Here is a 144179-nt window from a genome sequence, read left to right as displayed (position 1 = left end):
AGGTAAATTAGGGAGTACACTATGAATATTTTAAATAGAGCATAAAAACAAGGAAATTCGAAGACACTTTTCAATGTTAACTAACGGCACGGTATCGGACCTTAATATTGACCTATAATATTTTAGTTGGACCTGGTATTATACTACAGGGTATTAGTGTACCCTACCAGAGGAAATAATTATAGGTCAATTAGGGGGTACACAGCGTGACCCTAAAGTTTACTATGTATGCATATGTGAAATAAAGTGTTCTGAGAAGCTTAAAATGAAGAAATAAACCTTCTAAAATGCTTTAAAAATTCAAACACATCTTTCTATGGTTAACTAATGCAAGGCGGGATATCAGACCTTAATATTGACCCATAATATTTAAATTTGACCAGGTATTATACTACACGGTAATAGTGTACCCAACCACAGGAAATAATTATAGGTCAATTAGGGGGTACACAATGAGTTCCTGTATTTTACTATGTATGCGTATCTAAAATAAGTGTTCGGAAGAGCTTAAAATGAGGAAATTCGCCTTCAAAAACCCTTTAAAGATAGGAAGCGCGAAGTCCCTCTTCAATGTTAGCCTAAAGCCCGATTTCGGACCTTAATATTGACAAATAATATTTAAGTTATACCACATGTTATATTACAGGGTAATAGTGTACCCTACCCCAGGAAATAATTGTAGGTCAATTAAGGGGTACACTATGTATATTTTGAATAGTGCATTAAAACAAGGAAATTCGAAGCCACTTTTCAATGTTAACTAACGGCACGGTATCGGACCTTAATATTGACCTATAATATTTTAGTTGAACCAGGTATTATATTACAGGTAAAAAGGGTATCCTACCACAGGAAATAATTATAGGTCAATTAGGGGGTACACAGCGTGACCCTAAAGTTTACTATGTATGCAAATGTGAAATAAGTGTTTCTGAGAAGCTTAAAATGAAGAAATAAGCCTTCTAGAAAGCTTTAAAAATTCAAGGACATTTTTTAATGGTTAACTAACGCAAGGTGCGATATCAGACCTTAATATTGACCCAAAATATTTAAATTGGATCAGGTATTATATTACTGGGTATTAGTGTACACTTCCACAGGAAATAATTATAGGTCAATTAAGGGGTACACAATGAGTTCCTGTATTTTACTATGTATGCGTATCTAAAATAATTGTTCGGAACAGCTTAAAATGGGGAAATTCGCCTTCTAAAACCCTTTAAAGATAGGAAGCGCGAAGTCCTTCTTCAATGTTAGCGTAAAGCCCGATTTTGGACCTTAATATTGACCCATAATATTTAAGTTGGATCAGGTATTATATTACTGGGTAATAGTGTACACTTCCACAGGAAATAATTATAGGTCAATTAAGGGGTACACAATGAGTTCCTGTATTTTACTATGTATGCGTATCTAAAATAAGTGTTCGGAACAGCTTAAAATGGGGAAATTCGCCTTCTAAAACCCTTTAAAGATAGGAAGCGCGAAGTCCCTCTTCAATGTTAGCGTAAAGCCCGATTTTGGACCTTAATATTGACCCATAATATTTAAGTTGGACCACATATTATATTACAGGGTAATAGTGTACCCTACCACAGGAAATAATTATAGGTCAATTAGGGGGTACACTATGTATATTTTAAATAGTGCATTAAAACAAGGAAATTCGAAGCCACTTTTCAATGTTAGCCAACGGCACGGTATCGGCCCTTAATATTGACCTATAATATTTTAGTTGGACCAGGTATTAGACTACAGGGTAATAGTGTACCCTACCAGAGGAAATAATTATAGGTCAATTAGGGGGTACACAGCGTGACCCTAAAGTTTACTATGTATGCATATGTGAAATATGTGTTTCTGAGAAGCTTAAAATAAGGAAATAAGCCTTCTAAAAAGCTTTAAAAATTCAAGGACATTTTTCAATGGTTAACTAACGCAAGGTGCGATATCAGACCTTAATATTGACCCAAAATATTTAAATTGGACCAGGTATTATATTACAGGGTAATAGTGTACACTACCACAGGAAATAATTATAGGTCAATTAGGGGGTACACAATGAGTTCCTGTATTTTACTATGTATGCGTATCTAAAATAAGTGTTCGGAAGAGCTTAAAATGAGGAAATTCTCATTCTAAAACCCTTTAAAGATAGGAAGCGCGAAGTCCCTCTTCAATGTTAGCGTAATGCCCGATTTCGGACCTTAATAGTGACCCATAATATTTAAGTTGGACCACATATTATATTACAGGATGATAGTGTACCCTACCACAAGAAATAATTATAGGTCAATTAGGGGGTACACTATGTATATTTTAAATAGTGCATTAAAACAAGGAAATTCGAAGACACTTTTCAATGCTAACAAACGGCACGATATCTGACCTTAAAATTGACTTAATTCGGTAGTGCTTAAAACGAGGAAATTCGCCTTCTAAAACCCTTTAAAGATAGGAAGCGCGAAGTCACTTTTCAATGTAAACGTAAAGCCCGATTTCGGACCTTAATATTAACCCATAATATTTAAATTGGACCACATATTATATTACAGGGCAATAGTGTACCCTACCACCGGAAATAGTTATAGGTGAATTAGGGGGTACACTATGTATGTTTTAAATAGTGCATTAAAACAAGGAAATTCGAAGCCACTTTTCAATGTTAACTAACGGCACGGTATCGGACCTTAATATTGACCTATAATATTTTAGTTGGACCAGGTATTATATTACAGGGTAATAGTGTACCCTACAACAGGAAATAATTATAGGTCAATTATGGGGTACACAGCGTGACCCTAAAGTTTACTATGTATGCATATGTGAAATAAGTGTTTCTGAGAAGCTTAAAATGAAGAAATAAGTCTTCTAAAAAGCTTTAAAAATTCAAAGACATTTTTCAATGGTTAACTTACGCAAGGCGCGATATCAGACCTTTTATATTGACCCATAATATTTAAATTGGACCAGGTATTATATTACAGGGTAATAGTGTACCCTACCACAGGAAATAATTATAGATCAATTAGGGGGTACACTATGTATATTTTAAGCAGTGTGTTAAAAACAAGGAAATTCGAAGACACTTTTCAATGCTAACAAACGGCACGATATCTGACCTTAAAATTAACTTTATTCGGCAGTGCTTAAAACGAGGAAATTCGCCTACTAAAACCGTTTAAAAAAACATTTTGAGATGCTAACCAGTTGTAATCCGCAAATAATAAAATAATTTTCAAATCCATGAATGGAAGTTAATTAAAATAATTAAATTAAATAAACATAAAGGCATTACAAATTTAAAAAATTCGAAAGGTATGAATAATTTTTTTCAATCTAAGCAGTTATTAAAACATCTTTCATTGCCCAAGTACCTGAAATTTTCATTGAAACGTAGAAAAATTGATTTCGGTTTGCATGACAGTAAATCTCTATTTGTAGAAAAAAATTCACACTTTTTACAATAGGATATATTTATTTTAAAAAATATATAAGGCAATGTTGTTTATTCTTAGTTTTTTTAATACAATTTATAAAAAAGTTAGTTTTCCAAGTGCGCCCTAAGTGCCTGGGGCTCCCGGGCATTGCTCGTGTAAACCCATACATAAAGAATGTTAGAAATTCCAAAAATTCTCTATTAGGTTTTGAATCGTATTGGATCACATGATAGAGGGGGAGGAGCATACAGGGGTGGATCTACTTAAGGGCTTTTTGGGCTGCAGCCCAGGGTCCCGTAGATGCAAAGGGCCCCAGTCCTCACTGAAAACAATAGGTGCTATTTTGAATTTAAAAAAATATCTAATATTAAAAAAAAAAATATTATAAGGTTGGAAACCCTGAGATCAATCAACCCATGCATGTGCGCGTCTATCGAACGGAATGCTGCTAATAGGGCGGGTCACTACAATGGTGTATAAGCGCTACTAAAACAAAAAAATAAATCCGCGAATTATGTGCCATGTGCTGCGCATTCCCTTAACCTAGTTGGTGAAGAATCTGTTAAGGTTGCAACCGAAATTGCGAACTTTTTTGGAGTAGTGCAAAAAATATACGTTTTCTTTTCTAATTCGACCCATAGGTGGGAACTGTTAAATCGTGAAACAAAACTCAAATTTACGTTAAAAAGTTTAAGCCAGACCTGATGGTCTTGTCATTATGATGCTGTCAAAGCTTTAAAAATTATTATTAGGACATTATGAAAATTTTCGAAAGTTTCAGCGAAAATCAGGATGAGAAAGTTGATTTCCGGAAAGAGGCATTTAATTTAGTTAATAAAAAAATACAGAGTCCTGGTTTAGGTATTTGTGAAGGCAATAAGTTAATTGTGTCATTGAAAGACTTCGTGAACAACATAAGACACCAATCAGATCAGAAGCTTAATAAATACGAAGAGAAAGCTAAAAAAATTAAGTACTAGTGTGGGAATAGACTACAATGACATAAACAAGAGACACATCACTCCAAAAGTTTCAGATAAGTCTTCAGATAAATTCTCAGTATACGGTGCAGAAAAATTTAAAAGTGACACGCTAAACGTTGAGTTGGATAAACTGATTATGGTTTAAATAAAAGGAGCCAAGTCTATGAGATTTATAGCAAGAAATTCAAATTTTTAATGGATTTGCAAGACAAAAATATGGAAAACATAAATCTGGAAAGTGTATGTAATATTGTTCATTATTATCCAGATGACGTAGTGAATGCATTTAGTGAATGCGTGCATTCAGTTAAAATCTTATTCAGTCTAAGCCAGAGTCTTACACCTCTTGCAGTGAAATTTTTATGCTAATTTATGAAAAGAAACTTGTTGATGTTTTCCCAAATTGCTATACTATCTTAAAGATTTTTTTAACTTTGCCAATCACTAGCTGTAAAGTGGAGCGCTCTTTCTCCAGGATGAAAACAAATATAGGACAAAACAATGTCGAACCACACACACAAAAATGCAGAAAGGTTGCTTTATAATTTATATAACATAACTACACATAACCTGTCAATTTCTTTTGCAATAATGTTGTACAGTTGCTGTTTGAATACACAAATAAAAATAAATAAATAAAAAATAAATAAAATTATTTTATTGTTTTCGATAGTTCTACATCACTATAGAAAACAGTTTTTTTTTTGACAAAATGGCTATTAGGGCCCCTAAGTAATTTCAGCCCTGGGCCCCACAAATTCACGATCCGCCCATGGGAGCATATACTCCTGGCCTCGCCTCCTCTTGAGTTGGATGATTTTTTTAGGTTTAAGTTCAAAATCCTTGAGATATTTTTCTATTTCTTGGATATCAGAGTCTATTTTAAGTCCACGAATCAAGGTTTTATTTTTTCTGGAGTAATTATTGGAAACAGCAGGTGGAGTCACAATGGGTTGGGTTTTAATCACTTCTGGATTCTTTGTTATTATCTCCGGCTGAGGTGGGGAATCAAATGATGAAGTACTATTTTCTGGTCTATTTTCAATCTTAGCTGGCTTTTTCCTCTTCCTCTTTTTAGCAGGAGGTCCGGTGCGCGGTGTTGCATTCAGAATCCGTGGGCTCCGTTTTTTCTACCGCAGGGGTAGGGGTGGTCTCGGGAACTATTTCCTTCAGTTCGGTCTCTGGTTGATTTTTTAGTTGTCTCATTTTTTCTCTGCAGACTAGTCTAGCAGTATTCGCAAGTCTTTTGAAATGATCGTAGATTTGTCCATAGTCACAAGTTTTAATGAAATCAAAAATCACATTTCCATGGGAAATCAGTTCGTCGATAGAAAATTTGGAGTAGAACTCTTTCAGGTCGATGGCTGAGTCAGATGGTTGGAAACTCGGTGGAACATTGATAGCTGCTAAGGCTTCCTCGAATGATGAGTATTCAATAACATCGATTAGTTCATCATCTGATTTCATTTCTGGAGTTTTAGGGCGGCTAGGTGGTAACACCTTTCCGCCTCGAGCAGTTCTTAAGGGCATAATTTTGGAGCAAAATAAAACACGTGTTGTCTCTATCACACGGTACTGGTCTCATCACAGGCTGAGCAAAGTGGGCACCAATCTACACACTGACCACAGACAGTGACTTCGGTGCTCTCCTGAGAACCGTGTGATCCCGTTAGTGAGAAAAAGAGAACTTGAATAATGCCTCTTTCACTAGAAATTATATTTTATCCAATCAAATTCTAATCTCCTTTAATGGCAATTGAAAATGCGCAAATCGAAGACAAAGAGAATGACTCTTCAGAAAACAACCTCAAAGATATTGATTGCATGGTGATTGATGTAATTGATCAAACAAACAGAAGTGAAATTGAAAGCAAACAGAACGACCATAAAATGTGTGGTGGAGCGCCATCTTCTACTCTTATGTTTACTTCTAAAACTTTGAAAATACAGAGCGTAGCTCGTCATTCTTTTTAAATAATACTCAATCATTGCTACTTGATATTTATAATGGAAGTGCTAATTTGTATTTATAGACTTTAAAGAACCAAATCTAAAATGTCTAGTCGCCCAAACTCTAGTCGAAATCATCCGAAAAGTATGTACAGTTCTTTACCAAGCGCAAGTAAAATTTATGTGAGTACTACAAAACCAAAACAGAAAAATATTCATAGTGCTAAAAGAAAACGTAAAAAAAGTGAACATGAGAATAGTATCGTTGAGAGTATTGCTAGTGATGAAACTTTGATTTCTTTAACAACTCCAATAATATCATCTTCTCAATTAGGTTTGAAAGCCATAGATTCACCTCAAAATATTACAAACAAGTTTAGTAATTCTTTGTCAAAGGAGGAATGGGTTGAAAAAATTGCCCAATTTGATGAAAGTGACAGTGATTCTTACACCCATGACGATAAAGTAAGAGTTGTAAACACTTATTTTGACGTTTGCATTGAAAGCGACGAAGATCATGGAGCACCTTTTCACGAACCTAAGGAATTATCCAAAAAGTCCAATGATGATAATAAAATTGATGATCCAATTGATGATGAAAGTACACAAATAAACACTCCAAGTCTCACACACAAATCTGATCCTGAAAACTATTTAATAACTGAGGAGTTGTCAAAATCAGTTGAAAATATTGTGATTGAAAAACCTGCAATTGAAACAAATGTTAAAAACATACTGAATGATTCTAACTCTGCATGCCTTATACAAACAGTAAATGATAATGGTCAAAAATCAATTTCAAAGGAATCAAACTCAATAATTTTAAATAATAAATGCTCCGAAGAGGACGGTCTTACTGTGAGGGATGATGTGTTGGAAAGAAATGGGTCTCAAATTGATCCTAACATCTCTCAAATATCAGATTGTAAAAATGTTAATTCTGATTCTTGTAATAATTTAAAAAAAGAAAAAAGTTTAATTGTTGAAAATGACGAAAAAAAATCGCATTCACACGATGAGAAGCCAGAGAATATTGTTGAGTTAGATGAAAAACTTATTGATCCACATATTCCAAAAGTCCCATATAAAACTGAAAGTGCTATGAATGCAACAATGACTTTTCCCAGTAACCTTGATACTGATGAAATAATGACGTGTAGTCTTGATAGAGATGAAACAATGCTTCTGAATGAATGCCTGGAGCAAGATAGTTGTACGGAGAGTGAACTTATAGATTTAAATAATATATCAGATCATTGTAGTAATGATGAAACTAACGGAGAATCAAAGGATAAATATTTAGAATCAAATACTATAATTGAATTATTTCCTATGAAGCGTTCCATTTCTTTACCGGAAGGCTTACAGGCACTGAGAGAACATTTTCATGCTAATATAGGCTCTAATATTACTTCAGATAAAGCAACTATTACGTCTGATTTATTTACAGTAGATAGTGTTAAACCTATGAAGTGCCTTAAAGAAGATCATACATTTAGAGGTAGTAGCACCGTCGCATCTGGAGAAGATGTGCCAATAGTTGATATTTTGCCCACTTTAACAATGTTAAAAGCTAAGATGAGGTAGTAATTCTTTGAAAATAATTGATGTGCTTGCCCTTTAAAATCAATTTTATTTCTCTTTAATTTCTTAGTTTAGTGTAGCCACTATTACATGGATAATTTAATTTGGCATTGTGGATTTCTGCACTCATTCTCTGAACTATAATTGCTGAGGGTCTGAAAATTTACACACAATTTGTGAAAATTATATTAGAAAATCAACACAAAAATATGATAAAGTAAGAAAATATTTTCAAAAATTGTCACTTCAAATAAAAATCATTTATGACAGGTAAATTTCTGTATATTTTTAACCGTCTAAAAAAGTTAATTTTGCTATTGTAAAATTGAGGGCTTATAATTGTATTCAAATTTAAAAATCATTGTCCATAGTTAAATTTCAACTTGAATTTAATAAAAACATGCATTTTTCCTTTACTGTGGCAATTTTGGTTTCACATTATGCAAAAGCTTATTTTTAACATTGTTCTATTCAACTTTTTCACAAATCATTCTACCACTAATCCATTTTGGCTTACTATCGGTCTGCAACGTATGATAGCACCCAATCATGTTACATGTTTAATGAAATACTTGAGAGTCTGCATGTACGTTTACTGAGCTGTGTTTGGTGAGATTATTGCACTCTCATGTGCAACTCTGCTGCATTTTGCAAGGTATTCTCAATTCCAAACACCATTTTCCACTCACTGAAATCAAACAGAAAAACTTGATCTTTTTATAGTGGCTAATAAAATGGAGAAAAGAATTCTTTGTCTGAAACTAGTTATTTTATCATAGTCATGTAAAGTCTTTGAAAACTATTTTGCATTTTGTTAATGTATAAAGGACTGAAAAATATATTTTGAGTGCTTAAAAGGTACTTTAAAGGTGCTTGTTTTTTGTTGAGAGATTTGGCTACGCACCGTGCATAATTTGCCCTTCAATCGGCTTTTTATGGTGTTTGCCTGAAACAGATTTGTTGTTTGTTTACTTCTTTAGCATAAATTAAGTTGTTAAAGAAATCAATTTTTTAATTATAAAATGCAAATTTTCAACTTATTAAAATTAATTTTTAAACTAAAACCTGATTTTCTACATTAGAACATCTTTATAACGCAAACCTTGAAACAAGATTCACGGATATTTCCATGTTGTGATCTATCGCGCCAACTATTAGCTCCAAGGTCCCGAATAGATTTTAAACTTCAGAATTTTTTTAATGAAAGCATGTAGATGCTTGCCCAGGTGTGGCTACGAATTATACCTTTTGAGTTGGTCCCTTTCTGTCAGGGTTGGCAAGTTTTTGACACATGACGGTTTTTACCGTCATGTCAAAAACCCCTCTGTCAAAAACTGTCAAAAACCCATAGTTTTGGTAAAACTGTATTTTTATTTGAGTTTAACTGCTTATAATTTAAAATTAATTAATTTTTGGGCAATAAAATTAGAAAAAAAGTTGTTAAAAGATATTTAAGAACAGATTCTTGCATTTTCACAACATGATTATATCAAAACATACTATTTGAATAAAAGTATTAGGATACTAAACAAAATTTTCAATATTTCCAAGCATCATTTTGTTTGGCATATTACATTACTGAAGAATGTCAAGTCATTCTTGACTTAGAGTTTGTTAGTAGTTACAAGTTTTGAAAGTTTTGTTTAGCTTATTTCTAATATTTAAGAAATGCCAAATTTTAAATTCTTCTTTTTAGTTCTTGAATTTATTAACAGTTTCAAGCTTTTTTGTTTGTTTGTTTGTTTGTTTATTTCTAACAATTAAGAAGTGCAAAATTTTGAATCCTTTGCATATCAAGCTATAATGATAAAAGTAAGTATCACTATTTTCGATAAGTTTATTACAATATTTCCATATGAATGTATATCCTTCAATAAGAATACACGTATATAGTTGCAAAATTAATAGCAATCATTTACAACATTCATTTATAAAGGCAATTATGTGAAAATAATATATTGTCCGCTATATGCCGTAAATGAAAGAAAACAGTAGGTTTTTGACGGTTTTTACCACTGTCATGTCAAAAACCAGTTTTTGATGACAAAAACCCAACCCTGCTTTCTGTGTTATTTTTTTTAGTTTGCTCGCTGGCCACTGCCCCCGGAAGTTGCCCAGACTTGGCAATTTTTCTGCCACGATACGGAAATCTGCCCCATGATTCTTTGAGTTACGTAGAAATTTGTATTATATATATATAATTTCCCATATTAGAAAACTTAGTTACTTAACGTGGCTTTGTATATCTGGTACACATCAATAAGGCTTTAATTAGATTTTGAAATAAAAATAATATAAAACATAAAAATATACTCTTACGTATATTTTAGTTATAGAAAATTTTTTAGTTATCTGACGCATTAAAGCTAAAGACAACAACTTAGAGTCTGCTTTAAAGATTGTAGCTAGTATTAATGTTATTTATGTTGAATTGTGTTATCTTATACTGCATTATTTTATTTCACCAAATGCTATAACCTAATTCTTAAAATGAATTTAAAGAAATATCTATTAGTTACTTATATGAAGGTGGCTTTAAATTTGCACTATCATGTTTTTTTTATTTTTTTTTATACTACTGTCCTGCTATCAAAGAAAGCATAGCACCTATTTTTGCTCACATATCAGTTTAAAAAATTTTTCATAATAGCTTCAATACAAAAAGATTTTTTTAAAAAAAAAAAACACTAATACAAAAGTTTTTTATTACAAAAAGAAATTAACTATGGCATGAAACAATTATATCTACCATATACAGGGTATCTGCCCGCCTGGAAAGTCATGAGAAATCAGGGAAATTCATAAATTTTGGTATTGAACAAAATTTGTCATGATTTTAACTATTTTTTAAAAAAAATCATGAGAAGTCATGGATTTAGGTCGCAATTTTTGAAATAAAATTTATCCCCCCCCCCCCCATTTCATGGTGTTCCGAATATTTGAATTTGTAACAAAATCCCAACTCACAGTCATATTTTATTAAAATATAAAATGTTTTTATCCTGTTCTTTAAAAATTATGGTGTTCTTTCAAAAAAAGAAAGAAAAAACATCATTTCTAGAAGGAATTATCTGTTTAACTTCTGTGATTTCAGAATTTTTGTTATTATTTATTTATTTTTATTTTATCAATTTAAATTTTGGCGATTTTTTTTAATTCCGAAAGGAGAACAGAAAATCAGGAGTATTTCTTTCCTTTTCGATGAACACGAGAAATATCTTTAGAATATAATTCTGAAGAAGAAAAAAAATAATTTGCTTTTGTATTTTTTTCAGCTATTTTATTGCTTTAACTCTTTCAGGGGTCAGTCTAGGTTTTTATGAGAGGTACCTATTTTGTGAAAATTTAGACATAATTTGCAAAAATTAAAAATTATGTTAAAAAATCAACACAAAAATATGGTAAAGTAAGAAGATATTTTCAAAAATTGTTACTACAAAAAAAAAGTATTTATGACAGGTAAATACCTATAAATTTTTCCCCAAATTTTGCTATTGTAAAATTTTTGGCTTAAAATTGTATCCGAATTTAAAAATCCATAAAAGTCATTGTCCATTGTTAAATTTCAACTTGAATTTTTTTAAAAAAGACATGCATTTAACAGTACTTGCACTTCAAGTTATTATTATTATGAGAACATTTTTCATGGGGTCATATAGAAAAAAGTTTCACGGAGAAAAAAATTTTTCATAAAAAAATGAAGGTCTGTTAGAATAAATTTAGAGCAATGTTCGAATGTTTAGAATAATGTTGAAAGTTCAACTTCCTGTAAAATTTACAGAGGGAGCGTCTTGTTGCTTAATTTTTAAAAAATCTCGCTATAATTAGTATACTATAATAGGCTTACTATACTGTACTATCTGCTCAAGAACGTGCTACCTATTTGTACATGCGGAATTAACCCGGTATTTATCGTTTCTTAGGGGAATACAAAAACAAAATTTTAAGAGGCGAGGAGGAGAATCTTCTTTTTTAAAAGTATTTTGTGAAACTACTGCAAGTTGAATTTGTGAAGGTACTGCTAAACGGTAGTAAATTTGCCCTGGACAGATCCCTGTATATATATATATTTAAAAAAATAGCATGACTGTTTATTTAAGAGTAAAATTGAACACATTATTAAAAGAAAAAAACATTTTTTTTAAGCAACATAAAAAAGGAAAATAATCTTAACAATTACTAATTTCAATTAAAGGATTCGAGTGTGTGTTCATATTGTATATATACAGGGATGAGATTCTTCCGCGGATTCGCGGATTTCCGCTTTTTCTCAGATTTTTCCATTTTTTCCGCTAATTTCCGCTGAAATTGTTATTTGCACAAGTTAAAATATTTTATGAGGAATTTAATTTTCCGCGGAGCGAAATTATTGAAGTCCTCATTCCTTCATCTGAAGTTTCTCTAAAAATCATTTCCTTGGGATAAAACTGGTTGACCTTTATACAGGGATGAGATTTTTTTCGCTTTTGTCTCTCGAATTTCAGCCTTTTTATCAAAAACTCAGATTATCTAAAAGTTTCTTTTTTTTTATTTATTTATAAATATCCCCTTTTTTTAAAAAAAAAATTCAGTCGTTGAAGTCAAATAATTATATTTATTTACGATTTTCAACGAAAAACAGAAAATTCAAACTACGTCCTAGCTGCTAACCCTTCCGCAATGTTTACTTATATTAGCTATTTTCTCCGATTTCACGCACAGAAAATAAGATTTTCCGTATTTTTTATCCGTCAGCGGGATAGCTCGTATTTTCGTAATTTAGACGTCGCTGCTTCTTGTATTCTGGAGTGAAAGCAAACAAAAAAAGCGAAAAAAAAATAGAGGTGAAATTGCGGTGAGAATATTTATTTGCTCATTCAATTAATCTTGTAAATTTTTATTTATTATGTAAACAAAAAATAATTCAAACAAGCTTTTTAGAAATTCCAAGTCCAGACTCTGCAAATATCTCGATTTTTATTCACGCGATTTTAATATCAATCATCGATTTTCGTATTTACCTGATTTAAAAGTTGCGCATTGCAATTCTGACTTACGCTTTTTAAATATCGTACATTATGACTCGTATTTACGAGATTTAAAAATCTAATATCGTGTTTTGTATTTTTGAATTTTTAAAATCGCGATTTTATTATCAATCATCGATTTTCGTATTTACCTGATTTAAAAGTTGAACGTTGCGATTCTTATTCAGGCCATTTAAATATTGTACATTGCGATTCTTATTTACGAGATTTAAAAAACCAATATCGCGATTTGTATTTACGAGCTTTTAAAACCCTATGTAGCTACGCGAGCTTAAAATCCAATATCGTGATTCGTTTTTGCCGTTGTAATATCTCGCGATTTTAAAATTATGCATCTTGATCTAAAAATTACGCATCATGATTTGTATGTTCGCATTTTTTAAATTCGATGTAGAGTTTCATATTCACGTGATTTAAAAGCCTCATATCGAGATTTATAATCACATGGTTTACAAGTTTAAAAATCGCACTTTTTTTGTCAAATTTTTGTTTATATATATATATTCTTGGATTTCCTCTTTTTTACTTTCTGACTACTCTCATCCCTGTATATATATCATATATATGCACACACAGATACTCCATATTCATTCATAAAAAAACATATCTCATTGCCATAACACATTAGATGATGAGCAGTAATTAAAGACTTAAAAACCATGACACAGGAAGTTTGTTGTGTCCTCTAAATAAGGAAATTGCACAGCTCTGGCACTGATACATTTGGTTCATTAGTACAATGAATCAAATCTGTAATATAATATACATTTAAATAAATATATAATAGCACTAAATTTGGTAGGAAAATAAAATTGCAATACATGTATGTATAAAACTGTACATGAAAATGAAAGGAAGGCATTGCAACAACTGATGAAGTGTTGAAAAGTCTGTAGCAGGCATCACAATCAATAAAATTCATTGAAACATTGTGACATAAGAAGATGTAAAAATTAATTTAATCAATTTCTTAGAAAATTAAAATAACTGTAATCTTTTCCGTAAGAAAGTACAGTAAATCTTTATTTTATAATTAGTGTAAAGAACTGTTATAATATCATGGGTCTGTCTAGGTTTTTCTGAAAGGTACCTATTTTGTGAAAATTTTATGGTAAAAATATAGATTTATCGTTTCTTAAGGGATACAAAAATAAAATTTTAAGAAAAAGTATTTTGTGAAACTACCGTTTTTCCAAAGTTGAATTTGTGAAACTACCGTTTTACCTAAAATTGAATTTGTGAAGGTACCGCTAAACGGTAGTAAATTCGGCCTGGACAGATCCCTGTCTTTCTTTACTCTGTTTTTTTAAATTTAAAATATATAAATATGAAGATGCAGAGTATACTATCATTTCAATTAATGTTATCATAATGCTTTTTTTGATATTTATTGTTGTGTTTTTGTCAGAGAAAATAGTAACTTCGTTAAGTCTTGAAAAATTCTTGAAAAGTCATGAATTTGATGTAGCAGATACCCTGTATATATATCTTTACAAAATATAGTTTGAAAAAATTGAAATTATAAGAAGAGGAATCTAAACTTATGACTAAAAAATAAAAAAAATCCTTTTTAGCAGCTCTAGTTATTATTACAGCATTGTTGCTCCGTTTTAGTTTTTTTTTTAAATAGATACATAAGAAAGAATGGTTTTTAAAGCATCTTAATTTTAAAAGAAACAATCCTTCATTCAGGGGCTCTTTTAACCATCAAGACCTAGGGATATTGCCCCGATATATAAGTTTTCTTTTGAGCCAAAAACTTTTTGTTCCAAAATCTTAAAGCTACCTAATCTTTTCTGTGTCACTAAACAATTAATTTATTTCAGAAGTTACGTATTTGGATGTAAAGGATTAGATGGTGCACTTTTAGGTAGTGAAGAACTCTCTCGATTTTTCCCTAACTATAAAATCGCTGTTTTTGTTGGAACGTGGAATATGAATGGTCAAGTAAGTATATTTCCATTGATATTTTCTGTATGTCACATGTTTTGATGAATCCATTAATACATTTTGTATACTTGTCTGAATTAAATCAAATAATCTGAATTAAAATAACAAAATCCCGGCGACATTGTCATTGAACATTACAGAGTTCATGCAGAAAGATTTTTTTTTTTTGCAAAGTAAAAAAAAATGTATTTTTCTTTACTAAAAAAATTTATACATAATATTTGAATCGTGCATTTAGATAATCACCAGGGGTCTGTCCAGGTCGAATTTACTACCGTTTAGCGGTACCTTCACAAATTCAACTTTAGGAAAAACGGTAGTTTCACAAATTCAATTTTAGGAAAAACGGTAGTTTCACAAAATACTTTTTCCTAAAATTTTATTTTTGTATCCCGTAAGAAACGTTAAATCCATATTTTTGTGTTGATTTTTTAATATAATTTTTAATTTTTCACAAATTATATCTAAATTTTCACAAAATAGGTACCTCTCAAAAAAACCTAGACAGACCCCTGATCACTTTTTGAAGCACTCAATTTACGCCTTTAGTATTGTAAATCGATGTAATGTTTCAATTATATTTTTGACAGTTATTGGCATTGATTTTTACCTGGATTTTAAATATCCCGATATATTTAAAACAATATGGAAAATTCGAATCGTACTTTGGAGTATTTACTTTTTAATGCAATAATTCTATCGAATTTTCGACAGTTTTGCTATTGATTTCTCCATAGTTTTTAAATCCAATATTTTTATACAATATTATTTATTACAAAAACCTAATCTTGAAATGAAACACGCATTTGAGGAGACCGATTCACGTGATTTCCTCATTGATCTTTTTTTCGGCAATTTTGATGATTATTTACAAAATGCAAAGAAGGAAATAATTTGTGCATTCGCCCACCCCCAACAAAATGCGAGAATAGAATATCACCCATAATATTAGAATAAAAAATATGTATACATAATTCTTTTGTAAACACAGTGCTTTTGTTATTTTAAATAAGTAGCATATATGTTTGTTATTATTAAAAGTATCTTCCAGAAAGATATTAGTGCTGGAGAGTTTACAAAACCCAGATAGCTCAAAAAAATTCTGCCACGGGTGTGTGTGTGTGGGGGGGGTATTTACTGGCAGAAAATTGCCGCTACCATTATGTCAGATGTATAGCACTAGATCAGACTTTTATTTCTTCAGAGAAAGCGGCTCTCAAGATGAGCCTGAGAATAAACAAGAGCAAAACTAAATATTTGCCCTGTACTAAAACAAGCTTCAATAACACCTATTTCAAAATGGAAGAATATAAATTTGAGGTTGTTGACAATTTCGTTTGCTTGTGTTCTGTAATCAACAACAGGAACAATATTACAATGAAAATACAAAGAAGAATTACTATAGCCAATAAATGTTCTACTGTAATTCGAAAATACATGAAATCTAATGTAATTCATAGAAAAAACAAAAGTTTTATTATATAAATCTCTTTTAAGATCAGTTTTAAGATATACTTATGAAACCTGGACCATATCTTGTACGTATGAGGCTATGTTAAGTACGTTTGAAAGAAAAGTCTCGAGAAGAATTTTTGGAGGAATTCAAAAAAATAGTGTGTGGCTTAGAAGATCAAAATCTAGAGCTTTATCACTCATATAATGAACCTGACATTATTAACTTTATTAAATGACAGAATAAAATGGGCAGGCCACGTTTTCATAATGAAGGAAGGAATACCACAAAAAGAGTTTTCAATGCTAGACTAGTTTGCACACGAAAAAGAGGCAAGCGGAATATGAAATGGATAGATGGCCTAGAAAAAAACCTTTTGGTCATAAAAACTGAAAAAGGTTAGCGTGAAAAAAAATTCTTCAGAAGGCCAAGGCCCACCCTAGGCTGTCGAGGCATTGATGATGTTCATGTCAGACCTACCAACTCACAAGTATTTGACCTGCGTTTCTGGGCCTCACCTCAGGGTTTCAGGCTGCGAAACAATTTTTTAAGGCTATTTTCCTAATAACTGTATGAATCAGAGGATTAATTTACATTTTACCTTTATCCTTCAAAACTTTTTCTCTAATACAGTAGAGAACCAACTATAAGGAATGCTGGAGACCATTCCTGATATCTGAATCTTGTTGAGGCAAGTTTACGCTTTACAGGATAATAATATGCAGAGTGATAAAAAAAATATGATAACAGTCGTGAATGTAAGTCAAATTCATCAAATTATATATAATTTAACGGACATTTTTTTCAGAAAAATGGACCAAAAATGGAAATTTTTTTGACTGTTTAATTTTGTTCTCTATATTATTATAAAAGTTAGAAAATGGTTCTTTATTGCAAAAATAAAATTTTAAATGCAATAACTACTGTACTTATAATTTTTACATGCGCACAAAAAAGTAATGAATTACACGCATATCTTATTCAATCAGAGCAAATTAAACAAAATTTTGAAGCTAAATGTAATATAACTAGTATAATGTAATATAAAAACACAACAATATGATTTTCAATACATGAATTTTGCAAATCTTTTCCCTCCCTCGGCTGAAGTTGTAATCGTTAAAAAAAATAGGACCACTAATGCCATCTATTAGGAAAATAGTGAATTAAGTATCCTAAAGTAGAAACGAACTCAGTTTTGGGCATCACAAATATTGCACTAAGTAATTGCCAGAACTAGATTGGGGCAACACTGGCAAAAGGTTAAAAGTAAAATTATCTATCATATTAATTAAACTAAAAGTTTAAAAATAATGTATCAAGTAGTTTTTTAAGGATGCGTTCGTTGATACTAAACTGGTTATCCTGGTGTGAGGTTGGTTAACCCCTGGGGTACCTTTCGAAATTAGACTTACAGGTTATTATATTTTGGTTCACAGATGGCACTTCAGTTGCAAATTAACATAGTGATAAAAAGTGTTAAAAATCAAGATTTCTCCAGAAATGTATGCAAGATAAAAAAAAAAAAAATTGTATAATCATGCTTGTTATTTTAAAAACCGCTTAAAATCTAAACCGCTTCCCTGATTAACCCGAGTTAACTCGGGATAATCAGGGAAGCGGTTAAAAATAACAAGCGGTTTTTAATAACCGCGGTTAAAAATAACAAGCGGTTATTAAAAACCGCTTGTTATTTTTAACCGCTTCCCTGATTATCCCGAGTTAACTCGGGTATGTATATATATCGCACACATTTATTATCCTGTGTAAACTCGGGCATAACGGAATTCGTCAATACGTTTTGTTTTATCACGTTTTTATTCGGCCGGAAGCAAAACAAAAAATAATAATAATCTGCTGTGATTGGAAGTTTGCCAATTTTTGTTTGGGAGTTTTGCCATTTGTGGGACTTCAGACGTGTTTTGTACAATTGTATATACGATGGTTCGTGGTGTTGTAGTTTGTGTGTGTTGTCGATCCCGAGAGCTATGCGGGCGGGAGCTTCGGCTCCTGATAGGGTCACCCAGGTCGGAGGGGAGACACCAAACAAAGAGGAACCCCCTGGTCCTCCAGGTTGGGCGCGGGGCTAACAACTCCACCTCGTAAAAACCAACATGTTTTGAAATCCAAAGAAGTAAATCACGGACTGCCTTCATGTAATTTGACCAGGAAACGTTCAAAGGAAATGAGATTTGGATACTGGAATATACGCACTCTCTATCAGAGTAAAAATCTGCAGCTACTGATCGAGCAAATGGATTCATATAGATTGGACTTGTTGGCTATACAAGAAATGCGCTGGACTGGTACTGGTGTCTTGGAAGAGAGAAGACACACGCTTTTTTACAGTTGTCATAAAACAAAACATTTATATGGAACTGGCTTCATCTTAAATAAAAAACTCAGCTATCTGGTTATTGATTTTCAAGCTATCTCCCCTAGACTATGTCTATTGCTCTTAAAAGGAAGTTTTACCAACTATTCCATCATTAATGTATATGCACCAACTGAAGAAGGAGATGAGGAGGAGAAAGATAATTTTTATGACGAGTTAGATCGCCTCTGGAGCTTATGCCCAAGACATGACGTGAAAATCATCATGGGTAATTTCAACTCTAAAGTTGGTCATGAGGAAGAATTTAGACCAGTTTTGGAAAACTATAGTTTACACGATGTCTCAAATGATAATGGAGTCAGGCTTATTAGTTTCGCTGCATCTCATGATATGATAATTGGAAGCACTTTCTTTCAGCATAAGAACATTCATAAGGCAACGTGAAGATCCCCTGATGGATCATACAGAAATCAGATTGACCATATACTAATTAGCTCTAGATAACGTACAAATCTTTTAGATGTAAAAACTCACAGAGGAGCTAACTTAGATTCTGATCACTATTTAGTGATCTGTAAGCTTAGGGAAAGAATCTCAATGGTGAGAAAGGCAAGAAGGGTCAATTCTGTAAGATTTAACTGTGAAAAGTTGAGCAATCCTGAGGTTCGCAGGGAATTTCAAACTCAACTCTCAACTGAACTTAATGCGAAAGGGGATTGCGATGAATTAAATAGGGAATGGCAACAAGTAAAAGATTCTATACTCTCAACAGCACATGAGCTGCTGGGCAGGAAAAAAAGATCAATAAGAACTAACTGGTTTGATGAAGAGTGTAGAATGGTCAATGAAAGAAAAAATAAAGCTTATAAAAATATGCTTAACAGAAAATTTACCAGAGGATCAATCGATGAATATAGGAGTGCACGTAGAGAGGAAAAGAAAGTACACAAAGGAAAAAAGAAAGCTTACAGGGAGAATCAATTTAAAGAAGTCGAATCTCTCAGGACCAACCATGAAAGCAGAGCTGGTCATCAATGAGGGAAGAAGAGACTTTTAACCTAGGATCTCTCTTTGTAAAGATGAAAATGGAACTAATGTTAATGAGAGAAATAAAATTATGGATAGATGGGTTGAACACTTTGATCATTTACTTAACTCCAATGAGTCAAGTGAATTAAATTTTATGGTCAACAATATCAATGATACACTGGTTGACACTCCGACCCTGGAAGAGGTACAACACGCTATCAACAAGCTGAAATGTAATAAAGCGGCAGGACCAGATGATATCCCAGCTGAAATTCTAAAATATGGTGGGAACGCTATTGTAAACAACATCTGGAAAATTATTCTATCTAGTTGGGAGAGAGAGATATTACCTACTGAATGGAAGTTGAGTATTTTATGTCCAATACATAAAAAAGGGGATGTATTGGACTGTCTCAACTATAGAGGAATAAGTCTGTTATGCGTTGCCTATAAGGTCTTCTCAAATATCCTATTTGAACGTCTGTCTCCCATTGTAGACAGCATCATAGGTGACTATCAGTGTGGTTTCCACAAAGGAAGGTCCACAGTTGACCAAATCTTCACCCTACTACAAACTTTGGAGAAATGTTGAGAATTTGGAATAGAGACCCATCATTTATTTGTGGATTTTAAGGCGGCATATAACAGTATTAATAGGACTGAGCTATTAAGGACCCTATATGATTTTAATATTCCATCAAAATTTATCAGACTTGTAATGCTCACACTCACTGAAACCATTTCAACAGTACGAATTCAAGGGGAACTATCTACTTCTTTTGAAATTCATAATGGAGTTAGACAGGGAGATGCATTAGCGTGTCTTCTGTTCAACATAGCCTTAAAAAAAGTTATTAGAGATGCTGGCATAAATACTACAGGTACTATATTTAATAAATCAGTGCAGATTTTGGCATACGCCGATGATATAGATATCATCGCAAGATCTAGGACAGCACTGAGTGAAAATTTTTTGGCACTGGAAAAATCAGCTAAAAAAATTAACTTACAAGTGAATGTGGAGAAAACAAAATATATGTATTGTGGTACAATGGAAACCATCCCTAAATTGTTTAAAATAGATTCTTTTAAATTTGAATCTGTAAAAAATTTTACTTATCTAGGATCAGAAATAAACTATCAAAATGACATCAATCCTGAAATCAAAAAAAGAATAATCGCAGCCAATCGCTGCTTCTATGGTTTAAGACATTATTGAAATCTCACTTAATAAAAAGAAAGACTAAGATCTTACTTTATAAGGTGTTAGTCAAGTCAGCTTTGACTTATGCTTCAGAGACATGGACTTTAACAAAAAGGGAAGAAAAGCTATTAGCAACCTTCGAAAGGAAGGTCCAACGAACCATCTTTGGCCCTATACTCTATAACGACAACTGGAGGAAAAGATATAATTTTGAAATATATAGAATCTTTGATGGCGATGATATCATTAAATCTATTAAATTAAGTAGAATGAGATGGGCCAGGCATGTAGTGAGAATGAGCCCAGAACGAACAGCATTGAGAGTCTCTAATGCAACCCCCTCCAATAAAAGGCCAAGAGGATTGCCCAAAAAGAGATGGAAGGACTGTGTGGATAAGGATTTTGCCATCCTAAAGGTACAGAACTGGAAAACAATTGCGGGAGAAGGGCAGAATGGGAAAAGCTTCTGAGGAAGGCCCAGGCTCACAAAGGGCTGTCGTGCCAATGCTGATGATGATGATGATATACAATGGTTGCTGAATTTACATAGTAAAAGGAATTTTTAAAAAATGACGTTCGCGAGAGAAAATAAGAGTAATGCAGATGATTTTTCAGATTATGAAGGTGTGAACATATATATACGAAGACTAATGTTTAACTTTTTTTATTTGCCTGAGATAGTTTGGGATAATAAACTGATGGTAAATTAATTATTTTTTACATAAAAAAATAAAAATTTCAACTTAGAACTTGTGTTTTGTTTTAGTACCTTGTATTTATAAATGGGGAAAAAAATTTTGATTTTTTGAATATTTTTTTTTCTCTAAAAAAATGATAACGGAAACGGTTAATGACGCTAAACTTGACTTCTATCCTCAAACCGGGACCTACCTCATCAAAATTGGCCAAACCTTTTGGATTAGGGTGGTGCTCATCTTTTATGACATTTAGGATTTTTATAACATAAAACACAATTTTTTATTTATCTGTTATATTGCCCAATTTTATCACTTTTTGGGCAACAATTGTCCTAGTCTGTAATTATGCTAGTCAGCTGAGACCCAGTCAAAATTTCTCAGAAAAAAATTTAGCTTTTTTTTATTTTAAAGAAAATTGCTGAAAACGTCTTTATATCTATATAAAAAGTACAAAATTTGAAAGACCCTTAAGCACCTAGTAGATATGTATGTTTTATGCATATTATAAAATTTTAATTCATAAATGAGAAATAACCTTAATGATGTGTTTTTAGGATCCACCCAAAAATATTGATGATTTTTTGTTGCCTCACGATTCAGAGACTTTACCTGATATTTATGCTATTGGAGTTCAAGAAAGCATGCAATCAAAGTAAGCTTTCTATACAAAACTCTCTATAACTTTATTCATATTACTAAACTGTACAAAAAAGGTATTAAATAGAGAATATTATGTATGTAATAATAGTACTCAGTGAGCTCTTTCTATATTTTTCCAGTGTGATTAGTATGATAACATTCATTAATTTGTACAGACAGGGCAGTTGCTCCGGGCCCACATCAGAGGGGTGCTACCAGTACCATTTGGCCAAAGTAAAGCCAGTGCATTAGTGGACAACTTTGCAATTGTAGTACTGTTAGTCTTTTGCAACTATTCAGATGTCAACAAAAAGATTTTATGTTTTTCAAATGGGTCCATAACACCAACAATAACATTCGCAACATATCGTCCAGTTACATCCGTCGTTTCATCTATAGATAGCCATATGTTTTTCGTTCCGATTTCATTTTGAATAGTTTTAAGAACTTCGGTGTAACAGTCATCTAAATAAGCTTTCCTTAAAGTTGATTCACGGGGCACACTTTGATTCGTATATTTTTGCAAAAAAGCTCGTATGCTTTTATTTTCAAGTTTCCACAGCGGACTGCCGGCATCTTCAAATGATCTGCATAAATCCGTTGCAAATTCCAATTTGCGAGAAGATAATTGAAAACAGGTGGGAATCAGAGTCGATGTTTTCCCATATTTTTTATCTTTTGCTGTTTTATGCTTAGATGTCTCCAAGTGCTGAGATATAAAATACTTCTTCTCAAAATTTACTGACTTCTCGCATGCCTTACAAAACAGAATGCTCCCATCAGTAGAAAACACATCCGACCCAAACTCTTTCACAAAACTGTCCAGTTTTTTGCTTGTGCAGGCTTTTACTTTAGGAATTTTTGAAATAACTAGTACTAGAAAACTATTTCGTGCTCCTGCTACAATGTGCTCAACCAGCTTGGTGAATTCGTTTTGTAGATAAAAGAGCATGCAAGTTATTCGATGGTGTAGGCCAGTGGTGCGCAAACTAGGGGTCGCGACCCCTGTGGGGGTCGCCAGAAGTTTTTTGGGGGTCGCCAAATTTTTATGAAATGCATTACCCCTGCATGCTGCATACTATACAGTGTACATATAAAGAGTGAAGCTCCGCCACTAACTGTTTAATTGCAATTTCATGCTGTCCACTCTTTCTTTGACCGTAATGCGTAATGTATTCTCTATCTGGCTATCCATGGAAAAACAATATCCCGTTTTATGCAAGAATGCCATCAGAGTGTTAATACAATTTGCATCAGTGTATTTATGTGAAACTGGATTTAGCAAACTAGTTTCAATAAAAACTAAATACCGTTCGCGTTTAAACCCTGAAGATGGTATGCGAATTGCAATTAGTAACACACATCCAAACATCGATGAGATAATTAGAAACTTGCAGCCACATACATCTCATTAAAGGGAAATTACTGATTTTTGAGTTATACAAAAAGTATTTTCTTAAAATTATAAATAAAAATTAATATGAGTTAAATATGATGTTTTTATTCGATGAAACGAAAGAAATGCGCGAAATATACATCGTATTTGTGAACATTTATCTCTAGGGGTCGCCGAAAATTTTCTCTCTACAAAAGGGGTCGCAGTCGAAAAAAGTTTGCGCACCACTGGTGTAGGCTATATGGGCCGTAAATAAGAATAAATTCTATTGGTTGTAAGTAAAAATAACTCCTATTGACTGTAAGTAAAAATAACTCCAATCTTTTCACTCCCTCTCCTTGCAAAGCACATCGGGCGAAGGTGACGCCATGTTTTCTCTCTCCCCTCCCTTGGGGGGAAGAGACAGAGAGGAAATATTATTTTCTCTACACGAGCGAACGAGTTCCCATCAAGCTCTTTGTCTCCCAAACTATCCCTCTGGGCAATAAAAGATGGATTACAAGGTACCATGCAAGCGCATGGAAATCTCTTTTCTTGTGGCCATCTTTGAAAAAGGCAAAGCTTCATTTCTGTATTCTATTCTCTATTCAATCAACACTGTCAATCTCATGGACAGAAAAATGTCTTTCACCTGCCTTGCTCACTCAAGCACGAGTACCCTATCAGCTCAGATGAATAGCCATTGTGCTGTACGAGGGGTGACCACTGCCTCAGAGAGATGGGGTTGTCCCAAAAGGAATAAAGTCCTAATCTCTATAAATGCATTACAATACGTCGGATGACAGTCAACCATTTCTGTACTTCAAAATTTCTTCATTTTGCGTTTATGCTCTGTCAAAAGCACAAAGAGCTTTGCAGAAAAATTTTAAATTAGACAGAAATAGGCATTTATGAACAAAAGGAAAGAAAAAGGCATTTTCAGAAGAAAACGTTTAAAAAAGGCCGAAAAGAGCATTTATGGCATTTTGCCTGAACTTCCGGGCTCTACTGATCACCAAAGATCCTTATTAAAAATCTTCTGGAAGGAATTGATGTTGAATACCTGACAATATCTAGACGCCAATCTTTGATCATTTATGGTCATTTTGTGTGTGTCTTATTATTTGTGTACTTCTTTCTATTCTATATTCAGACTTTTTAAATTGTTTGCATTTCCTAAGTAGTCAAGATGTAGATGATTTTCGAGGTTTGAAAAAAAGTGCAATTTTTTAATTTATTTAATATTGAATTTGTTTTTATGGTACATTTTTTAACTTTATTTATGATCTATTATGTTTAATATCTTTTGCAGCCTGTGGAACAACCCTTATTTTTTCTGGTATATACAAATTTATTTATTATTTGTTTGGTAATTAAATTGGAAGCAATCTGTCCTTCTTATTTACATAAACTGATAACTATACTTCATTTAGCTTTTTTGCGAACAATAAAGCTCACTTCCTTGTTTGCAAATAAGCTTAACTTGTTGAATAGCAGATAAATGTTTCATTTATCTTTTGAATATTACTATGGGAGATTATTTCTGATTCCATAGAAAATACTATTGAAAAATAAGTTTATTGTTATAAAAAAAATATAACAGATTGGCATTGTTGCATTTATTTAGTTGTCATCATGAACTTGAAAAGCTTTGAAACAAGCAGTAAATTATGTTATGAAAAACTATTTACAGAAGCTCTTACTAATTATTCTCCCCATGACAGAATTGTGGCGATACGGGGACATTTTTGCAGAATGTTAGAGTTTTTGCAGAAAGATTTTTAATTTGGAATGGGAGAAATTTTAGCTTTCCTTTCTACATAATTTTTAAAAAAATGTTTTTTTTTTCTCTGCAAAATTTCTTTTTAAAGATGTTTTTCTTGTGCATCAACGAGGAAATAAATAATCATGATTTCCTTATTCTCATTTGAGATTTTTTTTTAAATCTATAATAACTGTCTTCAGTAAGAATTTCAAATTAATAAATAAAATAAAAGAATTCAGAATTCGCGAAAGTTTAAAAGATAGTTCAGTCTAGAAATGTTCTTTCTTTCATTTTTTTTCCTTTAAAGAACACCTTATTTTGCATTTGCTTATTTGAGTATCTCTTTTTTAAAGATTCAAGTGATTTGTGATTTTGTTCTGCTCGGATAGTATGAATTTAAATTTATTATCGTTCGATTTATTTACGAATTTTTATTCGTGTAATTATTTACAAAATTCGAAATTGCATTTTTCTGCCTACAAAATGCGAGAATATTGCCTATAATATTAGAATTTGAAAGAATATTATTTTTAAAATTTTTATTCTATACTTTCTTCTATAAACACAGCGTTTCTGTTACTTTAAATTAGTAATTGTTATGATTAAAAGTGTCGGAAAGCAAAATATTAGTTACAGGGAAGTTTGTTGCAGTAAGCCCAAAAAAATTCTGCCACAGGGATTATTCTCATTACAGATATGATATTAAATATTCATAAGACATCTTTTCTTTTTTTTCAAAAATATTTTAAACATAGTAAATTATAAAGAAATAGGCAATGTTTTATTTTTATTTCAAATTGAATAGGAAAAATAATCTAAACAAATTCATTAGAGAACATTACAACCGAAAATTTTCTATTTTGCGTATTTCCTCACTTTTGTTGCTTAATTGTAGATCTGAATGGGAACTTTTGCTCCAAACTACTCTTGGTCCATCCCATGTTCTATTTGCTTCCACGTCATTGGGAGTGTTGCATTTAGCAATATTCCTTAGAAGGGATCTCATTTGGTTTTGTTCAGGTAAGACTGCACCATGCACCCCACTGTTACCATCACTACTTTTAGCGCAATACAAATTTGAAGGGAAAAAAATCATTTAACATGTCTTAAAACTTAATAATTATATAATATTTGACCTTTGTTTAACCCTTTATTAGGTTGTAGGAATTATATTTTCTTCAAATTCATTAATATTTGAGTATCAATGGGAAACTGTTTTCTTACCTATGATTTGTGTTACTATCTGGTGTTAACATAGAAAAATATCATTGTATGGGTTTGTTTATATAAATGTTAGTAAAGGTTAGTGTGGGGTCAAAATGAGATTACTGGAGAGCTCATTGCTCTTGTGAGTTAGCGTAATGTCAATTCTTAACAGTACGTTTTAATTCTTAGCAGTAAGTAAAATTTTAAATAACCCATCCAGAAAAAAATGGTCTTAAAAATTTAATAAATTTAGAACAATAAACTAAATTGATTTCGTTTCATAAATCAATGTTAATCCCAAAAATGTTTAAACCTAATATTACTAGAAATAATTGACCGTTTAACGGATTTAAGAAGCATTTTCCAAGATCTAAACTCACAACTTTATTTATAAAAATAAAAATAAATAGTGTATTACTTCTTAATATTATTATACATGCTCGCATACTTATGAAAATGAGAAAAGTGGCCAAGCTTGGAAATTCTCTCAACAATATTCAAATCAGGGTCTTGCCATATACCGAATCATCTATTTCTCTTTTTTGACAATTGGTCTACTTCTCTTTCAGCTTTTAAAACTGAAAAGAAATAAAATTATTATAAATTTGGCATACATTGTGATTAAGTTATTTTTTTCTCTCCCTTTGCTTCCTTAAATTATAATACTAGATTTATTTTGCTGATAAGATGTAAAGAAAAATAATTACATCTTTATCCCTTTAATTTATTTTTAAAACATGGACATCACCAGGGTTAAATTTTTGTATGGGGCTAAATTTAAATACACTGTCTCAATAGTTCTCTAAATTTCATACATAAGACAAAAAAAACTTTTTAAATCTGCTGAACCTCTGCAAAAAGATAACTTATTTCTATCTTCTTTTTTTTTTAATTTAAATTAATGAGTCATGAAAATTTTCTTTATTTGTCTGATATATTAAGACGAACTTATAAAGATTTCTAATTATTAGGGTATATGTACTGAGGGGGTAGATATAGCCTCCCACCTGTTTTAAAGAGGCATTATAGTGAAAAGAAAATTCATTAGTAATGGAAAGTTTAAAACTTACCATTAGTCAACCTGTACCTAAGAATTTTTTTCTTTTTAAGAGTTAGTTTTAAGTTTTACTCTTTTATGTGTAGTATGTGTTGTTATTATTTTTTTTAAGAAATTCGTTAATCCCCAACAAATTGGATATTCATATCCATTAGTTTCTCAGCAACAATATTGTGTTAGATTACAAAATTTAAGCATAACTCAATTTTGAATTTTTTTTTCCTATGGAAAGTGCAGACATTTTTTTTTAACAAATATTGTTTTTGAACTTGTAAAAAAACAATATGAATATACCACTTTTTTTAACAGAACTGTTTTTGAAATAGCATATAAATGGTTCACTCAAAAATATTTCTTACTTTATTTTAGTAATTTGTATATCAATACTCGTATACTAATATGATCAGAAATTTAACACAAACCTTGCAAACATTTAACACCAACACAAAAAAAAATTTACTTTTTTTTTTGACAAAAAAACATTCATTTTTTTATTAATTTAATTTTTTTTTTTAAAGATAACTTAACCTGGTTGCACTTTTCTGTCTTGTTGTAGGTCATTAAAAACTCAACAAAATGTTACAAAAGTTACGCTTTCAAAAGTGTGCTTTTTAGTTCAAAAAGTTCTAAAGTTCAAGATATTAGTCAAAACCAGATTTAACAGCTTTGCTAAAAGTCAATGAAATCTACATTCCTAATGTAATTTTTATTTCTTATTGATTGATTTAATTAGAAATTACCCTTTCATTATTTTTTCAGTACTCATCATTAAATTTTACACATGGCAGGCCACTGAAAGCATCATAGCAGTTCTTGCAAAGACACTGTATTAATATTAATGTATAATAGATGCATGTAAATTATTATGTATTGTTTATAGATTGAATGTACATTTTTTCACTTAAATTTAAAAATAGTTATACAGTATTATATTTTAATTCTATAAACTTGTGTTTTAGAACCTGAAGATGCAAATATTGCTACTAGAGTTGGTTCAATGGTGAAGACCAAGGGAGCTGTTGCGATATGCTTTATGCTATTTGGAACCTCTTTTCTGTTTGTTAATTCACACTTAACTGGTAAGTTTGTTTTTTATATTTTAGCATCTTTTAAAGTATTAATGTAGGCATTTGATTTTTTGTAATTTAAATTATTTCGACATAAATAATTTTGAGAAATATGTGTAGGTAGAAGAAAGTTCTTTTATGTGTGGGAGAAAAATTTGTCATTGGATATTTTTGACGAATAACTATTTGTTATTGTTACATACGCTAATCATGGTGTGTAGCGTTTTTATAAAAAGTGCTTAAAGGTGTTTATTTTTGTTTTTTAAAAGCCCTTAAAATTGCTTTTTCTTATTGGATGTTTTTTTTCTTTACCATAACGAATTTTGCCACATATTATTCAAAAGAGTAGGTTTTATATTGTTCTATTTAGCATTTTCACAATCCATTTCGGTCTGTTGTCAGTTCGTAGCGTATGAAAGCGCCAATCATTTTACATATTTGACGAAATACTTGTGGGTTCGCATATGCCTATACTGAACTGAGTTTAGTGAGATTGTTGCACTTTTATGTGTAACTCTGTTGCATTTTGCAAGATATTCTCAATTTCAAGCTTCATTTTCCACCCTTGGAAATCAAACTGAAAAGTCTTTAGATTTTTTTATAATGGCTAATATAATCAAGAAAACAGTTTTTGGTCAGAAGCTAGTTATTTTATCATGATCATGTAAAGTCTTTGAAAATTACTTCACATTTTGTTAATGTATGTAGTGCTTACAAAGTACTTAAAAGGTGCTTATTTTTTGTTGAAATATTCAGCGACGCACCCTGTTAATAGGATGAAAAAAATAACATTATGGTAAGAAATCTTGATGTGAACTTTAGAATTAATAAAAACATTTCATTGAGTATTTCATGTTACACTGGCTATTTCCACTATTATTTCTAAAGCCGAATTTTGCCATTTTATTCAAATTTATTTTTCTCTTATTTCGAAAGAAAATAATTCAAGTTTATTTAGAAACTCATTTCTTAATTTTACTTCACAGTTATACCAGAAAGCACGGTTTCCATCATGGTAGAATATTTTGAAAAATAGGAAAATAAAACAAGACTTTTTCACTAAGGCATTTTACTGTATTCTATTGTTAAAAAAAATCATGATTTTGGCTAAGTAGGTTTAAACTAGCTAAGGGTGGAGTGTGTGTAGATCGATTAAGGTTATTTCAGGTTAAGAACTGTGGGCAGTTTTATATACAGAATATCTGTGCTCCTGGAAAGTCATGAGAAATCATGGAAATCATGAATTTCGGCATTGAACAAAATTTATCAAGTAATGTCATGATTTTAGCTTTTTTTTTTTTTTTTAAAAATCGTCAAAAGTCATGGATTTAGATAGCCTAAAAAATCTTATTTTTAAAATGGAATTTACCCCCTCCCCCCAATATCATGTTCCGTACATCTGAATTTGTAACAAAATCTTCACTCACAGTCATATTTTATTAAAGTATAAAAGGTTTTTATCATGTTCTTTAAAAATTATGGTGTTCTTTCAAAAAAGGAAAGAAAAAACATCATTTCTTGAGCGAATTATCTGTTAAACTTATGTGATTTCAGAATTTTTGTTATTATTATTTATTTTTATTTTATCAATTTAAAATTCTAGCTGAAATTCTTTAAAATTCTAGCAAGCCAGTCATTGGCGATTTTTTTTTATTTCCGAAATGAGAATAGAAAATCAGGAGTATTTCTTTCCTTTCCGAGGAACACGAGAAGTATCTTTAGAATATAATTCTGAAGAATTCTGAAGGAAAAGAGCAAACAATTTTCCAGCTATTTTATTGCTTTAACTCTTTCTTTACTCTGTTTTTTTTTTAATTTTTAAATGTATAAATATGAAGATGCAGATTATAACAGTTTTGGTTATACCCATCATTTCAATTAATGTTATCATAATGCTTTTTTAAATTTATTGTTGTGTTTTTGTCAGAGAAAATAGTAACTTCGTTAAGTCATGAATTTGAAAATTTAAAATGTAGCAGATACCCTGAATAAATAAATGATGGCTCAAATTATTATACATTTTAAGAATATTCCTCATCATCACGTCTTAAAGCTTTCTTTAAAACATTTTCACGCTACTCTCAGTGTTGCTAGATCTCTAATTAGTAACCTCTTGCATGGTGTGTAGCGTTTTTAAGACGTGCTTAAAGGTGCTTACTTTTGAATTTCGTTTTTTGAAAGACCTTTGCGGTGTTTTTTTAATCGGGTGTTTTTATAAAGTGCTTAATTTTCCCTTTTCAAAAATGGAATTTATTTTTTTTTACCATGTCGATTTTCGCCATATATTATGCAAAGGCATGCTTTTCGCATTGTTCTATTCAAAGTTTTCACAATTCATTAAAGCGTATTGCATCTCAGCGTACTCTCATTCTGAAACGTATGAAACCGCCAATAATTTTAAATGTTTGTTTTAAATCATATTACAAATACTTGCGAATCCGCGTGTGCGTCTACTGAGCTGGGTTCGATGAGATTATTGCACTCTCTTATGCAACTCTTCTTCAAGATATTCTCAATTTCAGGCTTCATTTTCCACCCTCAGATATCAAACCTAAAAATCTCTTGATCATTTCACAATGGCTAATGTAGTCAAGAAAAGAGTTCTTTGTCAGAAACTAGTTATTTTATCATGATCATGATTACATTTTGTTAATGTATATAGTACTTAAACATATTTTTTAAGTGCTTAAAACGTACTTTAAAGGTGCTTATTTTTTGTTGAAGAATTTGGCTACACACCCTTGTTCTAAAATATTACAAAGCCAAATGAATGAGTTGTTTTTAATATTGCACGTTATTGATATTTATTTTATATTAAAATGTTAAGTCACAAATAATGTTATAGCTCATGAGCAGAATTTAGTTGACAGAATATCTGATTATGAGAAAATATGTGCTGGACTTGATCTTCCTAAGAACATTCCTTCCAAAATCAGCCATCAAAACAAAAGTAAGTCTCTTTTGTCAAAAAAAATTTGGCACTTTAAATTAAGTTTAGCATAGTATCATCTGTTGCAAATCAAATAGAAAAAAAATAGTTAAAGAAAATCTTATCTCACTCTAGCCATAAAATCTGATCCTCAAGGAAAAAGAATGTGTTTCCCCCTGTTTAATTTTTTGAAGTTATCTAAAAAAAATATTTTCTATCAGTTTTTAAATTATTTCTGTAAAAGTCATTTTAATAAAAAAAATTTATAAACATTGATAAATTATCTATATTAATTTTTATTTATATAATTATATTTAATTGTATCACAAATTTTATTAATATAGTTAAATACATTTCATAATATATAATAAAAATAATATAATATTAGAAAATATATATTTCTTCTTCCTTATCCCCAAAATTAGCAAGGCTAAACAATGTCCATGAAATTCATGACCCAGAGGAAGTCGGCCACCAAAAGTGGGTTATTTAGAATGTCCCTTTTGTCCATTCCAAGACAGTCCAGGATATGTTGGGGAGAAGCCTGCATGTTGTGGCACCTGGGGCAGTTGGGGAAGATTTTAACACTACCCTCGAAAAAAAGAGACTTAAGGTGGCCGCTGGTAAGCACCGCCTGGTCCTTGCGGTTGCACTGAATGTTGAGTGCACCTCCTTGACGAGGGCTTTGGTACCAGTGATGTTTGGGAGTACGAGCCAGGAAACATTGTCTTTTTTCTTTTTCAATGCCAGTTCCATGAAGGTGAGTGAATTTGGACTCATCAAAGTTTCTTCTGTCCCCTCCTCAGCCAGAGTGTCGGCGATATTATTGCCCTGAACCCCAACGTGAGAAGGGATCCATTGGAGGTGAACTTCACGAAATCGAGAGAGGATTTAAACTGTATCATTATAGAAAGTTAATAATATTTACTATTATTTTAAAAAAGTCTTTTTTTTCTTTGAAACTTCTTTTAATTTGAAGTCATACTAAATACAAAAATAAATAAAAAATATAGTTTGAATTAAAAACTTTATTAAAATTGTGAAACCAATTGCTAATCAAAGTATTTTAGGTATTTGTACAAATGAAGGAAATTTTAAATGTGAATTTTTTCTCATGAAATATTTATAAAGTATTCTGTACAATATTTAACTAAAAAATAATTTTATATAAGTAAAATTATATTCATACATGCTTGTATTCATTCTCAGAAAATAGGAATAATAAATAAATATTACCAATCTTTTATATAAAAGGGCATATTTGTTGAGATATAATATATATGTATGATGAATATACCTTTTTTGCAGTAATGTTAAGAAATAAATACCAATTTTTAAAACTAATTTTTGTTTTAAATAATTTACTATTTACTAGATAAATATTGCTTGATGTCTATTTTGTGGCTTGTTTTGATTTATCGAGAATGGGTGTGTACTTTTTTTTTTTAATAAAATGATAGTCTTTATGAAGAATTTAATGATTTAATCAGAGTGTGCTTTATTTATTTTATTTTTTTTTTTAATTTTTAGGGAAAAAAATTACTTTAAATTTGAATTTCAGTCTTGCTTTCTCCCTTTGGAATTGTAATGATAAAAAAAATATATTTTTATTTTGGAAATTTACATACTTTCCAACATTTGAGTTCTGTGCATAATATGTTCATCAGTGATAGCAAACTAAAGCTGAAATTTTTAAAACAATTGAACTCTTATGAAACCTTTATCAAGATTTTGCAACATCATCAATTCTCTAACCCTTTAATGTATTTTTTAAGACTATGGTAAACAAAATTCTTTCAATTCTCTTTTATTAAAACATCAAAAAATTTTCTGAAAATGCAGAAATTATGTAGCAGTTGGAGGATAAGAATGTATGCATAGCATGGATGGTTTTTCTTAGATTAGCAAAGATTTCTTTTTGTTATTTATATGTTTTTCGTTCTGATTGCCAAATATTTTAAAAAATTTTGTGAAAAACCAGTTTTCAGACTTTTTTTTTCTTTTTGTTGCTTATATTCTGATGTTTTTATTTGTTAATTTTACTATCTGTTGACAAATTACTATTTTTTCGTGCGTAACAAACTTAATTCTAACTTGAAAAAGTTTTTGATTTATGTGATAAACTAGTTTTATTTTTTGTTATTTCTGGAGAAATTTTAGAGTGAATTTTTCTTTAATTTTTTACATTTTCTCTTAAAATGTTTTTTTTATTACAATTAAAACTTTCATAGCACAAATTTTATTTTAACCCCAGTTGGGCTCAAAATTGATTCAATATGGGTCCTATAAGAACGTGTACCGAAGGACCAATATTGTACCAATATAAAAAAATCTATGTATCCCAATATTGGTCCTTCGGTACACGTTCTTATAGGACCAATATTGGGATACATAGATTTTTTTATATTGGTCCTAGAATGGCCTATATAGGCTGAATAATGATTACAAACTATCAGATGTGAATCTGACAATTCTATATAGTGCTAATATTGGTTATTAAGTAGCTGTAAAATATAGGTTGAAGCGGACAATTCTATTTAAGGTCAATATTGGAAAAATACTGGCCCTTTCAACCCTTTATTGAGCCAAGATTAATGGATATTGCTCCAATGAGGGCCCAAGTTATTTGGCTGCTAGGGTTATTTTATTAATTAGAGAAACTTTTTGAGCATGAACAGGGGTCTGTTTAGAAGAAATCCGGGTCTGTTAAAGGACCCTTTACAAAATATTTTAACTTAAAAGCGAACCCTTTACAAAGTAATTTATCTTTTAAACGGATCCTTCACAAGAGACACTCGAAAGACATTTGCATATTATTGTAAATGGGCATGGAAAATTGACTGATGCTGAGTGTTCAGCTATTAGTAGATATTTTCAAATCTACTGGCAATCGACGTATATTGCTCTAATATTTTTTAAATCATGTTTTTCTGCTTTAATTCTAAGGCTAAGTTTGATCTCATTTCATTTATATTATGCACCTTAACCTCCTCGAAGTCAAAAAAATTTATAAATTCCAAATGTAGTATTCTAAGAAAATATTTATACTTCTACCAACATCATGTGTACATTCTTATTGATATTATATGATATTTTTTGTAAATAAATAATTGAGCATTATATTATTCATAAACTTAATTGATAAAATATTATGTAAATAAAAATTAACTTAGATCAATTTTTTAAAAAACTAACTAGTATAAATTTTAAAATTGTTAAAGTTTACTTAATGTGTAACACATTAGAAGTGATACATAACTAAGTTGTGTTATTTAAAATATGTCAATTGAAATTATTAAAAGTATGGGTGATTTTGTTTCCATTATTCGTTCAAAATTAATATTCTGTGTTGTGCAGTATATGCTAAACACCAAATATTTGTATATTGCATCTCTAATTTAGTAGAAGCAATAGCTGTATATTTTTGAAAATTTAATTTTTTTTTAATTATAATTTTACAGTGTAGAGCATAATCTTGTATCCATATACAATTTAAAAACTCCTTCGAAAGGTTTTTTGCAATAATAGGACTCTATTTGCACAAATTTCACAAATTACGAGTAATTTTTTCACAATATTACAAAAACTAGAACTTTTTACAAAATGTCTGGACAGACCCCTGATGAATTAAGTGCTTCCGCTTAGTAATATTGTGACAGAAAGTAATATAAAATTTTATCTTCAACATTATGGTTATGGCCGGACTAATCTTCACCTATTGAGAAATGTTTTTAATTTGTTGCATCTGTTATGTCATAAGTTGGATTCTGCTTATAAAATTGGATAAAGTTTCTCATTATCTTTACTTAATTTAAATAGAGTCTTTTGGTCATTCTTTATACATCTGTTTGATATAAGAAAGTAAGTGAAATGACTTTTAATATTTTGTTTTAGATGTGACATCACGATTTGATTGTGTCTTTTGGTGCGGTGATCTGAATTTCAGAATAATGTGGAATAGGCTTGCAGTTTTGCGTTTCATGAAAGAGAGAGACCACTCCAATAATGAATCCTGCAGTACGTTATTGAAGCATGATCAACTCCAAAAAGCAATCAAGGAAGGTTTGTATGAATTTTACCATAGTTTCAGTTTAAGTTTTAAAGGTAGTTAAAGGGGACCAGAGGAGAAACTTTTCATGGTGAATTCTGTTTAACCTCCATTGTTTTTTTTTACTTTAAATATAAAAGGGATTTAAGGTAAACCTATAGTTAATCATGCAATTATGAATGCTGAAAAAATGTTTTCAAAATCAGTGCTAACAAATCTTTGCTGAGTTAGTTAATTAGTAGGGAGGTTATCTTGCAGTAATTTGTTTGTATTTTCTTCACTTTAGATTTACTTCTGCTCATTTTTTCTGTACTTTAAATTTAAAATTTTTTATGAAGATACAGTAGAGCGTCAATTATCCGAACTGCTCGGGACCGAACGTGGTTTGGGTAATGAAAAGTTCGGATAATTGGAAAGTTGTTTAAAATCTAGTTTAAATGATTATTATTTATGCACTAACTTCCCTTCACACTTTTTCTAGGCTTAGGACTGGTAGTATTATCTAAAATAGCTCTGGCGTGTTTAAAATTTTTTTTTTCAATTTTTAAATATTTTTTCATTTATTTTTTTAAACTTTTTTTTTTATTTTGAATTTTCATCATATTTCAGCTTTTTATAATTTTTTTTTATCAATTGCTGATTTTACCACATTTTTCTTTATGTTCCATTGCAAAAGAAATCCAGCAAAGACTTTTGTTTCAAAGAAGATGCTCTTTTTTGAGCAGCCCTTATTCTTTTTAAATAAATCAACAGAACTGGATCAACACCATTTTGACATTTTAACCAATTCATTGCAATATCTAATGAATTGCATGCTTCTATATGAGAAGGTCCACTATCTTGAATTTAATTACCTACTTCTTCCTCTTCGTTTGTGGAGTTCCAATTTTCATTCAAAATTTCAGCAACAATTTCATCATCATTTAAAATTTGAAATCCTGGGTCGTTTTCAGTGTCTCGACACCAGTGTTCTATTTCTTCTGCTGTATAACCTGGCATCTTTTCATCGGGAAGATCTACTAGTTCTAAAACTTCAGTTTCGTTTATTTTTTTGTTAAGACTTTTATTCCAAGATTTCAGATTCCAAGCACTGTAATCACTAATCATTAACCATAAGTGACAAGTACCCATCCCCCAATAGTAGAACTTCAGCACATATCTATTCATAAACTCCTTCCTAATTTCAACCATTGTTGTCTGTCAAATCGAAGCTCGCATTCTTGGAAGATAATTTTCAGTTGAAGAGGGCTAAAGGGGTATGTAGGTTTAACTGTATACGTGTATGTACTGGCTACTATAAGAAAACTGCTAAAAAAAAAGGTTGTAAATTAAATATGGTCTTCAGATGTAGTGGATATTCTTTATTCTTTTAAATTTAGAAAAATTGTCGATAAGTTAAAAAGTATTCTAAACTTAAAAAAAAAAAAAAACGAATTCGGACGTGGTTCGGATAATTGAACATTCGGATAATAAGGGTTCGGATAATCGGTGCTCTACTGTCCCTGGCCAAACTATAAGATTCTATGTTAAAACTTAATTATCTGGTGGTGCTATACAACTTTATTGTTTTTACACGGTTTACGTTCAAGTATCAATTTGTTAACATTTGTAGTGCAATATGTTAAAAATAAATACAAATAGGAAGTATATGAAAAATTTCCTAAATAAAAACAAATTACGTGTATGTTTAAATATAAAAGTATTGCATATAATCTTGTGCAAAACATATAATTATTAAAACACTACAATATGTCTTAAAATTTGATCTAAGTATTTTAATATACTTATAAAATACCTGATATAATAAATATACTATATTTATATAATATATTGTCTAATTTACTAGTTTATCCAATCGTCGAATTTATATTATATGTAATTTTTTTTTACCAATACGATACACGGGTTTAAACAAATGCAAATCGGTATCAGTCACATAAAAACAATAAAGCTGTTTAGTATCACCTGATAATTTAGATTTTACATGGAATCTTATCGTGTGTCTAATAATGTGGGCAGGGACTTGTGTGTGTATATATATATATATATAGTTGCAAGGAGGTTATAAAAAAGTAGATTTAATCTAATCCTTAAATGAGATGATCAATTCACTAAAGGTGTTAACTTTGTGGGGTCATTTCCTCAAATAATTTTAAATTTATTATATGTTTAAATACTATTTGTCTGAGAAGTAAGTTCCTTAAATGAAAAGTTAAAATCTGAATAAATCAATGTTTCATTAAAAATTAATTTGAAAACTTTTAATTTTTGAGTTTCTATTTTTTTTTTAAATTTCCAGATATTTTATTCTGTTGGCTGTTTAAGTTTGTTTTTCTTTTCTTCAAAAATTTTTAACGATACTTTTAAAATCATTTATATGTTCAGAATAAATTAAGTGAATTTAACTTATAATACTGTTCAAAATTTTGTATAATTAAATTGCATAAATAATGTTTGTGTTGAAAATTTAATACATTTTGGTCTACTCAAAATTTTAAAATATAAGAGTATAGTAAACATAATGAAAATTTTCATTTCAAGTTCATTTAATGTCAAATTTAAGTGCAAGGTATTCCAATCAAGTTGAATTTTGTTGCTGATCAGGAAGGGTATTTATGTTTTATGCTTTATTCATTATAAAATAATGACAATTTATGTCGTAAACTTAACAGGATTTCCTTTTTTGTTATCTGCTGTGTCTCATTCCTTTTGTTGCTTAATTTAAAATTTCATTCTGGTATACACACAAACAATACTCGAAATTTTAAAACCCATCTTAAAAACTTTATAAATCTTCCACTTATTTAATAGGTTGACAAATGGAAATTAAAATAGACAAACAAAATGAATGAAACAATTGATTAATTTTTAGTTTCCGTGTGTATTTATGATAAGATGCAGAGTATAACAGTTTTGGTTGTACCTATCATTTAAGTTAATGTTATTATAATGCTTTTTTAATGTTATTGTGTTTTTGTCGGAGAAAATAGTAACTTTGGTAAGTCGTGAGAAATTCTTGGAATTATTAATAGAAAGTCTTAAAAAGCTATAGATTTGAAAATTTAAAATATGGCGGATCCCTGGGTTAAGTTTTAGTTTTCGCGTTTATTTATGATGCTTAATTTTAAAATTTACTGATTTTTTTAAAAAATATTTATCTGTATATATCAATAAACAGCTGCTTTTTAGATTAAAAGATTCCTCAAGAGACAAGTAAATTTTAATAAACTTTATGCATTGTACATTTAAACCACTTTTTTTTAATATGCATCACAAATTTTTGATCCATATAAAAAATAAGTTTTCATTTATGCCAGAAATAAATAAAATACCTTTCATTTTACCCTTTTTCTCTCTCTTTTTTTTGCATAGTATTGCTCACTAAAACGTTATAAAAATTTATATTCTGCAAAAAATAAATAAATAAATGTTGCTAAAAGAAGTGTAAGAGGTCAGTAATTCGTAGCTCCTTGCAAGCATACACATTTTCTAATTTTAATAATAGTAATTTGACAGTGACTTGGAAACTTGGCAAACTTCTTGTAATCTATTGTACTTGTTACATCAAGCTTTTAGTTCATTTTTACTTTGCAAGGTTTCATGCTAGACGAGGTTGGGTAGAACAAAGAATAAAAGTATTTGTTGTCTTATGAGCTATTCTTCAGTCACATATCACTGTGACAAAAGGTTGTAGAAGTTGAAAATGAAATCACAAGTGAAAAAAAAAATGTGTGATGACTCATATTCAACATGTGTCAAGCAATTCCCAACAGAAATTATAATTTATTGTTTTTTAGACATATTTAAATTTAGGAATTATTTTCTTTTTACACTTTGTAGGCTATCAATTTTACGTGGAAACTTTGTCATGCTGCATAGTATTTTTTATTATTCACAATGCGCAATGTTTTTGCAATATTCTCTTTTGTTCGTCTATTGGGTTTCATAAAGTGAATTGATAATGCAAGTGTCAAGATGAGTTAACTCATCATTGGTCAACAAGATTTGGGCATGAAAAAACAAGTTAGCTAGTCCCCTGTCAACAGTTTGTTAAATCTTATCAATAGCAGTATATATCAAGCATGTGATTGTAATCTTTTTTTTTATTTTCAAATTCAATTTGAAAAAGGAAGAAAAAACTAAATTTATTTTGTTGATTGAGTGATTAATTTTTTGTTATACCATTATAGGTGTTATATATTTTCTAGCTTTTTAATTTCCTTTATTTCTCAATTTTAATCACTTTTTCCAATCAAATAAATCATTTATTCAATGCCACAAAAACTGAGTATCAAAATCTATTTTTAATCTCTCATTCTTCAACTGCAGTAAATATTTCAATAAAAATGCATTTTGTTGCTATAATATTTTATGAGACTTTTTGTAGTTCAATTTTAACATTAGGTAATTGCAGGCTTGGCTTGATCAGCTTCATTTTTGGCAGTGTTGGATTTTGATAAAGCGCCAATAATAAATCATTCTCCGCATTCCAAATCATAGGTTAATAATCATTTCTTAATTGGTATTTCATTAGCCAGGTCATCAGTGTTTATAACTTCAATGACCTGTTTCTATTATTAGAAGTACAGTACAGAACCCGTTATCCGGAAATCAGAAAACCGGAAAACCAAAAAACCGGAACGAAATTCGATAAATTTTCCCGCAATTTTTAAAAAAAAAAAATTTTCCCTCATAAGATTTTAGGATTTTTCTTTCTTTTTTGAAAGATGTTTACCTTACCATCATTTCAGAAGTAATCATTAGTGTATTACCTCATCGTTTTTTCTTATTTTTAAGATTATTTCCAAATATATTTTTTTTTTTTTTATTTGGGTTTAACACTAAAAAAACGGCTTTTTGTAGCGATTCAGAAAACCGGAAAAATCAGTTATCCGGAATAGCGATAGTCCCGATCGTTCCGGATAATCGGTTCTCTACTGTATTTAAAAATTATACAGAATAATAATTATTTATTTATAAATTCAATTGCTTTTTTTATTTTTGATCCTTTACTCTCTTTGGTACAAATTTTGTATGAGACGTTTTTAAACAACTAATTTATTTTGGATAGAAAATATGATTTTGTTAATAAATGTCGGAATATTGTCTATATCCATTAGTAGAAGCAAAAAAATTATGGATCATGTCTGCAAAGTAGATTTCCATCAAAAATCAATCTTCATGCTCATAGTAAACTTTCTTTCTAAAAAAAGGATAACAAACATCTTTAACAAATTTTAAGGTAATTGTTTTCAGATTTATTTAGATCAATAAATTTATTTAACCTTTTTCCTGTTTTTTTAGGAGCAGCTTTTCATGGGTTTCAGGAAGGTTTCATTAATTTTGATCCATCTTTCAAATTTGATGTTGGCACAAATGCTTTTGATTCCACAAAACAGAGAGTACCATCATATACCGTAAGTGCAAAACATCATTATTTTGTTTAATTTTTATAATTATATATATATGTTATGAGGACTTTTATTTTATGGCTACTTAAAATTTTAGAAAGCCACATGAATAATGCTCTTAATTTTATTGAATTTCAAAATTAATTGAATTTCAAAATTTTTTAAAATTTAAAAAGTATAAAAAAAATGCATTGTAGAGCACATTAAATTATACAGTTTAGTAATAATTTTGTGTTCCTATTATTTAAATTCCTACTATTAGTTCCCACTCTCCCTATATACGGTTAATAAAATACTTTTTATTTATCCATTCAAATACATTTTTTTAAACTTATAGTGGATAACACTATTTGAACTAAGAAATAGTTTATTGCCCACATATAAATAAGATTTGCTGTGTCGGATAAATTCAATAAAGAACATTACATAGTAGCATGTGTGGTCACCAAATTTATACTTTTATAGTAGTCTGATACCACACGCCTTCAATTCCGACTATTAGTCCGCTATCTATATTTATATATCTTGTTTCAAACTTTCAATTGTTAATAAATTACTTTTTATTCATCCTCTCTAGTTCAAAAACATATTTTTAAACTTGTAATGGATAACACTTGATGTTAATACAGTTTTTTTCAAATATTAATTCATTAATCAAATTTAATTAAACGAAACTAATGTGGTATTGCTTTTATGATGTTTTGTTACTTTTATATATATGTGGTATTGCTTTTATGATGTTGTGTTACTTTTATCTTTGCTGCACTGCTCTGCACTGCTATAATTACTTTAAAGTTTTAGTTTCTCTTTCATAAGTTTTCACCTGCCCTTTTCTGCCCTTAAATAATTAAGCCAAAAAAAAAAAAAAAAAGAAATAGCAAGTATAGCCCTACTTATTTTGTGATGGTGGTAACAGCCAATAAGAGTTGAGTATGCTTTGGGGGCTTGGTTAGAGGAGGTGAGAGAAAAGGAAAGGACACACATGGTTTTGGAGAGCTGAGGTTAAGACACAAAAAAATATGAGGATCCTCAACAGCTAAGTTATATTATAAGATTTTCTATCACCCCTTAATTATTTTTTTATTTATTTTATATTGTAGCAGTGCAGCTTCATAATGTATAATTTCATGTAAATTCATTTTATGTACCTATTATTAATTGGTGTGTGTGGTGATGAGAACATCACCACATATATTTTTATAAGAATAAAAATGAATAACAATTAAAAATAATATACTCTTAAGTAAGAGAACAAGATCATTAGAATGATCACTAATTGCAAGGTGTTAAAACTATTTATTTAAAGTAGATCATTTAAGATATTTAGAGTTACAAATTTTGTTCCAGGAAGGCATTCACACCAATTAATAATAGGTACATAAAATGAATTTACATAAAATTATACATTATGAAGCTGCACTGCTACAATATAAAATAAATAAAAAAATAATTAAGGGGTGATAGAAAATCTTATAATATAACTTAGCTGTTGAGGATCCTCATATTTTTTTGTGTCTTAACCTCAGCTCTCCAAAACCATGTGTGTCCTTTCCTTTTCTCTCACCTCCTCTAACCAAGCCCCCAAAGCATACTCAACTCTTATTGGCTGTTACCACCATCACAAAATAAGTAGGGCTATACTTGCTATTTCTTTTTTTTTTTTTTTTGGCTTAATTATTTAAGGGCAGAAAAGGGCAGGTGAAAACTTATGAAAGAGAAACTAAAATTTTAAAGTAATTATAGCAGTGCAGAGCAGTGCAGCGAAGATAAAAGTAACACAACATCATAAAAGCAATACCACATATATATAAAAGTAACAAAACATCATAAAAGCAATACCACACTAAAATGAATATTATTTGTTTTACTTAAGTAGGAATTGACTTTACATTTTTTTTTTTATATTACTTGTTTATGAATAAATGAAAATGATTTGATACTAAGGAAATATTGAGTGTATATTTTTTTAAATATATATTGCATAAGATAATAAGCACATACAGTATTTATAAAAAGTTATGGTTTCACTTAACAAACTATTGTATCACATGTTTCTTTAATTTGTTCTTGTTTTAGGATCGAGTATTGTATCGGTTTAAAGAGTCCTCTTGCATTTCTTGCCTTCATTATAATTCTGTGCCAGAATTGGTATCATCTGATCATAAACCTGTCTATGGAATTTTTAATGTTACTCTCAAGCCAGGAAGGGATGAGTGAGTAATATTTACTTCATTCATGAGTAAATATTTAAATGATATGTCAGGGGTCTGTCTAGGGCAAATTTACTACCGTTTAGCGGTACTTTCACAAGTTCAACTTTAGAAAAAATGGTAGTTTCACAAAATACTTTATAAAGAACATGTTCTAAGATTCTCTGCCTCCTAAAATTTTGTTTTTGTATCTCCATAAAAAACTATAAATCTCCGAGTAAAATGAAACAACGAGATTCTCTCTCTATAAACTATTCAGGAAATCAAAATTCAAACATCATTCGAGCATTATCCTTAACATTATTGTAAGTTTATTCTAACAGACCCTTATTTTTTATGAAAATTTTTTTTTCACTATGAAGCTTTTTTCTGTATCACTTAGTCGAAAATAATGAAAGTTCTCATAATGAAAATGACTTTTAGTTCTAGTTCTTCTAAATACAAGTTGAAATTTAACTATGGACAATGGATAAATTTGGATACAATTTTAAGCTCGAAATTTTACAATAGCAAAATTATTTTTTAATGTATGGGAAAAAATATATAGAAATTTACCAATCGTAAATTGTTTTTATTTGTAGTGACAATTTTTGAAAATCATTTCTTATTTTACCATATTTTTTTTGTTGATTTTTAATGTAACTTTTAATTTTAACAAATTATGTCTAAATTTTTTACAAAATTGGTACCTCTCAAAAACACCTAGACAGACCCTTGTATGCCATAGGTTGAATAATTTAGCTCTTCACAAAAGCTGCTTTGATTTTGGCTATTTAGAAAAAGTCCAATGAACCTTACATTTTCTAGTCTTTTAGCTCACATGTCTTTTGGTGGTTTTACTGGTAAAACCTCGCTACAACAATATTTTGGGGACCAAATAAATTTGTAGCAAGATATATTATTATATCGAAGCCTACATACTTGGGGGACAGAATAAGATTTTTTTTTAAATTTTAATGTTATACATGTATTAACTATAAATGTATTTATTATTTATATATTATGCAAAAAAATAATTTGCAGAGTGTTAATTATGGTTAAATATTGAAAACATTTGAAATAAATTCAGGAAATAAGATCTTAAACGTACCTAAAAACTGTTTTTATTGAAAATAATCAGATATTTTTGTTTGTTTATTCATTTTTTTTTTTTTTACTGTCAAGTCAATCAACAAAGTATGCATTGAGTCCAATGCATGAAAACTATTTTCATTTGTGAATGGTACTCTGCCCACCTTCACTCTGCCCACCCTCTTCAGAAAAAATTCTCTTTCAGGTTTGAATGTGATGCTTGTGATCATTTGTAACTCATGATCAGCTTTTGACATGAAGGAAATGAAATCAGATAGGAATGTTACATCTGTGACTTCTTAAGAGATAAGGAAGGCAATTTTAAGAATGGAAGTTCTTACGGTGGTCAGCAGTGAGTCTTCTCTTGTCAGAAAAGATGGAAAAAACGGCAAAAGATGATAAAATAAGATTTTTTGCATTATTTAAAAACCAATAATAAATGGCGAAAATAAGGTTGAAATTTGGAGGGAGAAAAAAAGAATTTTGTAGGGGTTTTTGTAATATTGAGAGGAGCATGACATTATTTCATATGCAAGTTGGTCGGGACCATTAAACATTATCGCAGTAAAGGGAGTTATTGTTGTATTGGATATTCTAGTAGCGAAACTTCACTGTTACTCCTTCAGCCTAAGTTGTTTTAGGCATTTTTCATTATTAGATAAATTGCCACAAATTATATTCTATTAAAAGTTTCACCATTTTTCTCTCTGAAAACTTGAAACAATGTATAACATGTTGAATTTGAATTCTTTTTCTTTTTCAGCGTACCGTTAGCTGCTGGTATATTTAAAAGAGATGTTTATTTAGAAGGTATATTACTGTTGTCTAGAAGGACTAATTTTATTTTCTTATTTTCATGTGATTAATCACGCAATTTCTATTTCTTATTCAGGGTGCGTAGCATTTTTAAAAAGTGCTTAAAGGTGCTATTTTTTATTTATGTTTTTTTAAAAGCCCTTACAAGTGCTTTCAGAGTTTTTAAAAAGTGCTTAATTTTCTATCTTTTAAAAAGATTTTTTGGTAACGATTGTCGTTCTAAATTACAAAAAATGCATGATTTTCATCAGTTTCTCTGCAATATTTATCAGAAACTAGTTGTTTTTTTATCATGATTATGTAAAGTTTTTGAGTTTTATTGATTTTAGGTTTTTAAATTAAGATCTTTAAATGATAGTAAAAAATATTTTTTATTACTGCTCTGATCCTAATGATGATTTTTTTATAGAAAGTGATTAAAAATACTTTTTGAGCACTTAAAAAGTATTGGGTTATTGCATAAGTTCCTACATTTTTTTTAAACATTTTTATAACTTTATTTTTTACATAAAATATCAACAATTTTATCAATAATGTACTCCCTGTTGTTGTTTACGACTTCCTCCCAACGTTCAACGAGTTTTGCGATGCCTCTTTGGTATTTATCACCCGAAAGCGTCTCGAAAAAAATTTCCAACCAAGCCCGTAATTCAACGTCATTATTGAGCGAAATGGCGCGTAATGCATTTGAAAGCGATCTAGGTAGAAATCTGAAGGCGCCAAGTCCGGAGAATATGGAGGATGTGGCAGCGCTTCCCAGCCAAGCGTTTGGATAGCTTTCTTGGTCATATTGGCGATATGAGGTCAGGCATTGTCGTGTTGGAGAAGAATGCCTTTTTGTCAATCGGGACGTTTTTGTTAATACTTAAAAGGTTTTTTTGTTAAAAAATCTGGCTACGCACCCTGTTATTATTATTCATGATGTTTTATTTGTATTTATTTATTTTTAGTTTTATACTATTATTACTAAGTCTTGTTTTTATTTCTCTTTGTTATTATTTTATTAATCATGGTGATATATGATTATTTTTTGAACCATGGAAAAATGTGCAACATGATAAAGAAGGAAATGTTTCATATTTTAGTCTTACTAACTTTAAATAACTTCTTTTCTGAAATTTAAATCAGTCTGTAGCTTATTGAATTGTTAAAAAAAAATATTAGTTATGATTATTATTTTTAATAATGATTACTTTTGGTTCTTTTGCAGCTCTCAAAAGAAGAGCTAACTTTCTTGAAGTGAGCAGAGATCATAAACAAAGTGCGGTGTGTAGCATGATGTGAAAGATGATATGGCGTAGCATTTTTCATATATTCCGTCCATTGAAAATCAGAGAAATATTTTAATCACTTATTTTAGTTAAGAGTATAGTTTTATATGCAGTCTTACATGGAAATCTGTGTGTTTAAAGATTATCCTAGCTGGCTCTAGGGCATAAAGTGTATTTAAAGATTATCTATTAAAAAAAAACTATTTTTTAAGGATATCTATGGAATTTTTGGACATAATGAAGGTGAATAGAAGATTTTCTACTTAATATAATACATTTATGTGATGTCTTATGAAAATTGAAGACATTTAATTAACCGCTTCTCTGATTATTCCGAGTTAACTCAGGTATGTTGAACCGAGTTAACTCAAATATTTATTGTCCCGAGAAAACTCAGGCGTAGCAGAATTTGTCAGTTTGTTTTGTTTTATCACGTTTTTACTCGGCTGGAGGCAAACAAAACATTATCTGCTGTGTTTGGAAGTTTGCATATACGATGGTTACTGAATTTACAAGGGAAAAAGAATAATGGCGTATCATTCCACTATTGTTTGAAAATTATCACTTAGTGTTGTCCCTTGTTTTAAAAATTATCTTACAAAGACTAATATTTAGCTTTTTCATTTGCCGGAGATAACTCGGGATAGTAAACTGATTTTAAATTAAATAATTTTTACGCAAAAAAAATTAAAAAATTCAACTTAAAACTTGTGTATTATGTTTTGCTTAAATTCCTCGTATTTATTAATAAAATAAAAAAGCATTAATTTTTTGCTTTTTTTTCTCAAAACAATTGGTAAGGGTTAGAATTTTATATTTTATTTGTAACTTATTCAGGCACACTTAAATTAGAGGAATTGTTATTTAAATTCATTTTTATTTGTTTTTTAAGTTATGTGTTTTGTTCCCTTTCTTTGCCTATGAAAATATTCACTGACGTTTCTGGTCATTATTAGTCATGTTATACATTATTATTACTTTTCTAGTCAAGATAAGCATTTTTGTTTCATGTATTTAATAATTGAAAAAATAAAGGTTAAATGATTAATCCTAGATTGTTTCGATCTTTGGTAAGAATTCATTTTATAGCATGTTATTTTTGGAAACTGTAAAAAGTATATAGGTATTTATAATTTTATGGAAATTGCTTTAAGTATATTTTTATTTATATTTAAGTGTCCGCCATCCTTCACAAATAGTTCTTGTTCATTTTAAATTGCCATTAAAAGAATTAAATCAGATTGTAAAGCACTTTGTTTACTAAATAGAAAAGAGAAAATGGAGATGTTTCGAGAAGACCAGAAAAATTAGAAATGCGACAGTCTTTGTAATGTATTCCACAAGGTAGACGAAAAAATGACTTGGCATTAAGGTCAATTTAAAACTATTAACAGGGATATTAGGCATAAGTTGAAATTAGATAAATTTCTTTGCTGAAAATTGGGTGGGGTGGATAAGCATAACTGAGACCTTGTGCTCCTTTAAGGAATGAAAAGATTAAATGACATTGCAGTTTTGAACTGCTACTGTTTTTATATAAGAATACAGAGTATCTGACTTAAAAAACTCATTTCTTTTACTTATACAGCTTTGTAACAAGATTTTGATTTCTTCACTTAAAATAAACAGCATTTGGTTGATTTTATTGTCTGTGAGATCTGAAAATATGAAAAAAAAAATAGCATAATTTTAAAATAAAATAAAATAAATATTCTTGTTTTAAAATGTAATATCTTAGTTGCTACATCACTTAACCCTGGCTCTACTACTTAGAATATATATACTACTTGTTTTATAATGATATTGAGTTTTTTTCAATAATCATAAAAAAAAGTACTAAATAGTAAAAATACTAAATACTTTTACAATTTTAGTGATCTATGCCTTTTCTTAGTTCTAAAAGAGGTTCTTTCGGCATTGAATTGTGATAAAATGTAAATACTGTACCAGCAAAATCAGTTATTATTTTTATTCTCAATACTGAAAAGTGCAAAATTAAAATCATATAGTTTTTATTATCTAATATCTCTCATTTCAATTTTTTATGAATGTTTGTATTCTAATGGGGATGTATTTTTAATATACAGTTTTTTTCCTTCCCTCCCTAAAAATTGTGACTTTGACTTAACAGTATAAAAGAAATCATACAGTTAAGAACCTTAGCAACAATATGTATTTTTAACTACATGACTTTTTTTAAGTAAAATTTTTATTGTCAAATACTTATACAAAATAACAGATATATGTATGTTGTTTAAGACTATGTGTGATATTATACTTTGCTATATCCAGGTACCATCTGTGAATGCTTATATATATATTGTGAAAAGAAAAACACTAGAAATTTGCTCTTATGATAAATAGACATGTTTATTATCACACTTCATTTATATTATTCTTATATTTTGTACTGTATTGTATTTTCAGAAATTTTTCTGCAAACCATCCTTAAGCCAAATGATTTATTATTTTGTGAGATATTTTCAGAACTTTATATTTGTAGCTATAATTTTTATTGTTTCGATCTATCAGTTCCCATCTCAATAAACCACTATTTCTCACAATCATCTAATCTTTTCATTTCTTTAATACTTTACATTTTATTTTAGTTATATGGTTTTAAAGTGCTATGTTGACTTATAATTAATTTCCATACTGATTGTTCATGGTAAGACCTGGTTGTTTTCTTTAGCAACCATTATTTGTGTGTATTTATATATATATAAAGCGTACGAAAAAAGACTTAGGAACAAATTGTAGCTTACATCCATGTTACAGATATTTTAAACTTGCCAGTAAATCTAAACTAACTTAATCAATATGTTACATTTTACACGATTAAATGCATGTTAGTTTTAAATTGATTTTTGTTACAATGAAAACTATCTTAAAATTTGGAGTATCATAAAAATAATATTTTATAATATTGTACCGTTCACTATCGATTCCGCCAATCTTACATTGTGTTAACATTTGGGTTTCTGTTTAGGTCCGTTTGGGTGTCACCAGGGAGCAGAGTTATTGAATGTATTACACCCAATTTTACGTCATCGGTAAGAATTTACGCGTGTTTTTAAATTAAACACTCTCGTAATGGTTTACTTTTTGTTTAACTATGTTGATATCGACATTATGTAAATCGCATGCAGGTTTAAATAGTCATTTGTACTTTGTTGCTGATTTCTGTTGTTATTATCATTTTATTTCATTCATCGTTATGTTTACTTTTGAGTTACCGATTGATATTCATCATATTATTTATGTGCCGTATTGTATATGTCATTAAATCAATTTTCAAATAATCGTAACTATCTGAAGCGGATGTTAACACCAGCCTCCAGTATTTTTCTTGTAATCAGTCCATTATTATGGCTTTTTTTTTCTTTCACGCTTTTGGATAAAGCGTGTGGCAAGTTGTAGAAATCTTTGACGGTAGGCGGATCACATGTTTCATGAAATAGTAATAGATATAGAAAAAGAGTTCCCAGGTTTTTGACGTTGTAAAGGAAAAATTTTCACAGTTTAACAACCCTGAGGTTATTGAAGTGAGTGAGGGATCTTGCGAGTACCTATGAAAAGATATTGGGTTTGAGTATTGCACAAAAGAGAGTGGGTTAAATAAATATTCAAATAATAGAGGGTTCGATTTATGTTCAAATGTTAGTAAGTTTAATTGCTGATCAAATGATAGTGCGTTTGTGAACTGATTAAAAGAGAGTAGGTTCGAGCAATGATCAAATGATTGTAGATATGAGTAGTGTTGAAACGATAGTGGGTTCCAGTACAGGAAAAATAACGGGATCGATCATTGATAAAATGATAGTGGGTTTAAATGATCAAGAGTTCGAGTACCAATTAAAAATGATTGATTTGAGTACTGATCAAAAGAGAGTAAGGTCGAGAACTGATGGAATGGTAGTGCGTTCAACTGCCCATAAAAAGATAACCGTTTCAAGTACTGATCAGGGAAGGATTGGCTCATTGGGACACTCCAGTGTATCCTAGTCTATCCAAGCTGAACTACAAAAACTTATCCCACAGTAAGTGAACCAGCCAGATTACTCTCGTATATAGGGTCTTCTCCTCTATAACTTGTTGGAAGAGCTCCCTGTTTGACGCAAAACTTGTATCATTCGTAAATACTTGATTCAACCATAAAATAATCCATAGAACAATATAAAGGTTATATAAAAAGTTTGAAATATGTCAAATATCTCGAGAAATCTATGTCGGATCTAAAAAGTAAAACTAGGCGCATTCAGTACTTTTTTTTTATATATATATATGATACCAAACTCGATCTTCCACCTGCTGCATTTAGTAGCACATTTTTATTGCAAAATCGCGAACTAGAGATCCGTCTTATTGTTGTAGTTGTAGTTCATTTACATCGCACAAGAGCTGCACAATGGGCTACTGGTCTATGAAACATCCCTGAGGATGATCCGAAGACATGCCATCACAATTTTGATACTATGCCGAGGAGACCCACTTCGGTAGCCCGACTACCTGCAAGCGAAGTCGAGCACTTTACGGTAGAACAGTTTAACGAGGGCCAATACCTTACACTCTCAGTCTCTACGCAGACTAGTCCAAGTGGTTTCCAGTGTGAACTTTGATTGGTCTCGAGGTCGAGATACAGCTATTTTATATTGATTGTGCTCCTTTTTAATTTTTCTCGCTTCCAACGCCATCTGTGAAGCGAAATGCCTAATCCTATAATTCATAAGAGGTTAATTTTTTCTGGAGAATCTGAGAAAAATAATGTTTCATATATTTAATTTCTAAGCTGCCCCTTTCTCTAGAGGTGGGGAGAAGAAGTTCGAGTTTGATATCACTTGATTTAAAAGAAAATTTGTCGTGTTATTTATTGTAAATGATATATTTTATATATCATTTTTTTATTAATTATTTTAAAGAAAATAATGAATGCTTCTATTTTCACTTTTTCAATCCGATATATATTCCTCGATATATTTGACCTTTTCCCAACTCTTTCATACCTTGTATATGCCACCCAGGGCTAAAGAAAATAGAAGGGCTGCTTCACTCCTTTGAAGAAACTCTCGCCGTGCCAATCCTCCGATTTTCTCTAGTGACGTCACTTTGGCACAAAGCTCGCACTTTTACTTCAAGAGCGGAGCGTTCGGCCTTACTATCTCTAACTAATATTGGAGCATTTCTTTTTGCGAGATATTCTAAGACATTTGTTATTTTCTATAATGACTTTCCTCAGTTTTTGCAGTGAATTTACAAGAATTTAAAACTATTATCAAAATGTCAGTTTGCGCGATTGCAACTTGCAAAAATTCTGATAGAAAAACAAAAGAAAAAAATATAATTTTCCGCGTGTTCCCTAACGTAAATGAACAACTATGTAAAGAATGGATTCCGAAATGACACAGTTAATATAAAACAGCAATACGTTTATTCTTTCGTTAAGAACTTTTATAAAAGTTCATTTTCTAAATAGAAACCGACTCGTTACTTCAAAAAGAAAGGCAGGTAATAAAAAATGGATTAAGTCAAAGAAAATTAAAATGTAAATAAAAAGTATAAATAAAATATATAGTATATAGTTAAAATTCTCCTAATTTCATAACATATTTTTTAGTATAGTTATTCTAAATATGTATGATTTTTTTTTTAAATTATATTCTCTTAAATTTAAATATCTATATATTATATCATCGTAAATTTAAATATCTATAAACAATTGTAAAATTTCTAATGTCCTTATGAACCTAAATTATTATTTTGTTTCAGTAATTAGCGTTTAAGGTTGATGTTTCCTAATGATTAAGTATGAACAAATTGCTATTAACGGCATATTTTTAAAATCAGGGATTCTAAATTTAACTCAACTTATTGTTATAAAAGAATATGTAGATAAAAAAGTTACGATATATGCTTTCATTTTTCTTAATAATTAAAGTTAAAACTGAACTTTTTAAAATAAAGTATTTATAGTGTCATTTTCGCCAACTAGTAAAACATTTTTATTAGTTTAAAATGGTATTTTTTTTTTAATATAATGGCCAAGAAAGTTTTTTTGAACTATGTTTATGAACGGAAATAATGTGTTAATTACGTGAAGTCTGAAAGCTAATAACCAGAAAAAGTCTAACTTATTTTTACAAAGAGAAAGATGCAAAGTTATCATAATATCTTTGCTTGCGATCTCCGAGATCTGTGGACACAGTGATGTCATGAGGAGGGAAATCGTAGCTTCAGCTCTAAGAGCGGAGTGAACTAGCCCTTCTATTCTCTTTAGCCCTGCGTTACACTATCGAACAAAAATGGGATTTTTCGTTCTATGCAAAACGTGAATTTTACTCACCTTCATAGTTGGTCTGTAGAAGAATTGTTGGAATGAGAAATTTTGACGTTTTGTGTGGTGAATGTCTTTAGCCCTGTATGCCACCATCATGTCAATACTTCAATTTGAATAGAAATCAATTAAGATTTAGAAAAAGGAAAATCCAAAATTTGGAACTTAGGTTTTAATGTAAGGTATCATAAACCATTCAAAATATTTTTCATTTATATTAAACTGCCTGAAACACAGTGTTTAACCAAAGTTTTTCAAAAACTTAAAATTGAGGAAAGTTAAAAACATACGTACAACTGAAGTTATGACATGAAACCAGTATTCTCTCTCTAGGTGACACTCCACTGAGGACATAACCAGGGTCGGACTTGCCATAGACCTTAAAAAGTGATCGTCCCCTGAGTCTTCTAACTCCATTTCCTTTTGAACAAAAAAATAATTTTTTTTATGTATAACTTTAAAACTTACTTTGTCGTAATTGGTTTGATTATTGGCATTATGAGTAAAATATTAAATTAGAATTTTATTTAATGAGTCTGAAACTACCTAAGTGCGTCTCAATTTAGATAACTACAGGGAACTGCATCTTCAACCTAATGGATGTGCATGGAATTCTGAGTTTACACATTTTCGAATGCACAACCAGGGGCCCCACCTACAAAATTTTGAAACCAAGGTTCCCCGTCTAAAAATAGGAGGAAAAAAAAGGATAGATAAATACTACATCTTCGCAATGATGAATTATGAAACAAAAAAATGCGTACAAATTGTGGCACAATATGCATAAAATTACGAGTTAACAGACTTTTTATTGTACAAACCCGGGGCCCATCTGCAAAATATTTTAAACTAAGGCGCCCCTAGAACCTCCCCTCTAAAAATGGAAGAAGGAAAAAATATTTTTACGAAAAGTAATATTTCCACTTCATTGATGAAACATAATTTGCGGCAGAATGTGCTTTGAATTCTGAGTCAACAAACTTTTGATTATAAGAACTGGGCCCCACCTTCAAAATGTTTGGAACCAATTGACCTTAAAATATTTTCTCCCCCTCCCTTAAAAATGGAAGTAGGAAAAACTCTTCTATCCTAAATGATGCTACACCTTTGCAATAATAAATTATGAAAGAAAAATACTTAATAATGCTAGGGAAAAATACTTCTATGCAAAATGACACTGCTATTTTGCGATGATGAATAATGAAACTAAAACATGCTTACTGTTACGGCAATATTATTTATTTCTGTTTAACATTTTAAAAAAGATTTCATTTCTGTTTTATATTTTAGTTTTGAACAGAAAAAAAATTTTAATATGTTATGAAATCTACATAACTTTATCAACGCTAGTTTAAGAAAAATTGGAAACTCCATGAAAAAAAATATTACATCATACACAGCCAATTTCGCGTAATTCATTGACATGCGCACAGTACAGATTGGATAGTAATGATCCCCAATGTTCTTTTTTTAACTTTGAAGTTTTCAGATTTTATAATCTTTATTCAAATTTAGTTAAAAATCGGTAAAAATCAAGGTAATAAATTATTTTACCGTTCTTTTCCTTTCGTCCTATTCAAATCTTTCCTCACTAGTCCGTTTTGGCCGAGGTTGTTTGAACGTCTTATCAAAGAGAAGGGGAAATTTAGCAACTGTGTTTCTTGGATATGTATACCCACTAGGAAATCGTTTGACACATAAGATCAAATTTCAAAAACGTTTATTCCAAACTTGAATGGGAAAAAAAGCACAATGTCTTACAATTATTTAAAATTTTCCCACATGATGCTCAGGGGAGAAACTGTGGCATAACTACCACTATAAGTATTGAATACCAGTTCACTAGTATATAAGACATGTTAACTTGATTCTATCCTGATAGATGAAGGTTGACGTATTCAAAAAATTAAATTCCCGCAGAACGAGGGGACAGTTATTTTGAAGACAATTTGTCTGCAATGTGTTGGGGGATCTCAACATTCTTTTGTTTCCACTGAGTTATCTTCTTTTTCCTTAACTTCTAGATTTTTTGGCAGTACGTAATTATAACTTCCATGGAGCTAAAAAATTGTGTTTGTGTTCTAAACAGTATATATATAAGTTCAAAATGAAGAATAAAACAAAGAAAAATTATAGACATATGAAGAAGAAGAAAAAAAAAGGGGGGGGGGATAATAAGTAAAAAAATAACAAACAGCAGTTAATAAAAAAAGAAAGAAAAAAGGATGAAATTTTATTTAAAAAAAAACGGGGAAAAAAGATATATAATCTTTTCTTCATCCCACACGATTATATCCGCAAAACAGAGTGCTTTCTGATATTGTATCAATAAAGCCAAAGCAAAATATATTAATACAATAGTGTAAGGAGCACTCAAAAATTTTTTTTCATAAAAATAACAACAAATAAAATAGATCACAAAAAGTAAAAATAACATGCAAAAACAGAAAATAAAAGAAAAAACATTAAAAAGGGATTACAAAGCGAGTAGCTTATCAACTTACATGGACGGAAAATTTTTCAAGAATGATTAAAAAATGTTTTCGCAGAAAGATTGCCAGATTACAAAATATGAACACAAAAGCGCAAATTTAGTGTAACAAGAGGGTTTTAAAGTGTCGTTCTTACTGCACTGCTTAAGTGATTTTTTATTCTGAGCTTTGATTTGTTAGTTACCAAGGATGGGCCCGAAATGGATGTGCGCAAGGTAATATTATACTGGATAATTTTAAAAATTGATCATAAATAGTTTTAGAAGATAGATGTTTATTTAAGAAAAAATAGAAAAGAGAAACATAAATTGCCTGTTTTGCAAACAAGTTTAGCCGCGGATTTGCACGATATGGATTAGCACATAGAAAAATTATTTAAATTATCAAAGAAAAAATTTTAATAGATAATTTTAACACGGATTTGCCCGAAATGGATTTGCACATGGAAAAATTAACAAAGAAAAAAATTTTAGAAGATAATTTTAGCCACGGATTTGCCCGAAATGGATTTGCACGTGGAAAAATTGTATAAATTAATAAAGAAATTTTTAGCAAACAATTTTACCCACGGATTTGCCCGAAATGGATTTGCACATGGAAAAACTGCATAGATTAACAAAGGAAATTATTTAGTAAAGGAATTTTTAGTAAATAATTCTAACCACGGATTTGCCCGAAATGGATTTGCACATGTTTTAAATGTTTTTTGTCAATATTAGGGCAAGTTTTGCATCTTTTATCATCACACGCTTTATAGGAAGGTAAAGTTTCGGGAATAGAATGCAATTCAAAAAATCGTTAGCGCAATAAATGAAACTTATTGTTTTTCTTAACTTTCTTCGTGTTTTCTAGTATTTATTTATTTATCATATATATATGGTGGGTATATATATATATATATATATATATATATATAAGCTGTTTTCATCAAAAATGCAATAAGTTGAACTAAATCAACTGATTTTTGTTCATTACAAATCAGTTATGTTGGAAAAGTAGTTACATTAAATGCTATATGTCAAAACAATCTCAATATTTTTGCTAATACGAAAGATCATTGGTTTCATTGTATATACTAATTTACAAAAAAAATTTTAATCTATCACTTCTTTAAAAAAATGCACTTTTCAATGGAAATTTTATGATAAAAATTTTTGTTTCAGGGAATTCAAATATTGATTGAGTAATCCGACACTTGAAAAAATTAAATATATTTCACAAAGAAGAATAAACTAATTTTCTGTCATACATTTTATTGATAATAATTAAATTAAGTTCTAACTAAATAAAATTTTTTACAATAAACTCTAAAATAAACTATCCCAAGTAGCACATAACATTAGATAATATCAGAAAATCAGCAAAATCTAATGTTATATTACACAACTTGTAATATTAGAAAGATATAAAAGGTCGCTGTTTGCTCAGCCTTTTATAATATTAGATTCAATGCAAACTAATATTATCTAGCGTTCGCTGTAATTTTATATAATATCAGATTCTATGCAAATTAATATTATCTAGAGTTCGCAGTAATGTTATTTTGCATTAGTTTTGATGCTATATAATATTAGATTTTGTATTTTCTGATATCTTGCATTGCTTTTTATATTTTGGAGTAAGCAAGAGGAAGATATGGATGTTAGAATAATGCGGTGATATAATTTTACTTAATTTTTATGTATTGCTGTGAAGCAGTAAAACATGGAACAATAGTTTAATGTCTTTCCATGCATTATTTACTTTAACAACACATAAATACTAAAAAAATTACATTACCGAATTCGACTACCAACTATTTTCCTTCCTCTTACTCGAAATTATTTTGGATCCAACTGATTTTTATTAAGAAATAATACTTAAATAAATTAAGTTTTGAATTTTTTTCTTTCTTTATATCAAGATCTTAGTGACAAATTTTATATCATTTCAAGTGTTTATCTTTAATTTTAAAAGTATTCTTAAATTTTTTAAAATCAAGCCAAGTTTATCATAATCTTAATTCAATTTGTTAGTTTATAAAATATATTTTATAAGTCTCTACTCTGGTAATTTATAATATCGCTATTACTATTATTCACATTATGAAATTATACAATTTCATAATGTTAATATTTTCTTAATTTTTTTCCCACTCAATGTAATTGTAGTTATACTTTTATTTAAATTGAGTGGAAATTTTCACTTTAAAAAATTTCAAAATAAATTACTTACTTCCAAATATTTTTCTTCTATTGAAATTGCATGGAGAAATACTTACGTAAGTTAATTTTTTCTATATCTGAAATTTCACCTAACAGAAAAACTTAAACAAAACCCAAAGACATCTGAAGATATTTTTTCAAACCAAAGACATCAGACAGTGAAACCAGAAAAGGATTTAATATTGAAATTAGTTATTAAATTCTTATTTAAAAAAAAATACATGGCACATCAGAAAAATGTAATAATTCTATAATTGAATTAAAAGTTACTATGTATTAAACCAGCAATTTTTTCCAAAAAATTTACTTAACATTTAAATTTCAAAACCAAGTAATATTGCGTTTTATCTTGCTAAATTTGTACTAATATATAATAAAATACACTAAAAATTGAATGCTAAATTTTGAGCAGCTTATCTTTTATTGATAAAAAATAATTTCCCTTTTTTTCTAGGCTTAATGACATTATTCGTTTATTATTACTAAAACACAGTCAATCTAAAATGTTTCTATCTCAACTTTAAAAAATATGATTGAATTTTTAACCCTTAGTTAAAAAATCTCTATAAAATTGGGTTGCGTAAAAAAGTTACAATCGTATTAAGAAAAATTACAAACTGTTAAACATTACTTGTAATTGTTTTGTTGACAAAATGAAGATAAAAGAAAAATGTTTACAAAGAAAATTATTACAGAAAAATTTGTGCTAAGTCAATAAATTCAAAAATAATTAAGCTAAATTCTTTATTGATTTTTTACAATTCCTTGGTTATATCACAGTGAAAAAATGAAATTAAAAAAATGAAATAAAAAGAGATGAAATAAAAAGAGAAAAAATAAAAACTTCTGATTAATTATCACATCCGAATATATCACAGATCATATATAAATTTCTTTTCCGTTTCTACAAGTTATCAGATAAATCCAATGAATTACTGAGGTAGTTTAACTCCACCAGCGAAGATCTTTTCTTTGAATTACCCCATTCTTTTGCACTAGAGAGGACCTTGCCAAGTCTTTCAGAGAGCTCTTCACGTTTAACTTCTGGAAAACGGAGTGCCATTGTAGCTAATAAAAATAAGAGGAAAAAAGTAAAGTGAACAATTTTTAAAAAAAAAAAACTTTTTTTATTTTTAAATAAATAATTAATATAAATTTTGCAATAAGAAATTACTTTTTATTTTACTTTGCAAGTTAAAAAAAAGCTCATTTAAAACTGGCTTAGTTTAAAATTGAAACCATTTGCATTTTCCCCACTCGGTTCAGTGGAATTTAATGGTTAAGATAGACTATACTCATTTCCCACAACTTCCCTGACTAATAGTTTGAGATCAGGTTAAAACACAAAAATTGAAGGACAAACAGACTAGCACATTGAGGCAAGGTGACAGCAGGCAAAAGCCAGGCTTAGAAGAAAGTTGTTTATGGAAAAGGAAGTTCTGATATTCTATTTTATTCCTGGCAATTCTCGGACACATATATTTAAATGTTTTATTCTTAATGTTATCATAATTTGACTATTTTCAAACAATGTAATTTACAGCAGTGGAGCATGTATGGGTATCGCGTTTTTTTTTTCTTCTTTTTTCTTATCAAACATTTTAACTTAAATATTATTCTCATGAAGACTTCTTTTTATATTTAACTATTCTCTTAAATTTAAATCTATCTTTTCCTTTAGAATATAATTATTCCTTTTTAGTTTTTTTCACAAATAAGCTATATAGTATGTGATGATGAACTATAGATTCAACAACTCAATGACTAAAATCCTAAGCAATTAACTTTAAATATTCATTCTCTTTTTCACCAACATAGAACAAATGCCTCTTCATTTTCCATGAAACACACTCAATATCACCCAGGTCATGAAGCTTGGTAAAATTTTTAAGAAATTGAAATTCATGTTATTCATAGTTCAGAAATATAAAATGCATACACAAAAGCACATGGAATATTTCTCTCAAGTCTTCAAGAGATTTCTTTCCCTTCCTCCCAAGTCTACTGTATTGCAGAGCAACATCTTTCACAAAAAAATTTTTTAATAAGTTAGTGGTAAAGAAGGAAAAATTTTTGCCATAAAATATATTTGAAAGGTAGCTAACCTAAAAAAGATAAAAGCAAAAAAGTTATTATTGAAGTAAAATAGACAGAAAAATCTTAAGGAACCAGCTTATGCATAATTTAGTATTGCTGTAAGACAAGTTGCAATAAAATGTAAAGTAAAAGAACAAAGCAAATCTAACTAAATATACAAATAAATTTTACTAAAGTAAACACTTTTAAAAATTAATTTTTATTTGAAAAATTTTTCATTGTATGATTAACAAACAATTATTATGATGGTTATTTTACAAAATGTTTGGAATTAGTAAAATAATAAAAACTGAACTTTTTATTATTTATTTTAATTTCTCTTTTTTTAAAAATTTAATTAGAAATGCGTTTTGTCTTAGTCCTACCCTAAAAGATTATATTTTAAATAAACATCTAAATGGTGAAAGCTTATTAATTTTTTTTTTGTTTTCTAGCAGCAAAAAATATCTAAATGATTAAAATTTAAGAAATGTTTAAATATATTTAAAAGAGATTTAACCCTTATTGGACCAACACCATATACGCTTTTAGTACCACTTTTGTACTCTATATTTCATTAATTTTAGATAATATATATGCTGAATATATTATTTTCGAAAGATTAAATGACATAAAAAGAAAGGATTTATGACTTCATTATGTAAGAAATCAACATTTTCTCAAAAATAAATAAGAAACTGCTTGTAGCTTTCTAAATTTAAGTGGCTACAATAATTTGATTTGCTTTTAAAGTCTACAAAGAATTAAATATTGCACACATACACACAAAAAAAAAATCTCTGAAATATTATGTTAATAATTATTAATGAGTTAATCAATTAAAAAATATTTTAAAAATGTTATAATTACCAAAATTGAAGACTGGGGTGACAAATGTACATAATAATTACCAGGGCACTTAAGCTAATTCCATGACTTTAATGGTAGATTCAACACAATGCGTAACTATCATGGTAACATCAAAAAGATAAGTTTAAGCTGCAAATAAATGTGATGATGTATGGACAAAATGGTGAGAGAAACATACATTAGTTACATTGTCATAGCTTTAGCAATCGAACATAAACACTGAATAATAAGTGACTGCTAAGCATTGAGGTACAGATGAGAGCTCCATTACAGCTCGTAGAATTTACTTTCTATAGATGCCAATAACTACATGTCTAATATGAACTATTGAAATTACTAAAAAGGATAAATATATTAGGATCCATAATTATGACATAAAAAGACATGATAGGATGGATCAACCGAGAGCTCTACCCCTGAGTGATGAACTGCGAATTCATCGAAATAGGTGTGAACAGACGTCATCATTTAGTTTAAGAACGTTTTGTAATTGGTGCAGTTGGTCAATCTACAAAACGTTACATTTCTTTGCAAAATTTGTTGAAAAATAATTTACAATATTATGTAAAAAAATATTTAAATGTTATAAGTTTATAAAAGACTATATATTAAAACAACTTTTATTAAATCATTATCAATAAATAATGATAGAAATAATTAATAACAACTCACTCATTCCAAATAATGAGGCAGCATTGGCTTCAACAACATCGGTAATTTCAGGCACTGTAACTGTAACAGAGGTTTCTGGATACAAATTATTCTGCTCTGGCATTGCTGGAAACATTTCTGGGACTAGGCTGGAAGTCTGTGGAACTTCATCAAACTCAATGGGACCCAAGTAGCACAATTCACAAAAACGATATCGTAAAAACTTAGCTTTGAACATTGTACAATATCGTAGCGAAATATTGTACTATATAAAAATGGATCCCTTTTATAACGTATATTCAATATTGCAAAACAATATTGTTCGATATCGTAGGAACGTTGGGTAACGTCGATCGACATCTCTCTGCATTAACAAACGTTGTACTATGTCAACCGACATCGTCTACACGATATTTAAAAAATGAATGCTGTGGAATGCAGACAATCGCCAAAATTACGTTATTTGAGAAAATAAAAATTAGTTTTTGAAAATATTCATGCCTGCTTGTAAGCTGGAAAAACCTAACAAAACCGTTCTAGCTTGTTTAAAATTAAATTATTTGTTATTCCCAAAACTTGTAGAATTTTTTTATTATAAATATTTAATAAGTTTGGGTAGGCAGGTATATTTTACTATTATTCCAGAAAATAAGCTAGAAAGTAAATAGTTTTGTTAAGATATTTCTTCGCTTTTTCAGGGTACAAGCAGCCATTTATACTGTGAAATAATTTTAATATTTTAAGTGATTTGTGCAATAATTTTTACAGCATCTATATTTTACTATGTAGATTAAAATCACAATATGTTTAATTTAAAACGATAAACTTTTTTGCTGTGACGTTTCATTGTTATATAATCTGTATTTTATTAAAATAGTATGTATGGGAAAACAAAATTCCTTATCTTCACAGCATCAGGTTCGATTTTAAGAAAACTGATTAAAAAGAAAAAAGAGCAATATTTACGCTGATAGTTATAATAAAATAACAGGAGTCACTTCCTCAGATTTCTGACTTAAAAAAGGGTAAGCATGGTACAATAAGCTGCGATCTAATTTACTTATAGCCTTTATCCATTAAAGTGTTGCCAAAATATCTAATAGGGCTTGAACAGTTGTCAAATGTGTAAATGAAATATAATCTTTATTAAATAGTAAAGAATAATATACTAATTTCTATAATTTATTGTATTCTTTAATACAATCAATTGTTTCTAAAACAAAACTGTGTCAGTTGAGGCAAACTTAGTCTTCCTGCCTTTCCGGTCATTGGCGGTGGCAAGAACTTCACCAAATTTTTCAGCTTTTTCTAGTCAGCTAGTAAAGTTTCTTTAAACAGTCTGAAGGTAGCAGCTGAAAAAAAAAATAAGACATGAACTGTGGTTAATTTTAATACTTTTAAATTAAAAGACAAATAGTTATATTGAAAAATTACATGAACTAAAGTAGACATGAGCACAACGCAAGTACTACTAACAGCCCTAGGTTGACAATTCTTCTGTAGAGAATCAGAGCAGTTTTTATGTTTCCAGGAGCACCGTGCCTATTTTTATATGGGGGCCCTTTACGAGTAAGTTAATAACATATGGAAAATATTATGTTTTATAATATAATAGACAGAAAAAAGTTTTTCTTCAAATAATTTTTTTAAAATTATTTGGTCACCTTTCAATGAGGTGATCTGGGTTCCAATCCCAGTATCGGCTGGGATTGGAACCAGGCCAGTCAATACAAATTCCACATCTAACATGAGGTTACCACAGTGCTGATTTAAATATAGTGAAGTATTTTGTAAAGGTACTGCTAAGTGGTAATAAATTTTTAATCTTATATCAAAATAGATAAGTTAAGCTAAAAAGTTTTTTAAAAAATCTATGTACTCATTGAAATTTTTTTTCACAAAATCTCTTTATAGAAAATCTGATTATGTGAAAGATACTATAAACATATTATGAGAAAAAATTACCAGTAAATAACTCTGCTGCTTCAAATAGACTTTGAAAGGGAAGAATGACACTATATCAGGAAAAAAACATCTGAATTCATCAGCCCCCTTTTCTTTCCTTCTATTTTTGACATATTAGGGTAATTTCTTTCTAATATAACCCATCTTTCTACTATAGCTTTAGAAATAAACATTTTCCACTAATAAAATATAATGTAGATTTTAATTCCATGCTCTTTTAATCAAAAGGTAGAATTTAATTAACATTATTTGCATTTTTTTGTGAAAAAATTCATGTTTATTAATTACTCTCTACAGCTATGCAAGTCTATATTAAGACAGCATTAAATGTGTACTTTAATTTGTACATTTAATGCCATCAATCAATCTCAAGAATCAAAAAAATTTTTAAAAATGCAATTTCAAATGTGTTGGAATTTAACATACACCAAGAAAGAAAGCAATTTCAATAACTAAAATTAATTAATGTAGCAATTTATTTAAAATAAGTTTTAAAACTAGAAAAAAAAATAATAAAAGCATCAATAATTTAAAAACACTGTTTTTTAACTTTCAAAATCAATGATTTTTTTTAAAAAAAAATCATTTGATTTAAATCATGTAATAAATCAAGCTGATTTAAATCAACAAACCCTGATAACTAGAAGAAGATGCCATGAAAAACATTACAAAACCTTAAGAGCGGCTAACTTTTGAACTTTGAAACATACAATGCTGTAAAAGTATTAGAGTTCAGAATACAAACTAAGCAAAATAAAACAGGAAGGACCAGGGTAGTTAATTTAAGGAATAACTGATCCATTTTAGTGCAAGATAATGACTCACGAAAAAGTAAAGTCTTATTATAAATTTTAAAATTCTAAGTCTATAAAATTACCTAAGATGGCGTTTGTAACAGCTGAGAGGCTTTCAAAACACTGTTTCCTCATCGCCAATTCCAAGATGGTGTTGAAGTAAAAGAACATAAATAGCCTTTACAGATGGTTTCAAAATAACATATCTGAAAGAAAAAGAAAGATATATATATATATAATGTTTTAATAACCATTACAAAATGTACCTCATATTTTATCATCAATTAAGACCACACAAGTAAAACGGGCATAGGATTGCTGAAGAAAGGAATTATCTACATTTTTTATTTTTATAATATATTATTTCTTATTTCAGTCACTTTATTCTCTAAAAGAGTTCTTGCATTAGTTCTTTACTTTGTATGAGAAGCTTCCAAAGCAATGGCCTGTGCATAAATATATTAAACATTGCAATATCAGATTGTATGTTAACGAATCCAATTATCAAGAATTCTATGTATAAATAGTGTGCGGAGAAATACCCATACCATTAAAACACTTATCATGTGATAAGTGTTTTATTGACTGTGCAGTCATATTTGACTTAAGAATCACATAAGTTAAAATATGTTGCAAAGTTGGGACATATTCAGCTATGGATTGCTTTTCATTTTGATATGTACATGGTATCTGCGACACTTTAGATTTTCAAATCCCTGACTGTGGTGATATTTATTAACATCTTGTTTTAACTGTAACTGTGCTTGATTTTCAATTGTTTTACTATTTATGTTTATAAGTATGTAGTCCTCAGCGGCTAGCCTAATTTTGCTAATTAAAGCTTTATTAAGTTATTATGTCTGCCTAAATTGATTATCACAACAATTTAATTAGCAAAATTATATTCTGATAAATGTGAGTACTGGTATTCATCGTCATGGAAAATTTTCTGAAACCGGAACGTTTCGACTTCGACCCCACGTGTGCTAACGCTGAAAATAAGTGGCTACATTGAAAGAAAACTTTCGAAAACTTTTTGTCAAAGGTGCCTAATCTTGCTGAAGATAATAAACTCCCACTCCTAATTAATTATGTATCTGCAAATGTTTTCCAATCAATAAGTGAAGCCACCAGCTACTCGGCCGCTATCTCTGCTTTGGATGCACTCTACGTAGTAAAGAGGAATGAAATTTTCGCTCGTCATTGCTTGGCCTCAAGAAACCAACTATCTAATGAAACTGTTAACGAATTTCTTCAAGTTTTAAAGCAACTAAGTAAAAACTGTAACTTCACACAAGTCTCAGCTGAAACTTATAAAAATGAGTATATACGTGATGCTTTCATTAGAGGGTTGCGGAATACCCGCATTAGAGAGCGTCTGCTCGAAAATACAACAATCACTTTAGACAATGCAGTCAACCAAGCCCGTGCTCTTGAACTGGCTGAAGCTCATTCTGCTTCATATCTCACTAACTCACAACCTATGCCTTCTGCTGCACTAGACTGTACTGATGATGCTTTTGAAAAAGAAACCCTTGCAGCAATTCCTCGTGGATCATGTTTTTTCTGTGGTAATCATATACGAAGTAACTGTCCGGCTAGAAACAGTGTTTGTCATTCGTGTGGAAAAAAAGGTCACTATCAACGTGTGTGTAGAGCGAAAACTCGGCATAAAATAAATACTACTGCCTCTGCTCATCTAATTGCTTCTGTGTCGCCAGCCCCTGGTTGTCTCCAAAAATCCCTCACATTTGTTACAGTAAATAGTGTAAAATTGGTTGCTCTAATAGACACTGGGAGTTCACTCAGTTTCTTAAACTATAAACATGTTGAGAAATGCAATCTTCAACTGAAGTCATACTCTGGTACTATCACTATGGCCAACTCTGCTGTTACCTCAAGTGTGGTTGGGCGTGCAACTGTAACTCTTGACCTTCTAGATCACAAGTATGAACAGATTGAAGTACTGGTTATGAAGAATTTATGTGCTGACTTTCTGATTGGTCATGACATTCTTAAACTCCATTCCTCCTTAGTCATCAATTTTGACGGCAGCAAGTCGCCCCTCCAAATTTGCTCATTAGCTGTTGCTAAAATTCAACCTGTATCATTGTTTTCTAACCTGACGCCTGATTGCAAACCAGTGCAAACTAAGTCAAGACGTCTCCCTCTAGAAGATCAAGGGTTTATTACCTCAGAGATACAAAAACTCATTGAAGAAGAGGTCATCGAGCCCAGCAACTCTCCTTGGAGAGCACAAGCTTTTGTGGTGAAAGGTGAAAACAAAAAATCTAGGATGGTCATCGATTACTCTCAAACAATCAACAGATTTACAATGTTAGATGCTTATCCTCTACCTAAAATTGAGGAACTCATATCTAAGGTTGCTACCTACCAAGTGTTTAGTAAAATAGACTTAAGAAATGCATATCATCAGCTCCCGATTTTGGATTCTGAAAAACACATGACTGCTTTTGAGGCAGACGGAAAGCTTTTTCAGTTTAAACGTGTCCCTTTTGGAGTTACCAATGGTGTGGCATGCTTTCAAAGAACAATTGATAAAATTGTACAAGAAGAAGGTCTTACAGATACCTACCCTTACTTAGATGATGTGACTGTTTGTGGTACAAACCAACAGGAACATGATGAAAATCTTGCAAGGTTCAAATCTGCTGCAATCAAGTTTAATCTTACACTAAATGAAGAAAAATGTAACTACTCTTCTCAATCTATATCCCTACTTGGTTACATAATTGAGAATAAAAATATTAAACCTGATCCAGAACGTCTGAAGCCACTCTTAAGTCTACCTGTCCCTAAAGATACTGCTTCATTGCAACGTGCTCTGGGAATGTTCGCCCATCATGGAAGGTGGATCCCTTCTTTCTCAAAAAAAATTCGTCCCTTCTTGGCTTGCAACTCTTTCCCTTTATCTCAGGAAGCTACCACAGCCTTCCAGTCAGTAAAAGATGATGTAGCCAATGCATCTCTTGCTGCAATAGAAAATGACATTCCATTTCGTGTAGAAACTGATGCTTCTGACTTTGCCATTGGGGCAACATTGAGCCAAGCTGGTCGCCCTATAGCCTTTTTTTCACGTACCCTAAATCAATCAGAGCAAAGACATTCGTCTATTGAAAAAGAAGCATATGCCATAGTGGAATCTCTGAAGTATTGGCGGCATTACCTTATAGGGAGACACTTTGAGGTGTTTACCGACCAACGCTCAGTCTCTTTTATGTTTAATCAACAACACAATAGCAAAATAAAAAATGAGAAGATACTGCGATGGCGTCTTGAGCTTGCCTGCTTCAAATTTGATATTGTCTACCGCCCAGGAAGCAAGAATTCGACTGCTGATGCTTTGTCCAGAGTGTCCGCATCTATTGTCCCTCAGGTTTCTGACCTTAAAGACCTCCACTTTTCTCTTTGTCACCCAGGTGTTACCAGAATGTTCCACTGGATCCGTTCTAAAAATTTACCTTACTCAATCACTGATGTGAGAGCTACTGTCAACAATTGCCACATCTGCAGAGAACTGAAACCAAAATTTATCAAAAACTCTGGAGTCCTCATCAAAGCAACCTCAGCGTTTGAAAGACTCAACTTAGATTTTAAAGGCCCCTTACCATCCTCTTCTAAACATCGATTTCTTTTGACAATTGTTGATGAATACTCCAGATTCCCATTTGCTTTTCCGTGCTCCGATATCTCAACCTCAACTGTCATCTCCTGTTTGCAGACTCTCTTCTATCTTTTTGGAATGCCTGCATATATCCACTCAGACAGGGGCACTTCTTTCATGTCTCACGAACTAAAATCATACCTGACAGCTCAAGGAATTGCTACCAGCCGAACAACAGCCTATAATCCAGCGGGTAATGGCCAGGTCGAGAGATACAATGGCATAATTTGGAAAACTATTGAGCTGGCTCTTAAATCTGAAGGGCTTCCAACAAATCAATGGCAAGCCATGCTACAACCTGCTCTCCACTCGATTAGATCATTACTATGTACTGCCACTAATGAGACCCCTCATGAAAGAATGTTTGCACATCCGAGACGCTCCCACACTGGCTGCTCTCTACCTACATGGCTCACCATTCCTGGCCCAATTCTAATGAAAAACCACAATCGTAGTAATAAGTATCAGCCCATGGTTCAAGAAGTGGAGCTGTTGGAAGCTAATCCGGGATATGCTCATGTCAGGTTACCTGACGGCAGGGAAACTACTGTTAATGTCCGTCACCTGACTCCTAGAGGGTTACTTCCTGAAAAAGCCCTTGATGCAGATATGCTAGCAACCCCTCTACTAAAAACCCCACTTGCTGACAGCTCCCACGAGGCTACTGATGATCAACTTTTGGAATCCTCACTTGATGAGACCTGTTCTTCGGAAAACACTGACTCATTTTTGAGACCAAAACAGGAAGAGACTTTGCCTCCTACTACATCCAGAATACGAAGACCACCTGCTTATCTTTCAGACTTTGTTACTGACTGATTCAAGTCACTCCCTGAACTCTTAAAATAGCTCGGGGTGAATGTGGTGATATTTATTAACATCTTGTTTTAACTGTAACTGTGCTTGATTTTCAATTGTTTTACTATTTATGTTTATAAGTATGTAGTCCTCAGCGGCTAGCCTAATTTTGCTAATTAAAGCTTTATTAAGTTATTATGTCTGCCTAAATTGATTATCACAACACTGACTTTCCATCAATAATTCCAAGAAGTTGTCATGATTTACCGAAGTTACTATTTTATCCGACAAAAACACTACAATAAATTCAAAAAAGCATTATAATAACATTAATTGAAATGATAGGTATAACCAAAGCTGTTATACTCTGAATCCTTGAAGCAGAATTTTTTCGAGCTATTTGCGACAAAACTCTCTAGCACTAATGTCTTTCTGCAAGATACTTTTCACAAAAATAAACAGTTATGTTACTAATTTAAAATAACAAAAGCACTGTGTTTAAAACAAAAAACTATGTATAACTTTTTTTTAAATTGAGCGTATAATTTTTATTATAACATTACATGCAACATTTTCGTATTTTGTTGGGAGGCAGGGGGATATAGAAATTATTTCCTTCGCCTTTTGTCATCACAGTAAAAAAAATTGCAAATTATTAAATCCGCAGTAGTACTGGGCGAAGAAAAAAAAAGATTGACAACAAATTCACACGAATTGGTCACCTCAAATGAGTGTTTCGTTTCTTGATTAGGCTGTTGTATAAAAATATCGTATAATAAATATCAGATTTAAAAACTATGGAGAAATCAATAGCAATAACTGATAAAATTCGACAGAATTATTGACCTAAAAAGTAAATACCCAAATACAAGATTCGAATTTCTCAGGTTGCTTATCGGGATATTTAAAATCCACTAGAAAATCAACATCAATAACTGACGAAAATACAACAGAAAAAAAAAACCCCATCAATTTACGTTACTATTGGCGTATATTGAACACGCCAAAAAGTTATTATTCAAATGCATGATTCAAATATAACTGGTAAATTTCTGTCAAAAAATAAAGGTAATTTTTTTTTTTTTTCAAAAGAAAAATCTTTCTGCAAGAACTTTGTAATGTTCAGCGAAAATGTTGCTGTGTCTCTGCAAATCTGCCACGGGGCTCTAAATCTTCTCATTTATTGATATTAAACTTAAAAATTGAGTAAAGAAAGAGTTGAAGCATTTAAACAGCTGAATAAAAATACAGAAGTAAATAACTTTTATATAGCTTTTTAAGGCTGCTTTTTCTCTTCTTAAAAGTAAGTGTAACATAAAAAGCCTAAACAAGAATTTTAAATTGATTAAAATAAAATAAAAATTAAACAAATAAAATAATTAATGAGATTCTGAAATCACTGAAGTTTAAAAGATTATTCGCTCTAGAAAGGATGTTCTTTCCTTAATAATTTTAAAGAACACAATTGAAACATTTTATATTTTAATAAAATACGATTAAGATTGGATATTTTGTTACAAATTCAGATATTCAGAACGCTATGAAATTAGGGGGATTCCATTTGTTAAAGTTAAGATTTTTCAGTAACCTAAATCCACAATTTTTAAAAAAATAATAGTAAAGATCATGACAAATTTTGTTCAATATAGAAATCCATGACTTTCTAGGTGTGCTGATACCCTATATGTACCCTAATAAATACATATATGTACCCAAAGAATAGTATCAGGAGAGATATCCTATTCTTTGGCACGAGCATATGGGAGGAACTTTGAACAAGTTCGTCATCTTTCAGACGAATTGGTGGGACCGAAGAATCAAATTGGATTCAGATTCGAATTGGTGGGACCTCTACATAAATGATAAAAAGCAAACTTATCTTAGAATTAAGCAAAAATTTAATAATACTTTAAAACAAGGTGAAAAAGTTAGCCAATAATTTTTATGAAACATAAAAAAAAAAAAAAAATTAAAAAAAAAAAAACAAATACTTATTATACATAAATCTATAATTGCTAACCTGACTTGATAAAATAAATATAGTAGAACTTTGCAATTTTTAATATTTTATATTAAAGCACACTGTATACGATAGCATTAAAATCAAATCAAATTTGAACATATACATACCATTGAGAGTAACTGCAATGCCTGCCAACATAGATTCCGAATAGCTTTGGGATGACTGCACAACAGCCGGGACTTCAGTGGTGACTATATAAAGTGAAATAAATCTTATATTTATAATGTTGACTTTAAAAGTAAAGATAAATAAATAAAAAAAATACTCACAACTTGAGGAGGGAAGGGTGGGTACCTTAAACCTTTTCTTTCTAGAAGATTTCTTAAAATTTAAACAATTTTCAAGATCATCATCTGTGCTAGAATCATGCTTAAATCGTAGAGGTATTTGCCGTTTCCTTTTTGTATTAGTTGCATCATTTTCAGTTGCAGATGACTCAAGATTTGATGTTTGTTGTGCTTCTTGAGCTTTAATGTGGGCACTTTTAAGAGAACCTAAAATTAAATTATTTATTTTTTGTTATCTTCGTAAAATCTTAATGAAAATTAAAAAAAGAAGAAATACTCGGGAAGAGCAAAGAACTTTAACTTTAAAATTCTCCCATTCAGGGCCGTAACTACGCCGGGGCAGCCGGGGCACCGCCCCGGGGCCCCGACGGTCAAGGGGGCCTCATATGAAGAGACCACATCATGTTTTTTTTTCTTCAAAATAAAGCACTCTTATTATATATATGTAGGAAAGAAATTGCGTTAAGATAGTGTTGATGAAAATTTTCTTTTTTGTAATAGCGTACCTACTATAACATAAAGGGAAGGGTAAAAAACGGTAGAACACCTTTTCACAAATTATTTCCCTTTCTTAAAAGAACAAACACGCTTTGCAGAGAAGGGGAAAGGCCACAGCTGCATGTAGTTGATTGCGTCAGACCCGGTGGCAGAGGGCCCCTCTAAAATTTAGATGATGGGGCAAACGATGCGTTTCACCCCTCCTGAAATTTAGACACTCACAAAAATAAAGTCAAGTAAAATCAGTAATTTAAAATAAAGGATTTTTTTCAATTTTGAAGCTATTTTTGAAATAGAAAACTTTATATTCCTCTAACATTTATGTGTCTTGCCTCTTCTGATATTTAGTTATTACGCCTGATTGCAAACCAGTGCAAACTAAGTCAAGACGTCTCCCTCTAGAAGATCAAGGGTTTATTACCTCAGAGATACAAAAACTCATTGAAGAAGAGGTCATCGAGCCCAGCAACTCTCCTTGGAGAGCACAAGCTTTTGTGGTGAAAGGTGAAAACAAAAAATCTAGGATGGTCATCGATTACTCTCAAACAATCAACAGATTTACAATGTTAGATGCTTATCCTCTACCTAAAATTGAGGAACTCATATCTAAGGTTGCTACCTACCAAGTGTTTAGTAAAATAGACTTAAGAAATGCATATCATCAGCTCCCGATTTTGGATTCTGAAAAACACATGACTGCTTTTGAGGCAGACGGAAAGCTTTTTCAGTTTAAACGTGTCCCTTTTGGAGTTACCAATGGTGTGGCATGCTTTCAAAGAACAATTGATAAAATTGTACAAGAAGAAGGTCTTACAGATACCTACCCTTACTTAGATGATGTGACTGTTTGTGGTACAAACCAACAGGAACATGATGAAAATCTTGCAAGGTTCAAATCTGCTGCAATCAAGTTTAATCTTACACTAAATGAAGAAAAATGTAACTACTCTTCTCAATCTATATCCCTACTTGGTTACATAATTGAGAATAAAAATATTAAACCTGATCCAGAACGTCTGAAGCCACTCTTAAGTCTACCTGTCCCTAAAGATACTGCTTCATTGCAACGTGCTCTGGGAATGTTCGCCCATCATGGAAGGTGGATCCCTTCTTTCTCAAAAAAAATTCGTCCCTTCTTGGCTTGCAACTCTTTCCCTTTATCTCAGGAAGCTACCACAGCCTTCCAGTCAGTAAAAGATGATGTAGCCAATGCATCTCTTGCTGCAATAGAAAATGACATTCCATTTCGTGTAGAAACTGATGCTTCTGACTTTGCCATTGGGGCAACATTGAGCCAAGCTGGTCGCCCTATAGCCTTTTTTTCACGTACCCTAAATCAATCAGAGCAAAGACATTCGTCTATTGAAAAAGAAGCATATGCCATAGTGGAATCTCTGAAGTATTGGCGGCATTACCTTATAGGGAGACACTTTGAGGTGTTTACCGACCAACGCTCAGTCTCTTTTATGTTTAATCAACAACACAATAGCAAAATAAAAAATGAGAAGATACTGCGATGGCGTCTTGAGCTTGCCTGCTTCAAATTTGATATTGTCTACCGCCCAGGAAGCAAGAATTCGACTGCTGATGCTTTGTCCAGAGTGTCCGCATCTATTGTCCCTCAGGTTTCTGACCTTAAAGACCTCCACTTTTCTCTTTGTCACCCAGGTGTTACCAGAATGTTCCACTGGATCCGTTCTAAAAATTTACCTTACTCAATCACTGATGTGAGAGCTACTGTCAACAATTGCCACATCTGCAGAGAACTGAAACCAAAATTTATCAAAAACTCTGGAGTCCTCATCAAAGCAACCTCAGCGTTTGAAAGACTCAACTTAGATTTTAAAGGCCCCTTACCATCCTCTTCTAAACATCGATTTCTTTTGACAATTGTTGATGAATACTCCAGATTCCCATTTGCTTTTCCGTGCTCCGATATCTCAACCTCAACTGTCATCTCCTGTTTGCAGACTCTCTTCTATCTTTTTGGAATGCCTGCATATATCCACTCAGACAGGGGCACTTCTTTCATGTCTCACGAACTAAAATCATACCTGACAGCTCAAGGAATTGCTACCAGCCGAACAACAGCCTATAATCCAGCGGGTAATGGCCAGGTCGAGAGATACAATGGCATAATTTGGAAAACTATTGAGCTGGCTCTTAAATCTGAAGGGCTTCCAACAAATCAATGGCAAGCCATGCTACAACCTGCTCTCCACTCGATTAGATCATTACTATGTACTGCCACTAATGAGACCCCTCATGAAAGAATGTTTGCACATCCGAGACGCTCCCACACTGGCTGCTCTCTACCTACATGGCTCACCATTCCTGGCCCAATTCTAATGAAAAACCACAATCGTAGTAATAAGTATCAGCCCATGGTTCAAGAAGTGGAGCTGTTGGAAGCTAATCCGGGATATGCTCATGTCAGGTTACCTGACGGCAGGGAAACTACTGTTAATGTCCGTCACCTGACTCCTAGAGGGTTACTTCCTGAAAAAGCCCTTGATGCAGATATGCTAGCAACCCCTCTACTAAAAACCCCACTTGCTGACAGCTCCCACGAGGCTACTGATGATCAACTTTTGGAATCCTCACTTGATGAGACCTGTTCTTCGGAAAACACTGACTCATTTTTGAGACCAAAACAGGAAGAGACTTTGCCTCCTACTACATCCAGAATACGAAGACCACCTGCTTATCTTTCAGACTTTGTTACTGACTGATTCAAGTCACTCCCTGAACTCTTAAAATAGCTCGGGGTGAATGTGGTGATATTTATTAACATCTTGTTTTAACTGTAACTGTGCTTGATTTTCAATTGTTTTACTATTTATGTTTATAAGTATGTAGTCCTCAGCGGCTAGCCTAATTTTGCTAATTAAAGCTTTATTAAGTTATTATGTCTGCCTAAATTGATTATCACAACACTGACTTTCCATCAATAATTCCAAGAAGTTGTCATGATTTACCGAAGTTACTATTTTATCCGACAAAAACACTACAATAAATTCAAAAAAGCATTATAATAACATTAATTGAAATGATAGGTATAACCAAAGCTGTTATACTCTGAATCCTTGAAGCAGAATTTTTTCGAGCTATTTGCGACAAAACTCTCTAGCACTAATGTCTTTCTGCAAGATACTTTTCACAAAAATAAACAGTTATGTTACTAATTTAAAATAACAAAAGCACTGTGTTTAAAACAAAAAACTATGTATAACTTTTTTTTAAATTGAGCGTATAATTTTTATTATAACATTACATGCAACATTTTCGTATTTTGTTGGGAGGCAGGGGGATATAGAAATTATTTCCTTCGCCTTTTGTCATCACAGTAAAAAAAATTGCAAATTATTAAATCCGCAGTAGTACTGGGCGAAGAAAAAAAAAGATTGACAACAAATTCACACGAATTGGTCACCTCAAATGAGTGTTTCGTTTCTTGATTAGGCTGTTGTATAAAAATATCGTATAATAAATATCAGATTTAAAAACTATGGAGAAATCAATAGCAATAACTGATAAAATTCGACAGAATTATTGACCTAAAAAGTAAATACCCAAATACAAGATTCGAATTTCTCAGGTTGCTTATCGGGATATTTAAAATCCACTAGAAAATCAACATCAATAACTGACGAAAATACAACAGAAAAAAAAAACCCCATCAATTTACGTTACTATTGGCGTATATTGAACACGCCAAAAAGTTATTATTCAAATGCATGATTCAAATATAACTGGTAAATTTCTGTCAAAAAATAAAGGTAATTTTTTTTTTTTTTCAAAAGAAAAATCTTTCTGCAAGAACTTTGTAATGTTCAGCGAAAATGTTGCTGTGTCTCTGCAAATCTGCCACGGGGCTCTAAATCTTCTCATTTATTGATATTAAACTTAAAAATTGAGTAAAGAAAGAGTTGAAGCATTTAAACAGCTGAATAAAAATACAGAAGTAAATAACTTTTATATAGCTTTTTAAGGCTGCTTTTTCTCTTCTTAAAAGTAAGTGTAACATAAAAAGCCTAAACAAGAATTTTAAATTGATTAAAATAAAATAAAAATTAAACAAATAAAATAATTAATGAGATTCTGAAATCACTGAAGTTTAAAAGATTATTCGCTCTAGAAAGGATGTTCTTTCCTTAATAATTTTAAAGAACACAATTGAAACATTTTATATTTTAATAAAATACGATTAAGATTGGATATTTTGTTACAAATTCAGATATTCAGAACGCTATGAAATTAGGGGGATTCCATTTTTAAAGTTAAGATTTTTCAGTAACCTAAATCCGCAATTTTTAAAAAAATAATAGTAAAGATCATGACAAATTTTGTTCAATATAGAAATCCATGACTTTCTAGGTGTGCTGATACCCTATATGTACCCTAATAAATACATATATGTACCCAAAGAATAGTATCAGGAGAGATATCCTATTCTTTGGCACGAGCATATGGGAGGAAAGTTGAACAAGTTCGTCATCTTTCAGACGAATTGGTGGGACCGAAGAATCAAATTGGATTCAGATTCGAATTGGTGGGACCTCTACATAAATGATAAAAAGCAAACTTATCTTAGAATTAAGCAAAAATTTAATAATACTTTAAAACAAGGTGAAAAAGTTAGCCAATAATTTTTATGAAACATAAAAAAAAAAAAAAAATTAAAAAAAAAAAAACAAATACTTATTATACATAAATCTATAATTGCTAACCTGACTTGATAAAATAAATATAGTAGAACTTTGCAATTTTTAATATTTTATATTAAAGCACACTGTATACGATAGCATTAAAATCAAATCAAATTTGAACATATACATACCATTGAGAGTAACTGCAATGTCACTGCCTGCCAACATAGATTCCGAATAGCTTTGGGATGACTACACAACAGCCGGGACTTCAGTGGTGACTAGGACTGGGCGATATTAGAAATTATATATCGTGATATATCGTCAGTTTTGCATCGCGATATAGCGATGTATCGCGATATAGTATTTTTGAATTTCATTTACTTTAAGGCACAGAAAGTCAGATTTCTATCAAGACTTCATACGCATATTGATTTAAATCAATTTATAAATTTGAAAATATATATGTTTTGCTAAAGAAAGATATTAAATAAATTGACTAAGATGTACAAATCTTACTTAAAATATTTATTGAAAAAATGTGTGTAGATACAGAATGAAATATTTGCACTTCTTTATCGTTTATAAGGTATAAGCAGTCTTAATTTAAGTTAACCCCTAAAATACCCTTAATGAAAAAAAATATTGTTATTAAACAAAAGCTGATTTTAAAATTTCAAAATATATTTTAATTAAAATAAAAGTTAGATTGACTAAAAGACGAAGTTTAAAATTAAAAATGTTCGAATTTTAAACTAAAAAGTAAACATAAGAATTGTAATAATTTCTTAAAATTTTCGTTCTCTGAAAGATTTCTCAGTTTAAAAATAAAAAGGGTATTTTATAAAGATATCTAGCTGAAATTATTGAAAGAAAATTTAAAAAATTTAAAAAAAAAGTTTGTTAAGAAATTCATTATACACTTAAAACAAAGTGTTAAAAATATTTTTTTTTTTTTAAAAAAGAAACTTTTTTTAACAAATCAATATTTGCTTGTACTATTATGCGTAAATAATTACAGAATTATTAAGTTCGATCGTAATGTTCAAATTCTTAATGAAGAAGTAAACACAAGTTTTGTTATATTTTCTAAAAATGATCACGCAAATAACAAAAGATTTCTTAGTTTAAAAATAAAAAAATAAATAAAAGTGAAATTTATCAATATATTTACCTAACAGCATAGGAACAAAATTTAAAAAATAAGTTCGTTAAAAAATTATTTGTATGCTTAAAACAAAGAGCTAAATAAATTTTAGAAAAAAAATGCTTCTTAAACACTATTTTTATTATTATTTCATATAAATAATTAAATTAAATTAAATAATGAACGAACGAAAAACAAAGTAAGGCAAAGTTTCTTAATTAAATTCTTAAAAATAAAAACAAAAGAATTGTGATATTTGGTAATATATTTAGCTAATTAACTAATAATATAAAACGAAAATTAAAAAAAAAATAATGATTTTACTCTCTAATAAAACGAAGTAGTAATTGATAAAAAAAAAAAAAAGAAATGAATAAAATTCGCAAACTTTTCAAATTCTTTTGAACAAATAAAGTTTATTGACTTATGTCCAAAAAATAAGTTTTGTTTTAACTTTATTTCTAAAAATAAAAACAACTCAAGATTTATAAATTTAAAATCAGTAATAGAAGCCCATTAAATTATTAGAAGTTTTATCCGAAAGGTTTTTAATAAATTAAAAGAAAGTAAAAAAATAACCTAACAAATTTATTTACTTTGTAATTTAATTCCTTATGGGTGCCTTAAATTAGATTTCCGATAATTTTCACATTTAAAAATATAAAAAAGTTTTGTCAGAAAATAAATAAAAAACTTACCTAATTAATGAAGAAACTTTTCTTTATAAATTCTTTTCAATAATAGATTGCGTTCAGAACAAGGTTACGACGGCGATCACGAAGTTAATCCCATTGAAAATAATCTACAAGAAACGATTTCAAATCGCGAAGGTGCGAAAACGAACATGTGATATAACGATCAATATTGTTTTAATTTGTTTTTATGTTAAATTGTTGAACGATATGTTCAATTTTAAGGGTCCGTTGACCTTCTTTCTCATGTGTTTCAATGTTTTCGAGGCTTGTTGCCATCGCTGTTACTGTAAAATTTTTAACATTTTATTTATATATAATTGCTGTCAAATTAAATTGTTGTTCCACTGCATTCGGCGAATGGGCCTATAGGCCTAGGCCGCTGTAAAATTTCCTTTAATAACGATATAAGGTCTCAAAAGTGGTTCTGATTCTACCGCTCATCAGTCAAGGCCGTCTCAACATAACGAAACAATATCGTCTTCCACAGCGCGAGTTGGCATCGGAACGTAAGAGAAAGTCCTTGCGTGTATCGCTATATCGCTATATCGTTATATCGTCTTCTTCACTCGACTGCTTAAATCAGATTTCTGATGCATCGCTTGGAATGAAAGTTGCTGTATCGGTTTGCCGATATAGGCGTTAAATCGATATGTCGCGATATATCGATTTATAGCCCAGTCCTAGTGGTGACTATATAAAGTGAAATAAATCTTATATTTATAATGTTGACTTTAAAAGTAAAGATAAATAAATAAAAAAAATACTCACAACTTGAGGAGGGAAGGGTGGGTACCTTAAACCTTTTCTTTCTAGAAGATTTCTTAAAATTTAAACAATTTTCAAGATCATCATCTGTGCTAGAATCATGCTTAAATCGTAGAGGTATTTGCCGTTTCCTTTTTGTATTAGTTGCATCATTTTCAGTTGCAGATGACTCAAGATTTGATGTTTGTTGTGCTTCTTGAGCTTTAATGTGGGCACTTTTAAAAGAACCTAAAATTAAATTATTTATTTTTTGTTATCTTCGTAAAATCTTAATGAAAATTAAAAAAAGAAGAAATACTCGGGAAGAGCAAAGAACTTTAACTTTAAAATTCTCCCATTCAGGGCCGTAACTACGCCGGGGCAGCCGGGGCACCGCCCCTTGGCCCCGACGGTCAAGGGGGCCTCATATGAAGAGACCACATCATGTTTTTTTTTCTTCAAAATAAAGCACTCTTATTATATATATGTAGGAAAGAAATTGCGTTAAGATAGTGTTGATGAAAATTTTCTTTTTTGTAATAGCGTACCTACTATAACATAAAGGGAAGGGTAAAAAACGGTAGAACACCTTTTCACAAATTATTTCCCTTTCTTAAAAGAACAAACACGCTTTGCAGAGAAGGGGAAAGGCCACAGCTGCATGTAGTTGATTGCGTCAGACCCGGTGGCAGAGGGCCCCTCTAAAATTTAGATGATGGGGCAAACGATGCGTTTCACCCCTCCTGAAATTTAGACACTCACAAAAATAAAGTCAAGTAAAATCAGTAATTTAAAATAAAGGATTTTTTTCAATTTTGAAGCTATTTTTGAAATAGAAAACTTTATATTCCTCTAACATTTATGTGTCTTGCCTCTTCTGATATTTAGTTATTCGCCAAGACGAAGTCTAGTAAAATAGGTAATTTTAGAGGAAAAAAAAGGCTATTCTTTTTCAGCTTTGAAGATATACATCAAGTTATTCTGTTATGGGCGATTAATATGTTTTTTGACTTTTGAAAAAGTAAAGTAAAGGTAGAAAAAGTATTTTATTTCCAACTTTTACTCTATTTTCTACCGAAATAGTAATGAGGGGGCGAACATAGTTTTTCGCCCCTTCTGAAATTTCAAAGTGTTAAAAAATAATAAAAATTGGTAACTAAAAAAAAATGTTATTTTTGAATCTATTTTCCAAATAGAAAGCTTTATTTTCTTCTGAAATAAAAGTAAGGGGGCGAAAAATTTGCTTCTCATTTTCTGAAATTTGGACATTAATAGAATAAAATCAAGTAAAGTTGAAAATTTTCACAATTTCGACGATATTTTTAAAATAAAAAACTTCATTTTCCTCTTAAATTATAGTAAGGGTATAGAAAACTTTAATTTCTTCTGATATAAGGTAAGGGGGGCTAAAAACTTTTTGTATCTTCAGAAATTTAGACATTTGAAATAATAAAGTCCAGTAAAATTGTTTTTTTTAAAAAAAAAAAACTTTGAAGCTATTTTTCAAAAAGAAAATTTTATTTTCTTCTTAAAGTGAGGAGGTGAAGAATATACTTCACCCCTTCTGAATTTCAGACATTCGCAAGAATAAAGTCGAGTGAAATTTATATTTAACTCTTATTTTCGACTTTAAAGCTATTTTCCAAAATTGAAAACTTTAGCCTCCCCTTCCGAAAATTTGACATTCGCAATAATAAAGTAAAACAGAATTGAGAATTTCAGAAAAAGAAATTACTTTTTTTCCCAATTTGATAGCTATTTTTCAAATTGAAATAGAAATCGCCCCCCAAGAAAAATGCTTCGGTTTTGTTTCAATTTTTTTCTACATATTACAAGTTTCAATTTATTAAAAAAATTTAAAAGAAAATCACGAAAAGAGAAGAGGAGCACATCATAAAAAAACATAACAAGTGTTTAGAAAACTAAAATAAGCACCACTGTTTTGCATCCTGAAAAATGCATTCTACACTGAGACTAATAGATATATTTGAAAGCATCTTTTGACTGTGGGTGGTATGAAGGTGCTAAAACCTTCATACCCCCCACAGAGTTGACCCACAGTTATCTGACTCCTCAAAAAATAGCCATCTCCTTTTACACCATGGGAAAATGACCTTTTCCTTCTTTAAATTGCCTTAATCATTTTTATGACCCTGGGCTCTTTTGTGCTTTTATAAAATGTCATATATTTACAGTACCATCTATATGTCCCTTAAGTTGTCAAAACTAGCAATTATCTAGATGTTCTAGGAAAACGGATGTAAGCTTTTAAGGGATCCAAGGGGATGACTCTTGTTAACATTTATTTAGGTAATTTTGTCAAGAGATTTTTTCTGAGACAAACGTAAAACGTTGCAGTTAAATTCCAGTTTTTAACTCATTTAATTGCGTCATTTAAAATAACCATTTTTAATTCAGATATAAATTTTCTGTCACCTTTTGTTTTGTTCAATTTTTGAAATTAAAATTTAACTTTAATTAAGAGTTTTTAAAATTATTTGCAACTTCATTTTTTCAAACATAAATCGTGATATCAATAATTCCCATTCTTAATAAAAATTTTCCTTGGAAAACAAGAAAACCAAATGTAAATTTATTTATAAGGAGGTAAGTAAATGTTTGCATTAACTCATTTAATACATTTAAATTTTATATTTATATACTGTTAGAATTCTTTTATAAGAATGGTAACATAAAAATTGCTTTTTTTTATGTTCGTATATAAAATTTAATTTGTATAGTACTTTAATTGATAATTTTACTGTTTATTGTGAGCATGGATTTTGTTCTTATTTTGTATTTTTTAAATTATTAAGACCTTTAAATTTTTTAAATTGGAACTTCGAATTTTTAGGGTTTTTAACAACTTTGTTTTCATTAAAAAATGAAATGGAATCTTTGTTTTATATAAAGAAAATCATATTTTATTTAATAAAAAAACGCATTTAATTTAATAAAAAAACTATGAACATTAGCTTAGAAATCCGTAGCAATTAAAATTTATTGCCATGACAAACCATTAAAAAGAGTTTTTTTTTTAATTAGCAAATATGTTTTGACTTTTTCTCATTTTTCTTTCATAAAAAAAAACTATTACTCTTTGTCATAATTTTGCCACATATCGTTGGTTCAAAACTAAATCGACACTTCTGCATTATCTTCTCATGTTATTTGAATGAGAAGTGAATGCAGAAGTGTCGTTTTAGTTTTGAACCAGCGATATGATTACATGGCGTCATGAATATATAGGCCAAATATTCAAGAACGAATTCTTTTCAAAATATAGCTATATTTTCTAGGGACCTGTCCATATTGGAGTAAAGCAACTTTGTTATTTGTTAATCGATGTATATAGAGAAAAAATTTCTGTTTATTTTTTCAATTAGGACTTTTTAAAATGTGGATATATGTGCCGATAGAAATAAAAGTCTATAATTTCCTTCAGTTTCCATAACGCGATCAAAAAATTTTAGATTTGAAATTAAAAAATAATTTTAATTATTATAATGATTTTGTCTTGAAAAGACCTTCCTAAACCTGTTGAATCCGGTATAGTAACCGGATTCAACAGGTTTATAAAATTGGTATTTTATGATTAGCATTATATTTAGAGGAAAAGGAGGCTACTGTGGGCATGGGGGACAGACAAGAGGAGACAACATGAATAGCCTTTTTCCCCCCTAGTCATATTTCCTCGGTGAGATGCCGTAAATTGGTAACATTTACGTGCAGTGAACCAAAAACGTACCATCCTGAATAACTTTTAATTTGATGATCGGATCTTCACGTTCTAGGACTCCATCTTAATAATTCGAGGGTGTGACTTCAAATATACAAATTAATTAGTGCACGATATTTTATTTTAAATTACGCAATCAGACACAAAAACATACTTTCCCTGAATAAACATAACTTTTGTTCAACAGATTCGATTTTCTAACCCCCGTAATACAGGTTGCTGTAATCTGGGAAATATGGTCCCAATAGTTGGGTCGGGTGAGCTACCCAAAGTTTGGACCCCCAAATGTTAAGGGAATTGAAAAATTTTTGCACACTATTATAAAATTCTTTTATCTAATTTTTGAATGGAGTTATCTTTAGATAAGAGCCATGCAAAAAATAACTTTTAGTAAATATTTAGTATTTTTTATTTAATAATAGTCTGATGTTGTTGATCATTTACGTTGTACTAGTGCTACACAATAAGCTATTGGCGACGGTCTGGGGAACATCCCTTGAGGTTTGATCCTCTGCAGAGGGGATGGCACCCCCGCTTCGGTAGCCTGGCGACCTGCACGTGAATTCGAGCATTTTATGTTAGAACAGTTTAACGAGGACCAATACCGCACACCCTCGGTCCCTACGCAGACTGATCCAAGTGGTCACACACCCGCACACTGACAGCAGCCAGTGAGGCTTGACTTCGGTGATCTGCTGGGAACCGTGTCTTAACGATCAGTTCACTGCGGGACAATAATAGTCTGAAAACTTTTGAATCGCAAGGCATATTTTTTTAAAAAAATTTTTTTTAATCATTTTAAAGTATCTAATTCCACATGGAAAATACAAAATTTGAGCGAAATTGGTTGATTAGTTCTTGAGAAATTGAGTTTTATAAGTACGACTTTTTTTAAATTTAATTTCTCAGGATTAATCGATTTCGCTGAAATTTTGTATTTTGCCATGTGGAAAACTTACAATGTTTTGTTATCCAATTTATATGCGAACAAATAACTTGTTTTCATAAACATATTCGCTAACATGATACATAAATAGCTAAAGCACGATTAGAGATGGAGTAGTGAAAGTTTTTGAAAGGGCCTCCGCCAAAAATTTTTGCCCCAGGGCCCCGAGGGGTGAAGTTACGGCACTGCTCCCATTGGTCTTATAAATTTTGCGAATTAAGTTACTAAGCAATATCAATAAAGCGCTTTACTCACATTTCCAAAAAATTGAGAACATATCCTTTCAAGGAGCCCCTAATTCAAATGCCCCCCAGAGCCCCTAACTCCAACCCTGGACAAGTCCCGCAGTGGACTGATCGTTGAAACGCGATTCTGAGCAACTCACCGAAGTCAAGCATCACTGGCTGCAGTCAGTGCGCGGGTGGGTGACCACTTGGATCAGTCTGCAAAAAGACTGAGGGTGTGCGGTATCGGTTTATGTACCCGGTTCTTCTCACTGAATGCGATTCACGCTTTTCCGATTGCTGTTGAAGTAGAATGAGAACGCTGGTTACTGAAAATATTTTTCCAATAAAAACTTACTTAAAAAGGCATTTACACCCAATGTGATTACCGCACTGCCAATCGCCGAATGGAAAAATATGAGAACCTGATTGGTGAAATCTAATTTGTTCCCTTCGGCGATCGAAGAGGCAGCAACCACATTTGGTGTGAATGCTTCTTCTTTTTAGTTGCTTATTTTTTTCTTTTTTCTGCGGTGGTCGGAAGAGGTAAACCATATTCATTGAAGATGGTCTTTTAAAATGTTTTGTCTTAAAGCGTTATTGGTCGATTGAGATTATTATTAATCTCTAGACAAGCTAGCTACTGCAGCTCTGCAAGTGACATGATGACGTCACTTGAAAAGGTTTCGTTATTAAAATCTGTAATAGTGACAAAGCCAGCTTAATAAGTTTAATAAACGTTTTTAGTTTTTGTTTTTCTGTTTTGATTTTGCTGATGGCTGATTTTTTTTGTACTGATCGCTGTTTTATGGTGTTTATCTTTATTTTTGTAATGAAGTTCTGAAGTATTATACTATAAATGTGAAATTCACAGTTATTGAAAATAATCACAACGCGCAAATAGATAGTGTATGTTTTTTGAATTGCATTAAACATTTGAAATGAATTGAGAAGGAAATATCATTATATAGAGATATGTGTTTATTAAAAGTTAAATATTCCTCTTGAAATCTTTGAAAGTTTTTAAATTGTACTGCATCAAATAGTTGCATTTTTATAAAAACTGCCAACAGTAGTTCTTAGGGTATTTTACATGGCATGTTAAATTTTTGATTAAAATGTTACATCCTCTTGAAATTGAAGAGCTCCTAAAACATGCTTTCTTTTGCCAGATGTGAAAATAATTAAGGGTAATTCAACCATTTTCGAAAGTTGAATTTGTAGAGTTTTAAAGCTTTTAAGGAAATCCGAGACGTTTTCATAATTTTTGGGGAAGAATTCTGCAGCAGAATGATCGACAAATCGTCTGAATTTCCATGAAGGGGCCTGCAAAATATAAAAAAACTGAAACCATCTCAAAAGGGGACCAACCTGAGAGTTCAAGTAGAAAAAATTCCAGTCGAACCTATTATTTTATTTTCATGTTTTTTTTATTTATTTTTTAATTAGCGGGTTTAAAATTTTTTTAGCGTCTGGACGATTCTAATTGACGCAACAGATGGAAATATGGAAGTATCCCCAATTTTTGAATAAGTCTTGGTGTCATTTACATTCACAACAAATTTTAAAAAAAATGTAAAAAAAAAAAAATGAAAATTACAAATTAGTTTTTATGGCTGTAACACATCATATTATGTCCATAACACACCCAGTTTTTAATTTTTTAAAAGTTTTTAAATTGATGACGGCTACTTGAAATTGGAGTGAGTGGAGTATTTTTGCAGAAATTAGTTGAACTGCTTATATTACTTTCAGCCCCCGGGTAAAATTTTCACTGGAATTTTCCTGCTTTGCTTTATTTTCCAATTAAATAAATATCACAGAGATATCGTTTTTTCCCTTCTTTTTTTTTATGCTGGAAAGCTTGCATCCGTAGGCTTGAAAAAGCCGGGTCTAATGATCAGCAGAATATGTTAAATGGAGTATGTTAAATCGAGTTAATGTTAAATCAAGTATTTTAAGTCTTCAGATGTATCACTTGTTAACGGTGGATTTACTTGTACATTGCTTTTTTTGCACGTGTGCTTTTAATCAGTTTAGTAGAAAGTATATTAAAACATGTATTGGTACTTTTCACTGGAATGATTTCCGCATTGTTTTTGGCATCTACTCCGATATAATTACCAAATCTTGGAGATCTCTCGCAGTGCCCTGCGATACACTAAAAAAACATTTCTGGGAATCATCTCAAAGGGTGTAACACTCATGGCCATCTCCTGGCAAAGTTAATTTTTTTTAAATAAAAATTGGCAAGTTTTCAATCCAATTGAGGCCTTGGTAATTGTAGTTAGCGTAGCAGATCACAATGTAAAAATTTTCCCTTTTCAATTATTTAAGGGTAAATAAATTAAAATTTTTTATTTTGTTTTAGGAAAATGTTTTTTATATGTTGTATTTTCGCTTATTGTTTTGTAATGTAAAGAATAAAATAAACTAAAAAACTCTAGTTTACTTGTGTGTGGCTAGCCGCAAAGTACCTATTTATATTAACGCTTTAACTTATAGATTTCAGTGATAACCTTTTTGTTTTCTGGGGACTGCTTTTATTTTGACTACTTTGTATTACCTTTGACTCTATGCTCTTAGGCTTGCAGTTGTAAATGAAATTCTATAAATTATTGTTATTTGTCCCTAAATGCATGTGACTAAACATAAGTTTCATTTTTCCTAATTATATGTGTATATAGATTATGACGCTTAAAACTGTTAATGTAAAATGTTTGTTGTGATTTTATGTCCTAACACAGTTTGTTATTCTAAATTTGTCATTAAATTTTGTGGTATAAATTATGGTCAATTTTTTTTTTTGACTTTTGTTTTGGTGCCCTCATATAGTTTTATTGAATGTTAAAATTAATTTTAAGATATTATTTAGAAAATGCGAAACTTATCTAGTTTTTTTAATTTCTTTACTTTGATTATTTTTCTTTAGCTGTAAGGTTATTAGCTATTTCTTGAATGTTTTTATTCAGTGTAAAATTTTGTGATTTCTACAGCAATTATAAATTTTCTTTTAAAAAATTGCATTTCATTTTTGTTAGGAAAGGAAGGAAAACTTGCAAACAGTTGATAAAAAATATTTAAAAAAAATTATTCTGTTAAAAATACTAATTATTTTATTTGATAAATGTAATTTGAAGAGTGCATTGTTGATGTTAAATATGTAATTTTTTGTTATTTATTATTGCAGATTTTTAAGCAAACCTAAATGTTCATGAATAAGCATGATTTGGTAATATCTTTGAGTTGATGTGGTGATATCTCCACAAAGTAAGTTAAATAACAATTTCAATGCATTTAATTTTACTTTTCTTAGGTGCTAAGCTTTACTGATTCTTAATCTTAACTCTAGCTTTAAATTCTCTAACAAGCTCTATTTCTGGAGAAAAAAAAAGTGAACTAATTTCATTACTATGTTCTCTATGGCAGAATCCCGGCGACATTGTTGCAGAACGTTACAGAGTTCTTGCAGAAACATTTATCTTTTGAGAAATAAAAAAATTTAGTTTTCTTTTCTACTGAAATTTACAGGTATTATTTGAATCATGCATTTAGATAATAACTTTTTGGCGCACTCAATTTACGTCGATTGTATCGTAAATCCATGTAATGTTTCGATCATATTTTGGGCAGTTATTGATATTTATTAAATGGATTTTAAATACCCTGATATATTTCAAACAATATGAAAAATGATTATATAAATAATGATTATTTTCAAAATGCGAAGAAGGAAATAATTGGTGTGTTTTTCCCTCAACAAAATGTGAGAATATTCACATAATATTAAAATAAGAAATTATTACATGCTGTATTAAAAGAAAATTCTAATAGTTGTTTTTGTTTGTAAACACAAATTATTAAATTATAATTTTTTTTTTGTAACACAGCGCTTTTGTTATTTTAAATTAGTAACATATATGTTTGTTATTATTAAAAGTATCTTCCAGAGAGATATTAGTGCTAGAGAGTTTTGTTGCAGATAGCTCAAAAAGTTCTGCCACAGAGATTATGTTACCCCTATTTAAATTGGAAGATTCAATGTAACTGCTATAGAAAATTTTTTTTGCCAAATTTCTAATAAATTTTTGAGTTTTTATGATAAAAGTTTTCTGGTGCGAATTTTTTTTGACCATACAAAATTAGCATACCAAATGTAATTTGAACCAATTATAATTTCCAACAAGAAACTTATTTTTTGAATTGTTCAAATTTTGCCTTGAATCAGTATTTTTATTCAACAATATGCATAGTTTTCGGATCATATTTACTTTGCCAATCATTAAAATTAAATAATAAGTTTTGGTGGAAACCACATTTTCCAAAGTTTATGTCATTTCAAGAACATAAAAATTAAGCTTGAAATTTTATTGTAAATGTTGCATGGATTTATATAGTACCATTTCTAAGAACTTTGATCATGATTGTGGTGTGGCTAAAAAAGAATGGGAGAAAAAGGGGGTGACTAACATTAAGTCAACTTAAGATTAAACAAAATTTAGAGATTAATTGAGTAAAGGCTGAAAAAGATGAAAGTGGGTACATTGTGATTGATGCAAAAGATTAGGTAAGTGCAACAGAGGAACATGCTGAAAAACAAAAGGAAGAGAAAACAACTTACACAGCAAAATTACTCACCAGAACAGATATGGTAAAAGGATGCACATTTTTATTTTAATTTTATCATCATGAACAACTTAAAACTTGGCAAACAAGCCAACAAAAATCTCGGCCTAAGCCGAACACAAAAAAACACAAAAAATTTGTAAGGGAAAAAGTAACAACTAACTGTTTCTTCATGAGGAAGACAGGCGAGAAAACCTCGCCAAATAAATCATAATTTTACGAATATCGCGTTGGTTGGATGGAGAAGGATCAGAGGGGCAAATCACAGAGCTGCAATTATTGGCCAACTGGCGAAGTTAATTGTTATGCTCTGTGCCAAACATGAAGCAGGGTTGTCAAAAGCTGTGACACACCTAGGAAAGAATTTTGTAGAATGTTCTTGAACATTCTTGGCGTCATCGTGAGATCAAATAGAGCGTCTTGCATTTGATGCTAGCCGAAACGTGGGAAAACGGACTTGAGGTCACTCCTTCTCAATCCAACAAAGGGGTTTGCTGACTGGGCATAAATCTTGCTGTCAGTGAAGCAACAATAGGAAGAATCTTCTTTTAAAGGAAGAACATAAATACAGAGAAAGATTACTTTCCCAAGATTATAAAAATATATACTTGAGCTTAAAACTTAAATATTAAAGATTACATGAAAATATTGCAAGGAATTATTGAACAATGACAAATAAATAACATTAATTACAAGTGTAAAAAGAAGAAATTAAAAACCATACAATTAACTAAAATTTGCATATTATCATTAAGCTGTCACATAAATAACATTATGTCAGTTGTATTACACCAAAAGTTTATCTCAAATTTAACAGTTACAATTTTAACTTACATAATTATTTAAGCTAGTTTATTACATTATTATAATGAATTAACAAATGATTTTAATTAATATGTAGTGTACCATACTACAATGATGTTTCATATCACATTTTAACTTTGAACATCTTTCCAAGCTGTTGTTATGGGTGAAAAACTTGTTTCTAAAAAGATAGTTGAACATTGAACCTAATCTTATTAGAGTTTATACAATTTTTATGGAGATTTAATAGCACCATATCCAGAGATCTCCCGAAAAATAAAAAAGGATGGGATGCTTTTTCACAAACATAGGCACCTTCAGTTTTGAAGGACACTAATCTTGCAAATTATATAAATTATATTTACTAGATTAGAGTCAGCCCTTCAAAACAGAATTCATAATAGTCAAACAAAAATGAGAAAAAAATATTTTATGCATATTAACTTAGCCTAAAAATAATTAGTTATATTAATCTAGAGTTCATGGTTTCTATTATTGCAATTTCTTATTTTAAAATAAAAATAAAAAGATTTTCTAAAAAAAGAGGACAAAATTTTTTAAAAAAGGGCGGATGCATTTATTTCTGCAAAAGGAGGGCAGGCAAAGTGAGCCAACCCTTCTAGAATACATACTTAGGGAGAAAACTATCATATCTGATAATTATAGCATGATTGTGATACCTTTTAAAGTTTTGATAGAAAATGATTTTAAAGCTGGAAAAAATATTAACTTCATAGATAACCTGAAACTTAGATTTGAATTCAATTAAATTAGGGGTATATGAATAGAATATTCTAAGTTTTAAATTCAAATTAATTTGAAATTTTACAACACAAAAAAATATTTTTCTTTAAAAAGAAAAAAGAAAAACAAAGCAATTTTTTTTTATTATTTTTAATTAAAAAATTTTTTTTTGTTCATGAAAATAGACTTTTTGCCAACCTTTTTAAATTTGCTTGAATCTTTTGTGTTTTAAAAAAATATTTCTTAGTATAAAAATCTGTAACAAAAACAGAAGTTCTAAATTTTTTTCTTCTTCAATTTTTAGATTGCCAGCAGTCAGCATGATGACTTTGTACTGTTGGAACAGATGTGAAAATTTAGTTCTTCAAAGTGTAAGGAATATCAATTTTTAGCGGATCATTTGAACAGCTATGGTATCATTGCGATATAAGTCCTTCGTTTTGGGTATCATACTAACATCCATTACTTGGAGTGTAATTTTGTACATGAAATCAAAGCTCAATGAAGACAACTATGCATTAGAAAGCCATCCAGACGAAATTGCAAAATGGAAATTAAGACCACGAGTTTTAGATTCTGCTGTTGGTATCAATCTCCATAAATCAAATATCAGAACAAATTTAATCAAACAACATTTAATAGATCAAGAAACTAATATGATTGAGGGAAATGATCTTTCTGATGATTCTGCCAAGGATCGCCATTCCAAGAAGTCTCTTCAAAAGCTTTTAAATTCGACAGAACTCATACATTTGGGCATGATCACGTCTCCTGAAGACCAACGCATAAAAGATCAGGGCTATAAAAGGCATGCATTTAATCTTTTAATCAGTGATAGATTAGGATTCCAGAGACTTCTACCTTATACACAACATTCCTTGTAAGTAAACTTTTTTTTTGTTCATAAAATTTGATTTTATATCAGCCTTGTGGCAGATTTTTTTCGGGCTTACTGCGACACATTCTCCTGGCATTAATATTTTTCTTTAAGATACTTTTAACTATGACAATTACTAATTTGAAGTAAAATCTGTGCAGTAACTCCAAAATAAAGATTGCCGACAACTCCAAAATAAAGATAGGACTCTTAAAAGATGTGATAAGAAAGACTCAAATAAGTGTGTGAAAACATTATGTTCTTCAAAGAAAAAAATGAAAGAAAGAACATCATTTCTAGAGCAAACTATCTTTTAAGCTTTTGCGATTTCTGAATTTTTATTTTATATATTAATTTTAAATTCTAGATGAAGCCAGTCATTAAAGACTTTTTTTTTTAAATCCCAAGCAAGAGTAGAAAAAATGACGATGTTTTCTTTTCTCTTAGATGCGCAAGAAAGACATCTTTAAAAAATTCTCCGGTGGAAGAAAAAACATTTTTAAAAAAATTATGCAGAAAGGAAAACCAAAAATCTCCCCTTCCCAAAGGAAAAAATTTGTAACATTCTGCATTGCCGTGTCGCCACAATTCTGCCTCGGGGACATCAGTATTTCTGCATTATAAGGCTTGCTGGCAATTTTTACAAAATTATTATTTGTCAGTTTCACGCCTGCCCACGTTCATATTAAACCATTGATTGTTGAATATTTATTGAAGCTTCTTGAAACACCTTAAAAAATTTATGTATTGCATTTTAGAAAATAATTCTATGTTTTAAGTTATATGTACTAATTTTTATTCTTAAATCAATAAACTGAATATTTGTTGAAACTTCCTAGAACACTATACTGTTGAACCTCATTAGTGCAAAACCGATTAACGTGTTATATTGCTTTACATGAAACACATGTCGGGTACTATGATTTAGCAATCAGTTGTTGTTGTTTGAATGTTTAACATAAAGCTTTCAAGCTGTTTATTGTTTAACATGAAAGGATACACCACAGATAATAAGCATGTCTGTAAAATCCCAATCATTCATTTTGAGGAATGCTATATCTATTTTCTTCCTTTGTTAGAAGTAGCAGATGGGCAAATAAATAAAGTAGTAAAAATAAAATATTTAAAACTTATAAGCAATGTAGTGCATGACATAATAAGTTCATAATAGTGTTGTAGGTAATGTTGGAGATAGACAGCAAACCTTTATGTTTACTCCATTATCATCAGAGTGTAATTTAAATTCCTGGATGAGTGGTGTTTCACATACTTTAAGTTCTATCTAATATTCTGTGTAGAAATATAATCTTCTTTGAGAAGTTTCATTATAATTTCTTATCTGAAGTATTACTTTTTCTTTTATTTTGCAATTTGATGAAATATTTTAATTTAAGTTCATTGTCTAACTAGTAGCCTTTATTTTTTCAGATGCAAAAGTCAAGTGTATGAAGAAAATCTTCCTAAGGCTAGTGTCATTATTTGTTTTTATAACGAGGCTCGATCAACCCTATTACGAACAGTCTACTCCATTCTTGACAGAACTCCCAGCCATTTGTTGCACGAAATTGTTCTTGTTGATGATTCTAGTGATGATGGTATAATTATATGTTTGTTTTTGTTGTGCTTCAAGCTTTATTAGTCCAAGGTTTTTTGGGCTGTTCAAGTATTGTCCTTTTTTTGGTTATTTTGAAAATCTTGAGTCACTCTTTATGATAATTTCAAATAATGTCATTTATCAGACTCACTTAACTCTCCCTAAATTATATTTTTTTCAAAAATAAAATAGATAGCACAAAATGGAACGGAGAAATCAAAAATAAAACAGATACCATTTTAAATTTACTGTACATTTTCATAACACTAATTGATATATTTTATGTACATATATGATATCGTTTTATGTATTTGTAATAATTTTTTATTTTTGTGTTGCTCTTGCAATCTTTAGAGTTTGTGTGTGTCAATTAGTTTTTCAACTTGCATGATAGATTTTTTTACATGATTTTGAAATATTGTTTAATATCAAGGAATGAAACTAATTTACAAATTCAGAAAAAGACAAAATAAGTGAGTAACATCTAAAATAATAAATCAAAACAGAAAAGTGCTTAAAAAGCAGCTAAATCCAAATTTGTTTTGTTTTAATTTATAAAGTCGGAAAAACAATTTTAGCAGAAAACAACAAAAGTTAGTTTCAGAAAAACAAGTTTTCTGCTAAAGTTGTTTTTCTGACTTTATAAATTAAAAATATTGTTAATTAATATTTAATTAATAAGTTATATTAAAAGCTTATACAACAGTTAATATTTTTAAAACTACTTGTTTATTCAAGGCATAGTTTTTCTATTTTTTTTGCTACTAGCCAAATATTTCTTTTGAAATAAAAATTGTGAACTACAAATCTTAAAGTTTTAATTGCATAAAATATGTACTGGGAATTATATAAATAAAGATTAAATTTATCATGACTTAGAAGAATTAAGTAATTAATCATCAATAATGTGGTGAGATAATTGATTTTCTTAAACATGTGAAATTTGAGACAAATAACAAAGACAGATTGAGGATGTGGAAAGATAATCCCACAAGAATGTATGAGGGATGGAAAACAAATTAATGATCAAATCATCTTTTACAAAGTTGCATATTAATTCTTAAGTTACATTTAAATTGGCCAAACAGTGGTAGTAAAAGCTTTGATAACCTGAAGATAATAAAGATAATAATAATAATTAAAAGATAATAATAATCCGTTAATAATTAATAATAGAATATGCAGTTTTTAAATATATACATAGTAAATTTCATAGATTAAGAACAAGTTTAAGAAAATTAAAGTTAATGAAGTTAAGACAGAAACCCAAATGCAAGAAATTAGAGTTAAAAGGCAAAAGTAAAGCAAATTAAAAAGACAAATTTTTTTTTTTTTTAAGGAGAGTATAAACTTGTGATAAATAACATTATGATAACAAAGTTGTTACCTTTCATGTTTTGAATAATAACACTGCTTATCAGCACAATGAGTTAAGTTTTATTTATTCATTTTTATACAGATGTCTAAAATATTCATCGCTATATGAAATGCAATGTAAAAGATACCTTAAAAATCTCCAGGTCTAAGTTTAGATTATAAATTACAGGTTGACCCAGAAGAAGACCTTCAAATCAATTTTGGGTTTCCCATTGTCCTGTTAATGTGTGCATTTAAGGGAATGAATAAATACTTTTTAACACCAATGGAACAACATTTCTAACTTAACCATTTAGTGTAGTGATAGCGTTAAGCATACGTATCTCTCCTGTTATTGGCTTTGTGATATTATTTTTTTAATTTTGTGTTTTTTAGATTTGTTATCGTGTTTTGGTTTTTAATGAAATTGAAGGAATTTTTGAAAATAACTATTCCTCATTGAAAATTAGCTTTAAAATGTTCTAGAGCATAGGTCAACACCTTCGGGTGGCCGCTGACAAGATTATGGATATTTAAGGTTCATAAACAAACTGTAGATAAGATTAGCATTGAATAGAGAAAAAATTTTTTTGTACTATCTCAACTTGTGATACTTGTTATAAGAGCATTTATATTATTAAAATTGTTTGTCAAAACAAATCTTTTTAGCATTAAACTGCATCTTTATCTTCCTATAAATTGTTTTGTGCCCCTGTGATTTCTATAAATATTACTTAAAAATCCAATCTATTCATTAACTTAATAATTTGACATGCATTTTCTTAAATTCAAAAAATTATTGTTTTATCTTAGATAGTAGTTAAATACAAATTTCATATGGTAAGGAGCTGAAATTACAAAATATTGATGTGTTTGATTATTTCAAATAAATACCTAGATGGTGCAATTAAAGTCATGATTTTATTAATAATTTAGCTGTAAGAAATCTTTAGTTAATAGGTATTCTTAACAAGTAATTGATGTATTCTAAAAAAAGCAATAGAGAGCTATGGAGGATGTGTGTAGATACTTGCCACAAACATGTTATTTGTACCCTAACAAATTACTTAATTGTAATAAAAAAAATGTGAACAACTCTTGTTAATTTAAAAAAAAAAAAAACACTTAAAGTCTTATTCTTTTTTAAAAAATTTCTTTTATATTATTTTAGAAAAGTTCAGGGAGGAGTTGAAACAATATTTACACAATAATATTGATAGCCAAAAAGTGAAGCTTCTTAGAATTCAGAGAAGAGCTGGTCTGATGCGAGCTAGAGTTTTTGGAGCACAACATTCTACTGGTGAGGTAAGTTGCATGCAACTTTCTTGAAAAACCCAAAAATTATAATTTTACTGTTCATTTTTCCTTTACATTGAAACATCTGCAAAATATTCTATTTAACTCTGAAACTAATTCAAAGAGATGTTTTGCTTAGTTTCAGAATCACCATGCTCTGTAAAAGATAGAGTCTCTATGAAAAACGTAACTACGTGCTTGGCCAATGTTGGGTGGTGTGTTTACAAACAAAAGAGGGGGTGGCTGCAAAAAAAAAAAAAAAAATGCAATATTTTTGCTGATATTCACTAAACTGAGTAATGTGGCTCTAATAATTTTCACTTTCAAGTAGCTGATTGCTCTTTAACTCGAAAACTCACGACTACATCAACATCATTTTTATATCAGAATGTTCTCTAAAATTTTTTTTAAAAATGTACAAATTTTGCTTTTGTCTAATCTAGTTGTTATTGTATGACAAACATTTTCTGAAATAGCAGTGGTTTGGCAGTAAAGAAATATACCTAAATTTTACTGATTCTTTTTTTCTTCTCCATAATATAGTTAAAGATTTCTTGGAAGTGTGGAACTATAGTTTTTATCTGACCTTGTTTTAAAATTGTTTACCTAATTAATCATTGATTATAGTTAATGTGAAGTAGGACTAGGTGATGTAAGAAATTTTATATTATAGTGCTTATTTTTGATTGACGTTTTTTAAAATGCTCTTAAATATGCTTTTCTTATTTATTGTATGTAAAAAGTGCTTGATTTACACAATTTTCTCTGCAATATTTGTCTGAAAATAGTTATTTTATCATGACTATGTAAAGTCTTTGAAAATGTTTTGAATTTTATTGATTTTATGTTTATAAATTAAGAACTTCAAACGATAGAAGGAAATAATTGTTATTACTGCACAGATCCTAATTATGCTTTTTTTAAGAAAGTGATTAAAAATATTTTTGGAGTACTTAAAAAGTGCTTAAAAGGTGCTTATTTTTTGTTGAAAAATCTGGCTACACACCCTGATCGGAACATAAGGATGTTTTGTGATAAAACATACCCCCAAATATTGATTCTTTTGAATCAAAATCAAACAATCGGATAATAAATTAAAATAATCTTAATTTTAAAAAATGCTTTTTTTTTAAAATAAATTTTTATTTTTAATTTTTTTAATTAATTTTTTATAATCAAAAAGTCGAACACCAAATCTTAACGCTGAATTCTAAAAGTAAAAATAAGCATAAGTTTTGTTTTAGTTTTTTTATTTAAATAAAAACAGCTTGATATTGATTGGTTTAAAATAATAAAATTCTATCAAAATATTTTACTTACATGAATACATAGTAAGAAATTTTTTAAGAATAAAGGAATAAAAAAGCAAACAAAAGTAATTTTTTAAAATTGTTTGAAGGAAAAAACACACTTGAAAAAAATAATAAGTAATAATATTAATAATGCTATTGTTATATTACATAAAAAAAACACTACTTTTAAAACTTCAAAATATCGCTTAACTTTTTATTAATTTAAGATAACAAAATGGTTTTATCTTATAGATCATAGATTCTCAACCTTTTTAACGTTGCCGCCCCCTTAATAAGCAGAAAACATATCAACGCCCCCCTTTGTGATAATCCAGTTATTTAGAGCATTAAGGACGGGGGGGGGGGGGTGCTGAATTATAAGATGCATTTTTAGGCAATTTTTTAAGCGTTAAATTTGCATGTTTTTTTTTTTTTTTTTAATTTAATGTGTACGTTAACTCTATAATTTTCTCCCGGCAGGTAATCGCAGTCTATTTGTCATAATAAAAATAAATACGGTAATGAAAAAAAAAGTTCAAGAAAGAAAACTATGCTTTAAGCATAGTTTTCTTTGTTGAACTTTTTTTTTCACGTCACTTGTTCTAGTCATGTTAGACTAGACACTTGTTAGAGTCACTTGTTCTTAATTAGATAATTAAAAAAACACCCAAGAATAAAAGTAGTATTAACGAAGCAATCAAGTTACTATGTCAGTGGAATGATTGTACTTGATGGTTCATAGCCAATTTCTTAACGTTTGGTTCAATATTTTAACTGAGGTGAAGACGCAAGTCCCCTCGTTGCATGATTTCAAATCCATTTCTCTTTTTTGTGACTTGATCCATAACAGCACTGAATCCACATTCGACGAAGTAGGAGAAAGGGAAGAAAATTAAAAATAATTTTGAAAATAAGAATGAATTTCGACAAAAGAATTTTGACAGTCCAGAGTAGAGGCGACTGGTGTTACCTTGAAGCCAAAATTCTGTGAGTTATCACCAGTTCAAAGCTTCATTAGTTGAAAGTTTGCCCGATTCCTCCTGAATCTGAACTTCTTCTGTTTCAATATTCAAAAAAGGGTTAATAACCCATTAAAGGAAACAGAACAAAACACATTTATAACAGTCAGAAAAGTCCATGTGCAAAGAGTCAAGGTGTTAACTATATTCTTGTGTATCATCAGAGGAAATTTCGCCATTCTTTTCAAGATACGATAAGATTTGAAATTGGTTGATCTCATTCCTACCAAATTTCTGCTTCCAAAAAATTAGTTTTTTTAGAAATGTAGAAATAACTGATTTCGTAGGGATCAAAGTGAGTTTGTCACCTTGAAGTTGCAAATTAACGCCATTAAATTTTACGAATAAATCCACCAACGTCTATCTTAAATTCTAGCAATCTGTCTCTCAGAGCTACATTCTGTCTTCGAGGACCTCAAGCACAGAGTCGAAAAGATTCAAAAACCTATTGAGACAAGGCTCCTTTCGAAAGCCAGCGAATCACGGTGTAGTAGCAAGCGATATTCTTCATAGTTTTTCTTAAACAGCTGTCTGAATAATCAATCGTTGAGAACATTACTGCGAATTTTGTTCGCAGCAGATATGACATATTGCAATGACTGATGCAAACGGTCGCTGAGATTTTTATACTGTCTGTGAATCACGCAGTGAACTGCTAAAATATCTGATACCACCCTCTTCAAAACGGCGAAAAACCCACCATGTCGATCCAGTATTGCAAGGGATATTTTTGATTAAATCGGATGAGGCTGGATAGTGTAAAACTGTTCCTAAAACTTCCTTAACAGCGGCAGTATCAATTCTTTGCCGATGGTATGACATTTCCCAGATTTAGCAATTAATTTTGATTTATTATAACAAATCTTTATTTTGTTTGTGACAAATCTTATGACAAATCTTTATTTTGTTTGTGAGAAATCTTATTATGACAAATCTTTATTTTGTTTGTGAGAATGAGTATTTTGCAAATGCTTCTGCTAACGGGAAGGCTCCATTGTTTCATTATATTAAACTTTGTTATAAAATAAATTCATGGGTAGTTGAGAGTTCGACAGCGATTGAACAAATCTAAACTTCAAGTACGTGGCACTGTATGGAATATACTTCTTTATGTTAACCGACATTGTAGGTGGCAGCAAAGTACGAATGAAAGAAAATCAATTAATAAATAATTTACGATTAAAAACTAATTCACAAACGTACCTGGCCAAATAAACAATGAAATCGAATCGAAACTGGGTAAAAAACTTCTAGGAAGCAAACTAAACCCTCATAAGAAACACGGGTCAAATCGAACATTTTTACAAAAAGTGCGTGCACTTTAATTCTCCCCAAATGGCTTGAATGTCAGAGGCAAAAACTACTGAATCATGCGCTGTGCTGTGGGGATTCGGATCCTGAGAATATGTGTTGCATAAGTTCGTTTTACTGCTGGTACTAATGTTGTATCAGATAATCTAAATTTATTATATTAATTTAATCTTTTTTTTCTTTATCATTAATTTTAGATTTATTTTATTTACTAAATGATTCTTAATTTAATAATTTTATTTGGGAGTAATAAAATTAAATTTGAATAACATAACCTGCTCATCGCCCCCCTATCGCCCAAAGCATACCTAACGCCCCCCTGCCGCCCAAAACAAGTCCACCGCCCCTCAACATACTCCCAACGCCCCCGTTGAGAAACACTGTTATAGATGAACAAAAAAATAATAGTAATAAATTATAATAAAAAATCTTGCAATTAAAAAAACAATCAAAGATCTATGAGATTAAAAATTATGATAAAATTAAAAAGTATTAACTTACATGTATTGAAAATTCTGCTAATAAATTTTACAATTTAAATTGAAACAACATGTTTGACAATGTTCTTTCTTTCAACAAAATTTAAGTTATAACTTATAATATTGGTGTAACTCATTACTTTGTAATTTTTGCTCATTATCAATAGTAACATTGTTTTTTGAAAGCAAATTTTTTTTAAGGGTTAATGGGTATGAATAGCAAAGTTTAACCAGTTTTTGTCCATTTTTATTTAAAAAGAAAGGAAAAAAAAAGAATAAAAACATTTAAAGGTATAAAAATAAAAAATGAAAGTTTTTATTTCTTCTTTTGTCCTAATAAGCCATCTGCCTAATTTATTATATATTTTTTTTATTTATTCATGCCTGGAAAATAAAACATTAATTTCTGTTTATAATACTAATAATGTTAAAAAGTAGTTAAGAAATATATTTTTATTTGATTATGCAAATTAGTACTTGTGTAGTAGTTTGATCAAGTTTGAGTAAACTTTTTCTTTAATATGAATGACTTAAGATGTAATTCTTCGCTTGATGTAAATATAAATTTGCATTATTGATATTATGTAAACTGATAAATGAATCTTCGCCAAACAAAATAAGAATGAACCTAACTACAATTTTTCATTCATATTTCCTTAAATGTTTCTGATGATAGTTGACTTTTCTAATCTGTTAAAAGAAAAAAAAAGAATAAAAACATTTAAAGGTATAAAAATAAAAAATGAAAGTTTTTATTTCTTCTTTTGTCCTAATAAGCCATCTGCCTAATTTATTATATATTTTATTTATTTATTCATGCCTGGAAAATAAAACATTAATTTCTGTTTATAATACCAATAATGTTAAAAAGTAGTTAAGAAATATATTTTTATTTGATTATGCAAATTAGTACTTGTGTAGTAGTTTGATCAAGTTTGAGTAAACTTTTTCTTTAATATGAATGACTTAAGATGTAATTCTTCGCTTGATGTAAATATAAATTTACATTATTGATATTATGTAAACTGATAAATGAATCTTCGCCAAACAAAATAAGAATAAACCTAACTACAATTTTTCATTCATATTTCCTTAAATGTTTCTGATGATAGTTGACTTTTCTAATCTGTTAATAACTACAAATTTTATTGTTCAGAAAAAATATTATTAAACATTGCAGTGAAAAGGAAATACTAAAGTACAATAACATCAGATTATATATATATTTTTATATATTATCTGTAATAAAAGCATATTGAAAAGAAAAAAAAAATTCTCACAGAAACTGCTAAGTTATATCCATTCTGGTACACATTGATGTCAAAGATGGTTCATATTTTTTTAGCATTGTTATAATATTCCTCGGAATAGTAAAAAAATACTAATATAAATTAGGAAGATTAATGTTATAAATAAGAATAAAAAATTTAGGTGGAATTTTTAAAGAATCCCTCTCTGCTATATTAATATTTAATCTTAATTATAAAAATTGTATAAAAAAATTTGTCACGCATTTTTTAAAATCTACTACAGTTATTGCTTTCTATAGCTATAGAGTTGAAAACTGCAGAAAAGTTTTTAAATTATTTTTGCATACATTCATTCAAACCCTTGTTTTTATAAATATATTGAAATCATAATTGAAGAAATAATTAAGAAATAACAATTAAAAAAAACCCAGTTAGCAAATTAATCTTTGAATATTTGATTTATACTATTTTCTTATGAATAATTCTTTTATTTTTAATCAGTTCTGTATGACTTGAATTTCTCTGACAAAATATGCTCTCAATTTTGCAAATAACTGTAGTACTTCTTTGGTAATGTTTTGTTTCTATGTGTCTCAGTTACGATCTCCGATTGTGTTATTTCTTTGTTTTTGGTGTCTCAATTATGATCTGTGTTATTTCATTAAAACAGGTTTTGGTGTTTCTAGACAGTCATTGTGAGGTGAATGAAGTATGGTTAGAACCTCTCCTGCAGCGCATTCAAGAAAATCGCACAACGGTTGTTTGTCCCATCATCGATATCATCAATGCTGATACCTTTGAGTATGTTTCTTCTCCCATTGTACGTGGCGGTTTTAATTGGGGTTTGCATTTTAAGTGGGACTCTGTACATTCCAATCAGCTGAGTAAAAAAGAAGACTTCATTAAACCCATCGAGTAAGCTTTATGTCACTAATTCACATATTTTTTTAGAAGAAAGTGTTGTAATTCAGTGTAGTTAAATTGTTTTGAATTTAGAGTATTATATACAGAATATCTACTACATTTTAGATTTTCAAATTCATAACTTTCCATGATTTCTCATGATTTTCCAGATGGGCAGATGCCCTGTATATAAAGTATTTAAAAAAAATTTCAATAGTGAATCAAGCATTATGTTTTTATTTGTTACTGATATTTCTGAAATATAATAGTAGATAAAATACATTAAAAAGTTTCATATCTGGTTTCACAGTAATTCTTGATTGCAACACTCGAAATACGCCATCTGGGAAGATTCCATGGATTGACCCTCCCTTTTAGCAGTTGTACTACAATGTGTCGCCGTTTCTTAATATTTTTCGTATTTAATTGTCACAAATATTTTTTTAAAATTTCTACCATGCTTTCTTTTGGAACAATTTAATTTTCAGTTCCTAAATTAAAAGTTTTTCATCTGTTTGAAAATCAAGACCTTCTCCTATGATTCTCCATACGCTGATGGTGAAAGCATAGGTAAAGGATTCTGCTCTATGTCACCCATTTTGATCACTAATAGTTAGTCTTGCTTATTTAAAGAACTGAAAACTTGGACTGGTGACTTTTGATAAAGATTTTAATAAGATTTATCTTCAAATTAAGATAAATATATTTTTCAATTTTATTATTGTATAAGTTTCGGTGATGGTAATGTAAGACTTTCAAATGAAACAATATGGCAATGAAACATCCTCTTTAATAGTAAAAGATAACAAACCATCAGGAAACTTCACAAACTCCAATTAACAAGTTATTCTTTAAAAAACATTAAAAATTGTTATTAAAAGAACAATTAAAACTTAAACTTTTGATTGCAAATATCTCATACTGCAGGTGGGCGGCACCGGGTAAAAACGGGATATCGGGACGAAGTCTCGGACGCTGCACAACAACCTCTTTGAAAGCAAACTGTCATCTCCTTAAGTACTGGACATCAGCCTTTTCACTCCCTGCCTTGGCCATCGGCTGATGCTCCTCCGCCGGTATTAATCCGCGCAGGAACTATTTCGGTTCGTCCTCCTACCTTCGGTCTTTGATCCAATACTCGATCCTTCTACCTCGGTTTTCATGCTATCTCAGCTGTCGCAACCAACAGCCTCTACAATTATGTTTTTTATTACTTGTTTTTAAATACTTATCACTGCATGCTTTTAAAAATTATGCATTGAATATATTTATTGTAAACTACTAAAACTAGGCTATTAAAACTATTATTTTTTTTATTAATTGCTCTTCTGATAGTCCTGCTTTATGGTAAATTACTAAGTCTTATTTTGTTAAATGAAATGAATTGTAGAAATATAAATTGAAAACATGCATCTTTTGTGATGCTATAAATAAGAGGCATTTGTAATATACCCATGTTTGTGCTCGTTTATGGCATTGAAATAACTGTATGTTTCTTAACTTTTAATTTTATTATTATTGCTAAATTACATTCCATTTTTTTTGATCCAGCCCTTTATTCTGTTTCATGTTAGATCTCCTACTATGGCAGGTGGTTTGTTTGCCATTGATAAAAGCTATTTTCACACCCTTGGTGAATACGATCAAGGAATGGACATTTGGGGTGGAGAAAATCTGGAAATATCATTCAGGGTAATCAGTATATTGCAAATTGTTTCTTTAGTTATGGACTGATCACATTTGTAACAATATCTAGAGACTATGTTTTCCCTTTATAATTATAGAATTTTTTTCTCTTTATTACCTTGTTATGTGTCAAGAATAATTATTAATTGTTGTATTTATCTTTGTAATTATTATGCCTAAGGAATAAAGTAATAAAATAATTAAGTCTAAATTTAAATGATCAAGTCTTTCTTTATGATATTCTTTTTTATCCATATATTGAATAAAAAAAGCTGCTATTTTCATTTATAGTCATCATCATCATCAATGACTCGACAGCCCAGGGTGGGCCTTGGCCTTCTTAAGAAGTTTTTTCCATGCTAACCTTTTTTCTGCTAGTGTTTTCCAGTTTTTAGTTTTTAAGACCAAAAGGTCTTTTTCTAGGCCATCTATCTATCTCAAAATTGGCCTGCCTCTCTTTCATGTGCCAACTGGTCTGGCAATGAAAACTCTTTTTGTGGTATGGTCTTCGTCCATTCTGATAACGTGGCCTGCCCTTTTTATTCTTTGTCGTATAATAAAGTTAATAATATCAGGTTCATTATATAAGTGACAAAGCTTTAAATTTGTTCTTCTAAGCCACACATTATTTTTTTGAATTCCTCCAAACATACTTAAGACCTTTCTCTCAAAGGTACGTAACATAACCTCATCTGTACTAGATATGGTCCAGGTTATTATATTTCATTTATAGTAGGCATTTTTTTATTTGAATACAGAATACAGCAAAAAGTTGTAATATTTTTATTTATTAATAATAATTAACTCATAGATAAATATTTAAGTCACAATTAACCACTATTACTTTATTTACCAGTATTACCATAATTAAAATTACGGAATTTTTTAATAAAAAAACAATATAACTCTGACACCTTTTAACAGAAAAAAAAAGTCAACTGATTGTCAATTAATGGTTACTTATAACCGGAACTTGAAATGTTTGACTCTGACTCCACTTATAATCAATTAAGATTTTCATTGAATTCCAGGAAAGTATTGATATCATTGTTGATATCATTGATATCTTTTTAAGAAATTTATTTTGTGACAATCTTAATAATTTCTAAGAACATAAAATATTTATCTAAATAACTTTTGATAAAATCAAAAGATTTCCGTTTTTTAAACCTATAGAATTAATTTAGCTTTTTAAGAGTTTATTTAATCTTTTTGAACTTCTTCAATGCAAACTTTAAAATCTTGCTTATACTTTACCCACTGACAGTTATGCACTTAAAAAGTCATACTTTAATCTGTAATATTCTTCGCATAGCAAAACTGGTTAATCTATGCTATTAGTTAGAGAAATAGTGTATTGGGGAGAAACATTTTACCACTTTTGCCCATTTGCTAAACCGCCAATGGGTTGAAAAAACAAAAATTGTAAAATTGATACTTGCCAATTGATATGTGTCAATTCACACATGTGATAATATATTCTTTGCTTTTTTTGTAATAATTGTCTTTAATAACTGTATTTTATTTCTGCTGTATTCATTGATTTCTTTTGCTGTACTTGTAATATTTTATGCATTTTCTTTATTTTTCTTTATATTTTCACACTCTAAAAATTTTTTAAGGGAGTAGTAACATAACCTTTAGTCTACATTAAGTTATAATGAAACTTGGGAGCACAAATTTTCCTTTTGCTTCTAATATTATTTCTACATCATCCTCGTAGTTGGCCAGACAGCCCAACGTGAGCCCATGCCTTCCTCTGAAGATATCTCCATAATGACTTCCGATTTATCTTTCATCTCTAATTCTTTTCATTAATTGCAAGAAAATTAGATTCCACCGAGTCTGCCCATCTCAACCTTGACCTTCCCCTCTTTCTTGTTCCACTGGGTTTAAAGAGCCACATCTTTTTTATTGCATTGTCATCACTCATTTGAATCACGTGGGCCATGCAATTGATTCTATTTATTTTTATGTTTTTAATGATATCAAGTTGTTTATAAATCTTGTACAGTTCAAAGTTCAACCTCCCTCTCCAGTTATTGTTTTCATTTACACCACCAATATTGTGATACAATTTTCCTCCAGTTTTGTCATTGCCCAAACTTTAGAAGCGTACGGACAAAAGTTTTGTAGATTGAGAACTTTGTATATTATTTCTACATTATTAATTAAAAATATAGATCTAATAAAATAAAAAACACTCAATCACCATCAGGTTTAGATTTTTGTTTTGATTGGTAGGTAGGCAATCTATTTATAGCTCTAAACAAAGATTTTTACTAATCAAAAGCCTCTCTACTCTGTTCATAATGTGCTATTGTATCAAACTGAGTCATGGTATCAAGTTTTACACTAATAGCATATATAATGATATACAAATTTTATATGCTGTTAATCTTTCAAATTAAATGTTCTGTCAATCCTCTTCACGAATACTGTGTCTTCCTGTTTGAGTAGATCTTCCTGATAATAAAACAAAATTTAAATTTTAGATTTGGATGTGTGGTGGAAGCCTGCAGATTATTCCATGTTCTCGTGTCGGCCATGTGTTCCGACGTAGAAGACCTTACGGCTCTCCTGCTGGGGAGGATACTTTAACTTATAATTCTCTGAGAGTGGCTCATGTGTGGATGGATGAATATATTGTAGGTTTCTCTTCATTTAATCCTTTATAGGGTTATTTTTATTTTCTAATGTTATACTAAAATATTTTTTTGATTTTATTGAGTATTTCTGCAGTTATAGTAAGAAAAGGAAAGGCAAATAAATATTTTTTTTATTAATATGTACATATTTTCATGTGTATTTAAGCTAGAAAGGAAATTTTTATGTAAATTTGTGCTGTTATTGCATATCATAACCGAAATAATTGATTTAAGTTACCTATTGCTCTAGTCATAGGATGTTCTAAAACATTTTTTTTTATTTATAATTTATTGCTGATCCCCCCATACCAGAATTGAGGCAACACATTGTCTCAGAATGTTAGAGTTTTTGCAGAAAGATTTTTCATTTGTTAAAAGAAAACTTTACTGCATAATTTTGAAAAAAATGTTTTTTTTTCCTCTCTCTTTTTTTTTACTGCAGAATTTTTTTTCAAAGATGTTTTTCTTGTACATCAGAGGAAAGAAATAATTTTTTTTATTCTCACTTAAGGTTTTTAAAAAAAAATCGGTAATGTCTGGGTTTAGCTATAATTTCAAATTAATGATATAAATCAAAAAATTCTGAAATAGCGAAAGTTTAAAAGATAGTTTTCTCTAGAAATGATGTTCTTTCTTTCATTTTTTGTTCTTTAAAGAACACCATATTTTACATACATCTCTTTTTTAAAGAGTCCTATTCGCGTAATTTCGTTGTCGATCTTTATTTTGGGAGTTACTGCATGGATTTTGAGATTTTTAATTTATTTACGAATTTTGATTTGTGTAATTATGATTTACAAAATTCGAAAGAGGAAATAATTAGTGCATTTTTAGTATATTAGAATTAAAAAAAGATTACTTTCACAAATAAAATTTTTATACATTTTTATTCTATACTTTCTTCTGTAAACCTAAACATTAATTTAAATTAGTTATTGTTATAATTAAAAGTATCTTAAAGCAAAATGTTAGTGCTGGGACATTTGTCAGCCCGAAAGAATTCTTCCACAGGGAAGATCCCTCAAACCTGTAAAAGCCTTAAACTTTATTGATATATGTGACTAATCTTTTGATCTAAACACTTCTAAAGCTTTAAAATATTTGTCTAAGTATTTTTTGAGAAATATGAAAAAAATGAGCTAGTATAGAAGTGTTTCTATTATTTTGTTAAACTGCTGAACATAGTGTATTATGTGTGTAGTATATAAATACGGGGATTTGTTTAGGAGGTAACTCGAATTAAACAATAATTACACAAATTGTAATGATTAAAAGGATTTTATTTCATTGTGGTTCAGTGGGTTGAATCTAAACTGAAACTTAAGAAGTGCAGAAAAAAATAATAAAACAAATTGTTTGCGCTCAGCGCCATCTGGTATTATAAATCCTCAACAGGAGGTACTTTTTTGGTGAAAATGTAAACATAGTTTGTGAAAATTAAAAATTATATTAAAAAATACACACAAAAATATAGTAAAGTATGAAAATATTTAAAAAATTTGTCACTACAAATAAAAATCATTTATGACTAATAAATGTATTTTTCCCCATACATTAAAAAACAATTTTGCTATTATAGAAAAATTTTGGGCTAAAAATACTATCCAAATTTCAAAATTCATAAAAAATTATTGTCCATAGTTAAATTTTAACTTGAATTTAATTAAAAACATGCATTTAACAGTACTAGCAGTACAAGTTATTTTAATTATGAGAACATTTTCAACTGGGTCTTACAGAAAGAAGTTTCACAGGGGAAAAAAAGTGCTTCATAAAAAAATAAAGGTCTGTTAGAATGAATTTATAATAGTGTTTAAGAAAATGTTTGAATTTCGACTTCCTGTAAAGTTTATCGAGGGTGAGCCTCGTCGTTTCATTTAAAAAAACTCGCTTTGATATGGCGTAAGTGATCAGTTAAGCTTACCACATTGCACTATCTGACCAAACACGTGCTACCTTTTTTGTATAAGACAGCTGGCAGAAAAGCTCCTATTTTCCATGGATTGCAACGGGAATGAGGTTTGCATGAGAACTTGCTTTTTTAAAAGTACTTTGTGAAACTACCTTTTTTTTTAAAGTTGAATTTTTGAAGGTGCCGCTAAATGGTTGTTAATTTACCCTAGTCAGACTCCTGAAATTTGACTCACCACGTAGTATAACAGGGTGGCCATCCACCTGGAATTATCTGGGAATTTTTTTATACTGGAAAAAACCGTTAAAAATCAAGGAAATTTGGATAAAAACCTGGAAAAATCAGGGAATTCTAAAGAAAAGCTGGAAATTTTTTCTTAGATTTTTTTTTTAATTTCACTAATTTAAATTATTTACTATTTTTCTTAATTTAAATTATTTCATCCATTATACCCACATTTTTTAGATGGAAATATATCTCCAAACAGTTAAAATGTTATCAACTTAGCTATACTTTGCTTGCATCAAGATCGCTCTATTATAACCCTGTTAAACTAGAATGTCACATAAAATTCTCTCATAGTTTCTAAACAAATGTAGGAGTTTTTGATCTCTATGGAGACTATGGGACTGTAATTTAAGAAAGGCAAAGATTGTGCTAAACATAGTTAGGATATTTGCATCTGTTTTAAAATTCTGTCCATGGGGTGAATCCATTTATGACTCAAATTTGTTCCGATGCTTTGATGGTAGTTTTTTTCTATTTTGACAGAATGAGTCTAAATATTTTTGTATTTTTAACTTAATAAAATTCTCCAAAAATTAATTGGTTATAATTTAATAATAATAGATTTTAAAATGTACTCTTTTTATGAAAGCTTTTGTGTTCCCATTCAAAGAAATCTGTAAATTGTTTTTTCTCAGCAAACTAACTAATCACACATTTCTTTACAATCTCTGAACAGCAATGTTTGTTGACAAATTGTTGCATTACTGCTAGTTTTTTCTGTTTCATTTTAACCTTTTATAACATATTTTAATTTAAAAAGAAGAACTAACTATATATTAATATTTAATTTTATTGTTTTGTTGGTAAATATTTGACTTTTAATTCAAAATTGGAATTGCATAGTTATCACTATATCAAAAGTTCGTAAATGTTGCTTGCATTCCAGGGATGATATTTCCAAAACTATGCCTCCTTTTTCCCTAAAAAGCTGACAAAGACTAGGGAATATATAGGAAACATATTAAATGATGTATAAACATTAAATAGGATTTTTTTTGAAGTTATACTTCTTATGCGACTTTCAACAAGGTTGCGTTAAACATTTAACGTTACATTTTTATTGGCCGGAAAATCACGTGGTTGGATCCAGTTTTCCATCATTCATTTCCATATTGTTTTGGTTCTCACTAGCATAAAAGTAATAAAAGTATTATTTTTCTATAAATATTTTTTTAGTTTGATTTGATACACATATAATTTAATAGGATAGTATTTTTTATTTTCAAATTTAGTGGATAACAATTGTAAAAAATGAGCGAAAACAATCCCACGGACAATGCGACGGATTTAAGGTTATGCCAAGGTACGTCTCATGTGAATATCAATTGATTGTTAGGTTTTCTCATTTGAATTTACATTATGATGCATTCACATACATTATTAATACAAATACATTTTCCATGGCGAGACAATGAGGCAACCACAAGCACTTCCACTGGTTCAAGAGGTCCAGGAGGGAAAAATGCACAATATTACCGTTATTACAGATCAGGAAGCAGGACGAGCGGAGCAGGAAAAAGAGTCGTTGAATATAACTAGTGATCCTTCTATGACTGCTGATTCTTCTACAATTAAAGTCGCAGCTTACGAAGTTTAACTTCTTCCACGCGGAGGGACTCCACGCACTATTTTTTTAAAAATTCATATGTGTTTAGTCGGAAGAAGGAAAATGTAACTTAGTGTTTTAGTTATGCACTGTTCAATTCTAGTTGTTAAAACAAAAACAATTAACTATGCTAAACTAAAAAACTGTGTGTTTAGATTGGAATTTTAATTTCAAATAAGGAAAAAAATCAAAAAAGTATAAAATTTAAAGAATTTTATCTATTTTTTTCTATAGAGTATAGAACAAAAAATTGAAAATTTTTCATTTGTGACATTTATTTTGTATACTGAATCTCTTAAAATAGTAATACTAATTCAAAACAACATTATTTAAAAATCTGACTTTACAACACTCAATTGCGAATTTATGAATTTTCTGCAAATTTTATAATTTTAATTTCTGATATGAAGTTCTTATTTTAAGCATTTTATCACATATTGCACAGTACAATTGAATAGAATAAGCTAATTTCAAATATTTATTACTGATTTACCTCTTCTGATGAAAAATAATCAAATTTTGTCTATTGTTTTATTACAACCTCAAGCCATTTTTTAAATGATAAAATAAAATAATACGGAATTAGCAAGCAAAAATTTAAGTATAATTTTGTTATCATAAGTTTGATACTAAATTGCAAATAAATAATTAAATGAAAAATAATTAAATAAAAGGAATTTAAAGCAATTGACGATAATTTTTATTCTGAAATACCGAAAGCCTTTAACTGTACAATGACTTTCGTTGTGTAAAATTTTTGTTACTGTTTGATTATTGATATCTTAAAAACTAACTTTTGCTTTGTTTTTAAAATATTCCATGCAGTTTTGCTAAGAATTGATTATACATCTTGTTATCAAATACCCATTTTGAAATATTCATTTTAATTAATGAATTTTTATTTCCCATTTCAATAAAAGTTAAAAGTGAAGAAATACTTTTGGGAGCCACTGTAATTATAAAAGTTTATTGATATATAATTACCTGAAATGGTTTTCCTTTTCTAAATGAATTTATTGGTCACTCTGTTTTTGCCATTTTGTAGGTACACTTAGAGGAAATACTACTTAAAGTAACACATTAAAAAAGTTTTATTCCATAAAAACAATATGTTCGACAAGCTAAACATATTATTTTCTCCACATATTTTAATTTTTTAAAAATTAATGTTGTTGCAAAACATAAAAAAATAAAATAATTTTTTTCTTCAAGATGATATGTTAAAAAAATGACACATTTAATGAAATATTTGATAATACAGGCACTTTTCTTGTACACATACTGCACTTTATAAGAAAAAAACAAAACAGGGACCTGGAAATTTTAAGATTTTTAACTACATAGTGTATTATATGTATGCATAATCTCACCTAGGAAAACTTTTTCAAAGTCAGACCAGATGCACGAAATAAGAGTTATGGTGATATTTCGAGCCGCCTTGATTTAAGGAAGAATCTTCAGTGTAAATCTTTTGATTGGTACATGAAGACTATCTATCCTGAACTTGGTCCACCACAAGTCAAAACAAACCTTTCAGAAAAAAAAGCTCACCTTGCTCAGATGAAGAATCAGTGGAAGCATTCAACCACTGAAATATTATTTAGATATCAGGTATTTCTCTTTTTGTATCTCATTTTTAGATAAATAAAATAAAAAATTTCTTATTTTCAGCAAAAGGAAGCAAACGTGTAATAATTACATATTAAATAAAAGCATTTTTTCCCCACCTCAACCTTTTTTTTTAAATTTTATTTTCCATTATCTCTTTGTCTTTTACCCCTTTTCTTGTACATCTTCTGTCTCCCTTTTAGGCAAAAAGGTAATTTGCTATAAATTAAGACTTGAAATTTTGAAATGATTGGGAATTTTAGTGCAGTGTGACCTTAGTCTATTTCAATTTATGCTTACTTTTTCTTTTCTTAATCTGCTTTTTTTAAAGTTTATGGTAGGTTTTACTGCTTTTGAAATTCTAGATAATTAGATTTTATAGTATTTGGCTCATAATAGTACTCTTACATGCATAATAATTTTGGCCAAGGAATTTAAAAATGATAATTTGAGTAATATTAAAAAGAAAAAATCAGCTATGCCTTGTTCCAATGATAAGATTCATCAAAGGGCCTGTACACTAAAAATAATTTTAGGATATTTTAAATTTTTTTAGTTATTAAGATGCAAAAAATATTGACTTACTTAAGCTATACAATAATTTCCTTCAGATTTTTAAAAGATATTTGAGACATAGGTTTCTGATATTAAATGTTTTAAATCTTTTAAAAACTTTTTTGAATTTTAAAACACTAATGTGTACATAAATCTTACACCTGTTTTGAGAAGGTTTCAACTTCAAAATATTGTATTAGTAACAATATTTTATCTATAAAACAAGTCTTATATTAACTTTCACATTTAATGGTGAATATACTGTGTTTACCAAAATAATTATCTGGAAAGCCAGATTAACAAAGGAAGCTGAACAATAATTCAAATATAGCATCATTCAAAGAAGCTGAATATCGAAATATGTACTAGTTTGTGAATAGGCTGGGTATTTAGTGCAAAAGAAACATATATCTTCCAGTGCACTCTAAGAAATAGGATAAAATGGAAGAAAGCAAAAATAACCTATACAATGGTTTAGCAATAAGTGTTACAAATATCTTACTTTGAATCAAATCAAAAGTTATATAAAACCATAAAAAGTTATATAAAACCATTTTTTTCATCAAATCTATTTATGAAGATAGTTATTTTTCTATTGTTTATATATTTTTACAGGATTTTAAAATATATTCCTCGTATTACTTAAAACTCTGTTTGAATATTCAGAAACAGAAATTTATTATAAAACTCAGTATGTTATTGGATTTGTTGAATAATTAATAATAATAATTAATTTGTACAAATAATAACAATAAATTTGTTGAATAATAACAAATGGGATTTGTTAGTTAATTTGTTGTTTTAGAAGCTCTTCTTATTTATTATGAAATATGCTATGCTATGCTATGCTCTGCTCATACCTGTCAACTTTTAGTCCTTTTGAGTATGATTTTCCTCAGTGGTAGTGAAATGGAAAAGTGACAATTTTAAGCAGAAATATACGCTGTGTTTTGATAAAGTTTAGACGGACTACTATGATAGTATTATTAATTAATATATGCTTAATTTTTTTAAAAATATAAAAAGACAAAAAGATTATAAATGCAAGGAATTATAGAAAGCTTACATTTTACTACCACTTTAAATATAAAAATAAAATTTTACGCCAATTGCGTAAAAGTTGGCAGGTATGCCTGCTACTTGAAGGGTTACTGTTATTTAAATTTTTTTAAATTATTCACTAAATTAATTTTTGTTCCCTATTGTTGCTTTTTAGTTTTCACATTTAAAAATGGTATATTAAATAGCTTGAAAATATAATTTAAAATAAATTGCAATTATTAACGCTTTAAAAATTGTTTTATAATTTGATATATACATATATTTTCATTATTATTTGATTTATATATTTTCGAATTATATTTAAATTAAATCGATTAGTTAAGTGATTTGATTCAAATATAATTCGATTGATAATGATTAAAAAATAAGTTTGAGTCATTAAAGACATTTTTAAATCTAGGAAATATGTAATGCCTATTGTGGCATCACAGAGGTATTTTTCCCATTGTGCAAGAAACTTGCCATCCCTGTTTATTGGTTATCTTATCATGTTGCAGTATAGTTTATTATCACTTATTTTCGAAGTTAAAATTCCTTCAAAAAATTTTCTCATCTAGTAAAACATTCATAACCTAACCTAAGGTTTTATTGTATAAATTTATGACGTCTTAATGTATACTTTTTGTATTTCATCTTAAACAAAGGTTTAAAAAGTAACTTTTAAGAGAGATGTTGTCTTTTATTGTTTTCTTTAGATTCAACTGACAGGCACTGAATTGTGTATTGAATCAGAAGATGATGTCACTACAAAAGGTTCTTTGCTCATTCTTCAAAAGTGCTCAAAACTGAAACGTCAGGTGATTTTTAATTTCATTTTCCTACTCTTCCTTAACAAGGGTAGAAATTTAGTGTCTGGTCCAGTAATTAAAATATATTAACTGGTCCATTTTACATATCTCTAATATATCATTTTTTTTTGAAGAAAAATGATTATACAAAGAGTAAGTAATGATGACGCTTGATGTGTGCTATTTAGGGACAAAAATACACACCTGAAAATGAAATAAAAATCAAGGAACTAAAACAATATAACATCCTTTTACATTCATTCAGGGGATCTCTAGTAACTATTTTATGGTGGTCCTAGCCAAGTTTTAGCAGTCCACGATGAACTGTCAATTTTGAGCTCTGTTAAAGCTGTAAATCAGTTTTCGATGTCAAGAAAAACTCTTAAAATGAGACTCATTGCAAAATAAACCATTTAAAAAGTGTGCCATTTTAATATTACTGCATTCTTTTGGTGCCTTATTTTTCAATGTTAGTCACCTTTTTCACTGTGCATATAAGAATCATTTATGAATTTATTTAAATTTGTCTTCAGTTTAGATTATATGACCTATGATCTGAGCAAGGATTCATGGGGTTCAAATCCCTTTTTGAAGTTTAAAACTCTCAGAGTTTAGTAATTTTTAATAATTAGCAAACAGTTCCTGTTTACATTTTTATATTTTTCTAATAAAATAGCCTTTTTTTTAAAAATTTGTAATGAAATTGTGAATATCCCAAAGTAGGAGTACTGTTCCAACCAAATGAAGAAAAGAATTACGAAATTCTTATCAAAGCAATTGTGAATTAGAAAACGTCTTCATTTTGTTGTTTCGTTTAGTATAATTTTGTAAGTAACAACATAATTTTGTATCACGCAAAATACTGAACAATTATTATTATTTTTTTTAAGCATTTTATAGCAGTTTTTAAAAAAGGTTAATAGTTGTAAATCCAAGAATGATTTTTAATATAATTGGCCATAACTTTGTAAGTAACAACATAATTTTGTATCATGCAAAATACTACAATTTGAAATTTTTTTAAAAAATTGTAATTAATATTGATTACTTTACTAATTTTAAAGGGAGAAAAAAATGCTATGGATTAGGGTTTCTAACAAAAATGTGCAAATTTAAAAATTCATTGTACAAATATGCGTTAGTAATTTGCAGTAGTCTTTCTCCTATAAAAAACCCCCACTACACATTTGCTTATTGTACATTAAAACTGTACAAATTGTTTGTTAAACACTTCCCTTGATCTATGTATCCAAATTCTTCATCAAAAATCATTCCTTAGCATTTTGACACTCTTAACTTTGTAAGCAAATATTTAAAAATGTTTATTCTGTATACCGTTTACTTTTCTAACAACCAAGACTAGGATGTTGATAATTAATTTATTTTTTGCATTTCTTACATTTTGGTCGTTTTCTTTTTAGGGTGTTAAAAGTCTTTTTAGATTTTTTTTCTTCCTTTTTTAATACATTTTCATGAATTTTGAATTATATTTTTTATTTTAATCATTTTACTTGTGATTTTTCATAAATTTGCATTGGTTTTTATTATTTTAAATATTCTTCTATTACAAGTGTCAATGTTAAACAGAATTTTTATCGATATAAGAATTTGAATTTGAGTTGTCGGCTGTTTCTCAATTTTAGGAGTATCAAAAAACATTTGAAAATGCAACGTTAATTATTTGAAAACTGTATCTAAAAATTAATGCTGTATGAATCTTGTTAAGTTACAATTTATTTTATTCATAACTTGTATACTATTTAATTATTACCTTATTTTTTTTTTATAAAATATTATAGGGCAAAGTAAGGAAATATTGCTACTGGTCAGTTGTAGTATTTTTAGTTGAGATCATTTTTTAAAAATTGGAAAATTTAAATGAATAAAAAACTGTTAGGCAATTCTTTTGAACATTTTTTGAAATGTGGAAAGCATTGCAAGGCTTATTGCTAAATTAAGAAACCGATAAATTTGAAGCAGAAACTGATTTTAAGCAATTGATAAATAAAGTAGTTTTCAGAATGTTTTAAAATGTTCATAATATAATTTGATATTTATTTAAAAATTAAAATAATGTGCACTTGGGGTATATTTTCAACAAAAAGTGGTAATCTGGTGGCAACGATTCCTTGGGGTATTCATCCACTTTTCCTTCGAGGTTAATATCATCCTTACCTGTGCTATGCATGATTCTTTATTACCTTACGAGATCATCGCCAACAAAACAAATTATTTTTATTTTTTGAAATGCCAGATGCTATTTAGGCAAAGTATGAAATAATTGTCCTGATGAGGTTATAATGTAAATGATGTGCATGTTACTGTGAATGACCGAATTCTGTGGTTGTTGACTTTCACCGGTGAATGTTGACAATCAAATTAGTCGCTTTGGTGTATGTCCGAAATATTTATTGCATGCAATTTGATATGAATTTATTCGTGGATATAATTACATTTATTCGATATTTTAATACTTACTGACGATAGATTAGAACAAACATCAGTGTTTGGAGTAACGGGCAAATATATACCGGGCAATGGCACTTGACTTTAAAAAAACATCAGTGTAGGGTATACCGGGCAGTGGCACTTGACCTTAAAAAAACATCAGTGTAGGGCATACCGGGCAAATGTATACCGGACAGTGGCACTTGACCTTAAAAAAACATTAGTGTAGGGTATACCGGCCAAATGTATACCTGGCAGTGGCACTGAATCTTAAAAAAACATCAGTGTAGAATATACCAGGCAAATGTGTACCGGGCAATGGCACTTAACCAGACCTAGTATGACTAGACCTTTGGTAATTGTCCGAAATATATACTACTAGGTCTAGTGCCACTTTTTCTATAGCTTAAATATTTAAAAAAATTAATTAAACAAAGCGTTTGAATCAATTTTAAACTGATAACGAAATTATTGCTTTAAAATTAAAAAAATAATAATAAAAACTGCGCCAGATAAGAGTAATTGAAGTAGTTGCTTTATACAGCTCATGTGCGGACAAAAATTATCCAGGTGCATCTAAAAGTGAATGAATATCCCAAGACACCGGTGGCAACTGGCAGCCAATTTTTTTAAATACAATTAACTTCAATTGAGTTGCCTTGTGGCCAGTATTGACCATTAGTTTCCCCCTACATTAAGTGCATAGTTCAAGTTATGATATATATACATACAGTGAAATCTTCAGAAAAGACCACCTCTGTGTACAAGCCTCCTCCATTTTTGACCACTTGGGAGGTACGGAATTTTTTCCATACACATTGTGTTGAAGGAAACCGTTAAGAGAAACCATCAAAACCTTCCCCAGCGACTATGCTAATTTCTGCACCAAATGTGGAAAAGGTCAAATAAGAAAACGTGAAAAATATTAATAAAAAGTATTTACAAAACAAATTAGTAGATTAAAATGCATCCAAAATATTTGAGTGACTCTTATTTAGAGAGCTGTTTTTGATGATCTTTGAAAGAGATCATCAACCCCAAGTTGCAGTTACAGCAGCACTAAAGACGATGCTATCCATGTTGAAAGTTAAATTAGAAAAAAAAAATATTTTTTTTAAAAAAAAGAAACATTTCAAACAAGCAAACTTTTTATCATTTTTTAAAGCTAACTTATTATGATATAAAATTAAAGGCAAATTCAAACATAAAACAAAATTGTTGACTTATTTAAAATAGTTCTATCATTCATAATTGGTAAATGAATTTTTACACATTATTATATCAGTAAAGATCATTTTCATTGACACTAAGCTTCATTAATTGATCCGGTTTTCATGGCGTCAAAACAAGTGGCATTTACGCAAGCGACAGTGAGTAAAATTATTTGTGAAAATTCATGTACCCTCCATAACATTTTGAAGTCAATGAAGGTAACCCCCAAAGAATGACCAACCTCTGTTAACGGACATTTTACTGTGGAACATAAAGTTGTCACTACCGAGTTTCACTGTATGTTACCGGCAAAGTATGAAACAGCAGCGTTCTATAGAATGCCAAATGTGTTCAGGCAAGGTATAAAACATGAGAAGAATTACATTCTTTCCCTAGGCATTGTATATAATACCTAAGCATTCTATAGTATGACTTGCTATTTTGTCAAAGTATGAAAAAAACGTCCTGATGAGGTTATTATGTAGATGTGCCTTTCTCAAAAATAAAACTGTTATTCTGAAAAAATAATGAGAGTGCTATTTAAAAAAAATTATTCAAAATGCTTAAAGAAAAATGAAAGTTGTACAAAATATAGTTTATATCTTTCTTAATAAAAGAAACAAAATGTTCATATAAAAAATAAGAAATTAAACTACTTGTTGCAACATGGCAGGCTTGAATGACATTTTGAATTACGTTTCATTACATTTCGAAACAAATCGGAGATGTATTTCATACTTTGCTGGTTTCTCATTTGGCATTCTATAGAATGCCATGGAAGGGTGTGAAATATAAATCGTTTCATACATTGCCGGCTAGTTTTAGGCATTCTGTAGAATGACGGATTTCAAACTTTGCCGGTAACATATATATAAAAAACACTGCTTTTGAAGGCTTGATTTTTTTGTGTGCATTTTTTTAAGAACTTCAGGTCATCAGCATACTATAACTTAAGAAAAACTGTTTTGCTATGCATAATTAATAATTGTTTACGCTTATGATTAGATGTGGTACGAGAGTGCTAAACATGATATCAGGTTGGCTCAACTTCTCTGCCTGGATGCTGGTGAACAGTTCCCTCGTTTGTCCAAGTGCCATGAAATGGGTGGATCACAAGACTGGAGGCACGCAGACACAGTAAGATCATATTCTAACCGTCCGTTCCTACACCGAAGTAAAAATTTCTAGTTAATGATCAGGTTTAGATATTCAGGTAAAAGAGCAAACCTAAGGACTTGAAGCTAAACTGGGTGTCAAAAAATCATAATTTAAAAAGAAAAAGTAATATATTTGTAGTTGCAGAGTTGGCTGTGAAATCGGCCAACATTTTATTTGTAGAATCTTCTACAATATTTCGATAATATGCATATTTTAGAACATTCCCTAGCAACAATTATATCTTGGTCCCAGTTGGGCTCGAAATTGGCTTAATATTGGTCCTACATGAACATGCTCTGAGGGACCGATATTGAGATGTCCAGATTTTTTAATATTGGTTCTATCCAGTATCAATATCGACCTATATGGGGCTTATATTGGCTGAATAATGATTATAAAATATCGGATGAATCTGTCAATTCTATATAGTTCCGATATTGTTGTTATGGGTCCTATATGAACATGCTCTGAGGGACCGATATTGAGATGTCTAGATTTTTTAATATTGGTTCTATCCAGCTGAATAATGATTATAAAATATCGGATGAATCTGTCAATTCTATATAGTTCCGATATTGTTTGTAAAGTGGCAGTATAATATCGGGTGAATCGGATGATTCTATATAGGGCCCATATTAGAAAAATTTCGAACCCTTATGGAGCCAAGATTAATCAATATTGGTCCAATGAGGGCCCACCAAGTTATTTTGCTAGGGTTGTTTTAAAAATGCATGTTGAAACTCGTATAAAGGTGAAAGTTTTTTCACTTTTCCATGTAATGCACTTATTTCAGTGATAATGCGGTGTGGAATAGTTTAATGAATTAAAAGGCCAAATGAATAACAAAACAATATAATGTGGGTAATACTTCTTAGGCTTCCCAAGTCTTCCATTCCAATCCATTGCCTGCCATGCAAGTGATCTCATTCATAATTCTTGTGAATTGATTACAGTGTCTTTTTTGGTGAAGTTGAAATTCATAACAGGACTTGTGGAAAAAATAGTTCTTGTTAAATTTAAATAGCTTTTCTTTAAAACTGAAATGACTTTTCTTTTGTCTTTAAGCCTGGCTTTATAATTTAATTTATCTCAAACTATAATAATGAATGAAAATTTAATGAAAATTTAATGAAATAAAATTTACTTTTTTGTAGTTATTTATACAATATATATTTAATTATTTTAGATGGGTATTCTTTTAAACTGCTTTTTTAAATCTTGAAGGGCTTGTAGCAAGACATGATATCAAACACCATTGTGCAAAAAGAGAAATAATGTGTATAAGTTCTTAAAAAAATTCTCTATGAATTTTTAAAAAAAATCAATATTTTATATTTCTTAAAATTTCTTTATATTTTGATAATGTATACTTGAGAATTTGCAATAAAAATACATGTCAAAACTCATGTAAATGTGAAAGATTCTGCATTTTCCCCATGAATGCACTTATAGAATAAAAGAAGCTCTCAGTTAATTCAAATGTTTAAATCTACCTTGTTTAAATCTACATTTGTTTAAATCTACATTTACGCTCTTTAAATCTATCTTGCTCATATTTGGGAACACAATAACCTGTTAAAATTGTAACATGTATATTTTTATAAGTAATGTAGTTTTCATTGTATTTTTTTTACATTTGTAATTTTCAATAAACTAATATTAAAATGCAGCTTTAAAAAAAGTTTGAAATTTTTAGGAGGGAAATCCAAGATATTATATTTGCAAGTATGAAATACGTTTTGAGAAATAATCTTATACAAAGCTAGTAAAAACGTATTTCATCAATATGTTTCTTAATTGCAAAACACAGTGTATTTATCTCATTTATATGCATACTGTCAAAAGCAGGTAAATATGAAATAACAATTTTGATTTAGTTTTAAAAAATGTCTTATTTCCCTTAAAATTAGTACTAAAAATAACTTTTGCATGAAATTATATTTAGGCACATGATTTATCTAATTAGTTTTTCAATTATAGTTATTAATTTTGCTTAGATATACAAATAACATTCAAATACTAAAAATCAGTCTATATTTTAAATATTTTTAAGATCGTGATTTCTGAATCTATTATTATGTTTATTTTAAGAGAGAATTTTTTTGTGTTGTATTTCATAATTTGAACTATCTTCTGCGCCAATTGAAAATCAAACCATTGATATTGCAATTTACTACATGAAAAACTGATTATTAGATTTTAAGTTATTAAAAGTGATTCTTTTGCCAACCATATGCAGGGTATCTGCACACCTGGAAAGTCATGAAAAATCATGGAGAGGCATGAAGTATTGAACAAAATTTGTCATGATTTTAACTATTTAAAAAAAAAATCCTGGAAAATCATGGATTTAGGTCGCAGAAAAATCTCATTTTTAAAGTGGAATTTACCTCCCCAATTTCATAGTGTTCCGAATATCTGACTTTGTAACAAAATCCCCACTCACTGTCACATTTTATTAAAATAAAAATTGCTCTTCTGGTGTTCCTTAAAAATTATGGTATTCTTTCAGAAAATGAACGAAAGAACATCATTTCTAGAGCGAATTATATTTCAAACTTTTGCGATTTCAGAATTTATTTATTATTTATTTTATCAATTTAAAATTCTAGCTGAAGCATGCCAGTCATTGTCGAAATTTTTTTATTTCCAAATGAGAACAGAAAAATCGGGAGTGTTTCTTTCATTTCCGATGAACAAAAAAAGTATTTTTGGAGTATATTTCCGCTGGAAAAAAATCGTCTTAGAAAATTCTGCAGAAAAGAATTTTTTTTTTAACTTTCCAAAAGAAAAATCCTTTTGCCTTTCTGCAAGGACTCAATTGCATACTACAACAATGTGGCCAAGTTGCCCGCGATTCCAGGGGGGCTTTGAGACTGGCCAACAATGATATCCAGTGGTTAAAAGCCGATGCTGCGTGCTTAAGCAGATAAAGGAGAATTGTTTGGAGAAAATAGCAGAGGTGATTGTGCTCCGGAAAAAATCCAGATTTCCGGATTTTTCCCTAACTCCGCTCCGGAAGTTTCCGGAAATCCTACGTCCAAAAATTTTAAGAATTCATAGATCACATTTATGTATAAAAATTCTTGTATATTTTATTTAAAAATATTAGAACTAGAATTTTTACTTTGCATCTTTCATTTGTAAATATTTTTTCTGGTAAAATACTAAATGTGATTGAAGGTTAAAGTAAACTTATACATTTAAATTATGCTGTATATAATTTATTTAGAATTGAATGTTCTGAAAATATCAATGATTTAAATTTATGAAGTAATTAATTTTTTGAAATGAGTCATTAATGATTTTACTCAAGAAATTTTCAGGATTTTTGAGTTGGACTCACAATCACCTCTGCAATAGTAACTTCGGTAAGTCATGAATAATTCTTGAATTAGCCATGAAAGGTCATGGATTTGAAAATCTTAAATGTAGCAGATACCTTGCATATAGGATTTATTGAATAAAATTAAGAGTGCACTTCTTTTTTGATTGTAGGTGGACTCCCCTATTTATAATATGGCTGCAGGACTGTGTCTTGGTGTTCACAAAGAAAATGTTGGTGAATACATTATCCTCACCATTTGTAGCCAATCAGAATCTCGTAAATGGAATCTCTTATTTCATTCCCTGCCCTAAGTGTTGTGCTTTTGAAACAATTTCTGTGATAGATTTTTATCCCTTACAATCCCATTTTATACAAGTAGTACAAAAAAAAAAATTACAGTGCTAGGGTGGTTGTGCGTTTGTTTTTATACAAAAATTCTTTTATCTTTTATAATTAAATTGAAACATTTTTGTATTTTTTTTCAAGAAACTCATACATTTCTTGTTTAACACCAAACATACCAATACTTAGTGTATACCTATTTCTACCATACTCGATTACATGACCGAACTTTGTTCTTGTTGTTCTTGGATGTTTCTTGGTTGAATATGTGAAATTTGGATGTTAGGGAGGAAATAAACTAAAAACACTTTATTATAATTAAACAAAATTATACATTGCTAATTTTTATACATTGCAAACACATAGAATAAGAATTTTTAATTCATTGCTCGACACATTTTTTACATATACAGGATGTTTTCATTGTACTTTTCCGCAAACATATCTCTTCTAATTGTTATTATTTCTATGATTCTTATAATTATAAGAATTATAATACAGTACAGAACCCGTTATCCGGAAATCAGAAAACCGGAAAACCAAAAAACCGGAACGAAATTCGATAAATTTTCCCGCTATTTTTTTTTAAAAAAAGTTTTTTTCCTCATAAGATTTTAGGATTTTTCTTTCTTTTTTGAAAGATGTTTACCCTAGCATCATTTTGGAAATAATTATTAGTGTATTACTTCGTTTTTTCAAGATTATTTCCAAATATTTTTTTTTTAGTTGGGTTTAACAATAAGAAAAACGACTTTTTGTAGCGATTCAGAAAACCGGAAAAATCAGTTATCCGGAATAGCGATGGTCCCGATCGTTCCGGATAATCGGTTTCCTACTGTACTTATAATTATTCTTATAGTTTATATTATTTCGTTTAAGAACTTGTGCTGTCTTATTTGTTTCGACATTTTTTTGGGTAAAAACTAACAGTTAGTTAGAAATGAAGTAAAGCTATCAAAATAAAACATAAGCTACTTACCAAAACATTTAGTTTCTGTCACTTTTTCTGACACAAAAATGCCAATCTAAAATTTTAGGTACTTTCTTGAAATTTGAATTCACAGTTATTCTGATTGAACTCACTACGCAACAGTCTTTGCAGAAATGTGCAACTCATTGAATGTCATACGTTGAACACGCATTACATCGTCATTTCTGATCCGATAACCTTTTAAAGCTATAAATTGTTCTTCCGGGCAAATGACCGGTTGTGGTAGAAATAGGTATACGACAAGTATTATTCGAAACAAAAAAAAGAATATTATCTGTATATAATAGTTAGAAAAAGTCATGCGGTCAAATGTGCATAAACGATAAGATGATAAGCGCATTTTCAATGCAAAAGTTCTTAAACGGTCATTTGACCGGTTATGGTATGTTTAGTGTTAAAATTGGTATATAGATTTAATGTAAATTTTTTCCAACAAATTCAATCCCATTTCATACAAGTAGTACAAAAATATAGCGCTAGGGTGGTTGTGCTTTTGTTTTTATACCAAAATTCTTTCATCTTTTGCATTTAAATTAAAAAAATTTTGCATGTTATTTTTTTTTGTTGAGAAACTCATACATTTCTTGTTAGAAATTTGTAGATAGTTTTGATGTAATTTTTTTTTCCAACGAATTTTTTGTTGTTATGAACAAGTTTTAGAATTTTATTGATGAAAGTGTCAATTATCTACTTCATATTTGAAAAAATATATAATAAAATATTTTGCTGCACATGATTATTCTTTTCTATTATGAGGGATGATTTGTTGAAACTAATTGCACTTTGCTGCATGGAAAATGCTCTGACATCTTACTTGCTGATTCTCATAGCACACTCCGGTAACACAGTCTGTTAAGTTCTTTCTGACCCCACTGGTGGAGAGCTGGGGGTTCAGAATTCAATCCTGATATCCAATTAAAGGGCGTTTGCCTTCCAATAAGGTGAATCGAGTTCCAGCGATGACTGGTCGATACGAATTCCTCAGTGGTAGACGGATCATGGGTTAGAGTCCCCTTGCCGGCACGCTAACTGTGTGAGGTCCTCGTGTACTTCCTCTCCATGTAACACAAATGCTGGTTAGTTCCATCAAAAAGTGTTCCACAAAAGCAAAATTCTCCCAATTCTTGATCCAGGAGTTCCCTCGTCTTCCGAATAGGGTTCAAAATTAAAAAGCTGCGTAGTTGAACATCAGTAGTCGTAAACCCAAATTTGGGTTGGATGTTCAACGACGGTTATAGAAAAATGACCAGCATGTTATATACTTCAAGAGGCTTGTTCAGTCTGTGATGTGGCTGAAAGTTCTCTCGTTCATCGTGGTGAGGAAGTTAGGAGAGAGAGGTACCAGCTTCGCTATCCATGTCGTCTGACCGCGGTCAAATTATCATGGCTGTTAAACCTGAAATTGGTCTCGTCATGGTTGGGTGAAGTGCACATTCATATGTAAAATTGTCTCCTGAATTCAAATGGGACCTCTGTTTTCTGGGCAAACCACTTTCTGTTTATCTTTTTGCAATAATTTCAAGTCCATAAAAATTCTTTTGAAGGACTGGTGAATATGAAAAAATATCTAAAATATGAACGGTTATAGCAAGAAGGAAGGAGAGTATTGGATATTTGTCTCATTAATTTATTTAATAGAATAGTTAAATTTTTTGCCAGCTAACTTTCTGCATTTTTCAGTTTTAAGTTCTCTTTTTTTCCCCTCAAACTTCCTGTTCAATTTATTGGGATCATAAAGATATATTGGGTCATATATTTTCAGCCAGTGGCGTACGCAAGGGAGGGGTTTAGGGGTTTAAACTCCCCCCTTGAGCTCAGATGAAATGGTAAAAATGAAAATTTTAGTAGAAATTATGCGAACTATTATTTTTAAAGACTATATATTTTTATTTGCCTTATGCCTACTTTCTCAGAACACTAAAAAAACATTTACTATAATAGGGTTGTACTTTTGAAACCAAATTCACGTGATACTGTTACGGACTGGTTTCTTTCTGTCCTGACAGTCGCGATAGTTTTCGAGACTGGCTTTCATTCGCGAGATCTTTACGCGGTGATTCTGGAATCCTACACGTTCTGTCGTGTTTGAGACAATTCGAGAATTTTGGTGTTGCGGTGAAAATTTATATAAAAGAGGGAACGGAGAACAGTGGAGTCAGTTAGTCAGACTAAGAGTTATCTCTGCCGTTTGTCTTTCGGTGCTCGTAGCTAAATCTGATTTGTTCGGTCTTAACAAAAAGTTCATTCAATCGCCCAACCCGTCGTCGCCGTTATTTCGACTAGTGAAGAAATCAGTAATCACTATTGGAGATACTGAGCTCGTTGAAGTTATTCATTCCAGCTCGAAGCTTTAAGATCGTAGCATAGCGGATATTTCTGTGCCAATATATATATTTGCTGTTCTTGGATCTTTAGGATGTCAAAACGCAAGAATTTAACAATTTTTAATTATTTTGAGAAAAAATCACGACCTGAAATTAGTGAGGTGACAGCATCTAGTACCAATGTAAGTTTTTCTGTTGAACAGAAATGTGACACTTCCGTTGAAGAAAGCGTTTCTAGCACATCAAAATCTGATGAATGTGAAAGTGGCCCTCAAAGTGTTACTTCCCACCCATATGACATTGGACTTTTTTCAGAAGATATTACATGCGAGAAGATATTACATTATGTTCTTAAACTTAAAAAATCGAATCAAAATTTAACTAAACAATGCCGTCTAAATAAAAAGTAAAATTATCTAGCTGTCTAAATTAGGGAAATAATAGTGCTTTATTACATACTCGAATTTCTTTTAGTAGTTTCAGAAAATCATGAACACCGCCCTTGAAAAAATTCTGCGTACGCCACTGTCAGCATTAGGAGTCTAAATCCATTTGAAAAACTCATGTTTATTCAAAGAAAGTACGTTTTTGTGTCTGATTTTGTAACTAAAAATATCGAACATATTTACAAATTAAGCCACTTCTGTGAACCATTAAGTGTGAGTCCTAGTATGAGTAAATTTTATCATTAGATCAAAAGTTATTCTGGGTGGGTTTTTTTTTCTTCTTTTGCACATTGCATGGCAGCTTGAACTGTACTTACAAGCCTGAGAACTTATTGGGCAATGACTTTGGTCATACCATCTCTCTGGTGATTTATTTTTTTCCTTGACCTAAATGTTGTAAAAGTGATAGGAGGGATGTATCTATGATGGAATACGGCAACCTTGTCTCGGAATTTTCTTTTTATTGTCACCAAAATGTTTGCACTAAAAACCTTTTTTCCAATAAAGCACAGTTTCGACATCCTAAAAAGATTAAAAAATTATTTTTGAAAGCTTTTTTTTAAAATAAGTATTGTCACTAAAGGTCCATCATGACGTATTAGCTGACGTCACACTAGCGATAGGATCAAATTAAAATTTCGTGACAAGGTGGAGTATTAGCTGAGTAGACTTTGCGATAAGAAACGTTATACTTACCTGGATTTAAGGTTATTTTTACCTTGCTTTATGAAAGGATTGTTTTCACACTTAAAGAAACTCTAAGTCAACCTCGATCTAAGGTTTTTATATAGAAGATTGTTTTGGATTAGGGCAGGGGTTGCCAAACTTTTTTGATCATCGACCCCTACATAATTTTTCGAAATCTCCATCGACACCCATTAAAGTAATTTTCTGCCAATTAAAATAAAACTATTAGATACTGTGTTTGTACATTTACTTTATGATTTTGAACATTTATTAAAGTAATAGTACATAGTGTAACAATAGTTTTATGAAAAATATATTAATGTTGAAATACCTTAATATTTAGGAAATAGTAAGTAGGTATAAGTAAGTAGAAATAATAAGTAAAGTAACTACGGATTTATTGCTTCTTAATCAATGCCTGGTGTTTTTTTTTTTTTTTTTTTTTTTTTTTTGCAAGGTTTGTTGTATTGAGTTCAAAATGGGTCAATTTTAATCTTAAATCCCTTCAAAACTCCACATTTAATTCATTTCTGTTCTTAGTTAAGATTGAATTTACGTGACTGAAACCGGCTTCAACCCTATAGGAACTTGGAAATGCTATCATAAATGGCTGAGCTATTTCGTAAAGTTTTACATATTTTTGCATTATATTTATATTTGTCAAAAATTTGCTTATTGTTAAATTTTTAAAAAGCGTCTTTGCTTCAAATCCCCATAATAATTCAGGAAGCTCATCTTGCAGGTTGATGTCCACGTTTTCAATTTGAGCAGAAAATGACACAATAATCCAATCAGGGATGTCAATGTTTTCCAATTCAACAAAACGCAGTTTAAACTCGTCGCTCAATTTTTGAAGATTACCTGTATATATTTCCAAGTCTTCTTCTTTTATTTCTAATTGTCACATATCTGAAAAAAAATTCTGATAATCCTTCGACCAATTGACCCTTCCGGTTCGGAACGACCCCCTGGCTCAGATCGACCCCCGCTTATGTTAAATAGACCCCTGGGGGTCTATATAGACCACTTTGGCGACCTCTGGATTAGGGTAATGTGCACAGAATAGATCAGATTGTCTCAGATCTCGTTTTAAGGTTTACACGTAAAATGCATTACAAACAAGTTTACATTAAAAGGTTTTTTGCTGGAAATAAGCCTCATCTGAATCAGTTTGAATAAACTTAAGATCATTTCGTTTTCTTAATTATATCACCTTTATAAGATTTACACAATCCAAATATTTGTTTTAAATGAAGAAGAGTCATAAAGATTCAAAAATGAGGTTTTAATGATGATCAACATTCACATTTGAAGGCTGATTGATATTTCTTCTGTAAATATTTTATTAACATTAAAGGTATGAGATTCTTAAATACTGAGTATTCATATCACTTGGGTGGGGCGTACTGTTTTCTTGCGTGGATGTGGACTATCTTGTATCACAATGACAGTCTTTCCCCGATTGTCTGTATCCTCAAACATTCTCTGATTTTTCCTTGCGTGGTAATCTGGCACCTGCAAGACAAAAAAAAAACATTAAGAAAGTTGTACATATTCACTTATTTTTTTTTAAAAAAAAACGGTTATTTTCAAAAATGCCATTAAGAAATTCAGTGCCGACGGAAGACATTATCGCATACCGTGCAGTGCTCAAAATGAGGCCCTTCACTCAATTTTGGAAAATAAATTTAAAAAAACAAACAGAAAACCCTTGAATTGTGTTTCTGGTGTCATCATGTAGAGAAATGCTTACTTTTTTATTTTAAATTATAGTATTTCTATCAGAGAATTATAAAATCTATATCAATCTTAAATGTTGATTTGGGAAACAAGATACATTATGCATTCAAGGTTAAAAAAAGAAAAGTTTAATTAACCTCGAGTATTCTAGAATTAATATTTATTATACGTAATATTTTTAATCAACATAATCTTTTATGGCAAGCGAATATATATGCATCGACATCTATTTTTTTCATGCTTTAGTAGTTGCAAACAATTTTATAGACTCTTAAAAACCAATATTTTTTACCCCATAATGTTAATTTTATTTTTCGCCATATCTCGAACCATCGAGAACTTTTTAAGCGAATTGAAAATTGGTTAGACGCGATTACAAAAGTTGTTTATCCTAAGATAATTCCAAGCAAAAATTTGTTATTGTTTATTATTTTATTTAGCAATAGTAGAAATTTTTTTAAATAGTAAGGCCACCATTTTCTACATCATTTTAAAGCATCTAATTTTGCAAGGTAAAGTTTGAAAAAAAAAAGTCTTATATTTAAAATTTGATTTCTCAGGAGCTTTCAACTGATTCAAATTTTGTACTTTGCCATGTAAAATTAGATACTTTAAAATAATACAATAATTTATGTAACTTATAATGCAAAAGTTTTTCGACTGTTATTAAATAAAATAATATTTTTTAAAAAATATTTACTAAAATTTATTTTTTGCATAAAATTATCTTTGGACAAGCGAATTTTATAATTGTGTGCAAAAATTTTTCAATTCGTTTTAAATGTTCTCGAGATATGGCGAAATACGCAAAAAATAAAATTAATATTAGGGGGTCTGAACTTACAATCGCTCTCCAAACTATGGGGACCCTATTGGCCGGGATAGAGATCGTGAGTTCGATCTCCGCCGGCCGAAGACTCCCCGTTTAGTAACTGATGCATTTGTCGAATCATCAAGTCCTCCCATAACAAATCATACCTCTGAGGGATCCATGAGTTTCCTTATTTATCTTCTGGATTGGTTCAAAATTACAAGGAGTTGAACATTATTAGTCGTAATTCCTAAATTAGGTCGGCTGTTCAACGATGGTTCTTAAATAAAATAAGATTGCGGCTACATATTTTGGGGTCTTACGTTGAAGAAAGAAAAAAGAGGTATGTGAGAAAGTACGTTTTTGTGTCTGATTTCGTAACTTGAAATTTGTTGAAGTCATCCCCTCGAATCATTAAGATGGAGTCATAGAACGAGAAGATCCGATCTTTAGATCAAAATTATTCAGGGTGGTCCGTTTATTATTTCGCTCACTGGTCTTTACATTGTACGAGAGTACGTTTTTTTTTGTGTGTCAACAATAATTTTCCTGAATTCAAAACGCGTGTTAAGGTTGAAATATCACCCTTTTATCACTGCAAAAGTCTATCATCTTCATGCATTTATCATGAATAATTCAAGCTGCTGATTTTCGAATGGATTTTCTTTTTCCAACAACAGAAGGGAAAAAAAACTCTACTAGTTCCAGCATAAAATTACCAAGAGTATTTTCACGCTCGAACTCTTTCAATCAGATTCTCAAAAAATGCGCCTAAATTCGTATTGGCGAACTCTACTTGGAACTTCCATTCATCTTGGAAAAATCTTGGGGGTATTGACAGTATTATGATGACACACATCTTTACTGTGGCTGAATCTGTTGAGCATTAAAACTTTTAAAGAACCAATCATACTTTATAGAAACTTATCCTGAAATGCTATAGCTTCTTTTCATGTTATTTTAATAAATTATTATGATTAATAATTTTATAGCCACTATTTGTTTTAAAAACATTTCCTATTTTTAAAACAAATTTCTTATATCATTAAAATTGGAGAAAGAAAAATATTTTTAAAAATGAAATCATTGCTAGATTTATAATAAATTGAAATATTGTTAAATTAAAGTTTTTTTTTTTGTTTATTTATGAAGCAACAATTATAGCTGAAAAAAAGTTTTCAAATATAATTTTAAGAAAATTTCTGCACTTATTCATTAATATTTAAAATGTATATAGTTAAAAGGTAATTTCTTTTAAAATTAGCATGCGAAATTTTTCAAATATTTCTCCAAAAATTTCAAAGAGTTAGGTTATGTCTGAATACATTTTAAAAACGCAAGCATTAAAGCTTGGAGTAATATTTAGCACTAAAAAAATGTTCTTGAGCAATTAAGTTTGGCAATCTTACTAGTAGGCTGTGTTCTTTCATTCTATGTAATAAAAATAATTTATTTTGTAATGTGAAAAATTATTTTTTTTAACGAGATTTGGCATCCCTATTGTACCTGTTTCATTCTTATAAAATCATTCTTAATTCTATCAAAAAAATGTTAATCAAAAAGTCTGGTCGAGAAGTAATCAAGTAAAAAGAGAAGATATCTAGGCAGATTCAGAGTTATAGAACACTAAGAAGACGTACGCCCTGGGGCCACTTGCTGATGAGATTCAGAGTTATAGAACCCAAAGAAGGCGAATACTCCCAGGGGTCCCCAACCCTATGCCCGCGGGCACCATGGCGCCCTTCGATCGGTTTAGGTGCGCCCGTTGCTTGTGCCCAACGATAAAATACTTCAGTTTTCCATCTTCCCATAAAATGTTAAGCAATATTTTCTACTTTTTCAATATGGATGATAAACACAACCAAAATAGAATTCGCCATCCCCACAGATATAAGCACAAAGCAAAATATAGCTGACCACTCGCGAATTGCATATATGAACTCATACTTTGTATGTTTTGCAAGCAATTTCGTAATAATTTATTTTACTCAAGGATATTAATACTAATTATATTCATATGTTAAATTAATTTTTAAAATTAAATTTTTTGTGCATTATATGCAGTGTGTATTATTATTTCCTATGTCTACCAACTATAAATTTATCTTGAAAAAATAAATGGTGCCCGCCATTCGACCGATATTCTGGTATTTGCTCTTTGGTACAAAAAGGTTGGGGACCCCTGCTCCAAGGGGTCTTTTGTCGAGCGAGATTCAGTATCAGGAACGCGAGAAGGCTCTTAAGGGAATTGAGTCATAGAATCTATGAACGAAAGCAAATGCTGTGGGGACATTTGCTTAAGGAGATTCAGAATCATAGAACTCAAAGAAAGCAAACGCCCTGAGGGGCATTTGCCGAGAGTGTTTCAGTATCATGGAAAGCAAAGAAGGTTGCGAAGGGAATTTGCTGAAGAGTCATGAAACCCAAAGAAAGCAAATGCTCTTAAGGGAGATTCAGAGTCATAACCCCCCCCCCCTAAAGAAAACAAATACCCTGAGGGGCATTTGGTCATCTTAACCTGTAAATAGCTGTCTCCTGATTGGACACTTGCATCTTTGACATAAACTACTTTTCGGGGTTCTTCAAATGTTTCATAGTCGGGAGATATGAATGTTTCAGGGTAAACGTCGGTAGGATCAGGTTGAGGAGGTTCCACCATTCTTATCTGCCAATATTGAATATTTTCGAAAGCACACACCAGCAGCATCACGATGTCCACAGAAACTATGACAATCTGTAACAACAATAAACAAAAGCTTCATGAGACTAAAGTAAAAACTCCCCTATCTGAACTCATGGCGGTGAATATGGTAACAACTATTTCTAATAGAAGGTTTAGGACAGGTTTTGGCTGGGATCGGCGAGAGAAAATTCGGTCTATTATGTGTCTAGGGCTAGACTGAAGAGAAGCTATTCTCGTTTCCATAGCAGGAGACGGCCTTTGTGGCGGGGGGAGTTCTTACCGTAGACAAACTATAAGCTGACATCACTTACCTAATATCAGAAGGTTTATAAACCATTTTGTAATAAATATATAATTTTAATTAGTAACAAAAACAGGAATTTATGTTTGCAGGTGTGCTTCTTTATGTTAAGAATTTCGAGACCCGATATAAAGGTTTTCAGTTGAAATAAGCGTAAAACTCCTGCAGTTAAAGCGCTATAAAGAGTCTAAAGTAAAAACACCCTAGCCATTTGTCGTGGGGGTGAATATAGTAACGTTTATTTCTATTAGGGGTCATTGCTTAGGACAGGTTTTGGCTCGAGTCAGAAAAAGAAAGGGAATATTTTTTTTCCTATTGTGAAGACCCTCCCTGAAATGCGCTATCCTTGTTTCCTTAGCAGCAGACGGCCTTTGTGGCGGGGGGAGTTCTTACCATAGACAAACTGTATTCAAGATTATTTTTACTGGTTATTTTGGTTTTTACCGCCTGCATTTGCAGTTGTATTGGCCTTGTCATGACTTATTTTATCTTGCAAACCGCTGGATTTGCAGTAACTATGGTGACGACAATTGTATTCCAATTATTGTTGCCATGCGAAATTTTTTTTCTACGGCAGGTACGTAACATTCGTTCTTCCACATTGGAAGATGCCGGAAGGGTTGCTCATTTAACGTTACCCGGTGGGCAACTGTGAACCTAAAAGTCACACTGACGCAAATACCAGTTTATAGGGTGGGCGACATTCACACAATAGAGAACAACACGCGAAGAGAAACACCCTAAGCGGGACTCGAGCCCGCAAGCATTGGCTTCACGCTGAACGCTTGGCCACCTTGCCGGCTGCTCCATGCCAATTTTGGCATAGGCAAAATAAATACGTTTCATATCAATTAATTATTAAATTAAGATTTTTTTTTATATCCTTGAAATATTTTTCGCTGTGTAATCTCATCAGAGCAAAAATTAAATTCGGTAAATGGCTTATTGTTTCCCAACTGCATAAAATGTTTACATAACCTTGAGGATTAAACTATATTTCAACGTTCCACTTAGATAATTGCAGTCGCTGTGAAATCTCCCTAAGATATTTCCTTTTTTACTCTGCTTCTTAGAGTTTTACGATTCTTCTTACGATCGAATTCTTCGATTTTCATTTTTTTAAAAATCAAATTACTAAAAAAGAACTGTAGCAAAAAGAGGAAGTAATAATACTAATAACTACATTTGGACACATTTTAAATTTAAAATAAAATTTATGTTTGCAAATGAAAGAGTTAGAAAAATATTTCTTCAAGGAGATTTAAAATTCCACAAAATGAATTAAAACGTAATTTTTAATTTATGCAAAGTTAACTTTTATAGTTGAATTTAATCCTAAAATGTTTGAAATTATACTACTATAGTAAAAAGTAAAGCAAACAGCATAAGAGGTGTTTATCATTTTGCTTATTTTTGTTGAAAAGGAATGAGTGGTGTATAAAAATGCCTTCACTATTTCACGCCACACCGGCCCTCAACAAGGCATTATGATCTGGGGTGCCATTTCCTTTGACAGCCGGACCCCTTTGGTCGTCATTAGAGGAACATTTACTGCACAGCGGCACGTCGACGACATTCTAAGACCTGTTTTGCTACCGTTCCTTTTGCAGTGCCCTGGGCTGGTTTTTCAGCAGGACAATGCCAGACCACACACGGCACGTGTTGCCATGAACTGTGTGCAAGCTTGTCAAACTCTTCCTTGGCCTACCAGATCTCTCTCCCATCGAGCATGTCTGGGATATGATGGGAATGCGATTGCATCTGGCACGGAATGTTGATGACCTAGTTCGACAATTGGATCGAATTTGGCAGGAAATACCGCAAGAGACCATCCGGGAGCTTAATCGGTCTATGCCACTCCGTGTGGCAGCTTCTATCCAGGCTAGAGGCGGGTCAACACCTTATTGAACTAGTTACTGTAACTCTGCCATAAATTATTTAATTGTTCTGAAATTTTAATTATTTACTATTCTGTACATTGTCTTCCTATCCACCAATTTTCGTTTCAATCGGACAACTCCTTCTTGGTGCGTCGAGTTTTTTTGTTATAGAAATTTTCGAGAATTTGATAAAGTCATTTTTTTATTGATAATCCTGTTGCAATTCGAATCAATCAATTTGATGCATCAAACGAATCACGATTCATATCGGCTAATGATTAGAAACTAGTCAATAGTAATCTGAATCAACAAAAAGAACTGATTCGACTTACCTCGGTGGTTCATCTTTTAAGAAGGGAACTTGTATATAAAAATAACTGACATTTTGTGATGGCTAATATCGATAAGTACTTTGGACTCTTTGAAATTTATAAACGTAATTAATGAAATATTTTAAAAAAATCAATATCAAATGATAAATCACCTGAATCCAAAATGCCCATCCTTTATAGACGTTAAATTGCCGAAAGGTTCCATCACCAACACTTGCTAGAATGGAAACAGATATCGCAATAACAACTGCAACGAAAAGAAAATAACAAATTACTTTTGCTATTAACAAAGGACAATTGTAAAGTAAAAATAATCGTAGGAGCAAAAATATATTAAGAAATATAGTCTAGGTGAACTTCGAGGTGCTCTTGGACTATCGCTAAGTTGATTGTAAGAGTGAACAATGTAGTTTCATTTACGTATAACCCGCACAAAATAAATGAAGTAATCTTTCCTTTTTTATTCGGTATATTAGATAACAAGCATTTTTATGCTAATTCCTTGCTTTTATTTAAAATACATTTTATTCAGATTATAATCTTATTATTTTACACTTTAAAGATGTTTTGCTTTTAGCATCTTTTAAATCTTAGTTCGTTTTCTGTGTAATACATAAGAAAGACGATCTACTTGAATGCTCTAACTATAGAGGTATTAGCTTGATTTGTGCAAGCTGTAAAGTATTTTCAAATATTGTATACAACAGACTCTCTCTATTTTTGGAAAAACTGGTTAGAGACTATCAAGGTGGATTTAGGAAAGGAAGATCCACCACTGAGCGAATATTCATTCGGCAGATTCTGGAGAATTTGGAATAGATACACGCCATCTTTTCATTGATTTTAAAGCTGCCTACGATACCATCAGTAGAAAAGCCCTCATCGCAGCCATGATTGAGTTTAAAGTGCCTAAAAAGTTATCTAGGCTGATATGCCTGAGACTAAATGAAACCAAAAACGTGTGTCAAAATACAGAATAATCTGTCAAGCCCAATGGTAATAAATAATGGTGTGTGGATGCATTGGCATGGTTACTCTTCAATTTAGTATTAGAAAAAGAGATTCCAACATTAAGATCAGGGGAAATATATTTAATAAATTACATCTGTTGGCCTTTGATGACGATATAGACATTATTGCTAGAACACCTATAGCTTTAAGACGGGATTTTATTTCTTTAGAGAAAGTGGCTCTCAAGATGGGCCTGAGAATAAACGAGAGCAAAACTAAATAATTGCCCTGTACTAAAACAGGCTTCAATAACACCCAGTTAGAAATTGAAGAATATAAATTTGAGGTTGTTGACAATTTCGCTTACTTGTGTTCTGTAATCAACAGGAGGTAATCTGTAATCAACAACTTTGTATATTATAATAAAATACAAAGAAGAATTACTGTTACAATAAATGTTCTACTGGAATTCGAAAATACATGAAATCAATTGTAATTAATAGAAAAACAAAAGTTTTACAATATAAATCTCTTTTAAGATCAATTTTAACATATGCTTGTGAAATCTGGACCCCATCTTGTACGGATGAGGTTATGTTGGGTACCTTTGAGAGAAAGGTTTTGAGAAGTATTTTATGAGGAATTCAAAAAAAAATGGTGTCTGGCTTGGAGGATGAAATCTAGAGCTTTATCACTCATATAATGAACCTGACATTATTAACTTTATTGAACGGCAAAGAATAAAATGGGCAGGCCATGTTATCAGAATGGACGAAGACCGTACCACAAAAAGAGTTTTCAGTGCCAGACCAGTTGACACACGAAACAGTGTAGGCCGAATTTGAGACGGACAGATGGCCTAGACGAAGAACTTTTCGTCTTAAAAACTAAAAACTGGAGAACACTAGCAGGAAAAAGGTTAGTCTGGAAGAAACTTCATGGGAAGGCCAAGGTCCACCTTAGGCTGTCGAGCCATTGATGATGATATTTTAATTCGGCACGCAAACACAATTTGCGTCAATTTTTTTTTTACAGTTTGTCGGTAGGGGCCCCTACAAATATACTTTTATCGAACAAAGCTTTTATTTTTTAGCCTTTAATTTATTTAATATCTCTATAATCAATATATAAAATAAAAAGTATATATTTGAATAAGAGACAAGCAAATAATTTACCCGTAAACACAGTCATAACTTTTAATAATTTTAAAGCTGGAAGACAGCTAAAATTATCTTCGTTAATTTAATTATATGATTTTTTCTGGAAAATAGAAATGCGCCAACAACAATGAAGAATTACCGCATGTGAGAGCGACTCCAACTTTGACTACGCAAAGTCTTTTTGTACCCAGGTAGAGATCTGGCGTGTCTTTGAATACCTGGATGACGCGAATGATGGCCAACACTACAAAGGAAGCTATCAGGAATAGATGAATAAGAGAAAGGGCACCTGCCCAAGCTGCATGCGTGGGCAGTTGGAGAGGACTGTCATCTGGGTGGACACAAGATTCGGTGCCACGGGTTGTTGAGCAGAGTCGCCATAAGCCAAAGTGACCACTCTCTTCCCGTATACCTGTAAATGAAATACTGTACTGGTAATAGCATAAATAGGAAGCCCATATATGTTATTAACATTTTGTACATAAAAAAACATACATAACATTTTGTATAATAAAAAACGCTTTATGACTATACTAATAATTGGTTTGGTATAGTGCAGGGCTGTCCAACTGCAAGGAGCCCACGGGCCAGAATTCTGGTCACTGATCACCTGGCGGGCCGCAGTTTGAAAAAGTTGAACAATAACCTCTTACCCTTTATACGATAACAATTAATATTTGAATTATGAATTATAAAACAATGGAACAGAAGGATTATAAAACTATTTGCTTGCATTTTAATGGGAAAACTGAGTCCGATCAACCTGAAAAAGAAGTTGGCGGGTGGCACAATATGTGTTGGGGGGCCGCATGAGGCCCGCGGGACCCCAGTTGGACAGCCCTGGTATAGTGCAATGCTCGGAAAAAAAGGAACGCAATGATTCCGGACTAAATTTTGGTGCCAGAATAGTATTTTTACAAACTAAGAAAACTAGATCATTTGAGTGGTCATATCTTAAATATGTTTACTAATCAGTGCAGAATGTACATTGAAACCTGTTAAGCTGACAACTTGTCTAAGTAGACTTTCAAGGTTGACCGATCTCTTGAAGAAACTAGTGGGACCCTATTTTAAAGAGGACAGCTGCCTTCCCCCCATATTTTTTGAGGGTCAAGAATCAAAATCCGTCGAAAATAAGGAATATTCATTCAGAGAAGGTATATTTCTGCATCTGACTTCGTAACTTAAACTTTCGTCAGCGGTAATTAGCACATTTATGGTGAGGCCTTCCAACGATTAAGTTTATTGACTCTTCAAGTACGTAAAAATTCAACGATTAGATTTAAAGTTATTCATGACGTTAACTTTTTTATTTCGCCTACTGTAAAAGATTTTCCGATGTAATAAAGAGTTGCTTATTTTTACAGTTTTACCTTGGAGACAGTTTTACAGTTAAGAGCCATAGTTGCTCAGGGAATAGAGCACGTCTTCCAATTAGGTGAACCGGGTTCTAGTACCAGCAATGGCTGGTCGATAGGAATTCCGCCCCCGGCACGCACCGACCATAGTATTGACGTAAAATATCTTCAGTGGTGACAGATCATGGGTTAGAGTCCCCTTGTCGTAAAGCTTACCATGGGATTTTTGTGTTGTTTTCCTCTCCATGTAACGTGAATGAGGGCTAGTTCTACCGAAAAGCCATTCACAAAGGTAATACTTTTTCAATACTTGATTCAGGAATTCCCTTGTCTTCTGGATTGGGCTCAAAGTTACAAGGCTACAGAGTTGAACATTGCTAGTCATAAACCCGAAATTGGGTCGGCAGTTCAACGATGATTGTAGAAAAAAATAAAATAACAGACAATTAGAGTCGTGGTGACTCAGTGGTTAGAGCGCTCGTCTTTCATTGAGGTTAACCGGGTTCGAATCCCACAGATACGAATTCTGTACCCGATTCGCACTGACCGCAGAGTTGACATAAAATATCGTCATTGGTAAACGGGTCATGGGTTAGAGTCCTCATGCAATCACGCTAACCATGAGAGGCTTTCGTTGTTTTCCTCTCCATCAAAAAGCTGATCAGCTGTTCAGCGACGGTTATAAAATAAAAAATAATAGACAGTTACACTTAGAAAAAAGTAGAAAATTAAGTTATGTATTCATCACATTGATCGTTAGTGCAAAAATTCAACTGTCTATCGCATCTGGGATTTGATATATGCTTCACTAGTGATCATACATTTACAAAATATATTACCTATGTTTACTAGTTTCTGGAATCATAAAGTAAGTCTCTGTTCTTATCCCTTTGTTTTTCCTTAATTGAACAAATTCTACGTGTTTTCTGGGATTCTTCTAGTAAATGACAGTTACATTAGGTACTTTTATAATTTGTCAAATGTTTAAGTTTTTATTCTTTTTTTGCTTGGACTGATTTTTTTAACTTAAGTTTTTCGAGCTATTTTATTAAAATAGTTTTTAAAAAAAGGCAAACTTGAGCTATTTTTAGACAGTTTCATTTCCTTTTCTTAAATTTTGGTTCCTTCATTAATTTTAAATGTGTTGATCTTTTTGTTTGATTAGTTTTAATGTTTATCATGTATTTTTTGCTAATGCATTGCATTGTGTATTTTAAGAAATTTCCATGTTTAGTTATTTTTTTAAATGTGAGTAGAGTGAAAAAAAGTTTTTAATAAGTTATACTTAACAAAAATTCGATTGCTTCAAGTGATCATTTTCTCTCTTTTTTTTTGGATCATCATTTGTTTGAGTACACCGTTTGATTAGTTCATCTAAATTATATTACACCATTTACATTAAGCTTAGATTAATTGATTAAAACTCTAGGGGTATTTTAAGGGAACTTTTCTTTACATCTGAGGAATTGGTACTCATCTGGGACATTTCTATTTTTTCTAAGCAGGAAAAGTTTGCAGAACATTTTATTAAATCATTTTTATTTTAAATGGGTTCTGAGAACATTTAAGCAAACATTTTGCCATTTTGTGCTAGTTTTAGAGAAATTTGTTTTTAAAACGATAAAATATAATATTGCAGATGTAAAATTCGTTTGCAAAAATTCCGTAAGAAAATAATCGTTATTTGAGAAAAATATGAAAAGAAATAGAAGAATTTGGAAAGCATCATCGGTCCTCTTTTGGGGCATTTCTATCTTTTTGAGCAGGAAAAGTTTGCGAAGCACTTTATTAAAATCGTTTTTTTTAAAGGAAAAAAAAAGAGTTCTAAGGACATTTAAGCAAATATTTTGCCCTTTTATGCTAGTTTTGGGAAAATTTATTTTTTTAAAACGATAAATATAATATTGCAGGCATAAAATTCGTTTGCAAAAACTGAGTAAAAAAATATCGTTATTTGAGAGAGATATGAGTAGAAATAGAGGAATTACATCCGCATTCAACTCAACTGGTTACGAAACGAGACCTAATGAGCTTGTTTGTATCAGAATTCAATGCAACAAATGACTGAAAAATAAAATCTAGGTAGAACAATGGAATAAAAATCAATGGAGACCTCTAATTCTCCTGGAATAAAAATGTCCCCATTCGTCTGAAGGCAGAACGATGAACTGAAAGACGAAAATGAGAAGGCTCACGAAGACAGCACAGATTGGGAGAATGGCCAGTAGACTACACATGCTGAATACCCGATCAGCAATTTCTTCATGCTGTTCCACTCTCTGATTGTTATTGGGAGATGATTATGTGATGCAGAGCACGTTGGTGGCACATCATGTTGACACATAACTCACAGACATTTGTCACACCTAGGAAAAGAAAACAGCGTTTGATAACACTAGAGAGCATTATGGTTAACCGTATAAGGTTTAAAATTCTGGGTTATTACCTCCGATTTATTTTATTACGTCTAAGGGGACGTTTATAAAAATTATGTCAGGATTAGAGGGAGGGAGGGAGGAGAGCTCACGCAATTGAGATAGTTTGTGACGGGGAATAAAAAAGTGCTTGATAACATTACATTTTGATTGAAATAAAAACATTTAAATCCAATGAATTAATTATTTTTATATTTTTTTTCATCAAAAAAAAAATACTTAAGTAATCATTATTATCGTAATAATTACAAGTGTTATTAAAACTCATAGCGTAATGCTTTGTTTCTCAACTGAAAATGTATGCTTCTGTAAAATAGTGACATGGGATATATTGAAGTTGTGACAGCAATAGGAAAAATAAAGATAATTTTTTCAAAATTTTTTGACACTCTCCGCAGCAGTATTAGGTTGTGAAACAGCTGTTATACCTTTGATAACTTATACTTTTTTGGTCAACACAAATTCTCATTTAATTGTGTTTTTTTCGCGATGAACTTAGTCGAATCTCATCTGAAGTAAATACTCACGGTATTATTATTCATAAGCTATGTTAACATTCCTAGCATAATCAACGCATTTAGAGCCGTGAGGGCTCAGAGGATAGAATGTTCGCCTTCCAATGTTGTGAACCGAATCCCAGCGACGGCTGGTCGACATGAGCTCCTGCACCGACCATAAAATATCTCATATACATAGCTGACATAAAATGTCCTCAGTGGTAGATTAATCATGGGTTAGAGTCTCCTTGTCGTCAGGCTAAACGGGGGAAGGTTTTCCTTCCTATGTAACGCAAACGCGAGTTAGATTCATCAAAATGTTCTCCACGAAACCAAAATTTCTCCTAATATTCAATCGAGGAGTTCCCACGTCTTCTGGATTGGGTTCAAAATGACAAGACCACAGAGTTAGTAGTCGTAACCCCAAAAATTGGGTCAGCTGTTCAACGACGGTTTTATATATATATATATATATATATATATATATATATATATATATATATAAATGACCAATGTATTTATTTTAGAATTAAGAAACTTTATGTCTTAATTTTATGTGTCGTGATGTCCAACTATATTGCACTTAAGGTTAAAAAAAAAAAAATCTGAATTTCTGGTTGTGTGCTTATCAATAATGAGTGACAGTGTAGACAGACTTCTGTGGACAATGTTTGTTCTGACGTCACATTGGAAGAGGTTAATATAAATGAAGCGATAAAGAACTAATTCACAGTGTCAATATTTCAGGAACTTATGGTAGATATTCTCAGATTGTCAATGAGGTATCACCTGCACTTGGTTTTGTAAGGGGTGAAAAAGAACACTATATATATAGCATAATAAATAAATACAAAAAGGAAAAAACGAAGAAAATTACGAAAAACAATAAATTTATTTTAACTGCGCATAAGATGCAAGTAAATAGAATTCATAAAATAAGTTTAAAATGTAGAGAAAACATGGAAAAAATTACAGAACATTGAAAAAAGGGAAAAAGTAAAAAATAATAAAATCCGGAAAAAAAAATTAGAATCCGGAAAATAAAAGACATAATCTTTTCATCAGCTCGCACGATTATATCCGCGAAAAGGAGAGCTACCTAATATTGTATCAATATAGCCAAAGCAAAATATATCAATACAATAGAGTGAGGAGCACTCAAAATTTGTTTTACATATATATATATATATATATATGTATGTACCACCTGATTTCTAATTTCGTTTGATACCAGATAAATCAAATAATAAAGAAGGTCCCACCACCAAAAAAGAAAAAAAATATTTTTAATGTTAATATACTATAGTTTAATTATAAATAATGGCAATATGATTAGTAATAATAGTAATAGAATTTATAGTAACTGTGAAGTAATAATAGTAGAATTTCTCTTGATTAAAAAAATCAATGCTTTAATTTCGATTTTTTTTTTATTTCTCTCTAAAAATTTCTTTAAAAAAATGACATGCTCAAATTGTTAAGAAATTTTAAACAATATTCGATATCTGGAATGATTATTATGGACTTTAGTCTATTTTAAGGATATAATTTTGGTGCACAATGATACACTGGCTAGGAAATTCTCTTAATCTTTCTTTAATTTTCACAAACATATCAATGATTAGTATCTACACACCTGAATTTTTTACCTGTATCGCAAAAAATTATTTTGATTTATAAATTTTTAAAAAAAAAGCTGTTTTATTCACCTTGGCAGATTAATAATTAAAACATAAGCAAGAACCTATTAATCTGATTACGTTTTTTTTTTTTTTTTAAAAAAATTTCGGTATTCTAAGCATTTATGAGACCTTTACAACCGATCAAACTGACTGATTGTGAATTTGGTGCAAAAAATTAACATACGCTGTTCTTTACTCGAACTAATTTGCTTGTAGTTATGGAAATGAATCTTTAGTTTCCTTAGTCACAAATGTAGTTTTGGAGAAAATTATTGTAGAAATAGTTGTCCATCTACGATTTTGGCAGATAATAGTTAAAATTGGTATCAAAGTATGATCCATAATTTGTGTGTTGAAGAATTAGAGTGTTTAAAAAGTGTGCTGTGCATTCGTCATGGTTTAAATTAAAGTTTATCTGTTGTGTAAGATAAGGTGTCAAAGTTTAAAGGTGTCAAAGCTGGTGACACAGGTGACTAGCTGGTATACATTTAAAGGAAATAAATACAATTTTATAATTATTTATTTATTATAATAAATATATTATTTATTAATTATTTATTTATTATTATAAATATTGAATTTTTATACGAGTTTTGTTTTGGCGAATGGATTTTAAAATAATGGGCTGAATTTTTTAAATTGATTCATTTCGAGAGACAATACATGAAACATTCAGGCCTTCATGAAACGAGTCAATATTTTCCAGTTTACGGTTAGCTCCCGTATTTTGATGGTCAAAAATCTAAAACTGACGAAAGAAAAGTATGTTTTTTTCAGCGTAATTAAGTTTTTTTTTACCGATTTCGTTATCATATTTAACGCGTTAAACGATTGAGATTGATTCCTAATGTACGGAAATACCATAAATAATTAAAGGTGATCCTTTTTTGTCTCACAATTCCTATTTCAAACACTAATATTGAAAATTATATTTTACTAATAAACAAAAGATCTTAGAGGATAGAGTGTTTGCCTTAAAATGAAGTGAACCGGGTTCGAATCCCAGCGATGGCTGATCGATACGGATTGCGCATTCGGCTTGCATCGACCACTGTGCTGACGTAAAATATCCTCAGCGGTAGACTGATCATGGGTTAAAGTCCCCTTGCCGTCATTCTAACTGTGAGAGGTTTTTGTGGTGTTCCCCTACGTGTAACGCAAATGCGGGGTAGTTTCATCAAAAAGTCCTCCACGAAGGCAAATTTCTCCCAATACTTGATCTAGGTTTCATTGTCTTTTGGATTAGGTTCAAAACTACAAGGCTACGGAGTTGATCATTAGTTGTCGTAAAATAAAAAAAGTGGGTCGACTGTTAAACGTCAGTCCAAAAATAAAATAAAATAAATAAACATTTATATCGTGAAGAAATGAAAATGCAACATGATGATTTAAGGAAAACTATTTATAAGAACGTCAACTAAAAGTTAAAAAGAAGCAAAAAGGAAATATTTTAGGAGTACCTCAAAATTAATATTTTTAATATCATACCAAATAAATGATAAAGAAAATTTTAAAAAAAAGTACTTGAAAACTATGTACTTTATAAGTAATTCACAATTATAACGACTACAATATTTAGGTACTAATTTAAGCGTAATTAACAACAATTATTTTACGTTTTGAGAATTATGTAAATTAAAAATTCTGTGAAGTTATTCTAATATAATACTGTATAATATTTTTTTTTAAAAAAAAAGGTAAAAAAGAGGATGACATACCTTGAAGAAGATCATCTCGGAGTGATTTTAATTGAAACATCTGGAGACAAACCTTCGTCCAACAGGTGGGCGTCCTAAGCCGTCGTGACACCGTATACGGACATCGTGAAAAAAAAAACGCCAACTATTCAACCGGTTCTGAGACGTGTGTGTGGAAGGTGCTGCTCTACAAACACCATATTTCAGGGCCATTTCGAACAAAAATTCGTTCTTTTTTCTTTCTGTTCTCACTTTAATTTCTGTTTCATATTCATTCCACCACGCCAATTTGTTTTTCTTGTTTTGTTTGTTATGTTGCTTGCAGCAGTTCATTCACTTTCGTATTTGGAAATACAGTCGCTGAATTTCGATGGTTAAGATCTGTGACATATTAATTATCTATTCAATATTTATTCCTTACCTTTTTTTTGTATCTGAGCAAGGGATTATAAAATGGGTTTATCCACGTTTTGCGCACAGTGTTATAAATTTCGTTTATCCAACTTACTTTACGTTAAAGATAATTTTTGGTAATTATTTTTTTATGTTATTTTAATTAATAATCTACGAAAAAATGATGAGTTAGGTGTAAAAGGCTTTACATAATTTGAAACAATGTAATTTTAAGCTACAAAATAGAAACTAATCATGCAGTTTCTGAGTAAAGTTAAATTTC

The 144179-nt window shown here is 30.3% G+C and overlaps 5 protein-coding genes across 9 annotated transcripts; 2 read left to right on the top strand and 3 right to left on the bottom strand.

Annotated features, from left to right (window-relative positions):
* The first annotated feature begins 6160 nt into the window (after positions 1 to 6160).
* INPP5E (Inositol-3-phosphate synthase) lies at positions 6161 to 49085 on the top strand. Of its 3 annotated transcripts, none has more exons than XM_043056330.3 (11): positions 6161 to 7956; positions 14811 to 14931; positions 22208 to 22305; positions 26328 to 26452; positions 28655 to 28774; positions 31608 to 31712; positions 35586 to 35753; positions 41044 to 41156; positions 43227 to 43363; positions 45195 to 45241; positions 46458 to 49085. In XM_043056330.3, exons 1-11 carry the CDS (start codon positions 6479 to 6481, stop codon positions 46529 to 46531), a joined length of 2586 nt encoding a protein of 861 aa, XP_042912264.2. In that variant the 5' UTR covers positions 6161 to 6478; the 3' UTR covers positions 46532 to 49085. The 3 variants fall into 3 exon arrangements, with proteins under 3 accessions (XP_042912264.2, XP_087014360.1, XP_087014361.1); XM_087158234.1 differs by having other exon boundaries at positions 31626 to 31712; positions 46458 to 46672; XM_087158235.1 differs by lacking the exon at positions 31608 to 31712 and having other exon boundaries at positions 46458 to 46672.
* Positions 49086 to 58275: 9190 nt separating this feature from the next.
* Positions 58276 to 62167, bottom strand: LOC147816129 (uncharacterized). The gene is made up of 2 exons (XM_087158231.1): positions 61164 to 62167; positions 58276 to 58613 (listed from the first exon to the last, which is right to left on the bottom strand). The coding sequence occupies exons 1-2, from the start codon at positions 61378 to 61380 to the stop codon at positions 58450 to 58452; spliced, it is 381 nt and encodes a 126-aa protein (XP_087014357.1). The 5' UTR covers positions 61381 to 62167; the 3' UTR covers positions 58276 to 58449.
* A 136-nt stretch (positions 62168 to 62303) lies between these two features.
* On the bottom strand, positions 62304 to 76616 carry LOC147816128 (uncharacterized). Its single transcript, XM_087158232.1, has 5 exons — positions 76033 to 76616; positions 70677 to 70901; positions 70515 to 70598; positions 63985 to 64107; positions 62304 to 62494 (listed from the first exon to the last, which is right to left on the bottom strand). The coding sequence occupies exons 1-4, from the start codon at positions 76067 to 76069 to the stop codon at positions 64094 to 64096; spliced, it is 360 nt and encodes a 119-aa protein (XP_087014358.1). The 5' UTR covers positions 76070 to 76616; the 3' UTR covers positions 62304 to 62494; positions 63985 to 64093.
* Positions 76617 to 84075: 7459 nt separating this feature from the next.
* LOC107440681 (polypeptide N-acetylgalactosaminyltransferase 11) lies at positions 84076 to 123250 on the top strand. Of its 3 annotated transcripts, none has more exons than XM_016053664.5 (12): positions 84076 to 84245; positions 86527 to 86606; positions 89815 to 90390; positions 91816 to 91982; positions 94509 to 94642; positions 100655 to 100899; positions 102462 to 102579; positions 105069 to 105221; positions 110402 to 110638; positions 112948 to 113049; positions 117706 to 117837; positions 121357 to 123250. In XM_016053664.5, the coding sequence occupies exons 3-12, from the start codon at positions 89921 to 89923 to the stop codon at positions 121495 to 121497; spliced, it is 1899 nt and encodes a 632-aa protein (XP_015909150.1). In that variant the 5' UTR covers positions 84076 to 84245; positions 86527 to 86606; positions 89815 to 89920; the 3' UTR covers positions 121498 to 123250. The 3 variants fall into 3 exon arrangements, with proteins under 3 accessions (XP_015909150.1, XP_042911130.1, XP_042911131.1); XM_043055196.3 differs by having other exon boundaries at positions 84090 to 84526; XM_043055197.3 differs by having other exon boundaries at positions 84107 to 84147.
* A 3992-nt stretch (positions 123251 to 127242) lies between these two features.
* LOC107440682 (uncharacterized) lies at positions 127243 to 143660 on the bottom strand. The gene is made up of 6 exons (XM_016053665.4): positions 143525 to 143660; positions 139306 to 139558; positions 135974 to 136246; positions 133876 to 133970; positions 131046 to 131261; positions 127243 to 127491 (listed from the first exon to the last, which is right to left on the bottom strand). The coding sequence occupies exons 2-6, from the start codon at positions 139427 to 139429 to the stop codon at positions 127360 to 127362; spliced, it is 840 nt and encodes a 279-aa protein (XP_015909151.1). The 5' UTR covers positions 139430 to 139558; positions 143525 to 143660; the 3' UTR covers positions 127243 to 127359.
* Between the last annotated feature and the right edge of the window lie 519 nt (positions 143661 to 144179).

The sequence above is a fragment of the Parasteatoda tepidariorum genome, chromosome 2, assembly GCF_982258835.1.
Source record: "Parasteatoda tepidariorum strain Cologne lab strain chromosome 2, Ptep-v5.0, whole genome shotgun sequence".
Taxonomy (NCBI): Eukaryota; Metazoa; Arthropoda; class Arachnida; order Araneae; family Theridiidae; genus Parasteatoda; species Parasteatoda tepidariorum.
This window is presented reverse-complemented; position numbering and strand designations above follow the sequence as displayed.

Excerpts from the sequence above, each read along its gene's own strand:
- LOC147816129 (XM_087158231.1), bottom strand. The coding sequence starts at position 61,380 with ATGTTCAAAGCTAAGTTTTTACGATATCGTTTTTGTGAATTGTGCTAC. Across the intron at positions 58,614-61,163 it reads TGCCTCATTATTTGGAATGA|CTACAATGGCACTCCGTTTT; the intron begins GTGAGTTGTTAT and ends TATTTTTATTAG.
- LOC107440681 (XM_016053664.5), top strand. The coding sequence starts at position 89,921 with ATGGTATCATTGCGATATAAGTCCTTCGTTTTGGGTATCATACTAACA. Across the intron at positions 102,580-105,068 it reads ATCTGGAAATATCATTCAGG|ATTTGGATGTGTGGTGGAAG; the intron begins GTAATCAGTATA and ends TTTAAATTTTAG. Across the intron at positions 110,639-112,947 it reads AAATATTATTTAGATATCAG|ATTCAACTGACAGGCACTGA; the intron begins GTATTTCTCTTT and ends TGTTTTCTTTAG.
- INPP5E (XM_043056330.3), top strand. The coding sequence starts at position 6,479 with ATGTCTAGTCGCCCAAACTCTAGTCGAAATCATCCGAAAAGTATGTAC. Across the intron at positions 7,957-14,810 it reads ATGTTAAAAGCTAAGATGAG|AAGTTACGTATTTGGATGTA; the intron begins GTAGTAATTCTT and ends AATTTATTTCAG. Across the intron at positions 35,754-41,043 it reads CCAAAAAGCAATCAAGGAAG|GAGCAGCTTTTCATGGGTTT; the intron begins GTTTGTATGAAT and ends CTGTTTTTTTAG.
- LOC147816128 (XM_087158232.1), bottom strand. The coding sequence starts at position 76,069 with ATGTTGGCAGGCAGTGACATTGCAGTTACTCTCAATG. Across the intron at positions 70,902-76,032 it reads CATTGCAGTTACTCTCAATG|GTTCTCTTAAAAGTGCCCAC; the intron begins GTATGTATATGT and ends ATTTAATTTTAG. Across the intron at positions 70,599-70,676 it reads CACCCTTCCCTCCTCAAGTT|TCACCACTGAAGTCCCGGCT; the intron begins GTGAGTATTTTT and ends CACTTTATATAG.
- LOC107440682 (XM_016053665.4), bottom strand. The coding sequence starts at position 139,429 with ATGTGTAGTCTACTGGCCATTCTCCCAATCTGTGCTGTCTTCGTGAGC. Across the intron at positions 133,971-135,973 it reads TGGAGTCGCTCTCACATGCG|TTGTTATTGCGATATCTGTT; the intron begins GTAATTCTTCAT and ends TTTTCGTTGCAG. Across the intron at positions 127,492-131,045 it reads CAGGAGACAGCTATTTACAG|GTGCCAGATTACCACGCAAG; the intron begins GTTAAGATGACC and ends TTTGTCTTGCAG.